The following is a 139,721-nucleotide window of genomic DNA, read 5'->3' as shown; positions in this document are numbered from 1 at the left end:
CTCCGAACCCCCAGCCTGTGCTGTTCTTTTTAACAAGGGATTTAAAGGAATTTAAAGGAATGTCCTACATTCCCTTCAGCCACTGCCCCTCACTTCTGGAGCTTTTGCTTTTCAAAGGCCACCCCGAGGTGTTTCAGGTGCCACCTGCACGAAGTCCTACCTGGAAATGTGGATTTATGCAACTGAAACTCCAAAGGGAGCCCAAGAAACCACAGAAGCACATCCCATAAAAATATCCCGAGATGCATAAATGGGAAGGGGTGAAGGAAAACACCGACTTTACGCCTGTCAGAGCTTCATCACTGTGTGAAAGGGATCTGTGAGGCTGTTTGGAGCTATATTTAGGCTGCTGCTGTGACCTCGAGGCTCTGATTTTCCACCCTGGAGCCCCTTTTCAGGCAGGATTCTCTAATCCCACTGTTTTCCACCCTTCTGGGATGTGCATTTTCATCAGGAGCACTCCAGGCTGTCACATCAACCTGCTGGCTTGAGTAAAACCAAACTCCCTCTGAAGGCGAACTTTTAGGGGTAAATTGGGAATACCAGGAAAGGTTTGGATTGGGAAAGCCTGGAAGGGGATGCATCTCTTCCTGCCTTCACCACAGCTGTATTTTTAGCTACCTAAGTATATATTTTTACAATGTAACAGTAAGGATAACAGCCTGTAAGTTCTTGAGATAACAATTCTGAGAAGAAAACAACTTCCATCATTTGTAGCAATATACAAGAGGTCATCTGGGCTTATTTCCTTGCTGAAAAGGTGACAGACGTGTATTTCTTTCCAGAAAACACCCCTACTATTTTTGTAACAAAAGACCAAAAATTTCCTGCCTACCTTTTAGCTCGAATTCTACTGCCCAGATGTGCACCTGTGTGCTCACGTTCCTGTTCAAGCAAACGGCCTCCAAAGCTTTTAAATCCTTCAAGTGTTTAATTGATGTTAAAAACTAAACCCAGCTTTCTTCCTACAAGAGTCTACTTCATGTTGAACACAGATCCAGTTCTCTGTGTCTGCACCACGGCACTTCAACTACTTGTAATTTCAATTTTGCACCACGAACTGACTGATAGGCTGCTTATCACAATTAAATGTTGCCAATTAGCCTCACTTCTGCTGCGTTTCTTTTCTCCACGTCACTCCCAAGCCTTTTTAAATCTTCTTTCCTAAAAGGTTTTTTCTTTATGTTATTCAGGAATTGTCCTTTACAGCCCCAAGCTCTCACCAGCAGCTCTTGCACACCAGCACCCCTGCGGACTCTTCCTGGGGTTTGTCACGTTTGGGAAAGAAAAAATAGAAATCCTCACTTGGATGGAGCCACCTCAGACCTCTGGTTATTTGCAGAGCAGGAAAACGACTGCATTTTCAAAATACCACTTCCAGAATATCTGCCATTTCCAAAATATGCCCACAGCTGCCTTTGCTCAGTTGGAAGGAGAGCCCTTCCCGGGCTCTGCACTCCTCATTTCTACACCATGAAGTTCAAGAGGGGGGGAAAAAAAAAATCCACAACATCCCACACACTTTTTTGGGTTCTCTTTTTTCCCTTTCTAGGATAAAATGTTGCTGGCATCTGTCCCCTCGCTTTCCTGAGTGAGCCTGGAGACAGAATTACGCAGATTCCCAAACCCACACAAGATTTCAGCTCTCTGCTGCCAACTTACAGCTATTTTTTTATTTTTTTTTTTTTTTCCAAGGGTCCATCTGCCTATAAAAGGAGACTGAGAGAAGCAGTTAAGATTTACGGTTTCCTATTTGGTTGCCTGGAATTTTTTTTCACCTGGAAAAAGCCAGCACATCCTTTGAGCGAGGAAGGGTTATTATTATTCCAGAGCATAATAACCCAGCTTTGTGCTCTTTGGGAGCTCAGGTGAATGCAGATATTACAACTTAGGAATGGTTTCCACCACACTGGCAGGTGTTGGATCATTTAACTCCACACTCCCTGTCCTGGGCATCCCTGCTCTCTTTTCAGGACAAAATCTCCCCTGGTTTTCTGTGCTGTCACATCTCTGGAGCCCTGCCATGCTCACCAGAACTGTCCACGTTTCCCTTCACCAACTGCAAACCCTTGGCAGAGTAAATTCACATTTTTACAGAGTCCAATTCAGATTTCACCTTTCATAGAGTAACTCTGCCAAACAGATCCACAGGGTGATGGAATTTGGGCAGGGCGACTCAGCAGTGGAAAAGTTCGATATAAAAAGATGTTGCAGCACAAAAGTTGGGTTTTTCCAAACAGGCACAGCATTGTTGCTCACTCTCATGAAGAATTTCTGTTACTGACTGTGTATTCTCTCCTTTTAGCTCAGGATATCCCATACTAGTGATGAAGATTTATTAAAAAATAAAAATGTGTTTAGCTAAACCCCTAAAGCTTTCACTGCTTTTGCTAACCCAAATTTAAAATTCCTGTCACAGACACCAGAAATGCCTTTTACCATCCAACTGACGGGTCCCTGCTCCAGACATCTGGGTAACCATCCCTCCAAACATCCCTAACCCCTCTGAACTTTATCATAATTTGTCCCTGACAGGACCCAAAAAACACGTTCAGCCACAAGCACCAACCTAGAGAAGAGTCAAGTCTCTATCCTTTATGATAAAAGAAAAATGATCTTACTGATCCAAGTAAATTTCATTTTAACTCCCATGTGAAGCTGAAGCTCACAAGTGATTTGAGCTGTGAGTGTTTGGGTATAGAAATTAATTATATAGATCTAAAATTCCCATCCCCTGAAGTGTCCAAGGCCAGGCTGGATGGAGCTCTGAGCACCTGGTCTATGCAAGGTGTTCCTGCCATGACAGGGGTGGAAGGGGATGACATTTAAAGTCCCTTCCAACCCAGGCCATTCCTGAAAATATGAAAACCAATTTATTAAACCTAACTGGGCAAATGATACTTGCTAAAATGTACACATCCTTTTTAGGAAAAAAAATATAAATCTTTAAAGTAATGGCTGGCACCCAAAGCTTCAAATAAATCTGCTGATGATTCCCTTTGGTGCAGCTGACACCATCCTCAAACACTGCATTTCTTCTTTGGGAAAACCAGGAGCAGAGCAGAGTGCTTCTCACCCGAGCATGAATGGCATCTGCAGGTCTCCCTTCCACACCATCATTATTTATTTATCAGTATCTGCATTATAAACAGAACACCTTGTGTTGAAGCCTGCCTGGCATTTGGCTAGGAACTGGACATTCCCTCAAATGAAATGTGGGAGGGGGTGAGGCTGCCCAGCCTCCTTCCACCTTCACTATCAGCTCCTTTTACAGGGAATCAAAGACTGGAGATGGGCACAGGCACCACAAATTCCACTTTCCAAGCACAGTGGCTGCAGTAACTGCCTTCACTCCACACCCAGAGAACACAATTCCTTTGGAACTGAAACTGGGCAGTTCAGAACAAATCAGAGATTGTGCACAAAGCTTCTGCTGTTCTTTAGCTTGATAAAGTCTTAACGCTGAACCATTCTGTTGGATTCAAATGGAAACAGAGCAGGGTGAGATGGGATTTTAGGAAAAAAATTCCTAATACAAAACCTGTCCTTTGGAATTGAAACCCGGCAGTTTTGTGCACAAGTCTTTTGTTGGTCCCTAACTTAAAGTCTTAATGCTGAACCATTCTATGGGATTCAAATGGAAACAGAGCAGGGCAAGATGGAAAAAATTCCTGTGAGGTGGGGAGGCCCTGGCACAGGCTCCCCAGAGATGCTGTGGCTGCCCTGGAAATGTTCCAGGCCAGGCTGGATGGGGCTTGGAGCAACCTGGGATAGTGGAAGATGTCCCTGCCCATGGCAGGGGGTGGCACTGGATGAGCTTTAAGGTCCCTTCCAACCCAAACCAGTCTGGAATTCTAAAATATGCCATCCAAAATGATCACCAAGATGCTAAGCTGGGCTCCATGACCTTTTTGCAACATTTGTGCCTGTATGAACGATCTGTAAAAACCCTGAACTTGTTTTATCTAGTGAAGGACAAGCACCCAGAATTTGTAAGCCACAAGCTGCAAGGATAAATCCAACTGCTCCTAGGAGCTAGTCCAAACCCAAATAACCACATGGGAGCCCTGCTCACTCCCTGAAGCCTGGCTGAGCCCAAAGCTGAGGGGTCTGTACCCACACATCAGTGAAGGCAGCAAACACCTTGAGTTCTGCCCGGAGCTCAAGTGCCAGACAAGAATTTATCAGTGCTGAGCAGCTGAGGCTGTATTTGGGGTGAAAATGGACAGATCCAAGCTGCCAGAGGGGAAAAGAGAGGGAGTAATGGCAAAGTCCAGTGCCAAAGAGGTGGAGAAGGGATGCCACAGACGTACTGAGGGGACTACCAGAACGAGGACAAGATGACTCGAGGATGTGGCACGTCTGACAAACAGCTGAGCGTGCACTTCATCCAAGCATGAACTTCAAGAGGAGTTTGGATTGGACTGCTGGAATCCAGCGTTTGGATCACCTGGCAGTAAGTGACACGGAGCTGTCACTCCCGCAGTCATTCCAAGACGGCTCGGGAGGATCACACGGGACTTGGGGATGCTCCCCTCAGGTTTGGGAAGCAGCGCCAGATTCCAGAGATGAGCAGCAAATGTAGCACTGGGAGGGGGAAGTGCTTTGAGGAGAGAGGTCTGAGGGAAAGGATGAATCATTCCCCTGCCCAGGGAAACAGGGGCTGCGACAGCCACTTCCAAACCGGCTGCGCTGCTGCCACCCTTGGTGCCGTGAAGCTCAGAATTTCCAGTTACAGCCCAAGGTACCTCAGACAAAGCAAACCACAAGCATTGCAAACCCTAAATCGATTAAACCATTTCATTTAGCACATTTGGGAAACCTGAGAGTACAATCATGGAGCCAGCAGGGCCGTTGGCAGCAGGAGCCTGCACAGAAAGCACCACGCCGGATGAGGTCTGCAGGAAAACATCCCTGGCTCGCAATCAATGCCAGTTTAAGGAATTACAGCTGCTACCATGAAAATGGGAATTGGTTTGGAACAAAGGAAAAAGAAGTAAAAGCATCCCTAATGTTGGCACGGAAGTTTTGTGGCAATGGGAGGTAACTTCAAGGCAAGAAGCATCGACTGTCACTTCACTCCCCTCCTTCCAACTGGGACTAAACCGCCAAAGAATGAAATCACTCCAGCTCTGAGTGGATTTTACACGAGTCATCAGCCTCAGACTGGATCCTTCAGTCAGAACTCCTCAGAGCATCTGTTTGGGACTCACCTTGGATAAGAAAATAAACCTTTCAGACTACCCAGAAGAGACAGGATGGCAGAGGGTGTTTTACATTGTTTGCCATTACATCAGAGTCCCAAAGCTCACAGGGTAAATAATATTTAAATAATATATTTCCAGCTCATATATTTTTAATAATTTGATGTATTTCCTTTTTCATGTGGATGAAGCCAAGATTAAAGGCAGGGTGATCAGAAGGCAGACGAAGAAATACTGAAATTTTGCTGCCTTTGAAAGGCCGGAGATTTTGTGAAGCATTTTGGTCTTACAATCCTTCATGGAGAAAAAAGGATTGGGATTCAGCCTGTGGCTGGAAGCGTGCTGATTTGCAGAAATGTGCCTCTTAGAAGCCTGTTTAAATCCAGTTTAAACACTTCTTTCTGTCCTCATCCCTCCTCTCTATTTCTAGGAGCACTGAAGTGCTTTGTAAGGCACAGTAAGAAAGAAAATGAGACTTGTCCTGCACTGCTTTTGGAAGAAGTTTTGCCACTGACACACAGGCCATGATTTCAACTGTTTTTAGCTCTTGCAAGGCTAGGCTTCCAAAAAAAAAAAAAAAAAGGTGAAGAAAATACCCATACCCAAAAAATATAAAAAATCCCTCAACATCTCTAAATGAAACATTCCAAAGTGGCTTCCAGAGACACAGCTCTGCTGCTGAACACGGGAACGACAGCTCAGCAGAGAAGCTGCCAAGTGCTTAGCAGTTCAAAATCCATGAAGAGAAACCAGATGAAAATGCAAGATAAATACATGCATGAAGAGCTTACCTGAAGTAGAACTGAGATCAGTTACTCCTCAAGACTGAGCTACATATAAAATATCACATGGGCATCCAACTTCAATAGGGAGTTCAGAGAGTTAAAGCTAGATCCCATCACCAACTTTATCACTACCTTTTTTTTTGGACAGAAAAGAATCAATGTCTTCAAGGGAGATGCACCGAGTTCTTCATTTCTGGAATTTTCCTCCTAACTGAAGCAGCTTTAGGAACTTCAGGACATGTTTTCCACCCTCCCCTCAACTTTATAACCTCACGGAGCTAAGGAGCTAAGACTGGAATCTTATCTAAAGCTAGGGAGGTCAAATTAAAAGAGCAGGTAAAAGATGTCAGGAACAGAGCAGGAGGCCAAGCTTGCAGGGTAGGTGCAGGCTGTCTAGAAACCCTAACTAAAAACACCCCCCTATCTGTGAAAATCATCTTTAATGGGAGGGTCACAGACACCACATCAGTGTTGAGGAAAGGAAAGAAACGATCAGCCACAGAGTTACTCACAGTGCTAAAGAACCCAGGAGCAATTCCTGCAGAATTCTGGCCAAATTTCCACTCGAACAGCTCCTATCCCTGGGCACAACATCAAGTGCTGATGAAGACTTAAACTGGGTTTAAATTTAAATTGTTTAGCAAGTTTCACCCTTGACTAGTTTTTGCCTTCACTTGAAGGCAAGGCTCACCAGCAGTTCTGCTCTATTTTTGTTTCAGCTTTTAAGGTCACCATCACAGAATTAGAATTAAGTCCTCAAACCCCTTCACAGAGTTGTAAGGGGCAAGTAATGATAAGGACAAATAACCCCAATGTTGGAAAGGTGAGTTACACATGCAAATATGAGGTGGTGTATGGGAACTACAGACCATGGCTGTGTCTTCCTCAAATTAGAATTCTCTACTGTCCTAGAAAAAACAGAGGAATGTTTTAAAAAGCAACGTTCAGAACACTGTTAAATGGTTTGGGGGCAGTCCTTGATTGGGGCTCAGGGAATTTAAATGCTACATTCTAAAAATTCAATGGGAGATGCTGATACTTATTTTACCTCTAAGTTTCAACTGCCACATCTTAAAAGGCTTTGAAGTACTTCCATTTTAGATCTACTGTAACCACCTACTCAACCGAATCTGTATTCCTGGCTCCATTAATCCCCTACTCCTGTGCTGCTGAAATTCAACATATGCCTTCAAGGTATGAGAGCCTGTGCTCTATATTTCACTAATTAACTGCAGCGAAGGTGCTTTTAATCTCTGCAGAGTGAGTTTTTAATAGTTGCTCCCCCCTCTTCACAAGTGAACAGTAGAGGTTCAGTGCATCTCTTCTCTCTAACGCGATTTTAACCTCGCTCAGTGAGGCCCAGCAGTGCAGCAGCTCGTTTTTGTTCGAGGCCACTGCTCCCTGAACCTGGGGGTCGTTTATTTGGGCAGGGGATGTTCCCCCACAGCCACAATGTCACTGAGTGTCCAAGGAGAGCACTCAAACCTCAGGCGTCTCCTCACTGGAACATGGGAACAAGCAGGGTGGTGGCAGCAAGGCTCCAAATTTCAGATTACAGATGGTCAAAGCAAGGCTGGGAAACAGAATAAGCAGCTCAATCATTTGGAAACACCCCTCCTCTTGTACCCCCATCCCAGCCACGCTCCAAGCCCATGAGAGAGCAGCCCCTCCCACCCCACAGGTAATTCCCATCCCCTCCCTGAAGTTATGCTCACCCAACTGAACTGAGAGCCCCCGGGACCCTGGGTCACAAAAAAATACCTATTCCACAACTCGCTGATGAGAGCAGGTCTGGTTTTGGTTAAAGTCTTTACCCTCAAAACCCACTTCTGGAAATGGAGTTGCTTTCTGTGCTGCCAGTCTTCAGTCTGAAAACCTTAAATTATCTGAGAATCAAAAAAGCAAAGTCACAGAGGCATTTGCTGTTGCCCTATTTCCCTTGCAGTGGCTGTTGTTTAAACCTCCTTTATATCTTGAGATAAGGTTCAACTGTAACACTGCAAATGTATTTGGGGAACACAGCAAAGCACGGAGGAGAACCACAATGGTGACTCCAAAACATGCTCGTGGGGGAACAGGTTTGCTATCTCTTGGTTTTTTGGGTTTTCTTTTTTCTTAAGTACTGCCATTTTCAGCACAGCAGCAGTGAAGAAATCAAAAAGGAAATCTCAAGTCGTTGGTGCTCGTTAAAATTAATTCTCAGTTCAAGGAATTTTCTTTTAAGCAGTTCTTTTAATCAGGATATGGATAAGGCATACCTCATTAAGATGGGTTTGCAAGATTCTCCTTTTCTCTACAGGCAGAGGGATTAAAAAAAAAAATCAAATAAACCAGCACATCACATGTGATATATTAAGACTACATCCTAAATTTTGAACTTTTTCAAAAAAAGGATCCTTGCCGAAAAAACATCTAGAATGGGTTCCCCAAGTTTTGTCTGTGGGTTTTCTCATTTAAAAAAAATCAGTTTTAAATATAGGTATTACAAAATAATGCAGTTGGGACATTTTTAGTAGTGTGCCTAACCCTGATCACCTTTGCTCTCCAGGACTAAATGTCACTGGGGTCTCTCCTCTGTCCATTCTTTACAATAAACTACAGGGTTATTTTTTTTCCTCGGTGCACAGAGCAAATCACATATCACAAAATCCTCAGTGAGAAGGGTGAGCTCTTTAATGAAAGGCATCCTCTCTCCCAGAGAAAGTATTCTGTAAGCCTTACCTGGCAGTTTGTCTGAGCTAAATACAACATTAAAGTCGAGGTGGTCGCTCTTCCCAAATCCATACTCAGGACAGTCTTTGCACTGAGAAGGATCCACAGTGCAGGGGAGGCAATGGACAATCTGAGGCTATGGATGTGTTCATTCAAGAGCTAAACACGGTAACACGCTACAAAAGAGCATTTGGGATGTGTGCACTGGAACTGGGTAACTATTTACAAGGGAGCATTAGAGGCCCACTGTTAAAAAAAAAAAAAAAAAACCTCCTATAAACTTCAATCATTTAAAGTTCGCCAGCCAAGCAACTCTATAGATTCTTAATGCCAAATAATGAATTACACCTTTCAAGGATGAACCACACGGGATTTTTTAAAGAGGCCATGCCACAGGGATACAGTTCTTTGTCTTTCCTAAGCAGATCATTGTACATCTGATCATATGTTGTTTTGAAGTCATAAACATTTGGCTTGTCCGGGGCTGGTCCTGGCAGTTTCACGTGAGTCCCTGTGCCGAAGGATCGCACGCTGAATCCTCGTTTGCTGAAAGACACAAGGGAAGGGGACAAAGAACACAATTAGACTGGGTGGACTTTAAAAATTAAAGTGCTGAAGAACACAAGAGTGAATTTTAAAAACACCTCTTAGCCAGCAGCCAGCTGGGCAAACCAAACTGCTGAGAGTACCCGACGTGGATTCTCCTTGTGGTTACAACCTAAATTCACACACCACTTCAAGGGAAGCACCTCTAGCTGACAGGAATTTTCTCACAATTACGGTACACAGCTATTTGGAAATGTCCTTTGTGCAACAAACACGTTCTGTATTCGTGACAACGCAGGCAGAGATGGTTTTGTCTTGTACAAGTAAGTAACTGCAGCGATGATCAATACTTAAGTGTCCTGCTGAGACTCTTGGCCTAACTGCATCCTTCTTCTCACTTTGTTGCCCAAACTGCCTCTGGTGTCATTTAATCAGCCCAGAACAAACATTTGTGTGCCTGCCACTGAAAACCACCCAGTGCAACCACCTTTACACAAGCGGGGCAGATGTTCTGCTGGCTGCTAAAACTCTTGGCTAAACCAGGGATTACTTCATTCCATTCTTATGAACAACTATTTAATAGTTATAATTAAAAAAAAACAAAAAGAGGCAGGAACCTGCTTGTCTTTAGGAGTGATGCCAAAATGTTCTTGCTGATTACCTGAAATACTTGAACCTCAGTAACTCCTTCAGTAGTATGAAATAATGTGGCAATCTATTGCGTAATGGGACAAAAAAGATACCTTCTGGTGGTCTAATGGACAAAGTTACATGGTAAAACACTGTTGCTGTCACCCAGAACGCTGAAACATTTGGGTCCGTAATGACAACATAACTCGAAACAGCAAGACCAAGACTTAATCCATTTTTTTTAAGGACTCACATTTCCAGCTTCAATGATTTTAGCAGAGACTGAAGGGAGTGAACAATGTTAAAACAAAAAGTGAACAACCCAGTGCCTGTGTCCCCAGAAATAACCCCGAATTTGCAGTGCTTTGCTCTGAGGGGACTGAGCAGAACTGGGCCCGGTGCAAGAGTCAGCCCCAGCGTCCCGGGGCTGCAATTCCAAGGAAATTCAGCAGAAGACACCAACTCCAATTGTCTGTTTGCCTTCAAAGGATGTCCTCAAAGTGATCCCAAATGCTTCTGGGCAGAGACTGTGATCCCCTCCTGCCCCAAACTCAAACACAGCTCTGGAACTATCAACACTTAATTCCTTCAGTTCCTCCTACTGAACTCAGCCCCTCCTTTCTCTTTTCTTGCTTCCCCACACTTTTTTTCGTCCAGCAACTATTTATAGGTGCCTATTTCTGTAAACAGACAAGATGTGTGAGGCCTTTTTTGCTTCTTTCTGCAGGACTGATGACTGGAAACGGATACAAGTGGAAAAAAGTGCAATTCTTTGCCCCTCCCAGCCCTCCATCACATGTAACTGGTGCAGTTATGAGTCACTGTTCATTTATTTTCCCTGCAATACTTGCAGATCCAAGTTTTGATTCTGCTGCTTCTACTGGACGTGAAGAGAGACATAATATGCACAGAAGAAATTGCAGTGCTAAAAAATTCATGTTTCAATTTAATTTTTTCCTCCCTCCTAACTTTTTTTTTTTTTTTTTTTTTCTTTATTATTCCTTAAAACAGGTCTTGGATCACACACTAAAACCCCTAATTGCTGTGATGTCCCTGAAGTTTGCATGATCTCATATAAAGCAAATCTGAAATCTTTGACATTCAACGTGTCAAAAATTTGATGTGACCCACTCAAAATTACTTCCTTATTATAATAGCTGGAATGTGAGTTCCAGCTTCCTTATAATAGCTGGAATATGAGTTCCTCACGTGGAATTTCATGCTTTGTACCTTGGTGAGTAGTAGTGTCAATTTTTACACTATTTATGCCCCAGGTACAATGAAGTATTCTAAAAACATTTCAACACATTTCTTGCAGCAGTTGGGGCACAGGAGAGGCAAAAATGCCTGCATGGAGCTATTAGTCAGGAGCTTTTATTCAATATTATTCAGATTTTATTAAATAGCTGGAAGCATCCAGTGTAGTGAATCATCAGGTATCTGTGGAAATGTGGGACATTTGTAAAAATGAACAATTCCTACAAGACAATGGGTACTTAGTGTTTGGTTTTGGCCGGGCAAAACTACCCAGAAGATGGGGAAAAAAAGAGCTGTGTCACAAAAAGTAAAGAGTAAGACAAACTAACAGACTATCCTAGCACTGATTTCTGAAAATGTGGAGTTTAAACTTTAACAGACTCGTAATGACCACATTTCAGGAAGCTGTTTCTGTTAGTACTATTAGGGCTGATGTAGATAAACTAGCAGTGAGCTAAGGACAAAGTGAGTCACTGATCTCAGTTTCAGCGTGTTTGCTCACCTCTCAGTGCAAAGCTCATCACAGAGCTCACAAGCACCACTCAAGTGCCCCTGAGCACTTCCCTCCACAGGATCTCACTGAAAACAGTTCTGAAATCAAAGCCCTGGGCTGCACTGACACACCACAGACTGGGACCACTCATCCCAGCACTGGCAGGAGGAATAATAATCATCTGTGTGCAGCTTGAGACGTGAAATTTGTCCCCATCTTGCTTTTATTTCACTGTTATTTGGGGATCTCACACATTCTTGTTAAGCTGCTTTTCAGCTTATTGTATGTTCGTAACAGCACAGCCTCTCTTTCCAATGGCTGTAGGAAATATTAATAAATATTAAAGCAAATGCAATGAATCCTGCAGTGGCGCTGCACTGAGAGTGGTGAAGGATTTCAGGGGACAAATCCCTAATTTACCACACCCCTTTCCAAAAGAGGTAGCAGGAAAATAACCAGCAACCCTTGTGGGCTACTTAGAAAATATCTAATCAATATTAAAAAAAAATATCAAAAAAACCCCACCCTCCAAAACAAGCCCACACTGCTGAACAGCAGGACAAAAGCACTGTTAACTCATTTTGATAATAACAACTTGTAATTTGCATTATCACTACTAAGCTGTCAAATGAAAGTGTGCTCTAATACAAAAATGTGAAAGTATCTCCTTATTGGGGGATTATTAATGTAGGTTTTCTTAAATTAGGGAATACAGATGTCAATACCTCACTGCATTTTGGGGCTGACAGATGATGCCAGGATAGAAAATGTGAGTAACAACTTATGGAAACAGCACGGGTGCAACTTGAAGCCTCTCACACCTCAATGTTGAACTACAAGTCCTAACATCAGTATGAAAACTAAGGTTTTGCTACAGGGGTGGCAATATTTGAATTTCCCTGCTGCCACTAAGGTCTGATGTTCATACTCCTAATTTCCTAAAAGCTAGCTTTCTAAAACGAGGAATATGTGGCTGAAGCGTGTGCCAGCATTTTAGAAACTTTTATTGCCAGTGACACAGAGAATTGAACTCTCGAAGGCATCAGGGTACTACCAAGAAATGTGGAAGTTGCTGCATAAAAAAGTTTGGCTGTAAAGAGATTTCCCCTCCTGTCTTCCTCCTCTGAGGGAGAACCACGGCCTGAGTCTGCATGCTCTATGGCAAAATATAAACTAAAAGATAAAATCGCCTATGGAACGTGCTGGTTTTGGCTGGGGCAGAGTTAATTTTTGTCCCAGCAGCTGCGTTGTGGATTTGTGTTTGCAACACGGGCACGTCTTTGTTACTGCTGTGCAGGGCTTGCACGGCACCCAGGCCTGCTCTGCTCCTCACCCCACCCCAGCAGAGCCTGGAAAAGCAAATAACACAGGGTGAGTAAGACCTGACCTAGGGAGGGGTTACACACAGCCAGTCTGGCAGCTTTAGAGGAGGGATCGTGTCTTTCTGCACTGCTCTTCCCCTTTGCCTCCTTGGCTCAACACACCCCTGTGGTGATGGCTTTTATTCCATCAACAAACTTCAGGCAGACCTTCGGCCTGACTTCTGCTGGAAAATTAGAACAAAGTGTTTAAAACTTGGGTTAATTACAAAATACACAAGCACACACTGAACGCTGGACCCCAGACTTTTGTTTTCCAACAGCACAGAGATTTTGTGCCTTTTAAAATCCTGTCACACACTAACAAAATACCTTAAAGTTTCGTAATTCCTCAGCTTCTTCCTCTTTTAATCACGTGTTCTGTCCAACTGCAGTGCAACACGCTGCCTTGAACTGGTGAGGCAGGCTGGCTTGGAGCCAACACTGACATTTTCCTGAAGTTTACTGGCAAATGAGCTGCTACTTCTTTAGAGCAGCGTCAGCAATTTATCTCTCTTTTGCCATTTATGCTACTGCTGCCACAACTACAAAAGATGTTAATAAAACTAAGCATTTTCTAAATACAATTTTGTTGCTTTTAAATGAAAATCTTAAGGGAGAACAGACTTAAAACGCTCCCCCACCCCTCCCTGCCACATTTGGCAAACATCAGTCACACCGGAAGTGATTTATTTCTGCAAAAACATGGGGGAAGGAAAAGGCCAGACATTCAAAGTAAATTTAACTGTGTCCTTAATACTCAGCTGTCAATTAAAACGCAGTTCTAGCACTATTAGAGGAAAAATAATGTCATGTTTTCACAGAACTGCCACGGGTAACATCCGATGCCACGAGTGAGCGTGAAGTGCATGAGATGCTGTCACAGTAAGATGGCTGCCAGACCAAACGCTTCTATTATTTATTCCTTTCAAAGCTTTTATTTTTATTTACATGTAGCACACAGCTTAGGCGCAGTTGTTCTGCTTACTATGCCATCAACGTGTATTTCTAATGTGAATGCTTCTTTGCATAACTTCAATAAAATAAACCCAACCATCCTTATCGTGTTCCTGCAGCGCCAAGGGAGGATTCAGGGACACGATTTCAGGCAGATCAGGTCTCTCCTGTCCATCAGTCTGTCCCAAGTTTCCTATCTCACCGCTTCAGCCGAGCTGAGAGCATTTGGGAGTGCTAAACAGATTAAAACTTGTAATCTCAAAAGACATTCAGCGTTCTGAACTGTATGTTCTGTTCTCCTGGTGAGAGGAAAGGGCTCCCTTTCAGGGCATGGAGCTGCTCAGTCTTCACAGAGTGTCAAGGGGTCAGAAAGGACTTAAAACCCAACCCATGGGTAGGGACACCTTCCACCATCCCAGGCTGCTCCAAGCCCTGGCCCTGGACACTTTCAGGGATGGGACAGCCACAATCTCCCTGTGCCAGCGTCTCACCACACTAAAAAAAAATGTCTTCCTAACATCTAACATAAATTTCCTCTCTTTCACTCTGTATCCATTACTTCTTGTCCTATCACTCCGGCTCCTGACGAAGAGTCCCTCTCCGGCTTTCCTGCGAGCCTTTTTCAGATGCACTCAAGGAAAAAAAAAAAAAAGGAAAAAAAAGGAAAAATGAAAAAAAAAAAAAAAAGGAAAAAAAAAAGAGAAGAGTTGGGGAAAGAAAAAAGGGAACATTTAAGTTTCCACACGCCGAGACACAGGCCCTGTTCGATCCAAGTCCCCAGCCCGTGTTTTCAGCACTGGGGCCACAACTCCGCCAGGGAGGGCCGGGACACCCGACCGCGGCCTGGAGCGGAGCGCGGAGCAGGCGAGGCGAAAATGGAGCGAAAAGGAGGTAAAAGGGGGGTGAAACGGGCATACAAACGGGGTGGAAGCGGGTACAAGCGAGATGAATGCGGGGTGAAGGCGGAGGCGCTGCCCCGCAACCACGGGCCTGCCGGGCCGGTCGCGGGCCCCAAAGCAGGGCCCCATCCGCGCCTCCCTGACAGCGGAGCGCCGCCGGCACGGGGGGCGAACCGGACAGCAGCGGTTACCTGAGGATGTTGTGCGCCTCCATGCTGCGGTTCTGGTTGCTGGAGCACACCACGGCCACGCGGAGCGGCGCGGACGGCATGGCGGGCACGGCGCTGGGGCTGCCCGCGCCTCCCTCCGCTCCCGGCCGCCGCTCCACAAAATGGCGGCGGCAGCGCGGCGGGCGGGGACGGGACGTGTCAGCAGGGCCCCGGCGCGGCCAACCGCGGCACGGAGCGGGGGAGGCGGAGCGGCCGCGGCCGCCGTGAGGGGAGTGCCGCGAGAAGGGGCCCGAGGGTGCTGGGCGACGGGGAGTGGAGCGGGTGTCGCCGGCGAGCTGCGGGAGGCGTCGGGCGTGGGGTTGGAGGGGGGAGAGGTTGTGCCGCCTCAGCCCGAGTTTTGGGGGGGATAAATGATAATAATAAAAAATAAAATATGAAGGCGCTCAGAGGAGGGTAGTGGAGGAGAAGCTTGTTCAGCCTGGAGGGGGGCCGAGGGGAGATCTCACTGCAAGGTTTAACTTCGTGAGGGGAAGAGGAGGGACAGGCGCTGATCCCTGTGGTGACCAGGGACGGGACCCCGGGAACGGCTGGAGCGGTGCCAGGGCAGGTTTAGGTTGGATTTTGGCAAAGGTTCTTCCCCCCAAGGGTGCTGGGCACTGCCCAGGCTCCCCAGGGAATGAGCACAGCCCCAAGATCTCCAGGAGGGTTTGGACAACGCTCCCAGGGATGCACAGGGTGGGATTTTGGGGTGTCTGGGCAGGGCCAGGGCTTGGACTCCAGTCCTGCAGCTCAGGATGTTCCATGGTTCTAAAGCTGCTTGTTCTCCTCATCCAGGGAAGGGAACGGAGCTGGGGAAGGGGCTGGAGCACCAGGAGGGGCTGAGGGAGCTGGGATAGGGGCTCAGCCTGGAGAAAAGGAGTCTCGGGGTTTTCTGGCTCTGCACAACTCCTGACAGGAGGGGACAGCCGGGGGGATCGGGGGGATCGGGGTTTCTCCCAGGGAACAGGGACAGGAGGAGAGAGAATGGCCTCAATTGCGCCAGGGGAGGCTCAGGTTGAACTGATGCTTTGAGCTTTAGCTTTGACGTTTTTCAGAATCCTTGCTGCCTAGGGGTGCAGTTCTGAGCCTCACATTCAGCGTCGCTCAGCTCTCTTCACAGAGTAGGTAGACAAAAATCCTTTTCCTGCTGAAGACCAAGGACAACGAGTAAAACTTTCAGGGCCCAAAAGCACAAACAACAGTGGGTTGAAGAGAGAAACAAGGATGGGACTTCATAATCTGAAGCGCTAACTGGACAACTAAACCCCAATATGCAAATGCCCAAAACTTATAAAAGTGTGAGACGTCGTGACCAAGAGTCCATTTTGTGTCCATTTTGTGACCATTTTGGGTCCGCCTTGGGTGCAGCCCTGCCCAGGCTCTTGTCCTGCCCAAGATGTATCTTTAAAGGCCTTTCAATAAATATCTACTTTATTCTCCAGCTCTGTCCAGTCTCTGTTCCAGGTCAGCCTTCAAGGCATCAGAACATTAGGAAGATTTTATCACATAAAAGGCGATGAGGCCTCAAAGCGCTCCCAAACACAGAACAGCCGTTCAGCGCGAATCCCTGAAATCTTGCTGCCTCTCTGGGCTGTGGAATTAAAAAGCGCCACTTGTCAGAAAAGCAGGTTTTTAGGACAAATCTCCGTCTGCTCGGCACTAGATGGCAGCCGAATGCTGGGGCTCGGGAAGATGCCGAGGGGAAGCGATGGCATGGATGCAGGATTGAGTCATCCCGAGGAAAGGGAACCGGGCTCGACACCCTGGAGGATCCCAGCCGTGCCCAGGGGCATCTGCAGCGCACACAACGCGAACAGATGGTTGCTGTTGGGGTTAATCATGGAATTCTGCATCCCGGGAGGAAACGCTCACGCTTTTACTGCAAACCGCACAAATTAGAACGGTCAAGACTAGGAGTTAGTTGTGTACCCACCGACTGGTGAAATACGCTGGTTTGCTCGCGTACGGGTCAAAATTGTCACGGTGCTCCTTGCTCTGCCCACCTCAATTCCATTTTTCTCTGAGTTTTTTGTCATCTTTCCCCTTTTTCATCTCATAATGCTTTTCCACTTTGGTCTCGTTGCACCACTTCAGTGGCAGGAGGAGGTAACGGAGCAGGAGATAAACCGGGACATCAAAGGAACAAATCTATTCCTCAGCCCAGCTGAACTTCACTAGTGAGGCAGGACTCTCTCCAGTGCTTCCTAAAAATATTTTCTGCCCTCCTATTGATATTTTTTATTCCCTTTGTGCTTTCTGAGGAATTTTTTCCCCATTATCACCACAGCACTTCCAGCAGAGCCTTTTCCTGCTCCCACAACCGCCATTCTCCTCTCCTCCCTCTGTGTAAAACCTCTCCCTCTCTCTTGTGTTTTCCATAAAAAATAAACCTTTTCTCACTATCCCCTCAACTTAAACAAAGAAATCTTTCCCCTTTCCTCGTGCAGCCCTTTTGTCACCCAGCATTTCCCACCCAAACGTGTCCCCTCAGCACTTTCTTGCCCCCGCCTGCAAAAGCTTTTCCTTGGGTCTCCCCTCAGCCATTCCTATTCCTGCCCATCATCTTCTTAATTCTTATTCTGTAAATACTAAGATCTGATCACCCGGTGGTTCAGGTCAGGGAATTATCAGAGATGCAGTGACCAGACCTGTGCTGAAGCAACACCAGCCTCAGGGTGGTTTTGCTCAGGTTAAAACCATCAAAAACCCCATCCAAGCATCCTTGCTCTAATTCCAAAGCTTTCACGAGGAATGTGACACTGTTACCTGCCTCTTTTCCTCCTTCCAGCCTGCCTTTCTCTCAGAACATGCCGGTGAAACACAGCAGCAGTTTGCAGCCTCGTAAAACTGAGACTCCAGGTCTCCATGGAAGCAAAATCCCAGCTTTTGCCTGCACCTCCAAATAAAGCCAGGCAGCCTTTCCATCTACATCCCACAAAAAAGAAAAAAAAAAATCATAATGCAATTAAGAGAGATTCTTTGCCTGAGGCACAGACTGCTTCCTCTCCAGAAGACTCAAAGCTGGGGTCAAGCTGGGCTTTGAGCTGCTCACATTTAAGCAGTTGTTTTCCTCACATTAGGCAAAGGGCAGCTTGTTAATGAGCGTATCATTCTCCATTTTAACTCCTGCATGTGGCCTGCTATTTGTGCTGGAAATGACTGGAAAAATGCAGGACAATAAAACACTTGAGAGGGCACCACATGGATTTTTAATAACAGGTACTTGTATAGTAACACAGAGAATGTGTAGTCGCCTGAGGAGCTATTTCCACTTCTTCCCAAAGCGGCTTCTTGGCAGATATAAATCAGCATTCTGCCACTTCTTTATTGCTGCCTGGACAGGCCAGGATGGATTATCACTCCACAAGCTACTCTGCACGTTTTGGGAATTGCTGCAAAGACCACAGAAAGCTTTAACTGTGCAGTCTCACTAACGCTTGTGGCAGCTGAATTAGTATCAAGTCTGTGTACATGTAATTTTCCCTTTTATTATCACAAGAAATGCCTACACTCATGGTGGAGGAAATTTCTACGGTGATAGAAGGAAAAAGTCCAGTTATCAATGGGCCAACGGGTATTTTGCTCAATGTCACATAAAATCAAACGGGGAATACTCTTGATTTTCTTTTCCACACACCCAGATGTGTTCAATTAAAGCTTTAGCCACTGAAAATGAATGAGAAGCTGAGATATTGTCTCCCACATCCCATTTATAATGCATGGAAAAGGAAAAAACAAAAAATAGGAAAAGAATCCTTTAGAAAATTGCATATTTTTTTCTATCAGGATTTATATTTTTCTTCTACCCTCTGCCCTGCATGCTGTTGCAATGCAATCCCCAGAGACTGATGAATAAAAATGTGAAATGACTACAAAAACATCTCTTTAGTACCTCCTAGCTGCTGTTTCAGCAGGTCACTGTATCCATTATTGCCTGCAGAGGTGTCTTACTGAAGACAGCCACGTTCAAAACCGTAAATTAAATTTCCATTTCCTCACACTTGCATCGGTGCTACCACCTGAATTACCCAGTTATCTACAGTCCAAACCTCTAGTAAATAAAATCCAGCATTCAGAGAATAAATCTCTTATTTTCCCATTAATGCTGTCACAATTTTGTAGCAGGCAATGGAATATTATTATGACCAGTTTGGGCAGACTCACTTTGAGTCAAGCAAGATCTGGAACCTTTAAATATTGATGAAATTTTAATTTCTTTTCATTATCCTCTTAATTTATTAAGTTCAATGCCAATGTGGTACAAGGCTCACTGTTTATACAGCTGGTTTTCACATCTGGCAATTCATGACAGGATGAGGAACAGAACAGTGACACTGGCTGACAAAAGGTGACACAGATGTACAAAATCAGTGGCACTCCGATGGTCCAGTGCTGAACTGGCTACAGCAAAGGCTGACTTGAAACCTTTAAAAGACCAAAATGAGCCTTGATGTTCTTAAAAATCGCCTTTTCTTCCAGCAGTCGATCTCGTTAGGGATAAAACCCCAAAAATGATGGCATCAATGAGCTGCTTCAATCAAGTACGAAGTGATAAACACAGAACACTCAACTGGAGTCAGCTGCACGTGAGAATGGAAACACAGCAGGAATAACAAAGAAAAAGGTGTTTCTGCCCGATGAAATGCAGATCTTCAGCTCCTCAGCCACTCCCAAGTTCTTGAAGGGATTATGTTCAGGACAAATACTGTGTATTATTAAGGATTTCACACACTCCCTATATTTAGCCTCTACCACCGAGTCTAAAACTTCACAAACGACTTTCACAAAGAAAAGCAAACAGGTCGTTCACCAGTGCTAAACATTTACACAAACAGATCGTGAGTGAACCTGACATATTTTAACAGCAACAATCCCTTCACAGCAGAGCCTCTCCCCTACTTTATTTTTTGCTTTAGGTGCACAGTTCCTAAGTGATAATTATTATTTTTTTGTGTTACAGTAGTCAACTACATACAAACAACACGTACTAAAAAACTACCTCGCTAAATACCTCTCTGAGGGTAACTACTTTGTATATACTAAATTTCAAGTAATGATCAGCCCAAGTTGGTTTTTTCTTTTTAAGGAAACAATCAGACAAACCAACAACCACTAATTCCAGAGACGAGAACGCCAGGGAGATACGCTTAACTACGAGGACTACAGGAACGGGTACACCAATAGAAATGGGACAAATTCTCAGCACTAAGGCACAATAGAATCAGTACTAGAGTATGGCTAAAACTTTACTACAGCATCAAGTGAGGAGTTAACGGGGAGTGTTCCTACGCTCAAAACACTCGGCTACAACATCAGTGAGTTCTGTGGTCAGGAAGCTTCTACCTTAGTGCAGCTGCATTGCTAAAGGAGGGGATTTCAGGGGAGCAAGAGGGGGTGTTCATTTATATCTTACTTATAATTAAGGGTTGGTTCCTGCTTGCCCAACCAAATGGAGTTTTCTTACTCAGTTTATCCCTTTACCTTCACTCTTCGTGAAGCTATGACACAGTTCTGATGGGAGAAAAGCAGGTGTTTGGATGTTGATGTCGCTGGAGCCAACCAGAAAACCCTCGACCAGAAAACCCCCGTGGTTTTTGGACAGTGGCCAGTCTAGGCCCCCAAAATTTGACACAAAACCCACCTAAAACACGAGATTAAGCGGACTTTGGATCAAACACACACTTAGCTGTGGGTTTTGCCGTTCCACCAGTCAGTTCTCCTGAACTTCAAACAACTTCACCCCACAGGAAAAAAAATCAAGCACAGGTCTAAGACCAAGAGGTTTTAGGTTTAAAATAAGGGTGTTCTGAAGAGTCTTTTCAAACAGGCCCTCGCTAGGATCTGCCGCTTGCCCTTAGAAACAGACAATTTCTGGCATTTGTGGACATCTGCCACTGTTTTTTGATCCGCTGAGACGCCACGAGTTCAGTCACCACGAACGGCTGTGGCTGAGAAGCCACCCCAGGAGCAAGAAGAGCTCCCAACTCCGCTGGAAACGCACGTCCTGGAAATTCGGGCATGGCAAACCCAACGCCGCCAGAACAGTCTGGAAAACCTCTTCCCACGCCGGAAAGCGCCGGAACGACGGCTGCGGGAGCTGCCCGGCGCCAGCCCCGCGTTCCTCGGCACGGCATCACCATCACCATCACCATCATCACCGCCATCCCCTCCCGCACTACGCGCGGCGCGGAGCGGCGGCCGCGTGTCCTCCGCGGGGGCTCATGAGGTTCTCGGTGATGTAAGCCACCAGCAGGCAGATGAAGACGAGCATCACGCAGATGGATCCCCCCACGGCCGTCATGGCCACCACGATGTCGCGCATGGCCGCGGGCTCCACGCGGAACTCCACGCACTGCGCGGGCGGCGCGGGGCGCGGCGGGGCGAAGCGCGGCTGCAGGCACAGGCGGTAGCGCACGCTGCCGTGCGCCTCGGCCAGCAGATAATCGCGACACGCGGCTCCCAGCTCCACGCTGTCGCAGGGGAAGCGCGTGTAGGTGCCGTCCCACGAGCAGTTGAGCTGGAAGCCGCGCAGGGCGGCGGCGGGGCGCGGCGGCGGAGGCCCCCAGTGCCGCAGCCCCCACTGCAGCAGCACGCTGCCGTTCCGCAGCACGTTGGCCACCAGCGCGCCGCCCGCGGAGCGGTGGGCGCGGCAGCCCCGAGCCGCGCACTGGAAGCCGCGGGCCGGCGGGCGGAAGCAGAGCCGCGCCCCCGCCCCGCCATCGCCGCCCACCTTGTAGGGGCACCACGGCTCGTCGGGGTCGCGGTCGGGGTCGGGCTTGGGGTCGGCGGCCCCGAGGCAGAGCAGGGCGAGCAGCGGAGGCAGCAGGCTGGGCGTGCCGGGCATGCCGGCGGCCGCCGCATGGAGGCTGGCGGCGCGGGGCGAGCGCGGGGCTCCGCAGCCGCCGCGGGGCCGCCAATGGAGAGGCGGCGCCGCCGTTAACTCTCGCCGGGCTGAGCGGCGCCCGCCCGCTGCGGCCGCTGCCGCCCGCCCCGGACGCGGCTCTCGGGGCTCCGCGCGGGGAGATGAGAGCCCGAGGGGGAAGGTGCTGGGGGTGCTGAGACCCCCGCGAGGGTCCGCGCAAAGAGGGGGGATGCTGAGACCCCGCAAAAGATGGCACGGGGCGTGAGCAGAGCCCGCAAGGGTCGGCACAGAGGGGATCCTGAGACTCCACAAAGGCCGGCACGGGGGTGCTGAGACCCCGGAAGGGTCGGAAAAAGGGGGTGCTGAGACTCCACAAGGGTTGGTACAGGAATACTGAGACCCCACAGTGTCTGGTACTGGCGTGCTCAGACCCCGCAGGGATTGGCACAGGGATGCTCAGACCCACTAAGGGTTGGCACAGGGATGCTCAGACCCCGCAGGGGTCGGCACAGGGATGCTCAGACCCCGCAGGGATTGGTGCAGGGATGCTCAGACCCCGCAGGGTTGGCGCAGGGATGCTCAGACCCCGCAGGGGTCGGCACAGGGATGCTCAGACCCCGCAGGGGTTGGTGCAGGGATGCTCAGACCCCACAAGGGTCGGCACAGGGGATGTGCAGCCCCCGTCCCTCCCCCAAGCTCTGCTGTGCCCACCGCGGTCGCGTCCCCCAGGGCTTGGGGGTCTGCTCAGTCCTGTCTTGGTCGAGTTGCAGATTTCATTCCACACCAAACAACGTTATTTTTTAAAATTCGTCCGTGTTTTTGATCTGGTTTTACATATGATCCTGCTTTAATTTTTATAGCAGAACATAAGCATTTGTCTATATATAACCTGCCAAATACAGCAGCTCTCACGGTACATGGTTAAACCCCCCAGGAATGCTCCCGGGAGGTTCCTCTGTCCCCAGCAGGGCTGCGGTCCACGGCAGGGCTGGGGAAGGACAGAGCTCCCCTCCAGCTGACGCAAACCTTGCTCGAAGGAACGGAGCTCGCACGGATTCGATTTTCTTTTTTAAAAAGGGATAACCGCACACGCGGGCCGCTTTAACCTCCCGGCTTTGGGAATTTAAATAAACTCGGCACGGATGCAATAAAGACGCCGAGAGCCTCCCAGGAGGTCAGCTGAGAGCAGGGGAAACTCTGGGTCTTAGTGCACACCCTGAGGCTGATGGAAGGAGGATATTCCCCTTCCTGCCCTCCCCCAAATGCCTTTTCCTCCCTCTGCAGCAGGACCAGCTCTCCGTCCACGCCTGGATCCGGAGCCAGCAGCTGATTTTACAGCACAGGAGGACACAGCGGTGCTCCATCCCAGCATCACGCCGTAATTAATGTTCTCTGAAGGACCTTGAGAGAGGTACACGAGAGTATTGGCTGGTCTGAATGCGGGAAGAAAAGAGCTCCAATGAAACGATAATAAAAATGCGGGCATAAACAGTGTTTGGAGATGCTTCGAGCTGTTAAATTGGTAAAAGTTGCTTTAAGTCCTTTCTTTTCTGAGTAGCAAGGGGGAAAAAAGCATTTCCTTTTGTTTGATCAGGATTTGCACAGTGTTCCAGATTTCATAGCAAAACATAAACATTTGTCTATATTTAACTTGTAAAATAGAATAATTAACATACTATTTTGTTAAAACCCTCAGAAATGTGCCTAAACTCATTGCTGGTAGTTCATTGTGTTACCTATTTAGAAACACACTGCAATTTACTGTGTGTTTCCTTTCAAAGCAGAATTTGAATTATGTAAGCTGAAAATACAACAAAAATAAGATCCCTAGGCCTGTTTTTATTTCACAGCCTGAACAAAAACCCCAAATCATACCTGGAAGGTGATGCTTGCATATACACAAAGTGTAATCTGCAGCAGCGTGGAATTTGTTCAAATTATTTTGCTTTCTGATGCATCGAACATGAATGGTCTGACATCAGGACACCTTTTCCTGTTGGAAAAACTGGATTTTTCAAGTGTATGGCTCTTAAGGAAATCTTTAATTTACCAATACCAAGTGTTGCGCGTTATTTCCACATCTAGTTCTTCACCAGATTTAATGGGGTGTGTGATAGACTACGGAAAGTTGCCAGAAATCTCTTTTGATACCAAGAGAGATCAATAAGAATCAATTTAAAAATAGGATCAGCATAGAAGAGGATGCTGAAGGTGCAGTTAGGGCTTGGAAACACTCAGATATTGGAGCAGGAAGAGGTGCTGTGCTGCTGAAGGCATTTCTTGGCAAATCTACGTGTGGAATTCCAGCCAGGATGCAAAAACTGGAGATCTGACTGCCCTTCCTGAGAAATGTGAGCATGTTCAGGAAGTGGCTGGAGCCAAACCAAGCAAGTTTTTCCTCCTTCACGCTTTGTGTCCTTCCCCTACCAGCGGTGAAGAGCAGACTGTTCTTCCAGACGTCTCCACGTCCAGGGAAGAGATCTGGCACCAGCCTCTGTGGCTGCTTGTGATTAACAACTCACTCAGAGTCCTGGTGGGAGATCCAAGGCTCTGGAGCGTGGTGCGGGGAGGGGACATGGTTGGCACAGCAGTGAAGGCCCTGAACCCATCAAAAAATTCATAACGCTACGGGTTAACGACACCTTCTGCACTTTTTTTGGCCAAAACCTCAATTATTTATGCCAAGCCAAGCAGCCCCACGTGCTTTGGCTTGGTCAGCCTGCCCGTGCTGGCTCCCTGTGAATCCTTTGTCTCATTGTTTGCTCTCTTAGCAATCCGTCTGTTTCCTGAGACCTTGTTCTGGGCAGTAAAATCCAGCTTGGGCTTTTCACGGCACCTGCTGCTCAGGCCAAACCCTGAGATCTGCTCTGAGCTGCGTCTCAAACCCAGATTGCTCTACAGCCCTCCAGACAGAGCCAGCACCACAGGGTTTTGGCTTTTCTGCTTCTCCTCCACTGGGCTTATTGTCTCTTCTTAGAGGAAACAGCAAGTATTAAAACTCCCTGTGGGCCAGGCAATGAACCTACAGCTCGCAATTTATGCAACACTCTGCTAATTTTAGTCTCAGCTATGGCCAGGGCAGACAATCCCCAGGGCAGAGACGTTTGCTCTCAGCTGAGGGCAGCACATGACATATGGTTCCTAAAGCATCCTCCAAGCTGGAGCTTTGCATTCAGGCCTGAGTTGCTGCAGTTCCCTCCAAGCCATAACTTGGAGGATTACTCACCCTAGGCATGCAAAGGCAGAGAATCTGCCTCCTAATTTAGATTTTCCTGCAGCCTGAATCAGGGAGCAGCCTCACCCCCACTGGGCTTCTATTTCCAGTGCTTGATTCACTTCCAGTGAGGGCTGGAGCTGACAGTGCCAGGCTAAGGGAGAGCAGTGGGTGAGCGCAGCGGGCAGGGAGAGCTGAACACAGCTGGGGCAGCTTGGGCACGGATGGAGCTTTGGCACTGGGGCCGTGGGCTGGGTGCCCAGGGGTGCTGCTCTGACCCGGGAATGGGAGGCAGTTCTGATCAGGATGCTCTGAAAGCAGCAAGTGCAGCCTCAGCTGATCTGCTGTCAGCGTGCTATTCATAGAGGAGCAGCCTTGCATCACAGCAGGGCTGGCAAGAGGAAGCACCAACGCAGCTTTAACCATCTCAGGGAAATATTTTGGAGAGCTTAAACCCCACTGGAGTTTTGTAGCGAGCTCCTTACTGGGCTCCACGAGCAGCTCTGGCACTTGGCTAAAAGATAATTTCCTAAAATTGTCCCTTTCCTTATTCTGCTCCACTGCACGCCAGAGCTGGACTCACACAGCTGATTGTACTGGTAAGAAACACAAGCAGAATCAAAGCAAAGAACCAAAAAAGTCCTATGAAATGTAAATTTCAAGCTCCATTACAACCAGTGGAAGAAAAAATAATCAATGCTGTCAGAATGAAAAAGGCTGAGCTTGTTGGGAAATAAATATTGTTTTCCCCCGAGTCTGAAAGTGCTTGCAAAATACGCCACAAACAAGGGATTAAAAAGAGCTCAACTAATTCAAATAGAGAACAAAGATGCTGTGATTTTTTAGCAGGTGATGACATTCAGCCACAAGCTGTGTGTGATGACTGAGGTCCCAGAGTCTGGGATTTCCAGGATGGTGATGAGGAAGCAGGAGACAGCTCAGGCACAGGGGTCTGGCACAGGGCAGGGACTGGGACAGCTCTGCCTTGTTCTTAGAACTTAAAACTGGTTCTGGGCTTGGAGATACCGTGATTAAGCCCATTCTCCTCTCACTTTAAACTCCAGCTGACTGTTCCTTCTCTGTCCCTGAGGTCAGGGAAGATCTCTCTTGGAGGCCAAGTAAAGTACACAGAATTCAATCTACTGCATCCAGCCTGCTGATTGAAACCTGTCTAGAAGAAGCAAAACTCACCTTAGCTCCCTGTCAAATGTCGGGAGACTGGAAATAAGCCAAACAGATTGGAACTGCATTAGTTGGGCTGCAAATAGTCCTTATTTCCCATTTCCTGGTGTGGCTGTCCCCGTCCCCGTGGGGAAGAGCCTCTCTCAGCTCAGGCCAGCACCTCACCTCCAGCAGCAACCCGGGGAGATGCACAGCATTGCATGGGGACACTCTTGAGCCCAGCAGGACTGTCACAGCTCAAAGGCAAGGCAAGAACTCTCCAGGGCTCTGCAGGGTGTGTGTGCCACGCAGGGAGTGCAGGTGTTCACACACACACACACACTGCTGGCCGTGGCTGGTGCAGCTCCACACAAAGAGCTGGAAATCTCCTCTGATTCCCTCCCCACCCTGCTCGGAGGGGAGCGAAGGGTGTGCTAAAGAAACACTCCTGAGCGAAATAATTTATGAAGACAGATTCCTTTGTATTAGACATCAGTCAAGTGAGTCCAGGGGAGCAGCTCAGCACCCCTCTGCTGCCTGGGGAGGGGTAAAAAACACCCCCCAAAAACGGACCAAAAAAACCCTCTCCAGCTTCGGGAGGGGACGTGAGAAACAAGAGGGCGAAGAACACACAGGAAATCGAAAAGTGCTTCTAAGAAAAGCAGCAGGACGGGATCATTCCCAGTCTGAGAGATCTCCCAGTGGCCCCACACCGAGATGGAATTGTGGTCTGCACACCCCTGCCAGGGCCTGCAGAGAGCTCCCTCCTCCTGCCTTTGTTCTGGGCGGTGTTTAATTGAGGATTCCCATCCCCTCAATCCTGGAGCATCCCGTTTTCCTTCAGCAGCTCTCAGAAGTAGTCATCCTTCTTGCCACCAGCTCCCTGCATTCCTACACGGTCCTTCTGCTCTTGGACAAGCTCCAGGTCATCGTTGTCATCCACCTCCCCTCCATGATCCTCCTGGGGGAACAGGGAACAGCCAGGAAGGAAAAAAAAAAAAAAAAAAATCAGCAAAAAAGGAAATCCTGGAAAAGGAGACCCTAAATCACAGCACACCACGCTGTCCCCGAGCAGAACTGATCCACCAAAGCAGCCCAGCTTTGGAAACCTGGGAAACCAGGGGGGAACCCACCTCTGCCAGGCACCTTTAGGTGCCACTGGCAGGGCACAGAGGTGCTGCCATGATCAGCCAGGGCGTTTGAAGCACTTTTAACATCCTGGCAGTACAATGCAGCTCTGACATCTCAGCCTGTTGCCTCTGCTGCACGAGGAGCAGAGTGAGGGGCAGATATAAAGAGCAGATTGGAGGAGCTGGTATTTTACATCCCCCACATTAAAAACCGTGTCACAAACCCCAGCCAGGACATGGCAGCACCCAGCACAGCCTCCATGGATGATTTTAGCTTCAATCATCCATGGCAGACACCTGCAGGAGGCCTGGATTCACTCAGGGAAAGGAGACCTGACACAACTCTGCTCTGCCCACCCCTTATTTCCCCACTCCCTTCATTCCCAGCAGGCAGCCCAAACCCTCAGCTGGGAAAACTGCAGGAAAAAACCCCTCAGGAGCCACTCACAAAGGGCTGGGAGAGAATGAACGAGACTGGAGGAGGATTAATTTCTGTCTCTGTGAGCCAGAGGGTACCAGGGTGATCCTCTCCAGCTCATGCTTGAAAAAACATGGATCTGTGCACTGGCACAGCCTGGGATTCCTCCTGTGGTTCCTCCTGCGATTCCTCCTAAAATTCTTCCTGAAATTCCTCCTGTGATTCCTCTTGATTCCTCCTGTAATTCCTCCTATAATTCCTGCTGTAATTCCTCCTATAATTCCTGCTGTGATTCCTCCTAAAATTCCTCCTATAATTCCTTCTGTAATTCCTCCTATAATTCTTCCTGTGATTCCTGCTGTAATTCCTCCTATAATTCCCCTTGTGGTTCCTCCTATAATTCCTCCTGTAATTCCTCCTATAATTCCTCTTGTGATTCCTCCTATAATTCCTCCTATAATTCCTCCTGGGATCCCTCCTGTAATTCCTGCTGTGGTTCCTCCCAGCTGCTGTTTGGGAAGCATCCCACAGCTCAGCTGCTGCAGGTGGATGCAGACATGAAGCAGGAGGGGGTGAAGAGCACAAAGGATGCTCTGAACACCTGGAAAATGGAGCAGGGGGCTCCAGGTTTGTTCTGGAGACCTCAGGGTGCAGGCAGGGCCAGACCTGGAGCCCCTGCTCACACGTGGCTCCCTAAAAGCTGAGTCCCCCCCAGCAGCTCCTGGCTGCCAACACGCCCAGGTGACGCCACACCAGAGAGGGAAAGAGGAAGAACCTTGGTGTCGTACAATTTCTTGCTCCTGATCTTCTTGGTACTCCTCCAGTGGGTCTTCCCTGGGCTTGGCAGCTCTGCCAGCATCCTGAAAAACACAGCCAGGCACGGTTGGGAGTGCCCCAGGCTGCTCCCATTCCCTGCCAGGGTCACAGCCCCAGCTCTGGAAGCTGGGGCCGGATCAGGAATCGGGGGGAGCAGAGGGACAATCAGACAACACAAACTCCATTTATTTTTTTTTCCATCCAGTCTCTTTTCCCACCTGCTGGCAGCTCCTTCCACTTGGAAAGGGAGGTTTCTCCTGCAGCAGGAGGGCCCCAGGGCTGTTGCCTCAAGCCCCAGGACTCTGGGAAACTTTGAGTTATTTAGGGAGCAGAGCACAGGCAGATCTGAAAGCCAGGTATTTATGTCACTAATTCTTTCCACATTTTCACTTATCTCAAGGAGGTGCTGCTCTGCTGGTGCCAACATCTCTCTCTTATTTGATTTCATTGGCCTGGATTTCTTTTTTTCCTTCTTAACCCCACTATTAATCATGATTTTAGAGCCTGACAGATAAAACACTCCTTTTTTTTTTAAAACAAGCAACGTTCAGCTGCTTGTCAAAACACATGAACATTTCCCTGATGCAGAGCCTGGCTTCAGGCAGCAAGAAACACTTTGTGAAGTAAATGGATTCCATCTGCAAGGAAGCAAACAAGGAGGCAGAGCTCTCACACGTCGTCACTGCTGCCAGGAGCCTCGGACAGGGCTGCACTGACCAGAACCTGGGAACAGACTCCGATTATTGTCTCTGGTTCTGGTCCCAAATGCTTGAAAAATCCCAGCCCCTCTGCAGGAGCAGCTGGGAGGGAGCCATCCCCTATTCCACATCCCTACATCCCTAAAGGTGTTGCAAGTGCCTGGGGGAACTTCAAAAAGCAGAGAGGACGAGGCCAGAGCAAGCTCTTGGCTGAAAGATCATTTCCTCAACTCTGGCACCTCTGCTTATTCTGCTCCACTCTGTGCCAGAGCTGGACTTTGATTGTACTGGTGAGGAGCACAAGCAGAATCAAAACAAGGAGCCATGAAATGTAAATTTCAAGCTCCATTACAACCGGTGGAAGAAAAAATCGGTTGTTTTTGACCAACCTGCCAAAGAGCTTTCTCCTGCCTGCAGTGGGATTACGGATCCAGCCAGGAATCTGGTGTTTCCCTTTCAGTCCCTAAGCTCTCTGCCCACCCATCCCCAGCTGGGGATCCCTGCTGGTTGTCCCCAGTCAGTCACCTTTGGTGGCTTCTCCTTGGACTCTTCTTTAATGCTGGGCTCCTTAAACTTCTCCAAGCCTCCCACCTTCTCCTCGAAGTCAGGTCTCTCCAGCTCAGCCTCCTCAAACTCATCCTCACCTTGGTTATTGGGGTCCTGGGCAGGGTCTGCAGCATCATCTGGCATCTGGACAAGAAAAGCCTCTTGTGAATAGCTGGCAGGATGTTCCCTCAGGAGGCAGAAGGATGCCTTCCCCCAGCAAGCAGGAGCACTTGGTTGCACCTCTCCAAGCCTGTCAGTGTTGGTTAAAAAAAACCCCAAACCAATCTTTGTTATCCCTCCAGACCCAAGGAGTTTGGAGCTGCACATGACAGAAACTTCTGGGTAATTATTGACTTATTGGACTCTGATTCCGAGCCAGAGTTGCAGCCAGATGAAAACAGGATGAAAAAATGAAGACTTTTCACAGCCAGGCTGGACGGGGCTTGGAGCACCCTGGGATAGTGGAAGGTGTCCCTGGCGTGGCTGGGGGTGGGATGAGATGAGCTTTAAGGTCCCTTCCAACCCTTGGGGTGGGTTTGTGACGCTGTGGTTACTCACCATGGGCTCCTGGACCACGGCCTCCTTCTGCACCTTCTCCTCCCTGTCGATCACTCCTGCATCTGCCAGGGATGGGACAGGGACAGGGACAGGGACAGGGACAGGGACAGGGACAGGGACAGGGAAAGGGATGGGATGGGACAGGGACAGGGACAGGGATAGGATGGGACAGGGACAGGGATGGGATGGGATGGGATGGGACAGGGACAGGGATAGGATGGGACAGGGACAGGGATGGGATGGGACAGGGACAGGGACAGGGACAGGGATGGGATGGGACAGGGACAGGGACAGGGACAGGGACAGGGACAGGGACAGGGACAGGGACAGGGATGGGACAGGGACAGGGACAGTCAGTGGGGTCTCCTTAAAGCCACTGCCACCAGTTTGGTGTTTTTATCCCAACCTGCCTGGGGCAGCTCGGCGCAGAGAAATTCCCTAAAGGAAACCATTTCCATACCCATTTCCAGCTCCTCCTCATCCACCCTGTCCTTCTCTGCTGCCTGCTCTGCCCCTCTCCTGGGGCTGGGGGGCTGGGGGCTGCCTCTCTGCACCTTCTGCCCGGCCTTGGGGGTGAGCTGGAGGTTCTTGGGGTACCCACGTGCTTGTTCCTCGTCCATCTGGGCGTTCACCTTGCTGACGAGGTCCTTCCAGCTGCAACCAAACAGAACCCCCCTGCCTCAGTAAATGTTCCATAAAACTATTTCATAATGGCAAGTAGAGAAAAAAAAAAAATACTCCAGCACGTGCAGGAGTTTGGCCGAATTTAAATTTTTTTTTTGTCAAAGCTAGCAGGTTGTATTAATTACTGTGATATCTGCTTGAGAAAGAACATTTAATGTGCCACATAGTACGAAATAATTGTAAATACAATTTATTGTGGAACTCCCTTAATATTATTCATATGACAGTGACATGCACGTAGCAATAAACTCCAATGCTAAATTGGTTCTTACTCATAGCCAAACACACTCATCTAAGGATTTAAAAATATCAAAACCGCAAGTCCTCTTCATTGTTCCAGCTTCATGGAAAATGAAGATGCTACCAAATTAAAATGAGCACTTCCCAAATACCTCTATAGCCTTAGTCAGGGGCAGCTTCAGAAGCAAAGAAAGGATAAAATCCCAGTGATGGGGACTCAAAAATAAGTGAGGCAAAACCTTTTAACCCCAGTAAGTAACAGCAAATTCCAAGCAGGCTGACTGCTTGCTCCAGCCTGTCCTCTGCATGAGATTTAAAAATCAATTTAAGACATTTCAGCTTTTAACTGCTGGAAAGGACAAGTGGCTTTAACTTTAGCAGCTCTTGAAGCCAGCACACAAACAAACGAGATTGAAAAGTCTGCTTAAGACATTTCAGCTTTTAACTGCTGGAAAGGACAAGTGGCTTTAACTCTAGAAGCTCTTTAATCCAGCACACAAACCCTCTGGTGAGAAAAATCACCAGCCAGCCCTCAGCTCGGATCTCCCCATTATAAAATCATCAAAGTGCAGGTTGGCCACCACCAAGAGCTCATCTGAAGGAGCTGGTCAGAGCCTCCCAGGGCAGCAGCTCCTGGATGTGGGGCCCCTTTGTGCTCTGCTCAGCCCCGTGTTGCTCTTGGCTCTGGCAGGGTTGAGTTCTGTGCTCCTTATCACAAATCCCAGCCCGTGTAAACAGCAGCCTCCAGCTGCTCTGTAATTCCTTGGTGGCAGCTCCAGGAAAAGCAAAGCACACCAGACACGCCAGGATCCCCGTCCTCGCCAAAATTCCTTGCCAAACAAATCAGTATTTGCATTTTCTGCCTCATGAAGGGGCAGGAACCTGGCTGGGCCATCACAGCCCTCACTCACACCACACCAGGCCCTGCTGCAGGGATGGTGCCTTGGATTTTAGCTTTTATATTTTTCATTTGTTTGAATCCTGCAATTCTTTAGTGCAGATCTCTAAACCCCATGTACAGTGTGAGCTGTTGTCTTTATGTTTTGGTCAGACACAGCAATTCCTCTCCAGGCCTGGGGATCAAGGACACCTCACTGCCTCAGGCCCTGAGAAATTTAAATAAAAGTGAGTTAGGGGAGCAGACTTTGGGGTAAATGACTTCATTACCTGGAGCTGTAATTGGAGGATTAAATCTCAATCTGCAAATGGACCAAACTGATAAAAGTGTGAAAACCCGTGACCCTTGCTCCATTTTTGGGTGGGCTTCACCTGCCCTAAATGTACCTGAAAGCTCTTCAATAAATACAACTGCTTTTAATTCTCTTAATTTTGTCTGGCCTCTCTTTTTAGGTAGCCCCAAAAATGCATCACCACCACGACATCCCCTGAGCTGTTCCTGCCGTGCCCCTGCAGATGGGATTTATCACGGCACTTTGGGGAGGATGTATTTAAAGAAATAAGCAAAGCACAGTCTCTGCCCTGGAAAGGCCACAGGTTAAGTGAACAGCCAAAAATAGAAGAGAAGAAAGGGCAGGAACAGGCTGAGTCTAGAACAAAATCCAGAAGTTTCCTCTGCAGATAAAACAGAAGTGAAATCCTGTTTGCTCCAATAAACCCAACAGGCACGACCTGCACACACAGGGGATAAATAAGTTAAAGGAGGAAGCGCTATTTTCAGAGCTCACTTTTTGGCTTGTGGCCAGGCTTTGATGAATTGCAGCCACAGAGAGACATTTTCTTCCTTTTGCAGAACGGAGCAGTCTCCTGGCAGTGCTGCTCAGACAATAAATGATTTCCCCAGCGTCTGCTCGGCATCCACTGGATCCTGGGCTCTGCCCAGGCTCCCAGGAATTCCACCAATGCCAGCAACACCCCAAAAAAAGGCTTTTCCTCCAACCATTTTTTAAGTAAATCCACAATAAAGATAAGGAGAGACCTGGGATGCTCCTTCTGGGCATCTTCACCCCAAGGGCTGAGAGCAGAAGAGTTTTGTGCCACCAACCTTTGCACTTGCACCTGTCTGTTCCCTGCTGAGTGGTGGCTGCCTGGCATGGGAGGTTTTTCTGCTGGAGAAGGTTGTCCTGGGTCAGGCAGGGACAGCCCAGGAGCCTGGCTCTCCTCGTGGCTCCGCACCTGGATGCGCATCACCATCTTCACATCCTGCAGAGGAGACACACGTGGGCCCCTGGGACATCAGACGTCCCCAAACCTGCACGGGTTCATGGGTCTGAAAATCCTCTGTCAGCCAACAAACATCCTGAAGTGCTCCAGAAGAAATCTACGGTCCTGCAGAAGAAGACTCCTGCTTTAACACAGCCAAATTCAGATCCTACGTGACCCACGTTTGTCTGGGGTAGGTGAAGCTCCGAGAAAAGAGGAACAACAAAACCACCTCTAAAATAAAAGAGGAAAAACAGCCCCAACCCCGTATCGACGTGACTGTAATTAAAGCCCAGCCACACTCTAATTACTGGGGTTTTTTTAGAGATTTGCTGCCCATAACAGCCTCTCAACCCCCCAGGAGGCTGGAGGGAGCTGCTCTGTCCATCCCCTCTGTGCAGACCCGGCAGCACAACGCTGAGCCGGGCCACGACCCTCAGCCCCCAGGGCAGCGCTGCCCAGGGCCCCACAAACCCCACAGACCCCACAACCCCCAGAGACCCCAGAGACCCCAGAGACCCCACAGACCCCACAGACCCCACAGACCCCACAAACCCCACAAGCCCCACAGACCCCACAGACCCCACAAACCCCACAGACCCCACAGCTCCCACAACCCCCACAGACCCCACAGACCCCACAGACCCCACAGACCCCCACAGACCCCACAGACCCCACAGACCCCACAACCCCCACAGACCCCACAAGCCCCACAGACCCCCACAAGCCCCACAGACCCCACAGACCCCACAGACCCCACAGCTCCCACAACCCCCACAGACCCCACAGACCCCACAACCCCCACAACCCTCACAGACCCCACAACCCCCACAGACCCCACAGCCCCCACAAACCCCCACAGACCCCACAGACCCCACAAGCCCCGCGGTTCCCGGCTGCCCCGAGGCCAGGGCACAACGTACGGGCCCGGGCAGGCCGTGCACGGTGCGGCTGAGGCGGGCGCTGTGCCCGGGGTGCCCCGGCCAGGCTGGCACAGCCTCCGGGAGCCACCCGGGATCCGAGGGCACCGGGGGCCTGGGCACGGCCGGGATGGAGGGGCCCTGGGGGGGCAGCTGCGGAGAGCCCGGCGGGGCCGAGGGACCGTGCTCGGGGCTGGTCCGGGAAACCTGCGGGGGACAAGGGAGGGCAAGGGCGACGTCTCAGCTTTGGTACTTTATTTTATTTTATTTTATTTTATTTTATTTTATTTTATTTTATTTTATTTTATTTTATTTTATTTTATTTTATTCTATTCTATTCTATTTTATTCTATTTTATTTTATATTTTATTTTATTTTATTTCATTTTACTTTACTTAATTTTCTTTTCTTTTCTTTTCTTTTCTTTTATCTTATCTTATTTTATATTTTATTTTATTTTATTTATTATTTTATTTCACTTCATTTTATATTATACCATTTTATTTTGTTTTATTGTGTTGCGTTGTATTTTATTGTATTGTATTTTGCTTTATTATATAATGTAATGTTGCATCGTACGTCGCAGTATTGTAATATTATGTTATATAGGTTATTTATATAATTATATTAAAAATTCAGTAGCATTTATATATAATTAGATATAATTAGATATTTTTAAATTTTATATGTCATTTATATAATAATATATTTTATATGTAATGTTTTGTAATTTTATAGTTTTTATATAATTCATTTTATATAAAATATATATTATATAAAATGTATAGACTATAATAACATATAATAGAGATAAAATATATTATAATCATATATATTAGATATAGCTAATATCTATTAGATAAGTGATAGAATATATATTCTCTAATATATATTCTATAATATAGAATATATTATAATATTTGTTAATATATAATATAATAGATGTTAAAAGGCTTTTCTTTTATAAGGTTTTACTAATATAATATAATATAATATAATATAATATAATATAATATAAGTAAAACCTTAGAAAATAAAGCCTTGTAACATCAAGCCTTACTACTTCAGCTAAGCTAACAACTAGCCTAAGAAGTTCCCATTAAAAAAAAAAAAAAATTAAAAGAAAATTATAAAAATGAGAATCAGTTTACAAAATCTGCTCTTGGGAGAAAAAACACTCAGACCTATGAAGAAAAAAAATTCTCCCCATGCGAAACACTCACTTCCCAAGAAACAAAAGATGTAAACTATCTTAAAAAACCCAAGGTTGGATAGACATGTACAGCAACCATTACCAACCAACAAACTAAGCCTCAATAAACCGCTAACCAATTCAACCCAAACACGCTGCCTTCGAACATTCCTATGAATATAAGATATATAAAAAACACTGTGCCTTCGAACATTCCTATAAGATATATAAAAAACACGCTGCCTTCGAATATTCCTATAAATATAAGATATATAAAAAACACGGTGCCTTCGAACATTCCTATAAATATAAGATATATATATAAAAAACACACTGCCTTCGAATATTCCTATAAGATATATAAAAAACACGGTGCCCTCAAATATTCCTATGAATATAAGATATATAAAAAACACGGTGCCCTCGAATATTCCCATAAATATAAGATATATAAAAAACACGGTGCCTTCGAATATTCCTATGAATATAAGATGTACAAAAACACGGTGCCCTCAAATATTCCTATAAATATAAGATATATATATAAAAAACACTCTGCCTTCGAATATTCCTATAAGATATATAAAAAACACGGTGCCCTCGAATATTCCTATAAGATATATAAAAAACACGGTGCCCTCGAATATTCCTATAAGATATATAAAAAACACGGTGCCCTCGAATATTCCTATAAGATATATAAAAAACACGCTGCCTTCGAATATTCCTATAAATATAAGATATATATATATAAAAAACACGCTGCCTTCAAATATTCCTATAAGATATATAAAAACCACGGTGCCCTCGAATATTCCTATAAATATAAGATATATATATAAAAACACAGTGCCCTCGAATATTCCTATAAATATAAGCTATATAAATAAAAATTCAACTATTCCACATTAAAAAAAAAAAACCCCAAAAAATCGTAACCATCTCTGTAACACCGCTTATCCCTGTTTATATTTTTTTTTATCCTGGGAATACCACACCTTCAGCCTCCCCGGCTGCAGCTGGCTGCTGGCTGGCACCAGGGGCTGCGGCCCCCTGGCAGCTCCCGCTGCTCCTCTCAAGCCTGGCATCCTCTGCAGAGCCTCCTTGAGCTGCCTGAACTCTTCCATCTGCGCCTGAGGGGAGCACAAGGACGCTCAGAGACCTCACACGGGGCTCGGGCGTCTCCCTGCTCCGTTTGCCAGAGGTCACTTTTACAGAAATGATGGGTTTTATACAGAGAAATCGGAGAAAATTCCCAACCGTCGATGGCAGCCCCGGATTTCTGTGCCCCCCTCTTAGCCCGGCTCTTATTTTACTGCATTTCTGCCCTGATTCTCTTCCTGGTGCTGCTCAGTGCAGGAGTCACGGATTAACCCCTGCCTTGGCACAGGGATCGGGTCCTGCTCCTGGCGGTGCCTCCCTCTCCTCCTCCAGCTCCAGGTCACCTCATTTCCCCTGGGCCTGCTCATCCCAGCAGGGCTGGCAGGAATTGGCATAATCCCACCTGACAATCCAATTTATTTGGCAAGACAAAGGAAAAAACCGATTCTCCTGCACTGGGTAAGCAAGTGCGAGTCTCCTCTCTCTCCGGCAGATTCTTTGTTTCGTCTCCAACCCTGTGAAGTAGGGCTTGAAAAAGCCACTCAGGAAAAGCTCCTGATTTCCACCCTGGTTATTTATAGGGAATTGAGAGGGGAGACTTTTCCATGTGCTTGCCAGGCGACCTGGAAAAGGACCAAATGAGGGACTGGGCAGAGCGGGAACGCTTCCAAGCAGCAAGCAAAGTTTAGCAGGAAATTAATTCCTGAGCAGGCTCTGTTGATTTCAGCTCTTCCCCCCTGAAATGCGACCTTAAAATTGACATTAAAAACAAAACAAACACCAACAAAACCCCTCAGCAAAGCAAACGTAAAAGGAAGGAGGAAAAGGCGGCCAAGAAGAGTTCCTGGGATGTGAGTTTGTAGGAAGCTTCCAGTCAGGACGAACCAGACGGATGCAAAACTTTCACCCATCAACTCAGCATCGCCTGGAAGCGTTTGGAGCGTGGGGAGACGTTCCAGGGTTGGGAATTCAGGGATTTGTGCTGCAGATCTCCATTGACAGATCCCAGGCTGGAGAATTTTACAGAGTGGATCTGCACTCCCAACGCCTCCCAGCACTGTTTTAGGCACGCTGGAACACAGCTGGTGACGGGGTTTATTATCCAGAGAATACCTGGATGCAGACCCCAGTGGTTACCTGGGCACTGAGGAGCTGGGAGTGAACCTCCTGGTGGGCTTTCCTGAGCAGCTTGCTCTCTTCTCTGAGTTTAAACACCGTGTCTGCAGGAGAAGAAGGAATTTGCTTAAGAGAAATTTAATTTTTTTTTTTATTTTCAAGTGTGGCGTCTCCCTTTCTCATCACTGATTCCTCCTGACCTCACAGATCTCCCCAAGCCCAGGAACTGCTCACCATTCCCCCCAGCACTCCCAGGAATTCCTTCTCTCCAGACTCTTTCCCAACTCCTGCTCCCAGCTCAGGCTCTCCCTGTGTTTGCCACAGGACTCAGACAATTTGCGTTTTTATTTCCCTTCCCCCTTGCAGCTGAGGAGAAGGGGGAGCAGGGAGTCGCTGCCCCTTCCTGGGAGAGCTGGAAGATTGAGGAAGAACCCCAAGAGAGCTCTGCCCGCTCTCCTGAGCCCACAGATTCCCTCCTCCTGCACAGAGGAGCTGCTGCTTGATGGCACAACCCCAAAAAACCCCACAACCCAAAAAACCCCCCACAACCCACTTAGAGAAAACGATTGTGGGACAGCTCTGTGCTCAGGCACATTTATTCCTGAGCTCTTAGGGAAGAGCTGTGCCCTGCAGCCTCCAGGCTGGAGCTTGAAAAAGAGGAAAGGGAAAAGGGAAAGGGGAAAAGGGAAAAGGGAAAAGGGAAAAGGGAAAAGGGAAAAGGGACAAGGGAAATGGGAAAAGGGAAAAGGGAAAAGGGAAAGGGGAAAGGGGAAAGGGGAAAGGGGAAAAGGAAAAGCTGCGTCCCAAAATCCCATCCCGACTTTGGATCCTGGATCTCTCAGAACATCCCCAGAACAGGGGGCACTGGGGTTTCTCTGCACACACAGTTGCAATATGGGCTGGGATGGGAATTCTTCCACGACTGGATGGTCTCTGCAATGGGCTGAACGGCACACAGAGCTCAAAATTACAGATATTTCTGATTAATGAGTTTTTTCTTTACATTCAGCCCTGTGACAACACGTTTTGCCACTGAGGTTGGGTGCTGTGCCCTCTCTCGATCCCAGTCACCCCTCAGGCTGGTGCTGAGTTTTCCTCGGCCTCACCCTGCAGGTTGGACACCTCGCTGTCCCTCTCCTGCTGCAGCTGTGCCAGTTTCTGGCTGTGGGTCTCCAGGCTCTTACGGTGCTCCAGTTTGAGGCCGTTGTGCTGCAGCTGCAGGTCCAGCAGCTGCTTCTTGACATCGTCGTGCTGGTTCTGGGGGAGAAAAGAAGGGTCAGAGCCAGTCCTAGAGGAGGAATTCAGCATTGCCAAGTGCGCCCGTGTCTTGGGTTGCAGGATGGAACCAAAAGTTTGTATTCTATTGCCAGCTGTTAAAACCAGTTGGGGAAGGGTTTTCTTTATCCCTTCCAGGACCTGTCCCTCATAACTCTGGGAATATCTCCTGTTAATCCAGGTGTGCCACTGTTCTTTATCCCTTCCAGGACCAATCCCTCATCATTCCAGGGGGATATCTCCTGTTAATCTAGGTGTGTCACTGTTCTTTATCCCTTCAGGACCTATCCCTCATAACTTTGGGAATATCTCCTGTCACACCAGCTGGGTCACTGCTCTTTATCCCTTCCAGGACCTATCCCTCATCATTCCAGGGGGATATCTCCTGTCACACCAGCTGTGCCACTGTTCTTTATCCCTTCCAGGACCCATCCCTCAGAACTCTGGGTTTATCTCCTGTCACACCAGCTGTGTCACTGTCCTTTATCCCTTCCAGGACCCCTCCTCCCTGCAGGGATCTCTGCTGTTCCTGGCCCATCCAGGCTCACTGCAGGGCTGAGGCAATTCCATCGCCCATCGGGAGATGCTGCACCCAGGGGAGGAGCCCGGCATTCCCGGCTGGATCACACCTGGCACTGGGAGCAGCAGCACGGGCTGTGTGCACGGGATCGCCAGAGAACACCAGACCCATCCCAGCGCCACTGGACCCTCCCACAGGATCATCTCTGCTCCACCAGGACCACACCTGGCACTGCAGGAGGCTGGATCGGGCTGCTCCCAGCACCCTGACCAACACCAACAGCGCGTCAGGCTGTGTTCTGACCCTGGCAGCGGTTTTATTTTGTGTTACTGCATTTTTATTTTCATTTTCCTAGTAAAGGACTGTTATTCCTATTCCCATATCTTTGCCCGAGAGCCCCTTAATTCCACAATTAATATAATTTGGAGGGAGGGGGTTTGCATTTGCCATTTCAAGGGAGGCTCCTGCCCTCCCTAGCAGACTCCTGCCTTTCCAAACCAGGACAGTCTGTGTAACGAGCTGCTTGAGGGGGCAGGAGAAATGTTTGTTCCTCCAGTTCCTCCAGTTCCTCCTGCAGCCAGAAATCCCAGAAATCTGGGCTATACCTGATTTACCTGGTACCATCCCAGCTACCATCAAACATTCCCTGTGCTCAGTGCTGCAGGGGAAGGTGTGAAATGCCAATTAAACTCCACTTTGGGAGGAGGTTTTGGGGATTTTCTTTGGGAGCCATTAAGCTGGAGGCAGAATTGGTGCCAAGTCCCTTTCTGTGGCAGAACCAGGAATCCATCGCAGTGCAGGCCACGAAATTTGCTGGTGTCAAACCGAACACCCGTGGAACACAAATCCAAAGGCCTTCCCAGGACATTCCCTGCTCCTTTCCATGGAGCCCTGCACACTGCAGGGGGGCAATAATCACCTCTGAACAGGGTGAATTATTCCCGTGACCTTCCTCAGGGGTTGGACACACACCTGGACACCCAGGGCTTTTCCCTCTGCTTGGTTTTGCTTCCCAACAGCCTGGAAGTTCTCCCAGCCACGCCTGAGAGCTTGTGCAGGGATCCTGACAGAGCCCAGGGCACCACGGGGCTCAAAGGCATCAAATTCCAGGGTAAGAGACTCTCACAAGAGCACAGAATATTTCAAGCAGGCCAAGAATTCACCAGATAGGAGTGGAAAGTTCCTTTCCTTTCCTCTCCTCTCCTCTCCTCTCCTCTCCTCTCCTCTCCTCTCCTCTCCTCTCCTCTCCTCTCCTCTCCTCTCCTCTCCACATCCTTTTGCTCGGACCCGCTGAACCAGAATTCACCTCCTTTTATTTTCTATTTTGTTGTTGTTCCCATGGTAACCCAGGGAGAGATTCCTTCCACATTCAGTTTGTCAGCACCAATTCTGCACGCAGACTGAGCAGCTCTCAGGTGAACCCTGGCCCTGCCACGCAATCCCTCCTCAGGACCCAGGCAGCCATTTCAGTCAGGCTGCCTGGTGGGCTAAAATTCAATAAAATTTTAAAAAATTCTTATTTTTTTTTAAAAAAAACCTCTAAATGCTATCGATGCTTGCATTTATCTCCAGGAAAACAAAGTGTGGGCCAGGCATTCTCCTTGAAGCAATTATCCTCCACTAAAAGAGTTTTAGCTGTGCTCCAAAAACACAATGCAGAGGAAAAGGTGAAGAGGTCCCAGAGACAGAGCAAAGAGAGACAAGGATGTCAGGGTGAGCAGGTCACAGCATCTGGAGGGAAAATAAAAACAACTGAAGATTCCTGCTCTGGCTCTGAGCTCTCATCAGAGCCCTGGCAGAAAGCGCTGCAGAGGAACCACTTCCCTAAAATCACTTTGATACCAAACACCTCAGAAACCACGAGATCAGCTGGCGGGGTTTGATTTAAACAAGAAACTCTTGGGAAATCCAAGGAATTTTAAGCCCTCATCAGCTTGGGCCAATTCATTTCTCAGCCACATTCTGCCTGCGAGGTGACGTGAGTGATTTGTGTCCCCAGACCGCTCCCAGGCACAAAGAAAGGAGGAAATTTTCATCCTCAGACAGCAGCAGGAGCTGGGGAGGGAGAGAAGTGCCCGGCCCAAGGTCACACGGAGCACCCAGAGGTGCTGCCCACCCAGCCCAGGGAGCACCCCCACTCCCAGCTGCCCCCTGAGCCTGGCTGGGAGCAGGGCGGGCAAACTCCAGCAGGACCCCAGCGATGCTGCTGGAGGAGCTGGAGGTCTGCAAGAACCCCCAGGGGATTATCAGTGAGAGAGCTGAAGGATCTGCGAGCAGAAGGCTCCCGAGGCAGGCGGCTCCACCACGGCCAGGCTGTCCTGAGGAGCCCAGGAAGCTCCCACGTCCATCTGGGTGAGAACATTCCCTCCTCCACCTCCCAGCCCTGCTTTTCTCTGCGGGACACAGCACGTGGATGTCGCCCAAATGACGCTGGGTGCGGCTGGGCTGGGGGCTGAGACACCGTGTCCTGGCACTTCTGGGTCCCTCACGCTGCAGTCTGTGGATCATGTCACTCCCGAGTCAGCTCATCTCCCAAAAATCAGGAGTTCCTCCGCTCAGAGCAGCAAGTTCTCCCACCCCACTTCCTTCCAACACCAGGGAGTGCCCAAGGTGTTTCAGACCCCTCTGCCCGAGGCAGGAATGATCAGCTGAAGGTGAAGAGGGCAATAACAGCACCTCAGACCCAGCTGATTCTGACTGAAGAGCAGAGCTGTGGAATCAACAGCCTGCATGTTTATTCCACAAGCAGAGGACGGCCACATCCCATTTTTCATGTTCCAGCAGGCTCAGGGAGCCCATGGCAGAATTCCTTGGCCTGCTGCAGGGAATGCCAGGCGGCCAAACATCTTCATCTCCACTCAGGAGCAGGAAAGGGCTTTGTGAGACGAAGCCTGGCCGCAGCAGGAGCCCGGACGCAGGCAGCGACTCCAGCTGCAGGCTTGGGGTAAAGTCAAGCCCCTGGCCCCTCGCAGGGCTGGGCCAGCCCCAGGTGTGAGCCGGCCACCGAGGGGGGAGCACAGAGCAGGGTGACCCCCAAGCCAGACGTGCTGCTGTGGCTCCACGGAGCCCTTTGGTGACATTTGGGACCTCCGGCTCAGCTGCTCCTGTTCAGCCTGGCACGTCCCATGGCCCTGGTGATGACAATCCCGGCAGCAATCCTCCTCCTGGGAAACATTTCTGCCTGGTCTCCAGTGACAGAAGTGTTACCCACAGCCTCATAACGGGCTAAAAACTGCTTTTTCAGGCTGGGAGAGGTTTGAAATCTCCCACAGTCCCAAGGGTTGGTTTTGTCCTTCAGCAGCCGTAAATGTGGTTAAAAAAAAAAAAATAGATGGTTGTGGGTGGGGTTTTTTTTGTTTTGTTTTGTTTTGTTTTGTTTTTTTCCCACCCCTCCAATAAAAGGAAGCAAGAGAAAAGGAGGGAAAAAAAAAGAAAAATCTCAGAGTGTCCCCTCGAGAGAAGCAAAGCCGAGCTTTCTGCTCAGCCTGCAGTTGCTATGAGGAGGAATGCTGCTGCTGCAGAGCGTTCCCAGAACCCACGGTGCTGGAGAATGCCCAAGAGGCAGAAGTGTATTTCCCTTTTCCCCAGGCTGGAATCCAAGAGCCGGGCAGCTGGAGGTGCAGCTCAGCTCAGGAAATCCAGCCCAGCCGTGCTAAGGGCTGCTGGAGCCCGGCCCTCTTGCTCCATCCCACAGTTAAATTAGCATTTTACTCCCGAGGTTTAGACTAAAAACGGTTTTTAAAAGCCCAACCCAGCCCAGCAGCCCCCAGCTGCACTGCTCCAGCAAAAGCAAAATGGAACGGCAAGATATGCTTCAGGCAGGGCAGGTGATAGGCTATAAAATGGTATAAAATGGTATAAAATATGATAAAATGGTATAAAATTCTATAAAACTCTATAAAATGCTATAAGCTGCCCTGCACTGAGCCTCTTCCACGGGCTGGAATATTTTGTAGGAGCCCAGAAGGCGAGCTCCAATGAATAAATCCATTTTCACACCGAGAGAGGCAGAAAGAGCGGCCAAAGCCCGCATGGTAAAAACGCACAAAGGCTGCGACTGAAACGAGGGGTGGGTGAGAGGTGAGACCTGACAGAAAACAAACTGGGAACTGCCCTGGTCCTGGGCAGCCAGGGAGGAGCACGGAGCGGCACGGAGCGGCACGGATTGGCACGGATTGGCATGGATTGGCATGGATTGGCACGGATTGGCACGGATTGGCACGGATTGGCATGGATTGGCACGGATTGGCACGGATTGGCATGGATTGGCACGGATTGGCATGGATTGGCATGGATCTCAGCATGGAGCAGCACGGATCAGCACAGATCTCAGCCTGGATCTCAGCCTGGATCTCAGCACGGATCTCAGCACAGATCTCAGCCTGGATCTCAGCACAGATCTCAGCACAGATCTCAGCCTGGATCTCAGCCTGGATCTCAGCACAGATCTCAGCCTGGATCTCAGCACAGATCTCAGCACAGATCTCAGCCTGGATCTCAGCCTGGATCTCAGCACAGATCTCAGCCTGGATCTCAGCACAGATCTCAGCCTGGATCTCAGCCTGGATCTCAGCACAGATCTCAGCCTGGATCTCAGCCTGGATCTCAGCACAGATCTCAGCCTGGATCTCAGCACAGATCTCAGCCTGGATCTCAGCCTGGATCTCAGCACAGATCTCAGCCTGGATCTCAGCACAGATCTCAGCACAGATCTCAGCACAGATCTCAGCCTGGATCTCAGCACAGATCTCAGCACAGATCTCAGCACAGATCTCAGCCTGGATCTCAGCCTGGATCTCAGCACAGATCTCAGCCTGGATCTCAGCCTGGATCTCAGCCTGGATCTCAGCACAGATCTCAGCCTGGATCTCAGCCTGGATCTCAGCACAGATCTCAGCCTGGATCTCAGCACAGATCTCAGCCTGGATCTCAGCCTGGATCTCAGCACAGATCTCAGCCTGGATCTCAGCACAGATCTCAGCACAGATCTCAGCACAGATCTCAGCCTGGATCTCAGCCTGGATCTCAGCCTGGATCTCAGCACAGATCTCAGCCTGGATCTCAGCACAGATCTCAGCCTGGATCTCAGCCTGGATCTCAGCACAGATCTCAGCACAGATCTCAGCACAGATCTCAGCACAGATCTCAGCCTGGATCTCAGCACAGATCTCAGCCTGGATCTCCTCCCCTGCTGCAGGAGCCCTGGCTTTCTCCATCCCTTAAAAGCCAAACCTCCGTTACCTTCAGGATCTTGTGCTGGGAACTGAGCGCTCCGTATCTGTTCATGGAGTCTTGCTGGGGAGGGAAAAATAAAAGATCCAAGAGTGTCATAAACATCGGGGAAAATCCCAGGGAGGGAGAGAAAACAATCAAAACCCCTGCCCAAATTCCCAGCCACAGGGAGGGACGGGGAGCAGCCCAACGTGCAAGGCAGGGAACGAACTTTTTCAAAGAGCTTTTCCCAAGCATCTTATTAATTGCATTTATTTATTTATAAGAAATAAATGATATGTATATGTTATCAATAAATAGTTATTATAAAGAAATGAATTTTATCTATTTTATGTATGTTATATAAAATAATATATTGAGTATATTTATTATATAATTATATTAAAATAATATATTAATATAAAATGGAATAAACAATAATATATAAATGTATAGAAATATTTTATATTATATTTTTATATAAAACATGTTGATTGTATTTATTCTAAGTAAAAATATTAAAATATTTTATCTATTACTTTATTCTTCTGATTAGCAATGATAAATAAATGATATATATATATTTATGTCTATAAATGATAAACTAATCGAATTCACTGTAGATCATGCGCAGAAACAATGTCTTGCTTCTTATAAATTATAAATAAATAGATAAATAGATAAATAAAAGATAAATTAAAAATTATTATCTTTATATATGTATATATGTGTATATGTATATACGTATATATGTATATATGTGGATATGTGTTATGTGTGTGCATATATTTATGTTTATATACATATTTATATAGAAATATATGTATGTGTATATTTTTATTTATAGATTTGTATATTTACAGAAACCATATTTTTATGGTTTATAGATTATTTATTTATTTATTTATTTACTTGTGATTTGTGCTTCGTGCACATTTCAAGTGGTTCTCCCCAGTTTTTAGCCCTTTATCCGGGCCAGGCCTCGCCAGGGGTCCCCTCCCTCCTCGGTGTCCCCAAGGTGCCACTGGTGCCACCCCCACGCCCTGTGCCCAAGGGCTCTGCTGTCCCCAGGGCAGCGCTGGCACCGAGAGGGGACGGTGCCAGCACGGGCAGATCCACAGAACTCCTGCCAGGCTCTGGGTTTGGGTGCAAAGGGAGCAGGGACTGCCACCACAACCCCAATCCCACAGGATAAACACCCCACAAATCCTGCAATATCCCCAGCAGAGGAGCCCGAACCGCAGGGGAGCTGCAGTGGCGATAAATCAGATATTTCTCTGTCACAGCTGAGATTCGCCCGGGAGCGATTCCCCTTCCCCAGCATCTCGTGCACAGACGCCGTGGGACAGGAATGAAGGCTGGTAACTGGAGTGAATGTGACAGTCTGTAGCCCAGGGATGCATTTCTTCCCAGCCTCACTGAAAACTCCTTTTCCCCGCCAGCTGGGGAGTCCAGAGGCTGGTGAAAATCATCTGCCAATCCCTGGAGACGGAAAAGAGCGGATGCGCTCTGCCCGCCACCACCACGGCCTCTCCTCCCCGTGGGGAGCCTTGCATTGGGACTCTTCTGTCCCACGGAATTCACTGGGAATTCACGTGGAATTCACACGGAATTCATATGGAATTCATATGGAATTCACACAGAATCCACACGGAATTCACACAGAATTCATATGGAATTCACACAGAATTCACAGGGAATTCACAGGGAATTCACACAGAATTCATATGGAATTCACACAGAATTCATGTGGAATTCATATGGAATTCATGTGGAATTCACACAGAATTCACACAGAATTCAAATAGAATTCACAGGGAATTCACACAGAATTCACACAGAATTCAAATAGAATTCACAGGGAATTCACATGGAATTCACAGGAAACTCACACAGAATTCACGTGGAATTCACACAGAATTCACGTGGAATTCACACAGAGTTAATTCACACGGAATTCACCCTTCCCCTGCCACGCCAGGAGCTGGGAATCCTCCCCTGGGCAGAAGAGCTCCCGCCCTTTCCCTGAGAAGGAGCAAATCCTGGCACAGCCCTTGGGCAGAGGAATCAGCCAAGGTTCCGCCTGCTCCAGGAACACACAGAGCCTTCCCTGCTCTCCCGTGGCCTCACGGCCCCGGTGGCACCAGGAAAAAAAAAAAATTAAATATTTCCCATTGTTGCAGAGAGACCCTGGGACAAAACCACACCTACCTTCTCCTTGTTGAGAGCTTCCTGAGCTTCTAACTTGTACACTAAAAAATCTAGAAGCGGGAGAGAAGGAGGCAGTTTAATGAGCTGGAATTTCACCAGGATCTGGTTTGGATTTGGGAGGGGAGGGAAGAAGGAGCTGAGCCCCTTGCTGAGCAAAAGGCTGCACGTCAAGAAGCTGGCATGCAGATGCTGCGGGGAGACCGTGCCATGCCCTCGGGAAGGTGGGAGCATTTTCCATTTCCATTCCCAAAAAACGCCCCTCCTTTCCCACTCCACTGGCAAGTGCATTGGTGATCTCCTGCTCCACAAGCAAAAAAACCGCAGTTGATGTCGGGATGTTCCCAAATTCCACCCAGGGACAGCCACGCTGAGGCAGGAGAGGCTCTGGGGGCAGCTGGGGCTTTCCCTGGGACTCACCTTCCTTCGTCTTCTTGTGCTCCCCTCTCTCCTTCTGCAGGGATCGCTCCAGCCGGGACCGGTGCTCGTACACCACTGCGGGAGCAGAGCGAGGCACAGCTTGACACAAACCTCCGTTTATCCGCACCCAGCTTTTCCCAGATGTTTATTCTCCTGCCTGGAGCAGGGAGGGGGCATCTGGGCTGCAGCCCGTGGGTGTTCCTGACAAAACACACCAGTCTCACCCACAAATTGGGAATATTTGCACTCAGGCTTTGCTTCGGAGCCCAAGCTGTGATGCCCAGGAGCTGCTTTAGTGGTCAGTGGCTAAATCGAGGTTTTGTGGGCCAAGAGCCCGCCAGGCTCCAGCAGCCAGAGCTGGAAAGGCATCAGCACCATGCAGGAGAGATTTTCTTCTCCTTCCACCACCCGGACACTGACTGGCCCTCAGGGCAGGAGAGGTTTTCTTCTCCTTCCACCACCCGGACACTGACTGGCCCTCAGTGCAGGAGAGAGATTTTTTTCTCCTTCCACCACCCAGCCACTGAGCAAAACGGAACCAAGCAGCTCATTGCACACAAATCTGAGAGCGGAGAGGGCTGAGCAGCCACATGACAAATGCAGGTGCCACAGAAGCCTCCTGAGGGGTGGTGAGAGCCCACCCTGGTGTGTGAGTGCCCCACGCTCAGCTCCAACAGGCTCCTCCTGCCCTTGGGGGGCTGGGATGGCACCGGGCAGCACCCGGAGGGAGAGGTGAGGAAAGAAACCTCCCAGAGCCAAAATCCCTGTGCAGCCAAGACTCTGGGAGCCACTCGTGCCATGACTCCCGGTCTCCAGGAAAACCGAGTGCATGAAACCAGTGTTAATCCATTCTCTGTGGAAATCCGGCCCCAGGTGAGCCCTGCTCGACTCCAGGTGGATTTGTGGAGCAGGAGCAGCAAATTCCTCTGCCCCTCCTGGCCTCCCTCGGGGCAGTGCCAGAGGTGAGGCAGGCTGGCTCCCTCCTCATCTTCACCAACACACAGACACCCCAGGGATGAAGATGTTTCCCCTGCACTGGGCCGCTCCACTCAGACCTTCCTCTGACCCACGTTGTTCCGAACCCTTCCAGCAGTGGTTCCAGCCTGGAAGGATGCTTCCTTCCCCCTGCTGAGCAGCAAACCCGTCTCTGCAGCTGTCCAAGCGTCTCCTGGGTGACAGCTTTATTTTTAGGAACGCTTTTCCCAGCAGGCTGCTCCGATGTCACCCCGAGGGCTTCCCCAGCTCACAAAGGGCCCTGGGTGCTTCTTCACTCCACGCTAGAGAGCCTTGTCCAAGGGATTTGTCAGCCTGGGAACATCAGCCACTCCCCAGGGGATCTGGGAGCCCTGGGCACTCACTTTCTGCCTCTTCACATCTGACTCGGCTGCAGTCCGATCAAGCAGAGCTCCTGAGGGCAGGGCTTTGATGTGATGGGAGCTTCCCACCAGGATGGGCTGCGTTAACACCCACAGCCACAGATCCTAGCGAGGAGCAGGGGAGGCTGCAGGGACAGCTCCGGATCACAGGCCGTTCATTCAGAATTTCACAGCACGAAATCTGGCTCTCCCCAACCCTGTTTTTGTGAGTCACGTGAACTGAAGCAACCTCCAGCGGCTAGAAAAGAAAGTTTTCGTCTCTCCTGCCTTTCCTACAGAAAGGAAGAGCAAATGGGTTTCGCTTCAGCGCTGCACACAGCAGTGTCTCAGCTCCTGGGGGTGTTCAGGGCCAGGAGCTGGACTCTGATGATCCCAGCGGGTCCCTTCCAGCTCAGGACAACCCCAAATTCGACGATTCCTTACTCGTCTTTGTGGTGAGACACAGCAACAACTCATCTGGCCGAGCTGGCATCGCACAGCTCGGGCAGCCAGGAAGTCTCGAACAATTTGCTTTTACAGGAGAGAATGGAGGGTGGTGGGTGTGCAAATCCAGCTGGAATCCAGCCAGGGCTCAGCTCCGAGGCGCCGTCACCTGCTGCCAAAGGAGCTGCTGAAACAATGAAAGCCCTGCTGAAAAGGCAGGGCCAGGTGCAGGAGAGGACACGGGAATTAAAGTCAGGCAACAAGTGCAGGGCCAGAGCCCAGAGCCCCAGGTTTGTCCCCAGAGCGCTGCAGGGAGCAGCCACAGCAGCAGAGCCACGGGCAGATGTGCCAGGCACGGCTGCACTGCCAGGCTCCCACCGCTCCCCTCTGCCCCGGGCCAGGCTTCTCCCGGCAGCCAGACCCAAAAAGAAGCTTTGCCTTTGTTCAAAATGTGGGACAAGCGAGTGTCTTCTCCAAATAAAAAAAGGGTAGCCATGGCAACAACTGTATTTGGGAACGGGAGGACTGACAGGGGGTGAGGAATCCCAGCAGCAGGCTGCAGCTCTGCCATTCACACATATTTGGGTGGGAAAAAACCACATGAGCCTGGCTGAGTTGTTGGCCTGTTGTTCCCAAGACTGGGGCTCCCTGAGGCTGCCACTGTCAGCTCTGGAGAAGCAACAAGAGATGCTCCAGACACACCAGGAAGGAATGTGGGGTAACTTCTGCCCTGCTGATCTCTGAGCGTCCCAGACTCGGGAGGCGGGTGGGAATCGTGGCTGGGACGGAGCTGGAGGAGTTTAATTGCCTCATGGAGGGAGGAAAAATGGAACCAAGCCGTGAGATAACAGCACTGAACCTGAACACACACCAGATCCATTCCCGAGGCTGCCTGGGGTTTGTTTCCCGGAGAGGAACGCTCACACCCCTCCCACAATCCCTGCAAACACAACACACGGCCCTGGGCAGCAGCAGCCCTGCGGGGACGCTCCACTCCCACCACTGAACCACCGGGAGAAGAGATTTGACCCCAAAAGATGTAAATGTTGAGTCACAGATCTGCAGAATGCCCCAGCAATCCAGGCTGGAGGAAGAATATCCCTGGATGCGTCCACAAAGGTCTTGACAAGACACCTTATATTTGATTTTAGCTGGGGAAGGACTTCCGTATAAATCTAAACTGACTTTTTAGGGGGAGGGAAAAAAGGGGTTAAAGGATTCCTTGACCTCGTGCAGAACAATTTTTGGCCACATCGATCCATTCTGTGGCCACTCCCGAGGCAGCCCCGTCCTCCAGCATTACCCCGAGGGAATTCCCACCAAAGCTCTCCACGGGGAGCTCAGCAAATCCCTCCGGACGCTCCAAACCCTGTGACAGCCGGGAACGTCGCCCTGGCACACGGCAAGGCTGGAAGGATCGGCTGGACAAAGGAGATGAGAGTTCAGCGGTGGAGTAACCGCGCGTCCGTGGGCTAAAATCCCATTTTCCCACAGCGAGGCATTTATGTAAGGACGAACGAGGGGAGAGAGGGGGAGGAGGAATTCACACGCTGTGTTTGCCTTCCGGTCTCCGGCAGCTCTTGCCCGAGGAGCCGAGTGCTGGTCAGAGGGATCAGAAAAGCCAATTCCTCCTCTTCCTCCTCCTCCTCCTCTCTTTTTAGGGAGCTAAAAATCTGCAGCATCCATCAGCCCCAAAATGCTGGCACGACTTTTTTTTTTTTTTTTAAATCCCGGATCGAGCTCTGGAGGACGAGGTGGGTTGATCGCCTCGCCAAGGCAGTGGGCAGCAGCCTGCTGCCACAAGAAACTTTAGAGGAAGATGCCGTCCCTCCCTGCTCACTTCCACACGGGGCACAGGGAGCGGAGCCGCATCCCAGAGCCTGCCCGAGCCGCCCCTGCGCTTTGCATTTAGCCTGACAGGGCTTTGGATTTGCGGCCAAAACGAGAAGAAACGGAGCAGACGTGACGCAGCTGAGCTCGCCGATCCGACACGCTGCGATCCCCCTTTCTTGCCGCGAGCAGCGAATTCCGCCTCGGGGCTGCTCTGATTCCTGACATCCAGCCGAGGAGGGGGAAAGGAAACGGGAGCAGCATCCCAAAGCCAAGAGCTGAACGCCCCCGGGGCACCGCGCTTGTGTCAGGGAGGGAGAGAACTTGGGGCAGCGTGTGCACACACACTCGCACCCACTCACACACGGCGCGGTCACACACTCACCTTGCAGCTGGGCTGAGAGCGCTTCCTGCTGCTGTTTGTATTTCTGCGCCAGCCCTTCGGCGGCGCTCACCTTGCGCTGCAGGTGGCTGTAGAGCAGCACCCCCGAGGCCAGGCAGGCGGCGGTGAGCAGGCAGAAAACGCTCTGCACCAGCCCCTTCTGCCTCCTGGAGCACATCCCGGTGCCCATGGCCCGGCCGGAGCGCGGCCGTGCGGCGCCGCTAAAGCATCCGATGCTCGTGTGCCGACGGCTCCTTCCCAGCGCGGAGCGGAGGATCCCTGCGGGAGATGCGGGCTGGCCCTCGCTGCCTGCCGGCCCTGGAGAGGCTCCTGCCGGCCTCTATTCCAGCGGGACATGGGTGTCCCAGCGGAGCCGCCGCATCCTCGGCCGGCCCGGGGGGCTGCGGGGCGAGGGCGGGCGGCGGAGGGCACCGAGCGGGAGCGGCAGGACGAGGAGGAGGAAAACTTTGGCTTCCCATGTGCTGCGGCGGAGAGGAGGAGGGGGGCGGCAAGGGGGGTACCGCCGCCTTTTGGCTCTTCCCACCTCCCCCGCTGGAGCGAGCACCGGAAAAAATAACCCGGCGAGAGGAGGAGAAGCCCTCGGGCCCCCTCCCCGGCAGCTCCCGGAGGAAGCGGCGGCAGCGGGGCCGGGAGATCGGCCAGGAACGCGGCGGCATCCGGGCTGCGGCGGCCCAGAGTCCGCCCTCGGCGGCGGGAGGGGCTGCGGGGACAGAGGGGACGGGGGGGACCGGGGACAAGCGGGGACACGGCAGAGCCCCGAGCCCTGCAGCCAAGCCCCCCGCCCCCGGGGCGCCCGGACCCCGCCCGCCTCCCTCCGGGACCCGGCGCATTCCCAAACCCGCATCCCTGGAGGTCCGTGCGGGTATTTTTAGGAAGAGGCAGCGGAGGAGAGACCCCGGAGCTGGACACGCTCGTCCGGGTGGTTCCCTGCTCCGAACGAGCTGCCGGCAGCTGACGGGAGGTGGATGAGGGACACGGGCGTGGATTAACCGGGAGAGCATCTTTAAAACCTGCTAAAAGCTGTGGTTTCTCCTCGGGGGAAATGGGAGCTGATAAGAGGCAGGAGGAGAAAGCCGGGAGTTTGGCTTTTTGCGAATGGTTTGCGTTGGAAGGGATCTTAAAGCTCATCCTGCCATGGGCAGGGACACCTTCCACTGTCCCAGGTTGCTCCAAGCCCTGTCCATCCCGGCCTTGGACACTTCCAGGGATTCTGAGGTGTTCTGGACATGCCCTCCACGTGGGCTCTTCTGGCAGAGCCCAGCTGGTTTTATCCGGGTGTGTGATGCATCTTTAAAGGTCCCTTCCAACCCAAAATTCCATGATCTGTGCCTCAAAGGTCCCTTCCAACCCAAAATTCCATGATCTGTGCCTCAAAGGTCCCTTCCAACCCAAAATTCCATGATCTGTGCCTCAAAGGTCCCTTCCAACACAAAATTCCTTGATTTTACCCCTCAAAGGTCCCTTCCAACCCAAAATTCCATGATTTTGTCCCTCATGGGACAGACGAAGCTCAGTTCTGAACTCAGCTCTAAGACCCCCCCAGGTTTGTAATGAATCCTAATTTGGCTCATCTTTTACCTGAGCTCTCAAGGATATTCCTTCTGGAATTCTGCCAGGCTCCCTCTTTCAGGCACCTCGGGAATAAGCAACAATCACAACAGTTCTCGGGCAGCAGCTCCCCTCCAAGGATCGTGCGTGCTGGTTTCATAAATGTTAATCAAACCTACAGCACTGCTGGGAATTAGTTGAGAGGCGCTGCTGGCACCCTCATTTGTCGTCGGGGAAACTGAGGCACGGCGTTCCTGTGAGGTTATGATTTATCCAAAGCAACGTTTTTATGGGAGGATTTTTTTCCTCCCCCTCCAGGCATTTTAAGTGGATTTGTTCTGCCAGACCTTGGGTGAGACTCAGGCTGCTGGAAATGGGGTGATTTGGCTGACGCTCCTGGCTCTGGGTCCAGCTTCCACTAAACTTTATAGGCTTTCCTTAATGAATTCACTGATTATTGCAGCTCTTTCTGAAAACTGGAGGAGCGCTGATGGGATGTTTCACGGCAGCATTTGTCTGCCATGGATTCTGTGTGTGTAGGACCGGGGATGACCTCGTTCCTGATTCCCAGATACTCACTTCAGGACGCTCCCCTGTGCCAGTCAGATTTACTGTGCAACCGTGTCTTTACACAAATGCCCAGCCCTGGGGGTTGCTGAATGCTCCAGCAGCTCTTCAGGCTGTTTGTCAGGAGCTGGAATGTCTTCTGTCTGCATCCTGAGGACTGAGCAGGCAGCCTGTGGGATGAGGGGTTTCGGTCTCAATTTTGCCTCTATTCAGCACATTCTTCTATTTTTTTTTTTTTTTAATTTATTTTTTTTCCCCTCCTGCACTCATTAATTACTTCCTCATGTGCTGATTCCTGCCTGAGAAACGCTGGGAGTTTTCCGAGTTTTTTGACAGAGAGGAGTCTGGAAAAGGTTAAAATCTGGATTTGGGAATGTTTATCTGAGACAGATTTGATTGACAGGATTTGTGTGAGCAGGCACTTTACTTCTGTAATAAATAACTTGACTCCTGCAATAAACTCAGGTTTGGATTTCACTCCATATTTCTGCACCAAAGGCTTCGCTTCATGCCTGTGCTTTGCCAATATTTATGTGATTCAGAGCATTCTTCCTCGTGCAAATTCCCACAGCACCCCACACCTCCAAAGGTCTGCACGAGTATTTTTAGGAAGAGACAGAGGAGGAGAGACCCCCGAGCTAAACAAATTGACCATGGGGTGACAGCTCCCTTCAAACCCAACTCAAAATGCTCTGTGCCTCAGGGATTATCTGATCATCTCCTTTTGCTCCCTCCAATCCAGTGGGTGATCACGTCTGATGGCAGCTTTGAAATAATAATCTGAACAAAGCAAGCAGTTCCCATGGGAAAGCTCGGGGTGCATGCACTTGTAAAGAAAACGCCACTTTCTCCCCTGCAGAACAAACTGTGAGTATTAACCATCTGTGCAAGGAGTGCTGGAAAGCTCCAGCCTTTTTAATCAGAGCTTTGGATTCCAGAGCAGGCATTTAATGGGCCGTGGGAGTGTTTTCAGCCAGGTTATGTAAATGCTGTCAAGAAACCAAGAGGCTGAAAAAGATGGATGGAAGGAATGTGCTGGGAGGAGGCAGAGAGGAGGCTGGAGGGTTTAAGGTTTTAAATTATACACCTACAGATAAACAGGCAACATCCACAGCCTTTTCACACTGGACACTCACCCTGACGGCTTTATGGGGTTTGGATCTGCCTTCTGGGGAAACCCACCCAGTGCACAAATGTGGGAGGGGTCCAGAGGATGAGAAATGAGGGGCACAAATGTTTGAAAGTGTTCTCAAGCAGGCACCTCGATGGGGATGGATTTAGAGCATGAGAGAAACCAGCACTCCTGGAGCTGCCTGCCCTTCCCCACACAGAAATTCCCAATTAATTTGCTCCAGGAGCAAACATGCCCCCAAATTTAACCGTTCCTGGGGACAGATCTCATCTCGCTGTGTCTGAGGTTAAGGGTTGGGAGAGCTGGAGCATTCCTGTCTTCCCTTAACAAGAAGTGACAGCTCCTAATTAGAATTCATTAGAGGCAGCCTCGGGGAACTGATGGGACCATTTTCCAGGATGCGTTGTTGAAATTATTTTTCATCTCACAATGACACGTTGGCTCAGTGCTCTGAGTTCTCTTCCCCAAGCCTACAGATGTCCTTTGAGTCATCTGTGCTGTGCCTGAAACTGAGGCTGTGAGATCCCAGAACCCTCAGCTAACTCTGGGCACGGCCATGATACAGGAGAAGGGGAATGGGGGAGCAAAGTGAGGCACAAACATTGGGGTGTTTGAGTTACGAGGTAAAACTCATTGTCTAGACGAGCGTTCCATAGAAACCGGAGCAGATGGAGATCCACAATTACTGAATGTCTGGATATTTTGGCAGTCATTTGGTATTTACCTTAAAATATCAGCTCTCAGAGTCAAAGTATTTTGAGAGAGACTCTTTATTCTTTCAAAAAAAAATAATCTTTACTCCGAGAATTTACAGCAGAAAGAACTTCCACCATGTGAACTATTCCATCGGAGATCCTCTGGTAAAAAAAAAAAACAAACAAACCCATCTTTGCCTTTTAGTTCCACCTCATCTTCTCCAGTTTGGACTGGGAATCTTCCTTGCTTTGAGTCCTGGACCGGTGTGTGATTTGGGTTAGTTTTGAATCAAAAAGCAATAAAAATTGGTTTCAGAGGGATGAAACTAAACAAGAAGGAGCAATGAGCATATTCTGCTTGGAAAAGGCATCACAGTACACTCAGAGCCTGTGACTCCATTGCCTGTTTGCTTTTTCTGCCCTTCCAAGGTTCAGACATTTCTGTTAGAGCCAAGGAACATTCCAGCTTCCAAAGGTAATAGAAATGCAGTGTGCCTGGAAACAACAGCAAACAATAGCAAAGGCATTTGGGGTTTGTTGAGGTGCTGCTGAATTTGCTGGTTCTGCCTCTCCCTGGTTCCAGCACCACCCCCTTATAGGCCAGGCACCTCGTATTCCCTAATTCCTCCATGCCCATGGGGCTCTGAGGGGCTTAATTAATCTTTAATTAAGGATTGTGAGCCTCTGCTCACAAACTGAAGGACCTGGGGGTTGCAGCTCTCTGCTCTGCTCAGCCCTGAAGCATCAGGCAGCCAAATCTGTGGTGAGCTCCTCTTCTTCCTCTGCATCCTTCAGCCTGGGTGTGAGGGTAAAAGCAGAGATGCCAGGAGGAGGCTTTGCACTTGGATAAAGCCTCACCTGCCCATTCCAAAGAAAAACGAGTGGAAAAAGATGGTTGAACTCCTGCCCAGGGGAGAAAAGCTTGGCAGGACTGATCACAGCCATGGATATGAGCTTGCCTCACCGTGAGGGTGAAGGAATTTGTCTCCAGCATTTCACACGGGCTCTGTTCTGGCTGGAGAGAAACTGTGCCACAGAAAGACAGAGAGCACTGGCACCAGCACAAAAATTTTTCTCCCTACACGACCAGCGAGCTTTATGGAGCCCAGTAACCCAGCAAGGCGTATTCTGCAGAGCGCAGGACATTGCTCCCTGGGGTCATCTTGCAAGAGTGCATTTCAGGAGGTCTGCCTCAGCCCCACCACCCTGGGTCATCCAGGAGGTCCTCACAGCATCCCCAGGCAGGTTCTGGAGGTGCAGGCGTTTCCCCTGCTGTGGGTGAAGTGCTGTTTGTCACTGTGGTGGTGGTGGTGTTGTTTTGGGGGGAATTTCTGGGGAAAAAAAAAGAACTTTTAAAATTGTTGTTAATCGGGCTGGAGCCTGGGCAGGCAGTGCAGGTGATGGTGGGAGGAGAAGGCAGCAGCAGCAGCGTGGAGCTGACACAGAACACTCGGCTGTTGGTTTGGGTTTTTTTTCCATAATTCCAGCCCTCAGCAGCAGATCTGTTCTGGTCCCTCCTCCAGGATGTTCTGCTGCACCCTGTGGCACCTCGGGGTGACAGAGAGATGAGAATTCCTCGTGATCTCACTCCAGTGTTTTTCCAGGGGAAGCTTCATGCCTGCACAAGCATTCTGTGGGATCAGCCAGCCTCATCACTGGGACACGGGGCTGCTTTGTCTGACTTCATGCTCTGCAGATATCCATGACACATCGAGCTGGAAAGATCATTTATGAGCAACTCGAGCTGGCATTTCTACACATGAGGTGTCAGCCAGGGAGATCTCGGTCTGGTTTTTAATACCCCCATAAGCCAAGAGCTTAAGTCATCTCTGCTTTGTCACTGTGTGTTAACTGTAGCCACCGACAGATTTAGGGTGAGATTTTAGACACTGCTTCATCACTGTTGGTTTTAAATGGAACAGACTTTCCTGAACCACGCATTTGGGTTCTGAAAATCCCATTCAGCATTTTTCCCGCACACGGATAATGGGAACACGGTCCAAAGGGTGTGGAGCCTGAGGTTCACATCTGTTTTTAGGAGTGATGAGAGGATCTGGGACTACCTGGGAACCTTCCCAAGGTGGATTCAGCAGCCTCCTTCCAGGGATCCATCTCCAGCTGGCAGGAGTGGATGTCTTTGGCAGCAAGATTTTGAGAAGGGGAACAACACAAAGCCATAACAATGGAAATCAGGCCCTGTTCTGTTAAATTAACCTGCCAGAAACTCTCTCTGTGGCCAACAATCAAGCAGACAATAAGCTAATTACAGAAAGACCTCTAAAGACAAAAAAGTATTAGCTTGACTGAGAACTTGCTACCTGCCTGCATTTTCCTGCCTGAGCAGCCCAGAAGCCTTGAGGCACGTTGCTGATTTGCAGTCCCAGGGGATGTGTGGGGGGAGATAAAATCTGCAGGAGTGCCCTGTGACTCCCCCAGGTCCCGTGGCTGAGGCACAGCGGCCAATTCCGCCGCACAAAAACGCTCCTCGCAGCCGGCGCTGCCTGCAAAGTCAACCTCAAGGAGCTCCAGCCCCGGTTCTTACACAACGCTCAATAACAAACCCCGTGGAAAGTCCTCCCAGCCCTCCCTGCATCATTTAGACAAGAAAAAAGCCCCTTTGGGGCAAAGTAATTCAGATGATGGTAGTGCAGGCTGAGTCCTGGAGTGCATTCAGACACCCTGAGGAGCCCTGCACAGGACAATTACGCTGAAATTCCATTTTTTTCTCTCTGAAACTTTGCCAGTTCCTCCTCTCTTCCCCTGCTCCTCGTTTGTTTGCCATCGGCGTGTCCTCCCTGCCCGGCTCTGCACAAAGGGACGCTGCGCTGTCTCGCACTCCTCGCTGGATTTGCTCCCACCAGATTCCCTGTTTTGGTGTGTGGATAGAAAAGAGGGATCCCTGGGAGGGAATGGCAGTGAATCCCCTTCCCTGGGCACCGCAGGAGCGGGGACTGGGCTCTGGGCAGCCCTGCAGTGTCTCTTTTCTGCATCCCAAAGATGGGATGTTCCTCCTGGTGACTCCCCCAGGGCCCCTGCAGCAGCAGGATTTCATGAGTTGGGTTTTCAGCAGAAGGCAGCGACTGTAAATATCTCCAAACCTGGGGCTCATCAGGGGCTGGAAGGGTGGGTTCACTTTGAAAAATGAACTCTGATTTAGGGCAGGACCTGACAAAAATCACAGCACCAGCACGGTTCATAAAATCCTTGCGTGTGGCTGCTGTGTGCAGCTTCACTTTGAAAAATGAACTCTGATTTAGGGCAGGACCTGACAAGAATCACAGCACCAGCACTGTTCATAAAATCCTTGTGTGTGCACCACGGAGAGGCACAAGGACCCGACCCCCCAGGAACAAAACCAAATATTCATTTACAGCCACACAGGCCTCGACTCAGGTACATCAGTGAGTTGCTTAAATAACTGCAGCAGGAAAAAAGAAGAAAAGGAGGATTGGTTTCCTTGTGTACCCTGTGGCTGGGCCCAGGTTCAGGGCTGGAGTTATCCCACTGATTTCAGGATCACTTTGGGATTTTTTTGAGCCAAATGCTGCTGCTCTGCTCCCAGGCTTTCTCACCCATTAGCATTCCAGCGTGGTAGAAACTCACCCCATCACACAGTGCTGAGAATTTTAAAATAATAAAGAAGCCAAGATGCCTGCTGTCACCACCAGCAGCTAATTATAGCAGCATGGACAGGCTTCCCTTGCACAATTCCATATGCTGCGCTCCTCCAGCACAACAAATAAACCATGTTAGGGAGGGAAGGCTGAGAAGACATTTCTGATTTTGAAATCCTCTAACCCCAAAGTCAGAAACACAGGAAATCATTGAATGGGAATTTGATTTGCCCTTTTAATTTGTTTATTTATTTTTGCTTGTTTGTTTGTTTATTTTTCATATGTGCTTCTGGGGGAGTGGGCAGAGTGCAGGGGAGGAAGTTGATATTTAGCAATTTATTACGAGTTTCTTTTCTCTGTTAGTCTCCTCCACAAAACCTTGGGCTGTAGGCACAAGAATCCAGCCGGTTTTCCTAATTTTTCAGCGATGCTGAGCATTGAGGGGATCCTGCCTTAGATATTGTGTGGAGCAGCCACAGGAGGAAGAGGGGACTCCAAACACCCCTCAAAGAGCAGAATTGCCAGCACAGGGGATTATCCCACACCGAGTCTGTCACCTGCCTGGCCCTGCTACCCTTAACTCTTCTTTTTTGCTACATTTTCCAGTTGTTTTTCAGCGCTAAAAAATCCTGGGAGGGAACAAAGAGGAATCCCCCTTGGGCTTGGATTCTATTAAGCTGTGGTTCCATTTTGTTCAGAGGAGAGAGACCTAAATGTGGGACTGAATTTCCTCAAAGTTAATTCCCCAGAGCTGGGCACTGGAGGGATGTAGGTCACTTTGCTTTGTTCTGAGCCTGAGCTGAGCTATAAATACCCTTGGTTTTTCCCTGAAAAGTGGGAGCACGCTCATCCTTGCTGCTTTATCCAGGTCACTGCCTCCGAAGGTAACGTCAGTGGCTCCTGCTGCCTCTTCCAGACTCTGCTTTTAAGGAGATGATTCTCCAAACCATTTTTTTTTTTTCTTTCCCCCTGTATTAATCATGCAAAACAACACTGCAAGACCCGCACTCGGGGGATCATTTTTCTCTCCAGGTCCTGAAAACACATTTTGGGCAGCCTGTTTTCCCCTCCATCGCCAATACCCTTTTTTATCCCACCAATATATATTTTTATCCCACGAAACGTTCACCTTCAAAGAGCATCACGAAGGGATCAAGCGGCCCAAGCTTCCCACGTGCCGTGTCTGGAAGGTTCAAAATATTAAGGAGATTCATTTTTTGGGGGAAAAAAAACCCAAAATCAAAAAACCCCATGAGGTTCACAGGGATAAACCCACACAGCCTGGAGGGGCTTCCATGGCTGACAGAGGCTGCTGGAGGAACAATCCATGAATATTTCTGTGGAACAGCGGCATCCAGTGGGCGAAGAACGATTCCTGCCAATATCCTGGGATAAACCGGGAGAGGGCCACGGAAAAGCACGAGGTTTCTCCCCAGTATTCAGTGCCGTGCAACTCCAGCCCGTTGCAGTAAACGCTGCAGTGCCCAAATTTTCCTTAACATCCAAGCTGAGTCTTCATTGCTGCATTTTGACCCGTTTTGATGGTGCCTGAGGAGGTAACTTTGCAAACAGTCCATTTAGTTTTTGTTTTTAAAAGAGAGAGTAGCTTGATTTTTTTTCTTTTATTTTAAACAATTTAATTTAATTTTTAATTTTATTTTTAAGGTGAGACTAGCTTGAATTTTAATTATTTTCAGTTTTAAAATATTTAGGTTTTCATTTTTATTTTTTTTTTTTTAAAGAGAGATTAGCTTGAATTTTAAGTCTTAAAATATTTCATTTTTATTTTTTAAAGAGAAATTAGCTAGGAAAAAAACACCCCAACCTGACATAACTCAGAGCCTGGATGGGCAAGCTCCTGTTGAGAACAAACACTGGCAAAAGTAAGGCCTGAATTATTTCATATTTATTGAGTGAGCCCAAAACTCTATCTTGCAGGACAACTGGTGTTGGCTGCACTCAGCTGCCTCTAATTCATTTTTATACTTGCATTAATATAAATCTTCCTGGCAAAAATCAAGCTGAGGGACACCAGGGCACGTTCAGACCCACTGACCACATTCCAAAATATTTCCTAGCAGTCACTTTTCACCTTCTGGCCAAAGGCTGACACGAAATGCAGTTGTGGCAGGACCAAGGCAGATCAATTCCCCCGTTCCATGCTCACGTGTTCACGTTTCCCAGTTTGTGTGTTTAGCTGCCCTGGCCAACATCACTTTTACGCAACACAGAGGACAAGGGACACCGAGTCCTGCTGGTCGTCTTTATCGAGTGGCAGCGACAAGCTTGTTTTTGGACAGGTCCTTTGTACCCTGCAGCCATCAAACTCAGGGTAACAGCTGCTGTGCCCTGACACTGTCTCAGAAATTTTCTCTTTTCGGTCTCCACGAGCCCCGGGCCATGCTGCTGCCTGATGTCCTTCCTCCCTCTGCTTGAGTTCCAGGGCTCTGGTGCGGCTCCTGACGGCGTGGGGTGGCACAAGGGATGGGGTTTTTTGTGACCTTGCTGTCACATTCCTGCTGTGAGCGCAGGGCATCAATGCTGGCAAGGTTTTGCCTCACTTAACCAGAGTTTTGAAGGTGTTTCTGAGCCCAGCAGGGGCAAAGTCAGAGGAGTTTGTGTGTCCTGCACCTGACAGGAGAGAGTCACATGAACACTGTCATCGATCATCTAACACTAGTATCATCACAGACAGGACAGAAACTCCTAAATTGCCGCTGAAGGCAATTATAAAAGTAGTACTCCTATGCTTTAAGGTTCAAGGCCAGGCTGGATGGAGCAACCTGGCCTAGTGGACTGTGTCCCTGTCCACAACAGGGGGATTGGAGCCTTAAGGTCCCCTCCAACCCAAGCCATTCCATGATTCAGGTGTTCAGACTCACATGTGGCAGCATTTCAGCCACCCCTGGTCTCATTCCAGGCAGAAGGCTGGGACAGGCAGCGGGAGGAGGATTTCAAAGCCCACCTGCTGAACAAAGACAAGGATTCCCTTCACGGAATCACACAACAGTTTGGGTTGGAAGGGGACCGTGAAGATCATCTCGTTCCCCGTGCCATGGACAGGGGCACCTTCCACTATCCCAGCTTGCTGCAAGCGCTGGCATTGAACACTCCCAGGGACGGCTGACCTACACCTTCCCTGAACGACCTCACCCCCTCCACAGCGCCGAATTTCCCTCTAACATCCAATCTAAACCCGCTCCTTTAACATCTGATCCCGCCAAACCAAGGAATTGTCGGACTGATCGATCCCAAAAACCCCAAACACTCAACCATTCACTCGCGAGCATCCCTCCCGCATCCCTCCGCATCCCTCCCGCATCCCTCCGCATCCCTCCCGCATCCCTCCGCATCCCTCCCGCATCCCTCCCGCGGGCTGCGCGGCCGCTCCGCCCGGGCAATGCGGACACTATCCCGGACTTTTCCCCTCACCCCCGAGCCGGGCCGGGCCTGGGGCTCCCCGTGGGCTCCCCGCGGGCTCCCGGGAGTTGTAGTCGGAGCGCCCGGAGCGGAACTACGGCTCCCGGCTGCCCGCGGGAGCGCAGGCGGGGCGGCCTCGGGGCCGAGCTGCGGCTGCGGCAGCGGCACCGCGGGGACGCGGCGGCCGCGGGGACACGGCCGGGCTCCGGGGACGCGGCCCGGCTCCGGGGCGGGCGGGGATTTGCCACAGCCACAGCGGGAGGCAGCGGGATAAGGGCGGATCCCAGGCGAGCCCCTCACCCGCCTTCTCCGCCCGCCCGGGCGCGGCCGTGGGGATGGAGGAGGGACGGCGGCGAGCGCAGCGCCGGGGTTGTGGCTCTGGGGATCCTCGGCTCTGCCTTCGCGCTGAGGTACGTGCCTGCCTTTTCCTGGGTTCTTCCCCTCAGGATGGGGCAGCTGCAAGTGGCCGGGGTGGTTCTGGCCGCTTTAGCCGGGGTGGTTCTGGCCCATTTATCGGGGTGATTCTGGCCACTTTGGCCGGGGTGGTTCTGGCCCCTTTATCAGGGTGATTCTGGCCCCTTTATCGGGGTGATTCTGGCCGCTTTGGCCGGGGTGATTCTGGCCCATTTATCGGGGTGATTCTGGCCCCTTTATCGAGGTGATTCTGGCCCCTTTATCGGGGTGATTCTGGCCCCTTTATCGAGGTGATTCTGGCCCCTTTATCGAGGTGATTCTGGCCCCTTTATCGAGGTGGTTCTGGCCCCTTTATCGGGGTGATTCTGGCCCCTTTATCAGGGTGATTCTGGCCCCTTTATCGGGGTGATTCTGGCCGCTTTGGCCGGGGTGATTCTGGCCCCTTTATCGGGGTGATTCTGGCCGCTTTGGCCGGGGTGATTCTGGCCCCTTTATCGGGGTGATTCTGGCCCCTTTATCGGGGTGATTCTGGCCCCTTTATCGGGGTGATTCTGGCCGCTTTGGCCGGGGTGATTCTGGCCCCTTTATCGGGGTGATTCTGACCTCTTTAGCCGGGATTGGGGCCGCTTTAGCCGGGGTGGTTCCGGCACCTTTAGCCGGGATTGAGGCCGCTTTAGCCCGGCTGGTTCTGGCAGCTTTAGCCGGGGTGGTTCCAGCACCTTTAGCCGGGATTGAGGCCGCGCCCGCCCGCCGCTGCTGCTCCGGCTCCGTTGGTGTTTTCCTGGCTGCCCTGGAGCCTTGCACACCCGTCCTGTTCCCCAACAGGTACTGCAGGTAAGGCCCGGCTGGATGAGCTGGGGGCGGTGATTCCTGCCGGGAATCTCGTTGTCCCTGGAGCGTGTGGGGAAGGAAGCTCGGAGCTGAAGGCACATGTGGTTGTTTCTCTCCTGTTGTTCTGTATTTCCAGTCTGCCTGAATGGAGGCAGAAAGGGCCAGGCTAAACCCAGAGAAGTTGGTGCAGCTGCACTGGAGGCACTGAAGGTGTTTGCTCTCGTTTCACTGCCCGTGTTCAGCTGCAGAATTACTTTCTGAATGTCACAAATTCTGTTTTCTACCTTACTGAGAAGCGACTGAGCCCTGGCTCACCTTCATGGAGGTCACTTGAGCTTGGCTTTGCTGTTGAACCTTTTCCCTTTTTGGCTAAGAGCCTCATGACATCCCCTGCACTTCTCTGTTGCTGTAGGAGGAGAGTATGTGGCTCAAATGAGGTACCATTTTTTTTTCTCCTCTGTTTAGCACCTCCATGGTTTCCTGAAACTGCTTGCCATGAAGAATGATGCAGTTGTTCCTCCTTCTAGGACCTTCCTCTGCGCTCGATTACCTGTTGATTTTTCCATTGACGGTTTCAGGATCTGGAGGAGTGAATTGTGAAGGGATGCAGCTCCTGTAAATAACCCACATCCCGCATTTTTACGGTGGGAATGATGCTGTGTGACAAGTAGATAATGGAGATGAGACCACAGCCTAGGCAGAGCTGGAGAGGCTCTTGCCCTGTTTTGAGCTTTGCTTTCTGCTCTGAGTTGTAGGTGTCTAGGTTTGTGTCTGGAGCAGGTGACATCTTTTGGGCATGTGGTGGTTCCTTTAAAAAGTTCTTTTTTAACTTAGAGGGGAGTAGATGAGTATCAGGTAACTCTCTGTAGTCTCAGCTCTACCACTGGTGTGCCCTCAGTACCTTGTCCCTGTTTTCCAGACTGGTTTAGTTCCGTGGTGGAAGGACAGGAGTTCCTTTAGGGTGCCTGCAGCATTATTAACAAAGAGCTTCCATCACCACAGACTCTGTTTTACTGAAGAGTTATTCCCTTTTTTGGCTTCACAAAGGTGAATGTGTTTCCCATCCCTTCCTCTTTGCAGAGCACAGCTCTGTGAGTCACTGCCATGAGAAGGAGCTTCATATTTGTGTGATATTTGGCTCAGCACAATTCTCTGCTTATTCTGATATTGCTATATAACATCATATGTTTTGACATTTATTTTGGGTGCATGTTTGGAGCTCTGTGGCTGCAAAAATCCTCTGCCAGATTGGTGTATGAAGGATCTGTTATTCTTCTGCTTTGGTCTGCAATGGCCACTGCTGGGATTGTTTGGAAGAATTGGGATGCTTTTTCCACCGAAACTTTGTCAAATGTCTAGGAATCTGCAAAAAAACTGTGGGAGTACCACACTTTGTGTGGTGGTTGCAGTTGGCTCCTTCCCTTTTCCTTGGGAAGGGGCATGTCCATGGCTTTTGAAGCTGCCTTGATCTAGAAGTGGGTGGCTCCAGGAGCACGGAATTCTCAGAGCTGTGGCTGCTGCCTCAGAAACGAGCTCATCTCCTGCCTTGTGTTTGTGTGTTTGATTTTGTTGCTCACAGAGGCTGGTCCTGGTGGTTTCTCTGGAGTTGAAGGCTTTCTCCAACCCAGTTCAGGTCTCTGAGGTCGTGTTGTCCGTGCCTGTTCCCATCAAATCTGTTTGCCTTGTTCATCCTCTCTGCTCCCGGAGTGCTCCTGGCAGGATCCAGGGCTGTGCTGAATGTGACCGTGCCACTCACAGCAGCTCTGATCCTGCCCTTTCCCTTCAGTTGCTGTTTTCCAGGGATAGAATGGAGAGTCCTGTTTGAGTCCTGGTTGTTTTTCGAGGATTCTGATTCATGGCTTGTCGAGGGTGTTTTGGGAGGGAGAATTGTAATACGGTGTTCTCAGAGGGAGACCAACACACCTTTCCATGCACTCTCCCTGGAAGCTCCGATGGAGAGAGATCTTTGAATTCCCCTTAAACAAAGTGGAGTCTGTTGTTTCTTGGGAGACTTGCAGAATTTAAATATTTCTTTTCCCTCTGTACTAGTGTTTGGAATTTTTAAGAACATGGAAAAAAATCTTCCAGCGTTTAGACTGGAGTATGGAATCAGTGAAGTTACATTGATGTGCTGGCAGGATATTCATTTGATAGATCTTAGACCTTGAGCCATGTTTTCTGATGGAATCCCAAGGGAATTAGGGATGCTGGATCAGGGGTTGAAACTTCCTTTTTTTCCCTGTGACCAGGCCATGGAGAGCAGAACTTGGAGCTGGGATGTGTGAGCTTTGTCCCTGGCTCTGCCACCAATCCCATGTGTAGCTGCGGCTCCATTTCCCATCTGCAGAGTGCTCTTGGATTCTCCAGAGTTCCCCAGAGCACAAAGAAAACATCTGGGCTTGCAAAATGCGCAGACCTGGAGGTGAATTGGTGGACATGCTGACCCTCCAGCCTTGGCTGAGTGAGGAAGGCAAGAGCTCCTCACTTCGCTGTGCTCCCACATGCCTGCCTGGCCAAAGGCACGTCAGGAGAGATTAGACTTAAACCTTCTGATCTGCTTTCAGAGCGCAGAGAGGGCGAGTTGCAGGCTGAGAGCAGGCAGGAGTGCAGTGCTGACTGTTCTGGAAGCCTGAAGGGGAATCTCAGGTTGGTAGGATGAGCTATCAAGGCTCATCAGGGATCCAGCAGGTTTTATGCTCCAGCTCCCTTTGTGCCAGGCTGAAGGAGCTGCTTTTCGTTTGGAAAAATTGGAGGAGGAGGAGGAAGAATTGTGTTCCTAACTCAAAGGATTTGTTAATCCCTTTGTACCTGAGGGTCCCGGAGTCTAAACAGCTGAGAGCAGCCCTACCCCAGAGGCACAGCTCTGTTTTCTCAGCCCCAGTATTCAGCCACCTCTCAGGACATCAGAGTTAATTCCTCTCGATTTTTTCACTCCTGAAGTAAACTAGGATTTTGATTTCTGAATGACTTTTGGGGATGCTTGCTGACTTTCTGGACAGGCGATCATGTCATTAGGTTGGGGTTTTGTGAACTTTTAAGTGCATGAACTCAGATTTTAATGGTAAATAGGAGTTGATAGCTGGTGTGAGAGAGATGCAGACCTGAGCTTTCCCAGGGCTCCACACCATCAGCCCTGGGCCAGATGGTCTTGCCTCTGAGAAATATATTAGAGCAATGTCAAGGAAGAGCACAGTTGAAATCCGCTGCCAAGACAGATTTCTCCCTGTTGGAATATGTTTCTGTCTGATCCTCTATTTCTAGATGATTGAAAATAGTTCTGGAAGGGATTTTGCTGAGGCCACCTAGTCCATTCCTTTCCACAAGGCATGATGAAGTACACTGAAACCCTTCCTGATGGATCTGTTAAGCTAGTTCTTTAAGCAGTGGAGATTTTCCAGCTGCCCTGGGTGGGTTGTGTTTGACTTTATGAAACTTTTTTTTTTTTTTTTTTTTTTTAAATATTGTGGCTTTTGTCACTGTTCTGGGCACAGAAGCAAGAGATGCCAGTGGTTGATTATTGACCTCTTAGTGCCCAGGGCCAGAAAAGTGATGGTGATTCCTGGTAGGAGATGGAGAGGAATCCCTCAATGCGATAATCCTGAGTTTTTGCATTTTTTTCCACTGAAATCTTCCATGGAAAAGTTAATATACCATCCTCCCATTTTTTTCTATGCAAAGACCTTCATTCAAACTTAGCAAATAATTGCTTTTTTTTTCCCTTAAGCAACATTACCTAGTGGTTGTGTGTGTGGGCAGGGAGTATTTGTTTTTACTGTAAAGCAATGTAAATTTAACTGGGAGATCTGCTATTGAGGAAAAAGTGGATTCTCATCAGCTGCCGAGCTTTTTCAAGGCTCCGGGCTCAAATCTGCAAACTGTCGGCTCCAATTAAAGCAAATGGCTGGAGCTGTTTTTTCTCCCTCCTGGAAAGAACACAGTTCATCAAAAGCCAGAAGGAAATTTCATCAGGCTCATGAGCAATTATCTCATGGGATGTAATAAGAGAGATCCACGAGATGCCCTGTGTGAACTTGTAATCACTTTTAATTCTCCACTGGGCACATGAGCACTCATCTTAGCAAAAAAAAAAAAAAAAAGTTTTCCTGTGGAGTGGAAGCTGGTAGAGGGAACTTGTGCTTTTGTAGGGTTTGATGGATGTTGATGAGGAAATGTGAATTTTGAGCGTCCCTGAGCCGGCAGAAGATATTCCACCTTTGTATGTGGGGAGGCAGCTCCCTTTCACCCCAGTAGAACAGGACTGGAAGGGTAAAATTAAGGAACTCCTCAGGTGCAAGGATTGCTTGGGAAGGCAAAGAGACTCCAAACACCCCCCTTTCCTATTTCTTCCCCCAATTTTTATTGCTGAGCACCTGTGGCCACTCGGGGTCCGCTGCCCTGGCTGCTCCCTCCCAAATTCCTGTGCACCCTCAGCCTCAGTGGGAAAAGCAGAAAAGGCTTTGATTGTTCAGCCCCGGCTCAAACCTCCCTGTGCTGTCAGCGCTGCTTTGGTCACAAAACCTGAGCTCCAGACAAGCTGCAGTGAAGGAGAAGAAATGAATCCAAACCCAGCACCCTGTGGTGTGCCACGGCTTCTGGTGGTGGCAGCCCGTGCCCGCTGTTTATTTGTGGTTTATGGTGGTGTTTCCTAAAGCTGCTGTTTGCATTTCAGGGTTTAAAAGCAAATATTGACTCTTGTGCAATCCAAGCTCGTTTCATGGTTTAGTCCTGCACTTAGCACAGAGCTGATTCGTGAAAAACACTGTGCTGTGTCTTTGCTCCTGGGTGATCACTGTCACTTTCTGTTTAATTAATTTTGTTACTCAGTGCTGACAAAATGCCCTTTTGGGTGCACAGCTCTCAGTGACAAAGCCGGTTTGGATTTTGTGCAGATCTCTGTTACGTTTTTGGAGCAGGTTCACTTCTCTGTGCCTGTGGTCATCACAGGGGGGTTGAAATTCGAGTTAAATTGAAGGTTCAAGGCCAACTCAGTTCAGTTTTTGTGTCCACTGCAGCTTTTGGGTCCTGCCATACTCACACACAAGGAACCCAAAATTTAAGATGTGTCACTTCTCTCTAACTTCTGCCACCTTTAGGTGGAAGATCATTTATTTAGATCATTTATTCTGAGGTTGAAGTCCATTTTTTAGGAAACCAGAATGCTGGAATGAAGAGTTTGTACAAAGCTACTGCTCCTGAATATGAATAAATTTGTGGGTGCTCCCTTTAGACTTGCATCCTTTAACAAGGTGAAGGAACAGATGGAAAAGCAGAGTGAGATCCACTCAAATATTGCTGAGAGGAAAAGGAACAACTCAGTGCCAGAGCACAGCCAGCGTACAATGGAATGTAAAATTGAGTTTGGGCAAAACAGATCAATGGGCTGGCATTTGTAAAGGCCAAGTGTTGATTGCAGAGATAAAATGCTAGGTGGGGACTCTGAGCCTGGCTGGTTATTTTTAGCATTTCATCCCTGTGTTTCAGGATGTGCCTGTGCCTGCTCTCATGCTGGAATGACAAAGATATTAATCCCTGAGCAAAGGCTTATTAATCACCTGCTTTATTCTGTTTATGTAATACAGTTAAATACACTCGGGGAGCACGTGAGGTTTGGGCCCTGGAAATGATTTCACCTCATGCAGGGTTTTTTTTTTATTTTATTTTTTTTGATTGATTGGTTTCACCACTGGCAGCTGCCCCATATCTGATTTTCTGATTTCAGCTCAGACTGATTTATCAGTAAAATGGCTTCATTTATCTGCTCTTGGTATTTAAGCCACAAAAGCAGCATCTGCTCCTCTCTGCCTCCCTCCCCCTGTGCCAGTGATGCCATTTTGCAGAATTTTAGACTAAACAAAATTCCTGACTGCACAAGGAGAAGGGAAGAAAAATGTCGTTGAGGCTGTGTAGCTTTGGAAGGGAATCTCATGGAATTCCAGACTGGTTTGGGTTGGAGGGGACATTAAAGCCCATCCTATTTCCACTACCCCAGGCTGATCGAAGCCCTGTCCAGCCTGGCCTTGGACACTTGCAGGGATGAGGCAGCCACAGCTTCTCTGCTGCAAGGCACTGTCCATGGTGGGTCAAAAATATTGATTTCCTGTGTGTTTTGCTGGTTTTCTCCTCTGTTTTCATCCAACAGCGACTATATTTGTGTGAATTTTAGGGTTTTGGCGTGAATGCTAACTTTAGTAATAAACTTAGCACCCGTAAGCCTTGAGCAGAGGTGTTTGATCCTAGTTGTTTGTTATGAAAGAGCACAAAAGTATTTATTTCTGGCTTGTAGGTAGGAAAATACTTGACGGTGCAGGCGAGCTCTGGGCAGGCATTGAGCTGTGAAATTTGTGTCAGGAAAAGGAGAAAACCCTGCTGAGCCGTATTTCTGTAGGGAAATGCTCAGTGGAGAAAGTGGTAGTGCTAAAAACCAGTTTTTAAGTCAGTATGAGCTAGCTTAATTCAGCCATTACACCAAAGTTGTGTTGCTATTCTTGATGTGAGGATATGCAAAATTAAGTCTTGATTTAAGTGGTGGTAGCTGATCAATCTACCCTTTTAATGGCTTGACAAGACTTTATTTAATGGCACTGGAAGAGTGAAAGAGAATGAAAAGAGTAAGAAATGGACAGTGATGTTATTCTCAAAAGGTGCAGCGTAATGGTGGCTGCTTTGGGGGCTGATCAGTTGGGGGAGTTGGGAATTTTGGGGAGGTGTGTGATTTGTGAGGAAGCAGCATCCCCTGCATGGACAAATCTCTCTAAACGGGAGCAATTCACCTCAGAAGAAAATTCAGATTGCAAAATATGTGTAAAGGAAAGAAAAAAAAGCTATCTTTTTTTTTTCTTTTAAACACTTCCTCTGTTTACCGTGCTGTTCAAATAATGTGATCACTGGGTTCCAGGCACTGATTTTTGTCAGCTGCTTGCAGCACTGGGTTCTGTTTGCTGTGGGGCCAGACCAGCAGCAACCTTTGCCTCCCACGAGGTGGAAATTGGGCTGTCACAGTCGAACGCTGGCAGAAAGTTGCCACAATTATTGCAGCTAAAATGTTGTGGGCTGAAAGCTGGAGTCTTTCCCTTTTTTTTTCCCAATTAAGTTTCAGTGGAATTTCCTAAAACTGAGAGATTACATCTAGGCTGCTCTTTCCTGTGTCACAATAGGCAAGGTCAGAATGTTAGATGAGGATTCAGAAATCTGCTTTTCTTATAACGGATTATCCGTTCGTGATTATTTGAAATTCCCATGGGAAATCGATGTTTCCTCCGTGAATCATTTCTGGCAGCTCTACCTGTCCTTCCCTGGAATAATTACGGCCCAGGCAGCATCAAGGGAGGAGTATTTGCTTCAGTGAGTGAAACATTTCCACTTAGGAAGTCGATAATGCTGCTCTGGCAAGGCTCAGACCACAAGAGCGCCGTAATTCATCTCATAAAGGTTCTGAACAACCCTTTCCTCCTGTTCTGCGTCTCCCCTGCGGAGGAGCTGGGAGTGCAGGAGGCACTCGGTGCCTTCCTGGGTGGAAAATGGAATATTCACGTCCTCAGATCAGCCAGCGAGGGGCTGCCGGTGGTTTTTGCAGCTCTGGTGGGTTTTTGCAGCTCTGGTGGGTTTTTGCAGCCCTGGTGGGTTTTTTGCAGCCCTGGTGGGTTTTTGCAGCCCTGGTGGGTTTTTGCAGCCCTGGTGGGTTTTTGCAGTCCTGGTGGGTTTTTGCAGCCCTGGTGGGTTTTTGCAGCCCTGGTGGGTTTTTGCAGCTCTGGTGGGTTTTTGCAGCCCTGGTGGGTTTTTTGCAGCCCTGGTGGGGTTTTTGCAGTCCTGGTGGGTTTTTTGCAGCCCTGGTGGGTTTTTGCAGCCCTGGTGGGTTTTTGCAGCCCTGGTGGGTTTTTGCAGCCCTGATGGGTTTTTGCAGCTCTGGTGGGTTTTTGCAGTCCTGGTGGGTTTTTGCAGCTCTGGTGGGTTTTTGCAGCCCTGATGGGTTTTTGCAGCCCTGGTGGGTTTTTGCAGCCCTGGTGGGTTTTTTACAGCCCTGGTGGGGTTTTTGCAGCCCTGGTGGGTTTTTGCAGCCCTGGTGGGTTTTTTACAGCTCTGGTGGGTTTTTGCAGCCCTGGTGGGTTTTTGCAGCCCTGGTGGGTTTTTGCAACCCTGGTGGGGTTTTTGCAGCCCTGGTGGGTTTTTTGCAGCTCTGGTGGGTTTTTACAGCCCTGGTGGGTTTTTGCAGCCCTGGTGGGTTTTTGCTGCCCTGGTGGGTTTTTTGCAGCCCTGGTGGGTTTTTGCAGTTCTGGTGGTTTTTGCAGCCCTGGTGGGTTTTTGCAGTTCTGGTGGTTTTTGCAGTTCTGGTGGGTTTTTACAGCCCTGGTGGGGTTTTGCAGCCCTGGTGGGTTTTTGCAGCCCTGGTGGGTTTTTTGCAGCCCTGGTGGGTTTTTTGCAGTCCTGGTGGGCTTTTTGCAGCCCTGGTGGGTTTTTGCAGCCCTGGTGGGTTTTTTGCAGTCCTGGTGGGCTTTTTGCAGCCCTGGTGGGTTTTTGCAGCCCTGGTGGGTTTTTTGCAGCTCTGGTGGGTTTTTTGCAGCCCTGGTGGGTTTTTGCAGCCCTGGTGGGTTTTTGCAGCCCTGGTGGGTTTTTGCAGCCCTGGTGGGTTTTTGCAGTCCTGGTGGGTTTTTGCAGCTCTGGTGGGTTTTTTGCAGCTCTGGTGGGTTTTTTGCAGCCCTTTTAAAAGCATTCAGCGTCACAGGGGTGCAGCTGAGCTCCGGCAGCGTCCAGAATTTGTGGGAAGGTGCACAGGGAAAGTGTGGGGTTGCATTTCTGGGACACAGGGTTGGCTCTGCTGTCGGGATTCTCTGCTGGGCTCCTCTCAGGATGTGTCAGTGCCAGGCTGCTCTGCTCCTTGCAGGTAGGGAGGGATTATCCTCCTTTATGCCGCGGGGATTTACGCTTTGTGGGTTTGTGGGACGGCCTGGAATGTTCTTTGATCAATAATCGCTGGAACTGGCGTTGCCTTCGTTGGAGTACTGAGAGTTCTCAGCCTGTGCTGGTTCATTCATTCCCGGGGAGAGGAAGAAGGCCCAGTGAAATGGCAGAAAGCTCTTCAGGCTGGGAAGTGACCCTCTATCCCCACCCAGGACCCTGTGGAATTTGTTGCTTCCTTCCCTAAGCGTGGAATTCCTTTTCCCTCTGTTGGTACCCACCCTCAGTTCCCTTGGATGAAACAGGAAGGGGTGGTGGTGGTTCTTTTTAGGGAAAAGCCCTGTAACAATAATTGAATCGTGCTTTATTTTGCATTGTTGGATGTTCCCATTTGTTTTCTCTGCTTGACTGCCTTGACTGATTCATAGCAGCCTTTAAAAAAAGCAGTTCTGCCTCTTAGTTGAAGCAATAAATAGTGCATTTTATTCATCTCTGATCTGGAAGAAGAGGGGAAATCTCACTAGGCTCTAAAAAGGATATTCTTTGACAATTGCTGCTGTCGTTAAGACAGTAAACACGGGTGCACCTTCAGCTCAGCAATGTTACATCCACCCCCACAAAAAACAAATGAAAGGGTCGCCCAGGGTGACTTTTAGTGCTGATTAGAAGGAGGATGATGTGAAGTTCTCGAGGAGAGCTGGGTTTGGTGCTGTCCTCGTGTGCCAGGGGTTTGGATGTCACAGCCATGAGGAGGGGGAGAGGCAGAAGCTGCAGAGATGCTGAAGCTGAGCAGAGATGGGGCTCACGCTGCACGCTGGAAATGTGGTTTTGCATCAAACGACTCCTCCACGCGTTCAAAAGGGGATGTTTGGCTGGAGGACGGGTTTATTTTTAGGGTTTGGTGGTTTCAGTTGCTTTTATTGGTGGCTGGGAGCGTTGACAGCACATGCCAGGGCCCAGAGCCGCTCCTGCTCCTGCTGCTGAGCACATCCCCTCAGCTCCTCACCCTCTGTGTCCTGGCGCTGCGGGAGCTTTGCTTGTGCCATCTGCATTATTTATCCCTTGGCATCCTCTTGGGCCCTTTTTTTCCATTTTTGAGAAAATCTGGGTGTTACGGATCGCTCAGGAGGGAGAGGGAGACCCAGGGATGCCTGAGGATGCTGCAGGAGATTTTTCCAGGCTCTGCATATTGAAAGCCACATTCCTCTTCTCTGTCTTGTGCTGGTAAAGAGAGAAACAAGGATTTGAGAATCTGCTTGATTTAAGAACCTGATTTAATTCAGAATTGAGGATGTGCTGCATCTGTGTGGTGTTCACCTCATTTACCCATTGTCAAGGCAACCCTTGGGAAGGCTGTCCCTGTCTCACTGATCCCAGCCCGAAATCTGCTGGGTTTATTGCAGCAACAGCCCTTCCCTGTTCCTGCTGCAGCCCTAAATAACAGGAAAAGACTGAAATTAATCTGACATTGTCCATGTTTTTGAAAAACTGCCTTTACTTGGGGAAAACGGACAAACGCTTCTTTCAAGTTTTAAAGCTTCCTGTATCCTCAAATCAAAACCAAAACTGGCTTGAGGGGCAGGTGAAACTCATATTGAGAAAAGATGCATGTGAGGAGACTGCCTGAAAAATAGACTGAGACTGGCTTTTATTGGCAAAATCCTGCTGCTGGCATTTTCTTGGTAATTTCTTTCAATTTTTATTTACTGTGCTTGCTTGTTTCTGCTGCTGTTGTGTCTCCGGTGGCTCTTGTGCTTGTTCTTGAGTTTGGAATCAAGGGCCGGTACTGGAATTTTGTAGACTCCTTGCCCAGTTCTCTTCCCTCATGCACAGCTCTCTGGAACAAGTTTTTGGATATTATTGCAGATGCTGATGGATCTTGGAAGCATGGTTAGTTTTTATATCATTCCCATCAATGCTTAAGCTTAACAGAGATTTATTTCCTCAGCAGGTCAGGCTTTTTCTGCAGCCAGATCATTCTCGGGGGGAAATGTGCTGTGTGGAGCGGGGCATCACCTGAATTCCTGTTGTATTTCCAAGGAAGTGTGATGTATGGAGTGGCATCACCTGAATTCCTGTTGTATTTCCAGGAGAAATGTGCTGTGTGGAGTGGGGAATCACCTCAATTCCTGTTGTATTTCCAGGAGAAATGTGCTGTGTGGAGTGGCATCACCTGAATTCCTGTTGTATTTCCAAGGGAAATGCGATGTGTGGAGTGGGGAATCACCTGAATTCCTGTTGTATTTCCAAGGGAAATGTGCTGTGTGGAGCGGGGAATCACCTGAATTCCTGTTGTATTTCCAAGGAAGTGTGATGTGTGGAATGGGGCATCACCTGAATTCCTGTTGTATTTCCAAGGGAATGTGCTGTGTGGAGTGGGGCATCACCTAAATTCCTGTTGTATTTCCAGGGGAATGTGCTGTGTGGAGCGGGGAATCACCTCAATTCCTGTTGTATTTCCAAGGGAATGTGCTGTGTGGAGCGGGGAATCACCTCAGTTCCTGTTGTATTTCCAGGAGAAATGTGCTGTGTGGAGTGGGGCATCACCTCAATTCCTGTTGTATTTCCAAGGGAATGTGCTGTGTGGAGTGGGGAATCACCTCAATTCCTGTTGTATTTCCAGGGGAAATGTGCTGTGTGGAGCGGGGAATCACCTCAATTCCTGTTGTATTTCCAAGGGAATGTGCTGTGTGGAGCGGGGAATCACCTCAATTCCTGTTGTATTTCCAGGCGTGCTGACCATGCTGCCCACGACGCCGCCAGTGCTGCCGGTGATCCCGCCCGTCTCCGAGACCCCTCTGCAGGAGGAGTTTTAGGGTTTGCTGTGCAGATCCATGGACCTGGAGCCCCATGCCAGCATGCAGGTGGGGATGCGGGTGGTCCGTGGAGTGGACTGGAAGTGGGGCAGCCAGGACAGCGGCGAGGGCAACGTGGGCACCGTGGTGGAGATCGGCCGGACGGGCAGCCTCACCACGCCGGACAAGACCGTGGTGGTGCAGTGGGATCAGGGCAACAGAACCAACTATCGCACGGGCTTCCAGGGGGCTTACGACCTGCTGCTCTATGACAACGCCCAGATAGGTGAGCAGAGCAGGGCACAGCCACCTCCTGCCCGTGTCCCTCGTGCCTTTGGCACCACCTGTGCGTGGCCAGGACATTCCTGATTCCCTCTGTGCAAAGGCTCTGCTTGAGCAGGGCCTGGGCAAGGGCACAGCCACCTCCTGCCCATGTCCCTCATGCTTTTGGCACCACCTGTGCGTGGCCAGGACATTCCTGATTCTCTCTGTGCAAAGGCTCTGCTTGAGCAGGGCCTGGGCAAGGGCACAGCCACCTCCTGCCCGTGTCCCTCGTGCCTTTGGCACCACCTGTGCGTGGCCAGGACATTCCCAATTCCCTCTGTGCAAAGGCTCTGCTTGAGCAGGGCCTGGGCAAGGGCACAGCCACCTCCTGCCCGTGTCCCTCGTGCCTTTGGCACCACCTGTGCGTGGCCAGGACATTCCTGATTCCCTCTGTGCAAAGGCTTTGCTTTCCTGCATTTTGCATCTGTGAGCTGAACACTTTCACTGGCTTTGTCGTTCTGCAGAGAGGCCCTGCAGCCAGGAAATGGATGTTTCAAATGACACATATCACTTCACATTGTATGATTGCATCACCTACAATACAGGATTTTTTTTTCCCCTTTAAAACATGCATTCATTGAAGTTCATTCAAATCCTCTTTAGAGTGGTGTGTCCTAATTCTGTACAGTGTGGATTAGAGGAGCAGGTTCATTCAGAACAGTTGTGCCAGGGATTTCTAGCCCTTAAATAATTTCTCTTTAGAAGCAGAGCTGTTTCAATGCCCAGCACTAAGCATGGCACTCTTCCATGAGCAGTATTTGTGCTGTAATGAACAGAGATATTTACTTTAGACACGACTGGGATGAAAAAATGAGAATGTAAGAAGCTAGAAAGAGGTAAACACAGCACTCACTGGATTTCTGTGTTCATTGTGTTTGTGTGTGAAGTACTCCTGCCTGCCCTTGGCTCAGGGAAAGCTTTTTTTCTGAAAGAGTTTGGCATTCTGCAGTGCTGGAAGGGTCATTCTAAGGTGGGAAGGAGCTCTGGCTTGCTGCTGCAAATTAAAAGTAGCGTTTGTTTAAATTTCTCCAGATCAGTTGATTTGGTTCTCCCATCCCTCTCTTTAAAGCAGGGGTGATGCTGCTGTTGCAGATGCTGCAGCAGAGTTCTCAGGGATGTCAAAAGCCAAATATGCACCTCAGAGAAACTTGAGCTCAGGTTCCAGGCTTTCCCTGGAATTCTTGTGGATCTCAAAGGTGTTTTTCTGGGAGGATTTGGCATTCTGCAGTGCTGGAAGCGTGGTTCTAAGAGCCTGCTTTTCCCTGGAATTTGTGTGGATCTCAAAGGTGTTTTTCTAGGAAGGGTTTAGCATTCTGCAATGCTGGAAGGGTTGTTCTAAGAACCTGATTTTCCCTGGAATTTTTGTGGATCTCCCATTCCCTTTTGCTCCCCCAGGTGTCCGTCACCCCAACATCATCTGTGACTGCTGCAAGAAGCACGGCATCCGAGGCATGAGGTGGAAATGCAAAATGTGCTTTGACTACGACCTGTGCACGCAGTGCTACATGAACAACAAACACGACCTGTCCCACTCCTTCGAGCGCTACGAGACCGCTCATTCCCAGCCGTGAGTCCTCTTCCCCCTCAGCAGATCTGGGGGGCTCAGTTCCACCCTGGGGTTCACCAAAATCTGATCTGTGCACACCAAGGGTGTGCAAAATAACCCAGCAGTAACCTAGAACCTGACTTGTAGGTGTCTGGATAATTCATAAAGAATTTCATGTAAATGTGTCGGGCAGAGCTCAAGTTTTATGACCATAAAGATTTGTTCTATAGAATAATGCTGATTTATGGGGCTCAATTCCATCCTGGGGCTCTCCAAAACCTGCTGTGTGCACCCCGAAGATGTGCAGAATAACCCAGTAGAACTTGTACATGTCTGGGTAATTTATAAGGAATTTATGTAAATGTGTTGGACAGTGCTGAGGTTTTTTGCTGATTGGGTTGCACAACCAAAAAGCTTTGGTCTGTAGAATAATTCCAGTTTATGGGGCTCAGTCCCATCCTGGGGCTCTCCAAAACCTGCTGTGTGCACCCCAGGGCTGTGCAGAATAACTCAGCAATAATTTAGAACTTAACTTCTACATATCTGTGTGATTTATAAAGAATTTCATATAAATGTATCAGGCAGTGCTCAAGTTTTACTGATTGGGATTTAAGAGGTTTTTTTCTATAGAATAATGTCAGGCTTTGGTTAGGTTTTATGAAGCTGCTTTAAAAAAAAAAAAAAGGCAGCAAACAGAAATCTTCAGAGTGTTTTTATAAAGTGACAAAAAGAATGATTTCTGTTCTGGTTTTTCTCTTCCTCAGCCCCCATCCACAATTAAATAACGTCTCAGACATGCTTTGCTATGTGCTGTTCTCAGGCCGCAGGGAGGCTGACAGGGATCTTGCATCTCCCAAATTGTTGATTTATTCTTGGGCTCTGTTCACTGAAGAGCAGCACTTTCTCACTTACTCCTATTTTTTTTTTTTGGAGGTGACTGCTGCACTGATGCCTGTGGAGCAGCATCTGTAATTTTATGCTCCTCCATGATTTGCCAAAACATGGGAAATCTGTTCTCCTGTCCTGAGGAAGAACTCAAAAATAGTCTCAGCAGTACTTTTATTTGCATCTCCTAAAGTGGGCATGAAGATGAATCATGTAATCCTCTTGCCTTCAGGAGAAGGAATAAGAAATCAGCTTATCTCTGTCATTGATTTTTTTTTTCTCCTTTTTTTTTTTTTTTTTTGGCCTGCCTTTGAAAATATCCCAGTGCCTTGCATCCATCTGTGGAATGAAAAGTGTAATTGCTGTGCTCAAGGCAGCGGCGTGGGATTTGCAGCTGCTTTTCCTGCTGTGTGGGAAGCTCTGCCTGGAGCTGGCTTTACCAGAGTGGTGCCAGCCTTGGGTGAGGCAGAATCCCCAGTCCTGGCAGAGGAGGGATGTTGCTGGCCAGAGAATCTCCCCTCTGAGCTCTTGAGATTTGTGTTTCTGCACCAGATTCGGGTGTTTCTGGAGCTTGTGTTCACATGAGAAGCCAGCCAGATCCCACTGTGAAATGAGCTTCACAATTTGGTGTATCTATAAAAATACACATCTCTGTAAAATATAGACATGAGAGGGTTTTTTTTTCTCTTTCTATTAATAACAGAATTATCTCCAAGTAGTTACTCAGGGATGCCTGCTTGTGTCTTTTATTTGAGCTTTAAGGTACATCATTTCACTCACATTTAAATTAAAAATAAAAAAGGCACTGCTGCAGAGTTTTCTGCCCTGTGCCGAGGATTTCCCAACGCTGCAGGACCTGACCCTCCCCAGGAGCACCTGGGATGCTGTCCTGCATCAGAAGGCAGATTTCTAGGTAATTTCTCCCCAGGACTCATCCTCTGCAGAACTTATTCCTTTTTTTTTCCCTGAGGAATCTGAGTGCTGGCAGATGTGAACAGAGCGATTTTCCCTTCCAAGGTTTGTCCGTGCCTGTGTCCAGGCTGCTGCTGGAGCTGGGCAGCGCAGCTCTTGCTGTCAGGGTGAAAAAGGGAGCTTGGAGGATGGCCAGGAGCCCTGCCAGGCCCAGAGCTGTCCTGTGTGAATTGTTTGACTTTCCCAGAAGCTGCAGCACCACTCTGGAATGTCATGGAAGCAGCGGAGAGCTCTTTGGAGATAGAGCAGGATGTGATGTCTCATGGTGCTTTGGTGGCTTTTTGGTTGGCTTTTTTTTTCTTTTTTCCTAAATTCTTTCACCTTTTATAATTTTTTTTTTTTTCTGTGTGGCTGGATGAGTGGTTAGAGAAAATGTGATATAAATTAACTTTATTTGACAAAAAAAAAACAACTCTAGACACAGACCAGAGTGCCTGATCCCGAATCTTTATAAAATCAGCACTATTCTGATTTACATTGCTGTGTGTTAGCAGGAATAAGGATCCTCAGAATAACAAGCAGCTGATAAAAAAAGGAATTTAAAAAGAAAAAGAAAACAAAAAGAGGCACAGCATGAGCCTGTCAGGATTTCTGGGAGCCTCCATAAGGGGCAAGGATAAAACAGCAGTTTAATTGGATAATGGAACACCTTTCCTGCTGTTCCTGCGTGGCAGGTAGTGATTCCAGCTGAGTTTTGGGATGGAGAGGAATTAGAAATTTTCCAGGAAGAACGCTCCCTGTTGTGGAAAGCTGCAGTTTTAAAGCTGAGTGAAAGGTTCCCGTGGTGGCTCTTGGAAGTCGCTCAGCTTTTGGAGCAAACAGGTTGTCAGAAATGGGTTTGGTGTCAGGATTGGAGCGAGGCTGGCACAATAACTGCAATGAATGTTTGTTCTCTGCACCTTTCACGCAGGGAGTGGCAAATGAAACCCCTGTTACTCAGAGATGCCTTGCAGTGCAGGAAGCAGTGGGAACATCTTTGCTTTAATGCAAATGTGATTTGTTGGTCTGGGGTTCTGGAGAGCGCCCTGCATTAAGGATGGAATGTCCTGGGTGTGGAACAAAGGGCACGGATCACCTCTGAACAATGCCATGGAGAGGATTTCTGTGCAATAAGGGAAGTCTGAGACACTGCAGCATCCTTTTCAAGAACAGAAATTGCCTGCTTATGACTCACTGGGACTATTGCTTAGATAGCTCATCTCTGGTTTTCATTTTTCTTCTTTTTTTTTTTTTTTCTTTTTTTTATTTTTTTTTTTTTTTCTTCTAAATAAAGTAGAATATAAAACCTTTGGCAGCTCCCTAAGGACAAAGAGAGAAAAATCAGAGTATTTTAAAAGCAGTGGTGAATGCTGTGTGGATTTGGGTTTTGTAGCTGAGTCTCCTTTAGAGACCAGGATTCTCCCACCTCCTTTCTCTGGTAGGGAATGGGGATCCTTTGGTTCTTCACAAATTCTGCTGCTGCTGCCAGAGTCACCCCAGGCCACCTGAACCAGGCAAGGCCAACACATCCCTGTTTGTAGCAGGTCACTAATCCCAGGATTGAGGAGGATTTAATCCCAGACAGGCACTGCAGAGGGTTCCCAATCAGTTTTCTAAAGAGGCTTTGAAGACACCTTTACCTGAAGGCTATTTCAGCCCTTAAATGACCTCGGTTTGAACTTGAGGTGACAGGAAGTGCTGATTTATTTTTTTTTAAATTTTGCTATTTGAGGTAATCTCTTCCTGATTTGAGGTAATCCTCTTCCTAACAAAATAATTTGTTATTTTTTTAATTGGTCTTGTTTGGTTTGAATTTTATGGCTGTTGTGGGAGAGGCTCTCATCCTTGGCTTAAAAGGATGGAACAGCTCAGTTTTACTGAAGAGCTTTTTTCAGAGTTGTTGTATCCATTTGCTGAATATGTGCTTAGTAATTGGAAGATAAATCAGTGTCTGTGAGCAGGGCAGCAAAGCAAAGCTCATCAAGTTTATATTGGGGCTGGAAAAGTCAGGCACACTCTGGTGGGTTCTGCAAATAATCAAACCTGAGGTAATCTCACACAAAAGATGAATGTTGTGATATTCCCATGCAGCACCAACATTTTGCTTGGATCACCTGCTCAGGCCTGGGGCTGAGTTGAATTTCAGATGTGGTGCATTTTACCCAGGCTATTTTCTAACCTTCTCTCCCCAATAAATCACAACCTCAGTAGTTTTTCACAAGCGCTGGTTTGTTTATTTTCCTGGCAAACAATGGAGCTGGAGGAGCCAGCGAGCTGCACAGGGAAATGTTTTGTGTAATCAAGCTCAAGAAATAACAAATATTTTCTCCCATTGTGTTTTATCCTGTAGTCAAAACAGAAATTGCAGTTATTTTCATCTGTAATTCTTAAACCAGCGCTGTCTGGTGGAGTTACCAGCTGGATTTGGAAACCAGATCCAGGAGCAAGTGCGTGCTCTGATTTAGGTCTGTGCAGTGCAGAGCCATTCAAGGCAGCTTCAATAATCCAACCTCCCATCTGCTGAGGGCTGAACTAATCCAGCAGCTGAGTGACAACTGCTGGGTGTTTGATTACTGGGCAATGAAGGGATGCGGGTTTATTTACATAGTAACCTCCTCAGCTGGTGTTATTTATACAGTGGCAGTTTAAGATAAGAAATTTGAGGAATATTTGGAATCAGATGAATTTATTCATGTGAATTTTTTATTTTTTAATCTGGTAATGAATTTGTGTGATTTTACTTCAGGAAAAGAAACAAACAAACAAACAAAAAACCACCAGGATTTGCCAGATAAATTTCCTATGCCTCCTTAAAAAAACCCCAAACATGAACACCAAGGTGTATTGTCATAGTGGGGCTTCCCTTGTGTAATTTGGATTATCCTGTTTGATTTCTGGAACAGGGATTGTGCTTCAATGACGTGTTTTACCTTTTTCTTTTCTGGAATTACATGATCAAAACTGCAAGCAAGACAAACCTTCACTGAACCAGCTTTAGCTTGAGTTTTGAACTAATAATGATGTGTGGAGGGTGATAACAAAACATTTTCACTCCGTGTGCTCAGTGGTGTTTCTGCATCTTCTCAGTGAAATATTCTGCCTTTAAATGCTCTGGATGAACATCTCTGAGAGCACAGTTGGGGAAAACTCTCTGCAGGAACCTTTTTTAGTTCCCTTGTAGTATCCTTGCTCTGAAACCTTCCCTGCTGTGCCTTTTCCAGAGCAGGATTTGATCCGAGTTGCTTTGGGGGTTACCCAAAAACCCACAGCTTTTGCTTACAAAGATGTCTTGTAAAGATACAGCTGGTTTTGTCAAGGAAGGAGAGGATTGAAAAGGAAGAGATCTGGGTAAAGACAGTTCCTGAAATAGGTTTCTGTGATCCTGATCCCTCTCCCGCGTCCTTGTCTTAGTCTGGTTCCTGCTTGAGCGACCAGCAGCCATCTGTCAGAACTGCCTTCCTTTATCCTTTGCTGGAAGAGCTTCAGGAAAAGCTTTGCAGGGGGGATTAGAAAAGCTGGAATTTCTTGCACTGAGGTCACTTTTGCCTGTAGTCCCTGCAGGATCTTCGTGTTGGCTTTTCTGGAGGTGGATCTTTGTGTGTCCTGGCAGGGTTTGTGTGTCCCACGAGCTGAAGATCTGGTTTAGGGCTGTGCCTTTCTGAAGGGATTCATGTGATATTTATGGCCTGCCACCTTACAGGGTGAACATCCCTCCTGCTTCCCAGGCCCCTTCACTGTGTATTTCTTCAGATAAGAACTTTCTGCAGCAGAAAATCTCACCAAACTCACCAACCATGCCTGGTGTGAAGGAGCTCTGGCTTGCTGCTGCAAATTAAAAGCAGTGTTTGTTTAAATCTCTCCAGATGAGTTGATTGGGATCTCCCATCCCTCTCTTTAAAGCTGCTGTTGCAGATGCTGCAGCAGAGTTCTCAGGGATGTCAAAAGCCAAAAAAGCACCTCAGAGAAACTTGAGCACAGGCAGAGCATCCCTAGGGAGTGGTTCCCAGCATGCTGGAGAGAGCCAGAACTTCATTCTGTACAGTACATGCTCCCAAATGCTTTCTGGGCTCTGCAGTAATTTAATATCCTTGGAATTTGTAGGGCAGAAATGGCTGCAGACTTGTGCTGTCATAATTAACATTGTTATTAAAGGCAGCACCGCAGTGATTAAATTTGTCCCGGGGCTATTTTTGCATCACGCTGGGTAGCTTTGGTTGTTATCCAGTATTTGGAGCAAAACATTGAATTAGGTGAAAACCTTGATAAGAAACGTTGGCTGAGCACATTTGGTGCTTGCATCACGCTTTGGTGGTGCTGGTCAGCCGTGCTTTAAGGCAGGATCTGGATTTTGGTGAGGCTGGAGGAGGAGGGCAGTTCTGGTGGGTGGCCCCCAGCATTTCAGCAGGACAGGAGATGCAGTTCCTTCCATTTTCCTTCTTTAAGGAAGCTCAGCTTTCTAAATCGGTCAGCTTTGGTTTTTTGGTGCTCATCCACAGATTTCAGAGGAAGTGGCAGGTTAATGTGAGAGTGTTGAGCTGGGGAATGACTACTGTTACATGATAATCCAAAAAGGGAACTTCTGCTAAGAATAGAATGGGGTGGTGGATATTTTGCTATTTAAACATCTTAAGCTCAGCTTGGTACTTTATTTTACTATCACTAAGAATCCTTCCATTGAATCCCATCCTTTGTGAGAGAAGGATTTGGAAGAGGGAATTACATTTTAATCACTTTGTCTCAGGCCTTGGCTCAGACATCTTTGATAAATTATTAGAAAAACATTGAGCAAAATGCAGTGAAAACATCTAAGCTGTTTCAGAGGCTGTACGCAAATCCACGCTGGGTTTTGAAGCCAGTCTGTTGTGCCTGACACAATGCAATAAAATGAATGCTGAGCAGTGGCTCTTTATAGCTGAGCTTTTCCCTCCACTGTCATTATCTCCTTTCATAACAATATCCAGCCTTGATGGTGCTTAAACCAGACAAAATCTCAACCCTCCAAACACAGGGCCTTCATCTTCCTCCTGTTGAGCTCCAGCCTGGCTAATTAATGAGCATTCAGTGATTATAAGAGCAAGGCATCAATAAATAATCTCTCCCTCTTTTGAAACACGCGAGGTTGTAAACCACAGGTGGGAGATCTTGGTAACAGGTTAAGAAAAGTAAAAGACTTAAGCATTTGCTGGATAAGTAAACAGTCAGTTCAAGCATAAGCTTTTTATCCTCCGGAGTCTCCGCCTTCCCTCTGGAGGTATTAGATGGAAAATAAATGCGGTGCTCTGAGGTCAGCCCTACCCCCAGGAAGCTTCCCCTCCCCTTGCCCCGTGCAGCTGCTGCTGAACTCGGGTCGCTCTGTCTGGGCTGGCTGCAGGGGCATGGACTGGGGCACCTTTGCAGTCACCTAGAAGAGGAGAAGGGGGATTGCACCCTGCCTGAGCAAGCAGGGTTCTGGTGGCGTGGTGACCGATGAGAAGGCTTTGTGGCAGCCTGGGGCCAGCACACACAGAGCCAGCAGAGAGGCTGCTGTGCCATTATGGGAATTGGGAGCTGCTTTAACAGGACATCAGACCCCCTGTTCACTATCACGTAGGTACCTTCTTCCTTTTCCCTGCAGCTGGAGGGGGGCTGGGGAGCAGGGCAGCTGGGGAGGTCTGGGAGAGCCTGGGAGTGGTGCAGCCACGGCGCTGCTGCTCTGATTTCCTGTTACAGAACGTGCTGAGCTCCATTAATGCCACCCCAGTAATGTCCATTACCCTAAAGCGAAGGATGGTCCTGATGTGACAGCCCTCAGCTGGAACAGAGCTTTGGCAGTGTCTGTAACAACAACAAATTCATTTTGTTTCCTCTGCTTTTGTTTTTTCCAGGGTCCTAGTGAGCCCTCGACAGAATCTGACTCGCATCACATTAAAAGGAACTTTCCAGGGGGCTAAAGTGGTCCGTGGGCCTGACTGGGAGTGGGGTAACCAGGATGGTAAGCTGCTTTTGGGATGTCCTGTAGAACACCATTTGAGGGGTTTTTAATATATTTGAGGGGTTTTATATATATATTTATTGGGATGTCCTGTAGAACACCATTTGAGTGTTTTTTTGAGAGAGAGAGGGGAGAGAGAGAGAGAGAGAATGTCCTGTAGAACACAATTTGAGGGTTTTTTAAATATATTTATATATATTTATATATATATATGTTCTGTAGAACACCATTTGAGTTTTTATATATATTAGGATGTCCTGTAGAAGAACATCTGAGGGTTTTTTTAATATATATATATACACACATATAACATTCTTTTATTTTTGCAAATTGCTGGTTGAAAATCCACATGCTGAGCAGCAGCTTCTGGGGGAGTTGTTCAGGTGATGCAGGTGCCTGTTCTTTGGAGTAATTAGTACTCACTGTTTTCTTGTATTTGTTGTTTGTCACGTATCTGTGACATAAACCGTGTCCAGGGTGTGGGGAGGAAGTTTTGCTGCTCCTCTTTCCTAGATGTGAAAACCACTGGGAGCCATCCTGGAAGTTCTTGTGTGAAATTGCAGACCATGTTACAAGAAAATAAAGACTCCTTTCTTCTTGGAAAAGCTTTAATTGATGGTGGAAAGTTTATCTGACTTTGTGTACAGTATCTATTTTCTTGTGGAGTTGTGTGGAATGTCCTTATTTGGATACTTTTAAGGAGAGTGAGGAGAAATTGTCTCTGAGGAGGGTTTCACATGGTGCACTAGTGAAGGGCTCTGTGATTACTGGAGGGTGGTTCCTGCTTTCTGTAGGAATTGAAACCTTCAGGCTGAAACTGCAGTGGGACAAAAATGCCTTTTTAAAGCTGCTTTTGAGGTGCAATGCCTGTCCCCAGGTCACTGACTGCAATTCTGTGTGGTGCTCCAGGGCTGGGGGAGCTTCCCACAGCCCTGCACACACGCTGTAATGTTTACTGCTCCTTTTATCCCTGAAGAATTAAGTCAAAAGTTCAAAGGTTTCCAGAGTTGACTCTGCCATTTATTGCAGCTCTGGGTTCCATGGAGGATGTGGATCCTTGCAGGATCTGAGAGCAAAAGCAGCTTATGCTCAGAGCAGCTCATCCATCCTTCTGAGATCAGAGCAGCATTTACATGTCTGAGACTTGAGTTGCTTACGATGGTGCTGACCTGAAAGCAGCTCCCTGAGCAGTGACAGGAACCCTAAATCCAGCCCTCAGCTGCTCTCTGGTTTTGGTAGAACTGCCACCAAACCCCAGCCTTTGTGCTGTGCTTTTTGGGTGTGCTGATGAGTGAGGAATTCAGCTCCTTCGAGCTGCCAGATTTCAGGACGATCAGACAACCAGAAGTTCCTCAGTGAGACAGATGTTGCTGTCCCTGTTTGGGGAAGTCCTGGGGAGGTGCTGGGACTTGTCCAAGTGCGCCACAGAGTGACTGTGGGCTTGGGAATCTGCAAACCCTGATTGCCTCCACAAGGCTCAGCGTTGTCTCTTGGACCAGAGCAGTCCCAGTGCCCAGCCAGGTTCACCTCCACACATCCATCCTCCTGTTCTGCGTTCTTCCAGCTGCTCCTTGCTTGAAGAAAACAAAGTTTATTTGATGTTTCCCCACATGGATGGTGTTGGGGAGAGATTTAAAGATCCTGGGTGGGTTTTGCAGCACTGCTGAGGTTTTTCTGTAGCCACAGTGTGGTGCCATGACACCACGTGTGTGCTCCTTAACCAGGCCGTGCTCCTGCACGCCAGCAATTCCCCACAGAATCCTTCCAAAATGAACGGCTCGCCGCCTTTCAGCAAATTCAGCGCAGAGATTCCCTCCTAGTTGGTCAAAATGAGTTGTCTCACGACGGAATTCTCCTGATTTTCCCTTCTTTTCCCCTCAGGGGGTGAGGGTAAGACGGGCCGCGTGGTCGATATCCGGGGCTGGGACGTGGAGACCGGCCGCAGCGTCGCCAGCGTCACCTGGGCAGATGGAACCACCAACGTCTACAGGGTGGGCCACAAGGGAAAAGTGGACCTCAAATGTACCGTGGAGGCTTCTGGGGGCTTCTACTACAAGGAACACCTCCCAAAATTAGGTGGGTGGGGACAAACCTTTGCCGAGTGAAGTCTTTGTTGAGAAGTTGTGATTCACACGGCCGTTGGAGCTGAAGCCTTTTTTTTGTTTGGGAGATTTAAAACCACCTCCTGATTCTGTAAAGTTCCCACGTAACAAGCATCATTTGAGAGAATTTGGTTTGTGTGTGAGTGTACTGCATGATCTCAGAGTGGTTCATGAAATAGTTTGGCCTTTCAGTGGTAAAACCATCAGATACCCACAGCTGGATCCCAAGGAACGTGACTTCTGCTGGAAATGCAGGAAATTCCCACTCTGTTACAGAGAATCCAGCTTTTCTCACTTCTGTTACATTTGTCATTCCAAAGCTTTTCATTCTTCAGGCCAGCTGTTGTTCACTGTGCTTTTAGAGAGCAGGCACTCTCCTGGTGGAGCTCTAAGTGTCTTCAAAGGGGGGACGTGACCAAGGGGAGACTTTGGAGAATGGAACAGCCAAAAATTAGAAAAAGTGATGGGAAAAGGTGATGTCTGTACTGGCAACTTGCTGCAATCCCCCTTTCCTCTTAAGTCCAAGGAAACTCCTTGTGCTGTTGGACTTGAAGCTTTTTTTTTTTTTAACCCAGGTGTAATTTAGTTCTGGGGTTGTTTTTCTTTTAAGGAGGTGCAGGGACCATCTTTGGGTCCCTTGAGGGAAAACAGAGGGCTCTGTTCTTGTGCTTGCAGCAGCAGAATCAGGGGTTTTTATCAGACTTTCCAGATACAACTTCTCAGGCAGCCCTTTATCAGTCTTTCTCAGACTTTTGTCTCCCTGAGCAGCTTGGCAAGGGCATGAGGGGAGGGAAGGGTTGGATGAGGAGCTTAATTCCAGGGGTGTGGGAAGGGTGGGAGGGTAAGGAACTCCTCGGAGTGAATTCTGTGCCTGCCTGTGGAGGGCAGAACTAATTTTGGGTGCTGTGTGGGCGTGTCTGAACAGCAGTTGTGGGTGAGTGGGTTGCTAAGAACAGCTCCTGGTGTCTGCCAGGGCCTGGGAGGCATTCCCTGCTCTGCAGGGGGACAAAATGTTAGAGCTGCTTATGTTTTATGTTTAGAGTTAAATCCTGCTGGTTTCTCTGCTGCTCTGTGGAGTGCGTGGGACATAAAAAGGGGTTTGCACCATTCTGCCCCAATTAAAGTCGATTTTCAACCCTTGTAAGGAAGCCAAGGTGTGTGACGTCCTGTGGGTGCTGTCCTTGTTGTCCCCAGGGAAACCAGCGGAGCTGCAGAGGAAGGAGAGCACCGACAGGCATCCCTTCCAGCACGGGGACAAGGTGAAGTGCCTGCTGGACATCGACATCCTGCGGGAGATGCAGGAGGGCCACGGAGGCTGGAACCCCAAAATGGCTGAGGTACGGCCCTGGATTCTCCCTGGGTGCAATCCCAGCCTCTCCCTCATTCTGCACTGCTCAGGAAGTTACCAGAACATCTTTGGTGTGACCTTAAAGTTGAACTGAATCACAAACACAGATTTTTTTTTAGTGATAGGACGCTGGAGTCAGAGTTATTTTTATGCTCTGTTGGCCTTGTGGATCCCTGCAAGCCTTAGAAGCAAGGAAGGAAAAAAAAAAGGCTGGTTTGTTTGTTTTTAAATGAGCCACAGATCTTTTCTTTGGTGTTCTGGATCCATTCCTTGTTTGGCTTCTTTTGTGCTGTGCATTACTGATAATTAAAGTTTTGTGTTTTGTCAACACTGGGCTCTGTCCTTGGCCAGGGCTAAAATTTCTCAGCCCATATCATATTTTTGGATCTTAGCCTTGCCTTTAAATTGAAGAGCCATCAGTCTGCTATCACCTGTTGTTTTAAAAATCCCCAAAGAGTTGAGGAAATAAAGGTAGAAATGGCACCTATCCCTGTAAATAGCATGAATAAATGCTGTAAAACCATCAAAATGTGTTAAATATCTATCCTGGCCAGACTTGCCCTACGGGTGAGCAGAAATTCTGAAATCAGGCTTTAAAATGTCAAGGCAAACTCTGTCATTTCAGTTTCAGTGTGGAAATCTCTTAACTGAGCATCAGCCTCTTTTTTTGGGTTTTTTTTTCAGCCTGGCAGGCAGGGACTTGGCATTTTCTGATGAGCTTTAACGAAGCTGCCAGTGGAGCCATGATTTTTTATTCCAGCTCAGGAGTACACCCCCAAAGCTGTAGATTCTGGGTGTTGCTGTGTCTGTTGTTGGTTGTTAAACCTCTGTGCTCCTGAATTCCTGTTTTTGGGGAACACAGGGGTAGAGAGGAATATTAAACAGCAAAACAGGAACCTCCTGTCACCTCAGAAATTGGCATTTTTTCACCTCCTTGTAACCCATGAGCTGCTCAGGACCTGCCAGAACAGCAGATCTGAAACCCTGCACCACACAATTATATTTTGGTTTGTGTACCCTGCCCCTTTTTCCCCTCTCAGAGTTTGCCTTGCTGGTGTTTTATAACGCAGAGCAACGTTGGATTCCCTGCCCACCTCTGTCATTTGGAAAGAGGACAAATTGTGCTGCATTTCCAAGCATTTCTGCACTTTGTGTTCCGATCCCCCTCCTCCCCCAGTATGCTGCTCTTTCAGAGGAGCTTTTAGAGGAGCCTTTCCCCTCCTTTTTGTAGAAAAACAGTGTGTGCATCTCATGCAAGCGTTGGAAATGCTGGGATTAACGGGAAAATGCAGAATTTGGGATTGGGAAATGGTGGGATTGACTGGAAAATACAGAATTTAGGACTCACGGGAATTTAGGACTTGGAAATGCTGGGATTAACGGGAAAATGCAGAATTTGGGATTGAGAAATTTTGGGATTAACAGGAAAATACAGAATTTAGGACTTACAGGAATTTAGGACTCGGAAATGCTGGGATTAATGGGAAAATGCAGAATAAAGGTTTGGAAGCACTGTGGATGGGAAATGCTGGGTGATTTAGCCATCTCTGCCTTGAATCCCTTCTTTGCCCGCTGTTAAACAACGGGATTGATTTAGGAGCTTTCCCCTCCTCTTTTTTTTGGTCAAAAGTTCATTGGCCAGACAGGGACCGTGCACAGGATCACGGACAGAGGGGACGTGAGGGTCCAGTTCAACAGTGAGACCCGCTGGACTTTCCATCCTGGAGCCCTGACCAAGGTAGGAGTGCTGCAGGAGGTCACTGAACCTGCTGGGTGAGGGCTCAGCGTGTCCCCAGCAGGTGCTGGACAAACACCCAGCTCTTCTAAACACAATCGTCCTGTTTTATGGATTTTTGCACTTGCAAATCCTTAAGGTAAAATCCATTTCTTCATTTCAGCTTCCAGGGCCTCATCCTTCTGCAGCTGCCTTGCCTTTCTGAGGAACCTTTTCCCCACATAATTTCCCTTTGATTTTTTTTTTTTCTTTTGTTCTTCCTTGTTTTGTGTCTCCACGTCGTTCCTTTTTGCATCTTTGTCTCACTTCTCTCTGATTTCTTCCAAGTCTTTAGTGCAGCCCTTCTAATTTTGTGGCTGCATTTCTAAAGCTCACAGCTCTGGCCTTCCCCAGAGGTTTGAGGACTTTGAGAAGTGGTTGATTAGAAATAGAGATAATTAGGTAGAGGAGAAGCTGCTGGAAGACCACAAAATTCTGACCTGAGCAAGGTCACAATGCTAAAAACTCCCAATACCGGTGGAAAATGCAGTGTCAGACTGTTTTGCACAAAATTAGTCTGCTCTCAAAAGTGTGTTTTGACACTGCTCCCTTCCTAGCTCAGTGATCAGAGGGAGCATCTGGCAAATTACCAGCAGAGATAAACCCTGCTTTGCCTTTTTCTGTTTTAAATAACTTAAGATTTAACTTCCTTATTAGAGTGAATTAAAATCTCCAGTGCCAAGCCAGGTGTAGCGAGGAGATGGACCAAGAAAACTTCCATGCTTTATCTGGCATTAATTATAAACGATCTGGAGCAGAAGAAGTTAGGAAACTGCCTGTTCCAAATTATTTCCCTACTTAAATGTGCACTTGGCTTAAAAGAGTATTGGCCTGTGTTTATTTTGCAGCTCAGTGGTTACAGCTTTCTCGGTAGTTGCATTTATGTTTTGCAATGCTGTTTTTTGACTCAGTGGGTGTCTTGTTTGTTGGGATTTTGGGATTGGGGTGGAGGGGCTGGTCATTTTTAATTTTTTGTCTCTTTGTGTGCGTGTGTGTGTGTGTGTGTGTGTGTGTGTGGCTTCATCCCCCAAAAGCTTATGACTTTCTTTTTCTTGTAGCTCAACACCTTTTGGGTTGGTGATGTGGTCCGGGTGATAGATGATATGGAAACAGTGAAGCGGTTCCAACCTGGTCATGGGGAGTGGACAGATGAGATGGCACCTGTGAGTGCGCGCCAGTTCCAGTTCCAGGACAGTCCAGTAACCTGCTGAGCTTCCCCAAGCCCTCAGCACTTAGACATGGGCTTGTATCCCCCCAGAATTCCTGCTGGGAAGTCCCTGCCCAGCCCCTGGTGCTGGTGGCTCTCGGTGACGCCGTCGTGTCCACGGCGCCCAAACGGGACAAGGGGGAATCCGACAAAAAGGATTTGGCTGCCACCAACTCAACGTTTTCATCACCAAAGTCCTCTTACGCCCTCCCTGATTCTCTGGAATGAGGCAGGGAGGTGGAAAAATCAGCCCAGCGTGGCTGAAAAGTGGGCTGCAGGTTCCTCCAGGAGTGGTTAAAGCCCAGAGGAGGTTAGCCGTGCCCAGTCCCAGCTCGATCAGTTCTTACCAGCACCTCCCTCCCAGCCATTGCCAGTGCGTCTGGGAAAACCCTGCCACGGCAAACCAGGGAGACAGAAACTGGTGAGAGCCCTCTGGTGTCCTCGAAGTGGGAGCTGTCTGCGAGTGTGTCACTTGTCCAGTGCTTCTTTTCACACAGCAGGTGCTGCAGCTTTACAAAAAAAAAAAACCAAAAACAAAACAAAACCCGAAAAAACCCTGGCTTTGGGTCTGGGAGCTGCAGCTTTATGGGGGGGGAAAAACAACAAAAAAATCCTCTTTTTTTTCCTTACAGACCCTGGGGCACATTGGGAAGGTGATCAAGGTCTATGGGGACGGAGATCTGCGAGTGTCAGTGGGGGGACAGTCCTGGACCTTCAACCCTGCCTGCCTGACAGCCTACCAGAGGGAGGAGGAGGCCAACCTGATGACCACAGAGAGTGCCAAGGAATCCAAAAGTGAGGGACAAACCCGATCCTCCAGGGGCTGGGAACTTTTGGATCCAGGTCTTTGGGTGGTGGGAGAATCCAAATGTTCTTCCCTGGATGGAGAACTGAAGTTTGGCTACGCCTTAGTGTGCAAACAAAGCTGGGGCTTAGGAAAATGCAGGATTTAGGACTTGGAAATGCTGGGATTAATGGGAAAATGCAGGATTTAGGACTTGGAAATGCTGGGATTAATGGGAAAATGCAGGATTTAGGACTTGGAAATGCTGAGATTAACAGGAAAATACAGAATTTAGGACTCACTGAAGTTTGGGGCTTGGAAATGCTGGGATTAACAAGAAAATAGAGAATAAAGCTGCTGTGCCTTACTGGGCAAGCAAAGGTGGCTTTAATAGGAAAAGGCAAAATTTAGGACTTTAGAAATGTTGGGATTAATGGGAAAATACAAAATAAAACCCAGCTGTGCCTTGCTGGGCAAACAGAGCTGGCCTTGACAGGAAAATACAGGATTTAGGACTGGGAAATGCTGAGTTTAACAGGAAAATACAGAATTTAGAACTCAGAATTGCTAAGCACAGCTCTGCCCTAGGTTCAGTATTTGCCTCATCTTTGTTGTGTCTCAGTTCCCTGTTCCATCCTGTTTCCTGTACAAGGACCCTGATTCTCGAGGGCTTGTGAAATGTTCCCAGGTCCTTGTGTGGAACTGTTGTGAAATCAACAATTGTTTTGCCTAATCTGCCCTGAAATCGAGTTTGGGATCACATGGTGCATGGAGGGGATTTTTTTTTTTTTTTGGTGCTTTGCACATCTGCTCAGGTTTTTTTTTTGTGGCCTGATCATCCTTATTTCCTCTGGGTGTCAGGATCATGTGGGAGAGAGCACAGACTTGCCAGGATTTTTTCGTTTCCCTGATGTAGATGGATCTGGAGCTGTTTGCTCGAGTCAGACTTGAGGCAGAACTCGCGAAGTTTTCGACTTTGCGCTGCTGGGGAGCTGTGACACCTGTGTGTCCCCTCAAACACTGAGAGATGCGTGGTGACAGCTCCGTTTCTGTCTCTTTTTCAGGTACTTTGGTGACTGTCCTGGAGAAGCTGCTGTCCCAGAGGACGGAGTCAGAGCACGCAGGATGCCTGGTCATTTGTGCAGCCCTCAACAATGCGGCCAAAGTCCGGGAGCTCCTCCAGAAATACCCAGACAAGGCAAGTTTGGAAGACAAAAATGGTTATTTTTGCTTTGTTTCAGCTCTTTAAAACATTATCATCAAATTTTGTAGTCAAGCAGAGGAAAGGATGTGAGAAAACCAGATTTGTCAGGTTTAGTGATATCTCCTAACGGCTGGAATATTATTTTGTTGCAATTCAGGATTAAATTCACAAGTTAAATGTGCATATTTAATGCCTCTAGTTTGTGGCAATAAATCTGAACTAAAGCCCTTACATTACCTTTCCCAAGCTGGCTTTTCCCAGATTTCCTGTGTGGCCACTGCAGCTGTAGAATGAGGGGGAGAGGGGTTTATCTATAGGAAAACAGGAGCAGATATCTGAGGATCAGCTGGAAAAGAAAGGCAGGGGCTGTGTCTGGCTGTGCCTGTCCTTAGAGGACCTTGTAAAATCACATTGTTGGAATCAGGAGAGAGAAAAGCTGCCCAGATCTGTGCAGTGTCTTATCTCATGTCTGACTGGAGCAGGAACTGGGCTGGACTCGGTGCTGGACAATTTCTGTGCTTGCAGAATGCCAAACTGTCAGGATCACATCTGAACTCCTTCAGGGAGGGGCTCAGGGTTTAGGAGAAGAAAAGAACCACCAAAGTCTTTCAGCAGTGTGGCCTTGGAAAGGGTGGGTAGCAAAAACAGGTTTTGTTGGGGCTGTGACCCAGGATCAGCTCTGAAGGAACCCCTGTGAGGCTGATTTAGTGGTTATTTGTCTGGTATTTATTATACTTCTTTATTTATAAACTTAATGGGACTTCTGGGAAGGAGACACAAACACCTGCAATTCCCAAACTGATCCCAGATAGGAAAGTCCCAACAGTAAGGAATCAGTTATTTTTATTAGGCTTCTATTTCTCCTCTAATGTTTGTATTAATAAATTAGCTATTTCTGTTAAGGCTTACAGAGATCAGGTTGGATTTGAGGCTCACGTAGAGCGAGCTGGAATTGCTTGGCAGGGTTTTTACACTGTCTGTCTCGTGTAAATGGAAGAACAGCAGTGACCTCTAATTCCTCTTTGCCCAAAGGACTCGCCCAGAGCCCATCCAGGGAAGTGCTGCCTCTCCTGTGCTCTGACTGCTGCGTAAAATCAGCTGCAGGGAAAAAAACCTTGATTATTAACTCGTTCTCCTTGCCAGACTGCTGAGGTTTTGTGCCTCCTTCTCCTCTCCTTAGCCTCCCACTGGTTTCAGTAGCTGATTTGTTTGGTTTTTTTAGCTCTTGTTCTTCAGTGCCTTTAATTCTCCAAAACTCTCACTGCAGCACTCGAGCCCTGAGATGTCCCCTGCAGCCACTGCACCCACTGAAATACCTGCAGCAGCACAGCACAGCAGGGACTTGGCACCTCCAGAGCCTTATGCAAAGCTAATTTGATTTCCTCACACATTTTCCTCTGGGGAAGGGAATTGTTGGCAGTGATACCGGGGAGCGTTGTGCTCGCAGGCGCAGAGCGATTTGGCAGCAGAGCTCTGCACTTACAGAGCTTCCAGCTCTGTTCTCCACTTCTCCCCTCTGGACTAAACTTGCTGTCCCCTTCCCCTTCCAGAATGCCCTGGACAAAGTCAGCTGGGAGCTGTTGGCCAGGGCAGGAGCCAGCAGGGCACGGACCCTGTGGCATTTCTGGGCTGTTCCCCACCTGCTCCGGCCACAGGGCGAGGTCACCCCTCATTTCCTTTGTCTCTGCCCTTCCCAAAGGTCGATGCCAAGAACCAGGGCAGGACTGCCCTGCAGATTGCCTCTTACCAGGGGCACCTGGAGGTGGTGAAGACGCTGCTGCAGGCACACGCCAACATCGACCTGCGGGACGACGAGGGGGACACGGCGCTGCACTACGCAGCCTTCGGGTAGGACACCTCCCCTCCTGCTGTCCCTGATGGAAAACTTCTGCCCTACATCCAAGGACCTGGAAAACTTCTCTCCTAGATCCTCTGTGTGAAGGATGTGTGGCTGGTGGAAGCTTTTCCCTGGTTTTTATGTTGGGAATTGTCCTTTGAGCTTCAGCCCGCAGGAGCATCCTTCTTTCCAGGAGGATTTCTGTCCAGCTCAGGATTTCTTAGCACAAGGGTTTCTTATCCTTCACAGCTAGTTCAGTTTCCGTGCTAGGAATATTCAGGGGGAATCAGAAAAAAAAAAAAAAAAAGAAATTGAAAATTGATGTTTTAGTTGTGAATTCTTTTCAAGGGGATGGGGGAGGTGATTTAGTTATTGGAGATCAATTTGGTTGGTTGATTTCTCTAAGTCTGTGTGTTTTCCAGAGCAAGATGAGATTTTGAGTTGTATCATCAGTTACCAGGGAAGAATTCATCCTTAAGAGTGGGAATTCCTGTTGATTTAGAGCAGAGAGCGCAAATTAGGACGGTTTTGTGGGGCTTTTTTACCGCTGAGAGGAAGTGGGGTGGGGCTGAGAGGATACAACACCCGATTTCTGTCGCTTTGCAGAGAGAAAGAATTTACTGTGTGCGCTGGGTTGACTCTGATCTGGTTTTGTCCTTGCTTTAAAACCAGAAACCAGGCTGAAGTTGCCCGTGTGCTGCTGGCCAAAGGGGCCAGTGCAGACCTGCTGAACAATGCCAAGTGCACAGCCCTGTACGTCGCTGTCAGCCAGGGCTTCACGGAGGTGGTGAGGGCCCTCTGTGAGCTCAACTGTGATGTCAACCTCCCAGTAAGTTTGGGATTGAAGAGGTTTGGGGCAGGAAGGTGTTTGAGGAATTTTTGATGTCTTCTTTCTGAGGTGCTTCTTTATGTCTCACACCATTCGTGGCTTTGTAGAATTCAAAAGTCGTCCTCTGAAAACGCACTGGGAATTATTCCTGAATTTCAGTGCCCTGAAATTCCAGGTTTGAGTCTGCCCCTTCTTCATCACATCAGCGTTCTCTGCTGGACTCAGGCTTCCAGGGAGGGCTGAGCTGCTGTCCTGTGTGTTGTGGCCACACTTCTGTTCCCAGCAATAAGATTTTTAAGATTTTTAAGGCAGGCAGTGATGGTGACTTGGACCCAGCCCATTTTGGGGTTTGCTCGTGTGCTGGTGGGGCTGTTGTGTGCTGGGTCAGTCCCTCAGAGCTGGTCAGGAGTTTCAGCAGCTCACAGGGGGTTTCCTTGGAGTTTCTAGGTTGGTAACCTGTGTTTGCTGCTGTCTCCATGTGTAGGATTCCCAGGGAGACACCCCCCTGCATTATGCTATCACTCTGGACTACAAAGTCGTGATTGAGATTCTCACTGAAGTTCCCAACATAGATTTCACCGTCCAGAACTGTCAGGGCTTCAACCTGCTCCACTATGCTGCCCTGAAAGGCAACAAGCTGTAAGTGGCCTTTGGTTTTTTCTATTTTTATTTCTTTTGCAGATGTTAATTTGTGCTGGTTGTGTAAGAAGGTGGCAGATGTGGTTCTGGGTAGTTGGTTAAACGTTTTTGGGTTTGGATATGGCTGGATAAGGCTGTGGGCCTCTTTCAGGCCTTCACAGGAAACTCCTGCCTGCTTTCCCCATCCCATCTTTCTCATGCTTCCCTAAGCTAGGAAATCTCTCTCTTTCTGGACAGTCTCAGATGTTTGGGTTCACGTATGGAAGGACAGGAGAAGGTCTTAGTAAAGACTGGGAGCCTCTGGAACTCCTCCAAAGATAAATCTGCACGTCATTTTCAAAGCAATGTGGCTTTTCCCTACTTTATTAAATGATAACTGAGGGCTTTTGTTGTATTCTTGTAAATCAGTTTGTGGATTTGAGGGACCCATTGCTGGTGTCAGCACCACCTGGTAAAACATGGACATTGGTAACTCCTGAGCAGGAGAGGCAGAAATTCATTCTTCCATCTCTAATAACCTCTCCAACTCTGCAGAGCCATAAAGAAGATTCTGGCCAGGGCTCGGCAGCTGGTGGACTCCAAAAAGGAAGATGGATTCACTGCCCTGCACCTCGCTGCTCTCAATAACCACATGGAAGTGGCTGAAATTCTCATCAAAGAGGTAAAAAATAACTCAAAACCACCATCAAGAAAACCTGTCCCACTCCCAAGCCCCACATTTCGCCGCCACTCCTGAGTTAACGCTGGGATGTCCCTGTTCCTTTGAAGGGCTGGCATTGTTTGCCAGGCTGTAAAACAAGGATTGGCATTCCTGGGGGATTTTCCTGTGGCTCTGGCAGGGAGGAGAGAAGGGTGTCTTGGCTAAGAACAAAATGTGTCGGAACTGGAATGTTCAGTGAAGATAAAGCGGGATTTGGGAGCTCCCAAACCCCCCACCCTCAGCTCCCCGTGCTGCAATTCCTGCTTTTCCAGGGCCGCTGCGACGTGAACCTGAAAAACAACCGGAACCAGAGCCCTCTGCACCTGGCTGTGATCCAGGGCCACGTGGGGATGGTGCAGCTGCTGGTGAGCCAGGGCAGCGATGTCAACGCCGAGGATGAGGACGGGGACACGGCCATGCACATCGCCCTGGAGCGCCAGCAGCTCATGGCCCTCGCCATGGAGAAGCGGGAGGGCGAGATGGGAGCGTCCCTCCTGTCCAAGGTGAGCGGGGTTCCAGCAGGGAAAGGCTCTGTGTTACCACATCAGCAGCTGGTGGGGTCTGAGGGGGTGAAGGAAAGCAGGGGAACTCAAAGTTGCCCTCCAGTTCCTTCATCCAGTCCAGATGGGGAGCATGGAAACCAAGCTTGCTTGTGGGAGAGCAGGAATAGATCCTCCTGAATTTATAGCGTGAAGCCTGACATAGCCAGACAACAATTCAGAGCTGTCTCTGATATTTTTATGAGCATTGTGCACTTCTTTCCTGACATGGGAAAGGTCATGAATCCAGAGCCAAGAGACTCCTGGGTTTAATTCATGCCCCAGAGCCGCAGCAATTCATTTCTGTCTGATGGCATGCAAAATATGAGGAGAGCTGACCACAGACACCCCAGTTATCTGCAGATGTGCAGCAGGGGGAGAGGGGAGATGGAGCAGCCTGAAGGAGAAGGGGGAAGCTGTTACAAAGCCTGAACTGGATTTCTTTGTGCTGCTCTTTATCCATGGATATATAGGTCTAGAAGTCACTGCAGGATAAGCCAAAGGTGCAGGGATAAATTAATTCACTGGAAAATCCAGCATAGATTTATTATTATTATTAAAACTACCCATTCCTCCTTTTTAGCTGTTGGTGCTTGGAAAGCCCCAGTGCTTTTCTCCTCCATCCACCAAACCACCCAGAGATGATGGCTCAAGTGCAGGGCCAAAGTCTGGAAGTCCCAAAGAGGGATCTGTGCCTGTCATTCCCAATATTATTTACAGTAACATCATCTCTCAATGCTGTAGATTGCTTCACATCTAATTTTACTTGCCCTGACTGACAAGCTCTGGTTGTTTAAGTCAGTGGAATATGTGACTTGACTTCAAATTATTTGGGATGATGCACATCAAAATTTGGTTCTTTAAATAGCTGTCGCTTAGGGCCCCTGCAGCAGCTGTTCTGTGGGGCCTTCAGCTTCTTCTTTTCCACTCCCTGGAGAAGTGAATGCCCATTTCTCTGATTTGTCGGGATTATCACCAGGTAGGAGCAGTCTGAGGCACTCTTGGCCCTGGAATGTAAGATTTGAACCCATTATTTACATAAAGGCAAAAAAGAATCTTTGTGTGCTTTCAGAAAGTTGCACTTGCAAGTTTTAAGTGCAAGGTTTGAGACTTTATTTAGATTTTGATGCAAATCAGAGCAGAGTATCAGAAGCTTCTTCTGCTGACAGTGTTTCTCAATTCCTTTTAGCTGCAGGCTTCTGGCTTCCTGGGAAACGTGGAGCTGAATGTTGGGACTGCCATTGCCTGCTACTTAGCACAAGAAGGAGCAGATATTAATTATGCAAATCATCGAGGAAAGTCTCCTTTGGACCTCATTACAGATGGAAGGATTGTGCAGATTGTCAAAGACCTCTCACAGAAATTCAGGTAACGAGCCTCAGGACACCCTTGCAGACCAGAGTTTTCCCCAGCCCTGGTGGGATGGAGAATCTCTGAGACCCTCTGGATGTCACCCTGAGCACGCCCTGTTTGTTCTGGAGCTGCCCCCAGTTTCTGGAGGGGTGATGTGGAGGTGTGTGCTGGGTTTGGGAGGGTTGGGAAAAGCAGATTAACTCAGCCCCTTGGCAATCTGAGGAGCCTCTGAGGCCAAGAGAGACTTTGCAAAGTAATCCTGGGCTCTCTTTTACTTTCATTTGATTCATCCTTGACAGATATTTAAAGAGCGTGCAACAAAAGAGTGGGCACCAAAACCCACAGGGTTTATTCCAGGGCTAGATAAACACTTGTTTTGAAGCTGATAAGCGAAATAGCTGAGAAAATGCCAAAGGGAGAGTAAGGCAAGTCAAAGCTGGCTTTATCTCAGGTTCTGAGAAGCATTTGTTTGGGTTTGGACTTCGCAAACATGAAAGCAGAATTCTGTTTGATCTGAGGGCACAGACCTGGTGCTGTTCCTGCTGGAGGAGGAACCACCCAGCACTGCTTCACTGGCCACTGCAAATAACAGGTGAAAGGTCCCTTTTACACCTGCCACAGGAATTCTGTCAGTGCACTGTGTGTTGGGTTGAGGTTTTTTTCCTTAAAAAAACGTCATTTCTGTCAGGCTGACATTTCCCATTACTGCTTTCAGTAGATGACTGTGCTGTTACCTTAGTGTTACCTCCAAAAGAGCAGTTCCCACTTGTGTAAATATTCGAGATCCCTGCTCTTTTCCTTTCTTTTTGGCCAGGACAGGTCAGGATCCCAGCTGAGCTTGTCCCAGCAGGGCAGGGAAGGTTCCCTGGTTTATCTACCTCAGCCTGTGCTGCTCTGTCTCCCTTTGGGGACGTTCCTCAGGGATAATTCAGTGTCACCCACTGCTGGAGGAGCTTGTGGCTCACATTTCCTGCTGGCTCTTGGTTCCAGGGAACAGCAGGTTTCTTCTGAGAGCTCAACCATCACCTGCAGCCTTCGCCGTGTGCACACCACGCCCAACACCATGACCAACCTCAGCGTGTCCAGCGTGGCAGTGCCCACTGAGTGCCTGGTCTGCTCAGAGCTGGCCTTGCTCATCCATTTCTTCCCATGCCAGCACAGTATTGTGTGTGAAGGTGAGTCCGCACTCATTTTTTCCCCCCCATTTTTGTCATGTTTTTCTTCCCTGTTCCCCCACTCTTCGCCCTGTCAGGAATCCAGTTCTGCTCAGACACAGAGCTGTTGTGCTGTTTGTGTCCTGAAGCAACCCCAGCTTGATTTCAGCATCTCAGACAGCCAAAGTTATCTCCGAAAAACACAGAATGTTCTGCCCACCTGCTGCTTGGGACTCCAGGCAGCTTTGCCTGGGTTTAGAGATGCCAGGGTAATTCAGAGGGAAAGCCAGTTCTGGCTGTCAGTGCTTCATCCCCCAGAAACCTCCTGAGAAGGATTTCCCTCTCCTCTGGCTTTCGTAACTCTTCATTCTTCAGGGTTTCAGCTGATTTAAGGGCAGCCAGCTCAGACTTGTCAGCAAGTTCATCTCACAAGGCACAGTGTGAGCACAGGCAGTTTGGTCAGAGCTCTGTGCCAGAGCTGCAGCAGCTCCAAGGGCACAGAGCAGGGAGGATTTAAAGGTGGTGTGTTTGCTGCTGGGCTGGGAAGGATTAAGTAGAGTAGATCACAGCTCAGAAAGCAGGTAGTGACCTCATTCCGTGCATAAACAACCCCTTTGTCACCCATGGAGAGCTCAGGTGGTTCAAATCTGATGTTCTCGAGTCCCTTGTGGGTTTAATTGTTGTCTCTCTTTGTGTCACCCATGGCAGAATGCTCCAGGAGGATGAAGAAGTGCATCAAATGTCAAGTGACAATAACCAAAAAACTGAAACAAGGTATGTGCTGGCTGTGCCTGCTGGTCAGGGCTGTGGGGAGGGTCCTGCACAGGGTTAGTTTTGAGGGGCATCAGCGATTTTCAGTGAAATAAGAGAGTTCATTTATTTTGGCTTTTTGTGTGTGCGTGCCTATTGCATTATCCACCTTTAAAGAGGAAAAAAAAGCAGATTTTAATAGATTTTCTCCGGTGTCCCAGGCCAAGCTCAAGCAGCATGGACAGGACATTTAAGGGAGCTTTACCTGGGCCTGGCTTATTTTGTACAGTGAAAGAAAACACCAGGTTCCCCAGTCTGGTTTCACATGGTGTGGTTTAACAGTGAAAATTCACGAGGGAGGGAAAATTACCTCTTGTGCAAGCCTTGCTTCCCTTGGCTGAGAAATCAGTGTCTGTGCAGGGCTGGCATGACCCAGCTATCCAGAAATCTCCGAGTATTTCATTTCAGTAAAGCTCTTCAGCCCAGTTTCAGACAGATTTGTCTCCTGGCCACCTTTCCCAGTGTCAGGACGAGCTGTGATGTCAGCAAGGCAGCAGCAGGGTTTGCTTTTGCCATGGGATTGATGCAGGTTGCCACTGAAGCCTTTTCCAGAGTGGTTGTGAGGGCTGAGATCACTCTCAGGGCACGTGAGGATTTAATTGCGTGTCCTGCTGCTCATGGCTGAGCGCTGTGGGCTTTTTTGGGAGTCAGGCTCAAGCCTTGTGATTTCGTACCTTGAAAAAAAAAGCAGGAATCAGTCCCATGGCATTGGACATGCACAGCTGGCAGAGCCAGAGCTCCTCTTTGGAACTCCATCGTGCCAAAAATACCACTTTGAACCTGACAGTGGACAGGAGCATTTTGTCTTTGCTGCGGACTGGCAGCAGAATAATGATGGGAATTCCAAATAAGCCATTTGCAGGCAGATTTCCAGTGGAGGAGGAACGTCAAGGTCTCTGAAATACCAGCAGGATTTCCCTGGCAGTGATGTCTTCAGTGCTTCCCTTTGACAAACTCCTGTCCCCAAGGACTGGATTTGAAATCGCTTCTTGCAGCACTCATGTGCAGCTAATTCCAGAATGCTGAGGAAAGGGACATCTGTAGCGAAGTGTAAAGCTGCCTAATCAGTGATTCAGGAGCAGAAGATGAGAGTGAGAGCTGCATTGCCCTGAAACCAGGAGAATATTTACCCAAACCCCAATTATCCAGGATTTGGGATTCTTTCATTTCACAGAGTCAACAGTACAGTGCCCTGGAAGGGTTCCTTCACTAGTGGGGCAGAACATCACAACCAGCTTTGAATATTTTCACTTGAAGGGAGCAGCATATTCCAGAGCAGGAATCTCAGCCAGGATTTAAAAAAAACCCCAAACCACCAAAGCATCCCAAACACACACAAACCGCCGAGCAAGTAAGCAGAGGAAAGTCTGTAAAAAGCATCACTGTCATGACAGGTAAAAGAATTATATAAAAAGGCCTTATAAAATCATTGCCAGAGTTAGCCTGTCACTTCTAAGTAATTTGCAAGTTCCCATGTGAAAACAATCTTGGTATGAGAATTCATTAAGCACCACAACCTGTTATTGGGTTAAAAGAGAAATGCACCTGCAATAACAAGGGATTTGTCCCATGAGAATCAGTAAAGAAAACATGTAAACAATCCAAAAATAGATTTGATGGACAAGTGGAATATCTTTTACTGACCAGTAAAGTAATTGGCAAGAAAGCCAATTAACCAATTAAAGTCACACATGAGGTCAGTAAAAACTATATAAAACGAGTTGTGAAAATAAAGAATTGGCTTTTCCCGCATGAAGAAAATGGACTTTTGGCTGACTTACTGCAACATACCACCTCAAGTGTTGCATTTTATCTTCTTTTTCCAGAGTTGGGATTAAATGAGCGAGACACTATTATTTCTTGTTCAGACTCAGATGTTTATTAATTCTTATCTATATTACAGTCTCACAAACCGTGAGTTCTACAGCACTTCCAGCTAACAAACTAAAAATGGAGCCTTATCTGTCTCTCTACAAGGCCTTTTGAGGATAAACTGTCCAATTACGAAATAACACCTAAACTATTTTTACTTTTAACCCAATAACCAACCACCCGTGGCCCACAATGCGGATTTTTCTACCCAATTACAAAATCCCACCCAGACCCATGGAGAAGAAGGTGAAAAAGAAAGACTAATCGACACCCTAAATCCTCCACCTTGCTTTATATCTATTACTATATTCTGAACCCTTAAACTCTGTGTTTTCCACCCTGTGCTGTCACACACTCCTGTTTAACTCCACACCCACAGTCCCAGCGCTGTCACTCCATTTTGGGAGCATTTTCCACGGCCTCAGGTCAATGCAGCGTTCGCTTGGGGGGTCAGAGCCTGGCAGCACAGAAAGTTTAACACCCTCAGTGCCCGGGGTTCCAAGATGCAAGGATTTTGATTTGGCTGCGGTTGTGGCCGAGGCCGAGCGCGGAGCGGAGCCGCGTGTGACGCTGCGCTCTGCCCACAGACAGCACGGAGGTGGAGTGCAGCCCCAGCTCCGAGGGCACGGAGCAGAGGAAGCTGATGGAGGAGCTGCAGAGCCGCTACCGGCAGATGGAGGAGAGGATCACCTGCCCCATCTGCATCGACGATCAGATCAAGCTGGTGTTCCAGTGCGGGCACGGTTCGTGCCCCGACTGCAGCGCGGCGCTCACCGTGTGCCCCATCTGCCGCCAGGCCATCCGCGAGAGGATCCACATCTTCGTCTGAGGGCCTCCGCTCCCCGGGACGAGCCGGGCTCCGCAGGGGTTCGGCTCGCTGGAGAAAGGAGGGGAGCGCAGAAGGGACGAGCCGGGGCGAGGAGGAGGAGGAATAATCCCCTCTGGGGGTGTCCCGGGGAAGGGACGGCTGCTCCCTCAGCGAGCGCACTTCCAGAGCGGAGCTGGACGGATTCCCTGGGCTGTTCAGGGGCATCCAGGACTGCTCCGGATTCCCTGGGCTGTTCAGGGGCATCCAGGACTGCTCCGGATTCCCTGGGCTGTTCAGGGGCATCCAGGACTGCTCCGGATTCCCTGGGCTGTTCAGGGGCATCCAGGACTGCTCCGGATTCCCTGGGCTGTACCAGGGGCATCCAGGACTGCTCCGGATTCCCTGGGCTGTTCCGGAATCATCCAGGACTGCTCCGGATTCCCTGGGCTGTACCAGGGGCATCCAGGACTGCTCCGGATTCCCTGGGCTGTACCAGGGGCATCCAGGACTGCTCCGGATTCCCTGGGCTGTTCCGGAATCATCCAGGACTGCTCCGGATTCCCTGGGCTGTACCAGGGGCATCCAGGACTGCTCCGGATTCCCTGGGCTGTACCAGGGGCATCCAGGACTGCTCCGGATTCCCTGGGCTGTTCTGGAATCATCCAGGACTGCTCCGGATTCCCTGGGCTGTTCCGGAATCATCCAGGACTGCTCCGGATTCCCTGGGCTGTTCCGGAATCATCCAGGACTGCTCCGGATTCCCTGGGCTGTTCCGGAATCATCCAGGACTGCTCCGGATTCCCTGGGCTGTTCCGGAATCATCCAGGACTGCTCCGGATTCCCTGGGCTGTTCTGGAATCATCCAGGACTGCTCCGGATTCCCTGGGCTGTTCTGGAATCATCCAGGACTGCTCCGGATCCCCTGGGCTGTACCAGGGGCATCCAGGACTGCTCCGGATTCCCTGGGCTGTTCCGGAATCATCCAGGACTGCTCCGGATTCCCTGGGCTGTTCCGGAATCATCCAGGACTGCTCCGGATTCCCTGGGCTGTTCCGGAATCATCCAGGACTGCTCCGGATTCCCTGGGCTGTTCCGGAACCATCCAGGACTGCTCCGAGCTCCCGCTGAATTCCCGAGGGGCATCGGCTGTCCCAGCGGTCAGGGACAGGGAGCCGAGGTCCCCAAAGAGCCCCCTCTGAACCCTCGGGGCAGCAGCAAACCTGGAGGCAGGAGGTCCTCAAGGAGGTCCTAAGACAGAGCGTGTGCCTTAGAGAAAAAGTAGTGAACACTGATTGGAGAAAATCTGTTACAACAAAGATTTCTGACCTCTAAGTGACACTCTTCTTCTTCCTTTTTTTTTCCTTTTTTTTTCCTTTTTTTTTTTTTTTTTGTTTGGGGCAGAGCCGTGTGTTCAGAGACTCCTGAGCTTTCTATCCATAATGCCAAAGGCAGGTGTTAAATGCTCCAATCAAAGTGTAAAGAAACTAAATAGTAATAATTAAGATACGAGAGGGAGAGGGGAAAGAAGAAAAAAAAAAAAAAAAAAGGGATTTCATTTTTGTTCCTTTGTTTTGCAGCAAAACTTAATAAAATAAAAATATATATTTTCCTGAGCATTAAAAAATGAATGTACAAACAGTAGCTGCACTATGGATCCAGCTGTATTGTTTTCCAGCTGAGCAAAGAATTATTATCCACTGAATCATCCTGTAAAGTAAATTTTGTTGGAAGTGTGGCTGTTTGTGTGGGGTCTGGTGACACAATGGTGCCCAAACCTCCTGTTTGTTACGTATTGGAAGCAATATTTAAACAAACAAAACAAAATTCCCGTGTTCCTCTCCTCCCTTTGTTTGTTGGCAAAGAGGTGACAGATCTTCTAAAGAAATGTTGAACTGTGTGCAATGTGTGGTGGTTATGGGATTATTTATTATTTAAAACCCTGTGGTGTATTGAGAAAGTTATTTCGCAGATTCTTGGCTTCTAGAGATAATATTTATCAAAATATTCACTGGAGCTTGTTACAGTTTCAATAGATTTTTTTTTTCTTCTTTTTAATCTGTGAAAATGGATCAGCTTTAACCCCTAAATTGTTTGTTTGGCTCATACTTAACACCCAGATAATCTAAAGCTGAATTTCAGAATCAGCTTTGGTGTAGAAGTCAGAGGTGCAGAGTCTCATCATTTCCTAGAAGTCCGTGCTGATGGAATCCCTTTGGAATAATCCAGAAATTTCCCCAAAATTTTTTGCTGGGGCAGCAAAACAAAAGTGCTCAAAAGTACAAATCTGAGCCAGCTTTATCCTGGAAGGGCTGCTTTCATAAACCACTGCAAGGGAATGATTTTGCAGACTATTTATTACCCCAGCCCCATGCTAAGCTTTTTTTAAAAAATAATTTATTCATGAGCTTCTCCATAAATCCAGAATGCTGAAGGATATTTCACCATGTGTTGTATTTGTGCTGGAACCAGGGGAAAGGGGACAGAGGTGGCAAAATGTTCAATATCTCTCGTGTAATTCTCATCTCTTATTCCAGAGGTGTCCTTTTATTCAGGAAAAACAATGTGGAGCATCTGCTTAATTTTTTTTTTTCAATGGTTTCTTTGGGTGCTGAATGAAGAGAGGCTTCTAAGTGATTATTATCCCTAAAGGGAAAAAAAAATAAAATTGCAGAAGAGTGCAGCCTTTGACTTCCAAACTGTGCAGCTGTTGCAGAAAACTGAAGTTGTTAAAAAAATGATTTTTTTTTTTTTCCTTCCTGACTAACGAAAAGAGATTTTGAGTTCAAGAAGTGGCAGAAGGCAGCAGGAACATTTTTGGCAAACCTTGCCCCCCGTGCCAGGCTTTGGAAGAAAGTTCTGTTTTATTTTCCTGATAAACCTGCATCAAACCTGCTGAGAGATCCTGAGACACGAGAGCTGGGGGAAGATTTTCCTCCCCTTTTTGTCCTCTTCTGCCCCTTTGCTGTTGGATTTCTTGCTGGTTATAGAAGAGGGAAGCTGTTCCTGCTGCTGCAGGGAGGGAAGGAGATGCCAGAGCAGTGGGAAATCCTCCTCTAAAGGCAAATATCATCATTTGTTAATTGGTGTGGGTAATTAGCAGCTTTCTGCTCGATGTTTGTCACCAGCTGGTCACAAAGTTTGGGTGGATCCTCTGCAGAGGAGCTCCTGGGGCTTCTTCCATCTCCTGGCTGCAGCTCCGGGCCTCGGATATTCCCGGGATTTCTGGTGTACAACTTCAATTTTAACACATCAGCTCATCTCAGACGTGGTACAAAAGGTTTCTAAACTTTTTGCTTTGGCCAAAACTCTGTATTTTACAGACAACGTGAGACTGAGGTAGAAAAGAGAGGGGGATTTTTCTTGCAGAGTCAGGTAGAGAACCCATCTCCCCTTTACATTAATCTGTGCTGCTCCCAGGATTTCAAGAGGATTAATCCACCCACAAATGGATTAATAAGATTAAAAATGGGTTATTAATACATCCCACCAGAGAGCGACAAAAATATCCCCGGCCAGGGAAGCAGTTCCTGGTTCACTGTGGATTGACTTCGTTATCTGTGGGTTTTGGGAATCCTTTCTCCCTCATTTCATCCCCAAATTTCTGCTCTCCATGGTCAGGGCTGCGGTGCTGAGCTCCTGCCTGGCTCAGGCCGGTGCAGCACTTCTGTGAGCAGCACCTCAAACTGACAGTTAAGCAAAAGATTCCTTTTCCTCTGCCAGCTGGAGCTGTTTTCAGCTCATTTGTTATTCATCAGACCATGGATTTTTCTAGGAACATCAGCAGATGCCGATCACGAGGGGCTGCAGGGTAGAGAGTGGGAGAATTCTCTTCAGGCCCTGAACATTCCTGTTCTTCCCCTCCCTGGGGAGCATTGCTCCCTCTTACAGCACACAAAATTCTTTTTTTAGCCCGTGACCCACAGAAAAAAATCACAAGTTTCCAGTGCCATTCCCACAGGAACCGTGCAGGAATGTTGGGTCATTGGTTCTATTTTCTCTTCCCCCCAGGCTGGGAGCTGAAGGGTGAAATCTCTAAGTGCTTTTTAAAGGAAGGGTTGTGCGAGGGTTTCCTGATTCCTTTCACGTGGGCCAAGGAGGAGCTGATCCCTGATAAATCACATCCCCTGCAGATGAAATCCTGACCCTGGTGTCTTGAGCCATCCGATTTCGGGTCCTTCTCCTTTCCCCAGCTCCGTGCAGAATTCCTAAATCACAACAGGGGGTGTTTTGTTCCAGTGATGAATAATAGGCTCTTAGCCCTGAATAAACAGATTTTGTGAGAGGTGAGGTTCCTTTGGGGCAGTCACACAGCTCCACTCCCAGCTGATGGTTGTAGCATCTCTTAGCACAGGTTTTGCTGTAGTACTTGTTATCACAGATTGGTTTTGTGTTATTTTGGGGACTGGCACGAAGCAGTGCCGGTGTCCTGAGAGACAGAGCAGAGATACTTGAAATAGTTCTGAAAATAACATTTAATGGAGGCTGAACAAAGGAAAAGAGAGAAATGCTAAGAATGATCCATAGAGGTGAAAAACCACTTCTTTTTGAGCTAAAGGCTGCCCTGGGGAAGGGAGCCATGTGTTGTGTGTTATCCACAGCCCTGCTTTAAACCAAACGTCTCAGCAGCCGAGTGAAAAGAGCAAAGCTGAGGCGATGGAACGAGGGGAGTGCATCGTGTTGTGCAAATGATCATCACGTTCTTTATGTGCTTTATGTTCTCCACGGCCCCTGCTTCCCCATTGTGGCTTTTGTGCAACTTTATGCTCCATTCCTTCCCTCCTGCTGCCTCCCGGAGCTCGGGATGTGCATCCCTGGCCGTTGGCCTGGAAAATCCCGGCGCCCAACAAAGGAGAATCCAGGGAAGACAAAGCGGAGTCAGTTCTGTGCCCTGCCCTGCTCCCCTTTCCCCGTGACACCGCATGGATTCCCTCAGTGTCATGAGTTCCACTGCTCTGAGACAGAAACCGGAGCCAGGAATGTTTCTGCTGCCCAAACAGAGTTGGGATGACGGATCCTGCCTGGAGTCCAAACCAAATATCCGCGCTCCAGAACCTCTCAAACTCAGCAGAACTCCAGAGTCCTGCCTGCTGAAGCCTGGGGAATATTTCCAGCGGTGTCACCGAGGATTCTGTGCCCTGGTGGCTCCAGAGGAGCAGGGACTTCATCAGGAGTGTTGCTGGTGTGCACAGCAAGGAGTTCCTGAGGCTCCCTCAGCTCCACGAGCTGCATCTGGGAGTCCTGAGGCCTCATCTGCCTCTCATTGCCCTAAAAACCGAGGTTTGTCTTGGCCTCAGTGCTGAGCTGGTTTCTCAGCAAATATTTGGCTTTAAGTTAAATCATTTTGAGAGCTCTCTGCAGCCCGGGGTTTGGTGGGGTTGGCTGCGCTGAATTTCGGTGTAGATGGGCACAGTGCCTGTGGGGAGGGAAAGCAAAGTGCTTTCCAAGAAACCCTGCTCTCCCTTCTGATCCACCCAGGGATGACCTGACAGGGGAGCAGGAGTTTAAAATGTCACAGAGGTCGTGAATCATCTCTGCAGCCCGAGATTCCCATTCAGCCAGCACAAGATAAAACAGATCATGTGCAGCAGGGTCTCTTCCCATTCAGAATCATTCCATGACTCATGGAAAAGGGTTTTCTTGGCTGTGCTAACCCTTAGTGGCTGCATGGAGAAGTATTCAGGAGCAGTGAGGTCCTAAAAATGCACTTTACTAAAGCTCTGTGCCCTCACTTAGCTGTGTTTTACAAAAAGCTTTTACCTGCTCTACCTGATGAAGGAAATTCTTGGTCCCCTCAGGCTGTGCTTGTGAGAGTCCCCAATCTCTGATTTAAGGCTCGGGTTCCTGCGCTCCCCTTCACAAAAAGAAGTGAGTGCCACAAAAATAAGGCCCCGAGTGGGCGCTTGGAGGGTTTCAGGTTCTGCCAGATTCCAAAGGGACCTCGGGCAAATCTCTTCAGGGTGCTGGGCTCTGAGCCTGTCCAAGGTGCAGGACAAAGCCCTGCCCTGGGTCGGGCCTGGGGGAGCGAGCTGCTCCGGCAGGAGGAGAGGTGGGTGTGCAGTGCATGAATTAACATCTCCCTCCAGCCCAGCTGAGCCCTCCTGGCTCTGGGAGAGGCACTTAAAGCTGTTCCGTGACTGAAACTCAGTGTTCTTCCAGCTCTGTGTTTGATAACAATATTGTTCTTTCAAGCCAGTGCTGCCTCACTGGAGAAGAGCTCTTGGCTGGAGGTCTGGAGCCCCATCTGAGGCAGGTTTTTCCTTCAAGGCTCCCCTCTCAGTCAGCCTTTCTGTTCTCATCTGCAGCCTCCAAAAAAGAAACTTGGGAGAATTCGGGCACTCGAGGCACAGATCAGTTGAGTTTCTCCCTTCAGCTCAAACCACAAGCGGGGCTGCATTTGCATCTCTTTGGAGCCCCAAGGTTTTTCAGTCATGCTCAGGCACGTTCCTCCTGCCAGCGGTGCTCTGGAGAAGGAGGAACCATCCCTAGAAAGCTGCAGCGAGCAGCTGAGAGCGGCCAAATCCACAGGAGGGAGAGCCCTGGACCCCGGTTCCTGCTCTTCCTCCTGCTCCCGGCTGATCTTGTAATTCCATCCATTCTTTCCTTGCCTGTCACTCCTTCTCCTGTCCTTCTGGGGTCTGAGCCACTGCTGCGCTTCGTGGTGGTTTTTCTTGGTGAGAATCGAAAAGGAAAATGTTCATGAAATTCTACACCCAGACTCAGTGGCCTTATTTGTCCTGAAGTCGTTTAAAAGCTCCAGGCCAGCTTTAGGCTGAAAATATATGAAACTAATAAAATGTTGCAGGCTTGATTATGAACTAGGGTGGAAAAAAATTCCAATTAAAGCATTTTTTCATTGTTAAAATTACGAGGCTGTTTCTGAAACCTTTCAAATGCCTCAGATGCCCCCAAGGAATTTTTCCGTGACCTTCCCCCTCCCTGGCATTTGCTGGTGGAACTGGAGCTTGCAGAGTTCCTTTTCCTCTGGCTGGGCAGAACTGGGGTTGAGTTCACCCCACCTCAGGGCTGGACAGAAAAGTGCAGCCGTCTCTGAAAACCTGAGAATTTCTCAGTGAGCTTTTTCAAAAAGTCCCGAATCAATCTGTGCTCGGAGATGCCTCAAAGAACCTCCCAGCTGGAGACAAACCCCTCCAAGCCAGCCTTGGGGACCCAAACCCAGTGCGATTCTGAAAATACTCCATCACCCAAGCACAGCAGAAACTCGCAGATCCCCGGCCAAGTTCGATGGGAGAGGGGCTGGTGTTTACTTTTGTGTGAGTTTGTCAACTCCCCGAGCAGTTTCCCAAGCAGAGAGCCCAGGCCGCTCTCCCAGCATCTCATTTTTCATCCTGAGGACAGCCCGTGACAAATGACATGGAGCATCCCCGGTGACACATTCCAAGGGGGTGATGTTGCCCTTCTGGATTCCTTTTTGCTGCCCCCTCCCCTGGGGTTTTTTTTTTGTGTTTTTTTTTTTTTTTTCTTTCATCACATAAAGCTGACAACTGCAGATTTGCCCTCTGTTGCTCACACAGTTAAAGAGAAGAGTTCATGTCCATCCCAGCTTGTTTCACTTTGCTGCTGTTCCTCCGCCAGCCCAAATTTCAGCTGCAGTAACACGATCCCACTTGGCAGAGCCTGAGAGAATCTTTGGCACATTGGAAAGAGGCTTAATGTAAAGTCTACTTTTTTTTTTTTTTTTTTCCTCCTTCTTTTTTAATTTTTTTTTTTTTTTTAAGAGCTCTTTGAAACTCCTCTGGTTGTGCACAGCTCTGGCAGTAGCTGCAGGGCTGCTCACAACCGCTCCAAATGTGAGCTCAAGGATTACAGATGCGTTCTGTGCGGGGAATGTCTTGAGTGCCTGTCCCAAAAACTCCTCCAAAAACTCCTCCAGAACGACATGGATCGGGCTGAACAACTTTCTGCAGGCAGAAGGAGAAGCTCCCTGTCCCCGGACAAGAGAAAGAGCGGTGGCTGGAGAACCACGGTGGGGTTTTTGTGTCTGCTCCCTGTGCTGGCTTTGCTGGCCGTTGTGGAATATCCAGCTGGAGCTGCAGTTCAGGAAATCCAGGTGAGGAGAAGGGATCGGATCCTCCAGTGCCTGGGAGGGGAGTGGGTGTCAAAGGGAGGTGCAGGGGTGTTCTGCTTGGAGGCTGGAGTCCAACTATCTAAATATTTAAATACCTAAATATCCAAATAGATAGATAAAAAATCTAAATAAATAAATATATCTAATAGGTCTACAGATGAATAGATCTAAAGGGATAAATAGATCCAAATAGATCTATAGATGATCTAAATAGATCTAAATGGATATTTAACTAGATAAATGTCTGAATATCTAATCTAAATAGATAAATAGATCTCACTAGATCTATAGACAAGTCTAAATAGATCTATGGATAAAAAAAAAAATCTAAATAGGTAAAGATCTAAATAGATGAACCTCTAAATTGATAAATAGATAAATAGAAATCTATAAATCAATCTAAATAGAACAATGGACCTATAAAGATCTAAACAGATAGACATCTGTGAAGGCAGGATGTGTTTGGGGCTGTTTGAGCCCTTTTGCAGGGGATCCCGAAGGGAATTGTGGAGTGGAGCCGGTGGTTGGAGCTGTGTGTGCAGCCCCAGAGAGGTGAACAGGAGCTCTCGGGGCTCTCAGGGGCTCTCGGGGGCTCTCAGGAGCCCTCAGGAGCTCTCAGGAGCTCTCAGGAGCCCTCAGGAGCTCTCGGGGGCTCTCAGGAGCCCTCAGGGGCTCTCAGGGGCTCTCGGGGGCTCTCAGGAGCTCTCAGGAGCCCTCAGGGGCTCTCAGGGGCTCTCAGGAGCTCTCAGGAGCCCTCAGGAGCTCTCGGAGCTCTCAGGAGCTTTCAGGAGCTCTCGGAGCCCTCAGAAGCTCTCAGGAGCTCTCGGGGCTCTCAGGAGCTCTCGGGGGCTCTCAGGAGCTCTCAGGAGCTCTCGGGAGCTCTCAGGAGCTCTCAGGGGCTCTCAGGAGCTCTCAGGAGCCCTCAGGAGCTCTCAGGAGCTCTCAGGAGCCCTCAGGAGCTCTCGGGAGCCCTCAGAAGCTCTCGGGAGCTCTCAGGAGCTCTCGGGGGCTCTCGAAGCCCTCAGGGGCTCTCAGGAGCTCTCGGAGCCCTCAGGAGGTCTCAGGAGCCCTCGGGGCTCTCAGGGAGTTTCCCCTCGGAGCTTTGGTTGCTGTTGTGGATTTGCTGCTTTCCCAGCCGAGGCTGCTGTGGCATGGCCGGTTTCTGGGGCGGGTGGGAGCCGCAGTGGGACCCGCAGTGGGACCCGCAGTGGGACCCGCAGTGGGATCTCAGCCGCCTCTCCCCGCGCTCCGGGGGCCTCTGAACCCGCGGAGGGCACGGAGCAGCTCTGGGGCTCCCAGGATTTGATCTTCACTTTCTCCTCTACCTTCATTTCAGCCTTTCATTTTATTAAAAAAGATTCTTTAGGTCCGTCCTCGCCTGGGTTTTGCGTCATGAACATCCCGGCACTGCCCCGCCTCGTTTGCATCACGTGCTCAGGTTGTTGTTAATTGCTGCTAATTCCGAGTGGTGTTTGGCTTGAGGGGAGCTGCGTGGCTGGGAGGGAGGAGGGAATTAATTACAGTCATTACAGCTCAATGAAGTAAATTACTGGCGGTCTGAGTGCACAGGGTGAATAATTCAGAGCAGGGTTGGTGCCTGGTGTCTCCATATATATATATTTTTAAATTAGTTGATTTATTTTTATTATATTTTCTTTTTATATTTTATATATAAATTATATTTATTTTTATATAATTACATTTATAATTTCTATTATTATATACATAAATTATATTTCATATATTATTTATTATAGCTAAAACTTGCACTGAGTTTTACAGAGTCTATGTAATTTTATGTGGTATTTATATTGTATATAAAGATTATATATAATTATAATTATATATAATATAATTCTATATATTTATATTATATAATAATTACACACACATACATATACATATCTATATGTATGTATATGTGTGTATGTGTGTGTATATATATACACACACACAATACACAATTTTCATTTTTTCCCTTTGCCTGTTCAGCACTGACGGCTTTAAGCTTTGATTCTCAGTGGTTATAGAAAAGACAATCATTTTTCTCCCTGCTGCAGTTTTCCTTGCAGGAGGAGAAGCCAGCAGGCTCTTCCTGGCTGGAATTGTCCTCTGCTGGGGACTGGGGGAGCTCAGCGTTCCCCCTGGGCTGGAATTGAACAGCAGAGGAGCTCCCAGAGCTCCAGAACCTGGGAACGGCAGCAGCTGTGGGGCGGGTTGTGGAGGCTGGAGAGCAAATCCAGAGCGTCCTGCCTTGGCCGGAGCAGCCAGCACAAAATCCTGCAAATCCACAAAAGCCAGAAATCCTGAGCGGTGCTAGCGCCTCACTCACCCCAATCTCCCGAGTCGGAGCCTGCTGCAGCCTGACAGAATTCCCGGGAATCCTGAATGTGTAACCAGCCCCAGTGCTGCCACGGGATCCTGGAGAAGGCAGCAAAGGCAGGAAGGGTTTGCATCATTCTCCTCTGTTTGAAAGAACTGTGAGAAAAACCGAAGGGGAAAATATCTGATTATCCTGTAATTGTGAGCTGACCTTCTCCAGGCTCCTCTTGTGGCTCCAGCAGATCCTCCACCTTGCCTGTGCTGCTCAAAAGGAGGCAAAATTTTCCTTTTTTATCCAGGGAAAATGGCACTGAGAGTAAAACCAGAGGTAAAACCCACTGGGGGTGAAGGGAGAGGGAAGAGAGCCCGTGACCCACAGCCCAGGGAGGAAGGGACAAGGCCTTGAGCTGAGGGAACCCAAAAATGTGATCCAGAACCTGCAGCCAGCAGGGAGGAGTTTGCTCCCAGCTCTGTCTCAGGGATGTCCCAGCGTGGTCCCTCCAAAGCTGGTGCAGCTTTCAGCTGCAGGAAGCACTGAAATCTGCCCCTGGAGGAGGGAAAGGTGCTGAGATCGGGTGGGGATGGAAGGAAGTGGGGCTGGCAGACACGGGCAGGAGAAGGTTTCCAGCCGTGAAAAGGTGTCTGTGCTCCGGCAGGACCCGGAGCTGTCACCTCAGGGCTCTTGGCTGCTCTTGTGACACGAGGGATGTGGTTCTTTGGCTCTCAGGGCCTCGTTTCTTCCATGAGGAAACTGCAGACAGCTCCTGCTGCCTGTGGAATGTGCTGTGAGGCTGGACAGAGCCTCTTGGTGCAGCTTCTGTACCAAGGCCACTGTCCCTGGCTCCTGGTGCCTCTGCAGCCTGGAGATTTTCAGTGTCAGCCCCAAAAAGGGGAAACAGAGCTGGAAGATTTCCAGAAATCCACCTTGGGTCCCCTTGATTTCCCTGCAGGTACTAAAAGGCTTCTCTAGCTGGAGTCAGACGTGTCACAAAATTCGGTGTCTTCTGCTGTTCGATGCTTTAAAGGCTTCCAGGGCTTCTGTTTCCTTTGAAGGCATTTCAGAGCTCCCTGCACAAAGAGTCGCCTGTTTTAGTCATTTCTCCAGATTTACATTTCTTCTGTGGCGAGGTTGGGGAGTGACGGCGAAGAGAGGAGGAAATGAAAACTTTCCAGGCAGAGCTGCAGCCCTTGCTGTGGCCAGGAGCCTCCTGGAGAGGAGCGGAGCTGTCCTGGGGTGATGCAGGACCTCTCCTCTCTTGGATCCCCCTCAGGCACAGCCTGTGCTGCTCCCCAGCCCCCGGGGTCCTGTTCCAGGCAGATTTTTATTCCACCCTGTGATGATGCCTTGGAGTGGCTGCTTAGAGCACAGATTAAGAGAATAAAGTGGGGATTTGTTAAAGGCAGTGAAAAACCCCCGAGGGGCTGCACCCAGGAGTTTTTCAGATCAATTTTAAGTCTGGTCCATTTGCATATCAGGGGTTAATCCTCCAGTTAGAGCTCCAGGTGATGAAGTCATTTACCCCCAGTTTGCTCCCCTTCCAACTCACTTTTGTTTTTACTTTTGGGGTCTGAGGCTGTGGGGTGTCCTTGGATCTCAGGCCCAGAGGAATTGTTGCATCTGACAAAATGTGAAGACGGTTCATTTTGGAGTTTAGAGCTAAGCACGAATGCACTCCAGCATTTGAAAAAGAGAAAGGTTAAAATCTGAAGCCACCAACTGTCCTGGAGTCTGTCCCATCTCCTCCAAGCTGCTGTTTTGTCTTTAAGGAAGATGTCCCAGGCTCAGCTCCGCTGGTCCCGGCTCCTCCTCGGCCCCCGGCGCGGAGCAGGCGCTACACCATCACCCCGGGCCACCTCAAGTGGGACCACTTCAACCTCACCTACAAGTAAGGCCTGGAATCTGCCCCAGAAGTGATCCTGGGGCCGGAGTTTTCCTGCTGGATCCGATGGCTTTGGATCTCGGCCCCGTGGCTTTTGCTGCGCCGTGTGCCGGGGCAGGGAGAGCTGCTAAAGCCGCTCCAAAGCTGGAATGTTGTGCCAAACGCTGCACCTCTGGCTGCAGTGAGACTGTTCAGGGCAGGGACCTCCCTCAGAAGTGGTGATTGAGGATTAATTCTCTTACCCTGGTGGGTTTTTTTAAGAGTTCTGTATGAACCTCAATCAGCACCGAGGGCAATCGCTGCTGAAAGGTGATCTCAGGATTTCTGTGATTTCAGGGCTCTCAGCACCCAGGGATTTTAGCCAACTTTCTCCTTTTCTCTTTGGGAAAAGGCTACTGACAAATAAACGATAAAAAGCCCTTTGTGACAGTCCTGTGGTGAGGGAAGTCTCTGCTCCTTCCCTTTCTGCTCCCCTCAAAGAGGCTCAGCCTCGTGAGAGCCTTCACTGCCCGGGTTTGCCCTCATGAACAGCCTGGCTTGATAGAAACCCCTCTGCTCCCTTCAGCATGTGCTGGGACGAGGGCAGAACATAACCAGCACAGCTGAAAAACATCCCCAGGGGATAGAGAATGTGCCCAGCTTTTCCCAATTGCTCCACTTGAGGCACTTCCCTGAATGCAGATCTTCCTGTGGGACAAGTTCCTGGGCCCATCTGTGCGTTTCCATGGCCCAAACTGAGTTTCTGCCAGCCTGCACCTGAGTTTCCCCACAGTCTGCCCTGTGGCCTATGCAAAAACCTCTTTTGAGTCTCCATCCTAAGTGATTAGAATTTTTTTCAAAGGGGTAACTTCTTTCCCAATAGATTTTTTTTTTTCCCAAAGGAAAGAACTTTTCCCTGTAATTTTTTTTCCCAAGGAGTCCTATCAAACCTTTCATATTCTTTGGAACTCTTCATAAAGATCTGCCTGGTTGTATTCCACACTGTTGTGTGCACATCCGTTGGAGCCCAAGGGTCAGGAACAAGAATTCCCAGTTGCTGGAATGCAGCTCTTCCTTCTTCTAGCAACAGCAGACCGGGGCAGATCAGGATAAAAACAGTTTACCGAGAGAACCTGTGCTGGAGAGGAGGAACAAAAGCTGTAATTAGTCCAGAATATGTGATTGTAAAGAATATCAGGAATTAATTCACCCCTCTGGGAGGTTATTAAATATTGTGAACATCCAGCTCAAGCTACTCCTGGTTTGAACCTCTTGCAGTGAGTGCTTGGGAACAGTGGAGAGATGGATGGAAGCAGCCCTGAGAGCCTGCAGGTGTTTGAGGAAGGAGAGGTGTCACATTTTATCTTCTTTCTGCTGGGGTTGGGATTGTATGAGCGAGACACTATTATTTCTTGTTCAGACTCAGATGTTATTAATTCTTATTTATATTACAGTCTCACAAACCGTGAGTTCTTCCAGCTAACAAACTAAAAATGGAGCTTTATCTGTCTCTCTACAAGGCCTTTTGAGGATAAACTGTCCAATTATGAGATGACACCTAAACTACTTTTACTTTTAACCCAATAACCAACCACCCATGGCCCACAATGCGGATTTTTCTACACAATTACAAAATCCCACCCAGACCCATGACGAAGAAGGTGAAAAAGAAGGACTCAGCCTCTGCCCTAAATCCTCCACCTTGCTTTATATCTATTACTATATTCTAAACCCTTAAACTCTGTGTTTTCCACCCTGTGCTGTCACACACTCCTGTTTAACTCCACACCCACAATCCCAGCGCTGTCACTCCATTTTGGGAGCATTTTCCACGGCCTCAGGTCAATGCAGTGTTCGCTTGGGGGGGTCAGAGCCTGGCAGCACAGAAAGTTTAAAACTCTCAGTGCCCGGGGTTCCACCAGGCTGGCATTTCCCTGAGGGGCATTTCCCTGAGGGTGTCTGTGTGTCCTGCAGGATCCTGTCCTTCCCGAGGAACCTCCTGAGCGCCAGGGACACGCGCCGGGGGCTGGCGGCTGCGTTCCGCATGTGGAGCGAGGTGTCCCCCTTCAGCTTCAGGGAGGTCCCACGGCACCTCCCCAGTGACCTCAAGATCGGTGAGTGCCCCCCGTGGGACCCTGCACTGGGTTAACCCCAGCAATTCCGCTGTGGAATCCAGGATTTGGGAGGCAGGAGAGGCCTCCTGTGCTCTGTGGACTCGGCAGGGCCTCGAGGATGAGGTTTGGGCTGTCCTTTGCCTTTAGCCAGGCAGAGAAAAGCTACTTTTGTCTGCTCAAGGAGATATTAATGTCACAATTAACACTTCCTGTGAATCTGGTGGTCGGGAAGCTTCGGGCATTTGCCAAGAATGAGGCCTCAGATTCTGCTGCTGGGGCAGGATCCCACAGGGGAAAGCCACGGGAGAATGAGAACCCACAGGTGGGGAAAGCCAGGGGACAATAAGAATCCACAGAGTCCTACTCCACAGATGGGGAAAACGGAATGTTGTTAGGTGCAGTGACACACCCCGAGGGTCACACACAGCAGGTGAGGGGTTCTGCTTGTTGGTGGGTTCAGTCTCCCTTTTGCTGACCCCATTGGGGCAGTCACTGCTCCAGCCCTCCCCTCCACGGCTCTGTAGCTGTTCCTGAATTTCCTGGGGCCTAGAAAAGCTCACTGCTGAGGTGTTTCTCAAGCCCAGATGTCAATTCTTCCACAGACTCCGTGTGCCGATGGCCCAGCCAGCAGATTCACCCTCATTTCTCAACACATTCCCCTCTGGTGCTGCAGGATGTGATGACCCCCCAGGGGTCTGTCCTGCCACCACGTGGGAGCTCCAGGTGCCCAGTTCCAGGGATTCAGGATCCACTCTGATCCTTCTGCAGCTCTGACTCCAGGGCACCTCCTTATTTATGTTCAAAATGGAACAATCTGGGGGTTATCAGCTCTGTCCAGCTCCTCTCTCAAAAAGATAATCTCCACGTGGTGTTGCAGGAGGAGCTCAGCATTCCCTGCTGGAAAACAAATTCTTTTTATCCTCTGGGAACAGCTCTAAATCCAGGGTCAGCAGTGGCTGAGTGCTGCCATCAGTCCTGACAATTTATCTTTCCCTTCACGGCCCTGGAGGCTGGAAGACGCCTGGGATCCCATCAGAGACCTTTGCAGTGAGCCAGGGGTTCCCTGGGCAGGCTGATCGTGCTGGATAACCCTGGACCTGCTGCTTTTCCCCCAGGTTTCTACTCCATCAACCACACGGACTGCCTGGAGTCCCTGACCCACCACTGCTTCGATGGCACCACGGGGGAGCTGGCCCACGCCTTCTTCCCGCCCCACGGGGAAATCCACTTCGACGACCACGAGTACTGGATCCTGGGGAACACCAGGTTCAGCTGGAAGAAAGGTGACACAGGGAGAGCAGGGAATGCCTGGGATTTCCATTTTAGTCCAGGATTTGCCTGATCTGGGCAAGCGACAACAGAAACAGTCGGGGTTTTATTGTGGAAGTTGTCGTTCCTCTGCTCTGAGCCTGAATTGTGCGGTGGCAGGGCCATTTCTTGCTGGAATTATTGCAATTAATGAAAAGTTTGGATAGTTCAACCACATCCTTCTGTTAAAATCCACGTGCTGGATGCTGCCAAGAGGCTGGAGTTTGGGCTGTGGAGGTCAAACAAGAGCCTCTTCCAGGCTGGAATCTTCCCAATCGTCTTCAGCTCAGGGCTGTGGGAGCAAAGCGAGCAGGAAGCTGAGGAGGGTCAGTGTTGCACTGGCTCAAACGCTGCAGCTCCCCTGGAGCCTGGCACTGCCCTGGCTCCTGCTGCTGGCAGTTAGAAGCATTTGGAGATAATTGGCTCAACTTGGGCCCAAGCAGCTACAGCGAAGACGAACGTGGGGCAGCGCTGCCCGTTCCAGTGCCGAGATCTTCCCTCTGGTTTTCCCCCAGGAGGAATCGTGTGCTGGAGCAGGGCTGTGCCCCAGTGGCACCACACAATTCCAGCTGCTTTTCCTTTCCCCAGGGGTTTGGCTGACAGACCTGGTCCACGTGGCCGCCCACGAGATCGGCCACGCCCTGGGCCTCATGCACTCGCTGAACCCCAACGCCCTGATGCACATCAACGCCACCCTGACGGGCAAGAAGAGCATTTCCCAGGACGAAGTGTGGGGAATCCACAGGCTCTACGGTGAGGAATCCCTGCAGGGCTTTGCCTCCAGGGGCAGCTGGACGCCGTGGAGCACTCGTGGTGTCACGTCCCACCTCCAGCTCTTGTGCTCCTGCTTTAGGTCGTTCCCCATCCCAGCCGCACGTTGTTCTGACATTTCACCTCGACTGGGTTGTTGGGGCTCCTCTGACAGCTCATCTCCTCCTGTTTCAGGCTGTAAGGACAGGTTATTTATGTGCCCATCCTGGGCAAAGAAAGGCTTCTGTGAGAAGCGCAGGAAGCTGATGAAGAAGCACTGCCCGTCCACCTGTGACTTCTGCTACGGTACCCAGGGGATGTTCTGGGATCTGGGCTGCACAGAGGGAGGAGGAAAAGGTGGGGCTGGCACAGGCAGGATCTTAATTTCACACCAGGGATCCGTGGACACAAGTGATCCAGCTCCAGGCAGCACAACAGAGATGGTGTCTTGTATATCTGAGGCCTGGAACGAGGAATAATTAATTAAACGTTTATGGAGTGGAACGCGAAATTGTCGTGTTCCTCTCTGGTTTAGCTGAGCAGGGAACAGCAAGGCAGAGAGAGGGGCTGCAGAGCAGCTCCTGAGGCAGGGACGGGACAGAAATGAGACAAAGACATCTCCAGCACAGCTGGGCTGGAGCTGCTCCCCAGATCAGGATATAATAAAGGATGTCAATCACCTCATCCAGCCTCACTTCTGAATCCAGATTAGGAACTAACGCAGGACCAGCTCAGGTTGCTGCAGCTGTGGAACTGAATTCAGATCAATGCTGCTGTCCTTAGGATACCCTGGATAACCAGTGCCTCTTTCTTCAGCACAGAGGGGGTTTTTCACATTAATGAAAGATGCAATCAGATAATTACAAACCCAGATATTCCATGGGCTTTTCACACACTGCACTGTTCACATCCTCTTCCACAGCTGTGAAAGGGACACGCTGATTTTTATCCATCTCAGTTTTACACACCAAAAAATCTTTACCTTTGCACATCAATCATTTTATTTCTCTATCCAAGAAGTGCTCGGGAAGAGACACTTTTAAATTAATACTTTTAAGGCTCCTTAACTGATGATCTTGTGAAAGCGTTTTGGGGTGGCCAAAGCTCCTCAACTGCTGCCATTTCCTTCTCTCCCTGGCCAGAATTCCCATTTCCAACGGTGCCCCCCACTCTGCCCCCACCAAGGACCAAAACCAAGACAGTTTCTGAGGGCAGGAACGTCACCTTCCGCTGCGGGCAGAAGATCATCCACAAAAAAGGCAAAGTGCAGTAAGTGCTCTGTCCTTACCCCAGGCCTCAGGAAACTTCGCAGACCAAAATCCATGAGGAAGAATGACAGGAACAGGGTAAAGAAGAATGGAGTTTATAATCTGGAGCTCAAAAAGGATAAAATCCGATTTTTATCTGTAGCACAAAGCTAATTCCTACTATCAAGCTGAATTCCCTGGTTATATTCTTAAAAAAAAAAAAAAACAAAAAACTAAAATTTAAAATTACCCTTTCAGGTTTTAATTAGTTGGTGGTTACTAAAGTATGAACAGGTTCTGGATGTATCTAAAATTTAGGTTGGCTCAAATCCATGAGTTGGTTCAGACTTGAGGATTCAAATTCCCGTCAACTTTCAGAGATTCAAACTCCAAAATCACTCATGATTAATTAATTAATCCATTAATCCTGATTATCCACCTGAAATAAAGAGTAAAAACTCAACTGTGTTTTGATAAATTCTCTGCTCTACACTTACTCAGCAAAATTTATTATAATTTAACGAATATTCAGTTTAATTTCCATTCTTTTTTTTCTCCTGACAGCTGGTATAAAGATAAGGAACTTCTGGAATATTCATATCCAGGTTATTTATCCCTAAATGAAGATCACATGAGCATCATTGCAAATGCAATCAACGAAGGAACTTACACTTGCATAGTGAAGAAAAAAGAAAGAATCCTGACTACTTATTCCTGGAGGATCAGACTGAAGCACTGACACAGCCCTGAAGGAGCCCTGCAGCTCCTGCTCCTTCTGTTTCCAGTTGTTTCTTTGGCATTTTAGATTTAATCTCCAGTAGTGCAACTGAATTCTCCAGCAGCTGCTTTGGTACCTTTGGGCAAGAGAGACTCTGGGACTGGTTACTGGAAAGTCAAACTCTTCCAGATTTGTTTTAATGATAAAGAATTTATCAACTATTTGCTGTACAGAGAATTAAAAACTTTTTTTTTTTTTTGGAAAAGTGTCAGATGGAGCTGCGTGGGGCACTGTGAACTGCTGCACTCCAGGAGCAGACTCTGCCCCAGCCCCTGGAGCAGTGGGATGGCAGCAAAAGGACAAATTTAACACTCTCTGAGTGTTTCCCTGCCACTTTTTACATCCTGCAAGAGAAGAAATTACAAGGCTAAGCCTTAATATTGCTTTTCTTTTGTCAGGAGGATGAGGAGCACGCAAACCCCGTTTTGTCCATTCCAAGATGCTCAGTTCAAGGAGCCACAGAACAGATCTTCCCCCCAAGAGGTTTCCTGTGGTTTGAGGGTTTTCCTCTTATCCCAAGAGGCATTTAATGCTCAGAGCTTGGTCTTTGAGAGGTTTGAGCTGCTCAGTTTGGTCCTTGAGGGGTCTGAGCAGCTCAGTTTGGTAATTAAGGGATCTGAGCTGCTCAGTTTGGTTCCTGAGGAGTCTGAGCTGCTCAAAGTTTGGTCTTTGAGGGGTCTGAGCTGCTCAAAGTTTGGTCTTTGAGGGGTTTGAGCTGCCCAGTTTGTAATTAAGGGGTCTGAGCAGCTCAGTTTGGTCCTTGAAGGGTCAAAGCTACTCAGAGTTTGGACCTTAAAGGGTCTGAGCTGCCCAGTTTGGTTCCTGAGGGCTCTGAGCCTTGAGTCCTGGGGGAGATGAGGTGATTTCCTCCCTCAGGCACCCAGGATGAGGTGAAAGTGCCACATCCAGCTGGAAAGGAGCTGAGGGGTGGCTGGCAAAGCTGGGGGCAGGGAACAATTCCATGTCATAGCCAAACTATGCAGTGGGGTCATGGTTTCGTCCTTCCGAGCTTCCCTGCACTCCTCTGTTTTCAGTGGCTTCCTGGGGAAGCTTCTGGAACCAGGAATGTTTCAGCTGTTTCTCCTTCAGGGCTGAGGGGAACAGGGAGTTTTGTCTTCCTGCACAGGAAAGCAACCAGACTGCTGTCCCAACTCACCACAGCCGCAGCACATCCACATTCCAGCCCCACAGCCTTTACCCAGGAAAACTCTCCAAAACGGGCTGCAACTGATAAAATGTTTAGGATTTGAGTTAATCCCTTGGTGGCCTGGTGCCCAGCTGTGGCTGCAGGAAAATGTGGTGTTTTCCAGATCTCCCCGTTCCCAGAACAAAGTGACAGCTTCACAAATCAGGGGCTCCAGAGCATGAGATTCCAACGGGATTCCTCCTCTCCTCTTTCCCCAGAAAGGGCTGGAATGTGGCCTTGCACAACCACTAAAGCTGAGTTCTTCTCTGGACGGAAGAAGGGCATATTAAAAAGAAACAAAGCAAAACCCACAAAAACTTTCACAGAAAATAAAGTTTCAAGTCTCCATATTAAATCTTTTTGATTTATAAAACAATAGAGTAATTTGTTTTGCACCACTGTAAATACATTTACAGAACAAAAAAAGTCTGGTCAGGGAGTATCAAACCCAGCCCAGCTCTCTCCAAGGTAACAGGACACAAACCTCAGAATTGTCATTTTTCTTTTGCCCCAAATATATTCAAGACACAAACAATTTACTTACTCAAAATAAAAAATAAAACTCTCTTTACTGTTACCAACATCCCACTTTGCTGCATGTGAAGCAATGAAATCCTTCACGCTATTAAACAATTGAAAATGTATTTTAATTCTACAAATTTACAAGGAAAAAAAAAAAAACAACCCAAAAAACAAAACAAACTCAACAAAAAAAACCCCCAACCCCTAAAAATAAACCAGAAACTGTTCCAGGACTGTTATTTCAAGTTGTCCTTTGTCACAGTTTGTGATGATCCTGGGGTTTTCAGGTAACTCCAGTCCTCTAATGGAATGCAGCAGTTAAACTCCACATCGATTTACAAAACAAGAGCCTTGGAATCTGTGATAATCTTTGAGGTTTTTTTCACAGGGAAAAACATCTGGTGCCCCCGACACGGAGAACAGAACTGGGGCACTCAAATCCACTCACATGAATGGTAATTTGTTTTTTTAATTTGTGGGTTTTTTCCCCCCGCCTCCTTTTTCACCTTGAGTTCAAAACTTGAGGCTGAAGCCAGGTCCTGCAGCAGATGCTCCTTGATTGGTGGTGGTCAGATGGAAACCTGTGTCCTTCAGATCGTCATCACCCTGTGAAAACCGAGCACAGGGCGTTCATCAGGGGCTGTGCAGCTGCATTTACCTCTCCAAAAGTCTGAACAACAGAAATAATCAAAGTGTCTCAAGATGAGAAACAAATGTTTGATTTAGTGGCATCACAGTTAAGGTTGATGCTGGGTTATTCATAATCTTTAAATATTGCTGTTTCTAAATTTGCCATGGCTAAAAGCAGTTTGAGTGTTCCTAGTTCCTGTACCCACTTTTGACTGCATGAGAAAGAGAAAAAAAGTGGGTATAAACAAGTGTAAAAAATGGGTATAAATAAGTGTAAACTTCACTTATTGAGCACCCAACCCAACACAGTGCACATCCTCCACGGCAGTGTTCACACCCTGAAAAATCAAGGCTAAATAAACTTTTAGTATTATTTAAATTGTAAACTGGACACAATATAGTACAGTGCCATTTCAGCCACGCTGAGACATGGAACTGGCAGTAAGAATTGGGAAGGGAAGCTGGACTCTCCCTGGGTTTTGGGAAGGAAAGCTGGACTCTGCCAGTGCAGGTGAATGAATCTCAGGATCCCAGCAAAGCTCATTCCCAGAGCAGTCCCACATTCACCAGCACTGATTTTGGGAAGGAAAGCTGGACTCTTGTCAGTGCAGGTGAATTCAGGGTCCCACCCACAGCCCAGGGCGGGCTCTGGAGCCGTCCCAGTCCCTCACCCATCAGCACTGATTTTGGGAAGGAAAGCTGGACTCTCCTGGGTTTTGGGAAGGAAAGCTGGACTCTCCCAGCAGTGCAGGTGAACTCAGTGCCCCAGCCCAGGGCGGCTCTGGAGCTGTCCCTCACTCACCAGCACTGATTTTGGGAAGGAACCTGGCACTCCCCGCAGTGCAGGTGAACTCAGTGCCCCAGCCCAGCCCAGCCCAGGGCGGCTCTGGACCGCCCCTGTCCCTCACTCACCAGCACTGATTTTGGGAAGGAAAGCTGGACTCTCCCAGCAGCACAGGTGAATTCAGTGCCCCAGCCCAGCCCAGGGCGGCTCTGGAGCTGTCCCTCACTCACCAGCACTGATTTTGGGAAGGAAAGCTGGACTCTCCCAGCAGTGCAGGTGAACTCAGTGCCCCAGCCCAGGGCGGCTCTGGAGCTGTCCCTCACTCACCAGCACTGATTTTGGGAAGGAACCTGGCACTCCCCGCAGTGCAGGTGAACTCAGTGCCCCAGCCCAGCCCAGCCCAGGGCGGCTCTGGACCGCCCCTGTCCCTCACTCACCAGCTGGCTGTAGCCCAGCCCTCCCTCGGGGGGCCGGGGGCTGGTGCCCCTCTTGACGCGCTGCTGCTCGCTCTTGGCCGGCCACGTGGGGAACATGGAGGGGTCGATGGGCAGCGGCGTCTCCCGGAAGTACTCGTGCTTCAGCCCGTCCTCGGCCGTGATCCGGCGCGCTGGGTAATACGTCAGGAAGCTGCAGCGGGGCGAAAAGGGGAATTTGAGGCCTCCCCGCAAAGCGTGAACTGCTCAGGAAACGCGGCTGAGGGTTTGTGTTTAACACAGTTCTGGCAGTGGGGATGATTCTGTTACTGCTATTGGGTGTAAGTCTATTAATTGGGATTAATTCTATTACTGGTATTGGGTATAATCCTATTAATTTGGTATCATTTTATTACTGGATATTGGGTATAATTCTATTAATTGGGATTAATTCTGTTACTGGATATTGGGTATAATTCTATTAACTGGGATTAATTCTATTGCTGGTATTGGATATAATTTTATTACTGGGTATTATAATTCTGTGACTGGATATTGGGTATAATTCTATTAATTGGGATTAATTCTATTACTGGTATTGGGTATAATCCTATTAATTTGGTATCATTTTATTACTGGATATTGGGTATAATTCTATTAATTGGGATTAATTCTATTACTGGTATCGGGTATAAGCCTATTAATTTGGTATCATTTTAGTACTGGATAATGGGCATAATTCTATTAATTTGGTATCATTTTATTACTAAATATTAGGCAAAATTCTATTAATTTGGATTAATTCTATGACTGGGTGGAGTATAATTCTGTTACCTGGTGATTAGGTATAATTCTATGACTGGGTATAGGATATAATTCTACTAATGTGTAATTTTATTACTGTTATTGGGTATAATTCTATAAATTTGCTTTAATTTTATTACTGGTATTTGGTATAATTCTATAAATTTGGATTAATTCTATTACTGGTATTGGGTATAATTCTATGACTAGGTAATGGATATAACTATTAATTTGGTATAACTTTATTGCTGGGCATTAAGTCTAGTTCTATTAATTGGGTATAATTCTGTTAATGATTGCTGCCACATCATCTAACAGAGCTGATTTTTGAGGCAGGCTCCCCCATGAACCTGTAATTTAATTTATGGGACAGCAGCTGAACGACACATCCAAGCAGCCTCTGCAGGGATCTGCTCCCAGAGGTGCAAATCACTGGATACCTCAGACCCTTGGATTGACAGATAAAGCTCCAAAGGGATCCAGGATAATTCCATCAGAATACTTTACAATTTTTGCTATTTCAAGAGAGATTTTAAACATTCTATGAAAACACCAGGCACTCCTGTAACACAGTGTAACTGCACAGCCTGGGCTTGATTTTATAAACCTTTCACAGCACAGAGAATTGTTTTCCTGCCCACATATTGGCAGGGATCCCCTGGAATTCGGCACCCACTTGTTCATCAGGTCGAAGCCCTGGTCAGAGAGCAGAGCCCCGAATCTCTTGCGCAGGTTGTTGTAGGGATACTCCGTGAAGGTCATTTTCTTCACTGCTGGCAGCTCGTTGTAACCGGGCCAGATCTTTTCACTGGGAGTACCCAGATCCTGCAAATTAAAATATCTCTTTAATGAACTCAGAGTGCAAGCCTTTATTTATTCATTAGGAGATGGGAGGTATCCAGAGAAAACAGACACAACAAATCATGGTCTCAGCCTACTCCAAGTGCTGTAAAGCAGATTAAAGAACTTTATACTAGGTCTGAATCTCTGTTGAAAGAGCAACAAGCACTACTCCAACATCCCTATTTCTAAAATCAGTCAAAATCCCCAATCATTAAAAAAAATTACCTTAAAAACTTTGTTAATCTGGTCGATTTCTGACTTCCCTGGGAACAGAGGCTTCTGCGTCAGCAGCTCCCCAAAAATGCACCCCACTGACCACATGTCTATGGCTGTGGAATATTCCTGGAAAGAAGGGAAATAAAAAATCAGGAAGATATTTTCACTGAGTTGTCTGGAGGGCTTATTTGGGGTTTTTTTTTTTGAGCAGAACACACACAGCCATGACCACGCCCACGGGCCAGGTCTCAGCTGCATTTATTTCAAAGTTCTAATTGCTGTGAATGACGAGCAAAACCCATGGCACACAAATCCTCCAGGATGAAAGGTCAAAGTCTCCACACCGATGCCTCTCCTTTCCACTCACAAACAAAGCAGCACAGCTGACAAACCAGGGTCTTTTTTCTGGCAGGGCAGTTGCCACTGCAGCCCTACAGAACCCTGATTTCAGTTATCAGCACAGCAGGGAACATTCTAGAACGGTGCCAGCAGTACCTTGTTCTGCTCTCAGATGTCACAGGTTTTAGACTAATTTAAAAAGGCATTTAAAACCCAGCTGCCAAAGGTGACATTTTGCCACAATCCATGAGAAGTCCATTAGCACTGACCACATCAGAATTCCAAGGAACAAAATCCATCTGTCACCCACCCACCCCCTGTGTGGGGAGGATGGAAGGGTTTAGATGCCATTAGGAGGAAAAACACTGAATATTCAGGATTTTCCCCTATGGACCAACATAAAGACTCAAGCATGATGTATAAATCACACTCACACTTTGAGCATGATTTATAAACCACAGTCAAGGCTGCAGGCCCTGCTCCAGCAGCCAGAGGAACAAGGAAGAACTCTCACCTTTGCTCCAAGCAACAGCTCTGGAGCTCTGTACCACAGGGTCACGACCACGGGGGTGTAGGGCTTCAGGGGAGACCCATATTCCCTGGCTAATCCAAAATCTCCAACCTGAAAGGAAAATAAACAGCATTTCCAGCACTGTTCATTCCCATCAGTGCCACCATGGCCACTGCACAGAACTTGGGGCACAGCTGTAACTCTCTAATTCTGCAGCACAGAATTTGTCCTGATTTCCTCAGTTTTTTTCCCTGATTCTTACTTTTAAAATGCCTGAATGACTGAGCAGCAGGTTGGAAGTTTTCAAGTCTCGGTGAAGGATCCAGTTGTCGTGGAGGTGTTTGACCCCTCGCAGTAACTGAATCATCAAAGTCTTCACCTCCCCTGGAATGATAAAAAAACCCCAAAAAACCTAAATGCATTGAGGAAAATAAATCCACCTTTAATTTGTGTTTTGTTTGTTTGGAGAACAGGGAAGGGGGAAGGAAGGAGTGGCAATTTAAAAGCCTGCAGCATAAAAATGTGCCACAGGACAGCAAAATTCATTTGGGCAGCTGGAATTCCTCCAAATTCTGTTCAGAAATTATTGTCTCTCACAGGAAGCGGCCAAAATTAAAGCCCAGTGGGTTTTTTTCCAGTTCAGCACAGGTGAAAATCCCCCAGTTTCACCTCTGAACAGCTCCACCCCGAACACACAAACTGGATTCATCACCAGCTCTCACCACGAGGATCAGCCAACACCTCCCATTTGTGTCAGGTTTTACAGAACAAACGGAAAAAGCCAAGAAGTCTCAGATCCAAGGAACACAGGACATCCCAAAGCAACACGTGGCACTGCCCAAAGCCAGCTCCCTGCTGCCAGCTCCGAGAATTCCAGGGCACTGTGGCACACTGTACCTGGCAGGAAAGGTTGTTTCATGGTTTCCATCAGGCTCTTGAGGTCGTGTTCTACGTAGTTCATCACGATATAGATTTTATCCATGTTACTGCCCACCACGATCTCCTGCAACACAGAGCCATGTGAGCAAAACCTGCACACCGTGTTTGAAAAGCATCCAAAATTTATTTTAGAAATGTACTGGCAAGAGGATGGAGGCTGCCAGTGGTAAAATCGTCAGGAAATGTATTTTTTCTATTAAAAACCAGCTCATTTTTTGTAAAACATCAGATTGTGTAGACAGATCTCTACACAACCCTTCACAGAACAGGGCTGCTGGTATTTTTATATTTAAAAGCCAAGAGGAGTATTTCCAGAACAAAAGTACTTCAGACATGAAAGATTGCAGCCTTACTCTGACAGTGACAATATTCAGGTGCTGTGCTTTCAGAATTGTATTTATTTCTCTCAGGGAAGTAATGGGAAAACCTTCCTTCTCCTTTTCCATTTTCAGTCGCTTCAGAGCCACGATCTCATCTGCAAAGGAAACGCATTTCCCATCACACAGTCAATAAATACACGTTACCAGGTCCCTCAGTGCTCTCTCACTCATTAAATATTTAATTAACTCCTTTGCCTTGCAAACGAGCAGCTTGCTGGCAAAGAAATATTTTAAACAGATTTTGTTCATCATTGAAAAAATGCAGAATGACAATTTGCAGCCCTCAATACGCTGAAGAATTTGCAGGGCACTGATACCCACCAGTCTTTTTGTCCTTTGCCCTGTACACCACTCCATAGGTTCCCTCCTCAATCCTGTTCAAACACTGGAACTCCTCCACGCTGCGACAGCCCTGAAAAAGCACAGGGACAACATTTACTGCTCCAGCACCTGGGGGGTTTCGCTCTTTAAAAAACTTCAGCAACTTCACAGTTAAAATTGACCAGAAGAACTCAGCTCTAAAGCAGATGAGAAAGGTATCTCATTTTTCAAAGAGTTTCTAAAGGAATCCAGGACAGAGCCTGCGTTTCAGCGGATTAACTAAATTATTCCATTCACTTTTGCACAGAATAATCTGAAATAACTGCCACAAAGGCAAAGGTGGCAACTCAGCACCTTTCACGGCTCCCTTTCACATAATTTATTACTAAAAATCTGATTTTTATTAGTATTTCTACACTTTGCTGTTGGCTACATAACGAATACCCAGTTTCTGTTTATGGTAACAGAACTCTCCTCTCACAAGGATCTATTTTCAGACAGCAATACCAAGGTAACAGGTATCAGTGACATAATTACACTCTTATCTACATTTCAGAGGGTGATCCCCTACCTGGAGTGCAGGAAGATACTTGGGGAGCTCCTGTTTGAGCTCGATGGGGGAGGACGCTGGAGAATCAGGAATATATTCCCCCTCTGTCATGGCATTGGAATGAGGGGATCCCTCCCCGACCTCCTCCTCCTCCACCTCGCTCCCTGCAGAATCCCGGTCAAACCTCGACTCTGGAACTTTAAAAGTCAGAATCAGTGGTGGAAAGAGGAGCTGTGTGGAGTAAACTAACTCAGCTTTAGGCAAATAAAGGCTGTGACATTGAGCACTGCATGGGAGAGGATGGTGGAGAAGCCAAATTCCTCCTCTAGGCCAAGGTGATGCTTTCAAGAATTCACCTGCAATTTCCAGTGTTACTGCAGCAGGTCAGAAAAATAAATCTTTACACCAGAATGGAAGAGAAAACTGAGCCAGGATGTCTCATTCTGATTGCAAAGCTCTTTTGATGAGAGGACAGGACAAAAGAACACAAAATGGAAGAGAAGGAAACATCAGCACATTAGACTGATTCGCTCTAAATATAAAGCTCGGAGCAGATTTCAAGGAATTTCTGAGTTTGACGTGAGAACAGCATTTCAATCTTTTAAATATTTGCAGAAATAGATTTATCTAGCTGCAAAAACTCAGGCAAGCACTTCTTTAAAACAGTCAGTATTTGCATTGTACCAACTGGGATGTGGTTTCCATTCTCCCGTTCCTCCTCTTCACTCATTTCCTCTTCGCTCACCTCCTCTGCAAAACAGAACCAAGTTTGATTGGAAAAAACTCCAATTTCAGCTGCTCCCTGCTGAAATCCTCTCCTATCTCACCAGGCTTCTGTGCTGTCAGTGACCAAGCACCTCTGCTTCATTCTGCTTCCCATAGGGAGCACAGCTCCTACCAATCCTCTGGTAATTGGGATGTGAGCAGGTAAATTAATTATGAATATTTGCTTATTAATTGTAATTGATTTTAAAGAAAAACACCCAGCCGTCAGAGCCTGCTCTTGTGTTTTTTCTTTACTAATTAATGGCAAGAATGGCTGGACTCAGACTTCTTTACTGAACGTTATTACGTTCATTCATTTTAAAAAAAGTGCTGAAATTTGCAACAGAAAATAATTCAAAATGCCCAAGGTATTTGGATTTCACCACCCCCCAAGTGCAAATTGTGCTCTGCAGAGTATTTCTTATGGAACCACCTGAACTTTTGACAAAAATGGTTTTCAGGTTTCTGATCTGGTTTCTGAGATGAAGAATTGGTATTACCTCTACACAAAAGGATAGAATAGGACTGGTACTTGGGTTTTTTCTTTTTAGTTATCTTGACCTGTGAGGTCTCAGCCTAGCCTAGACTAAGAGAAAAGGAAAATGTTCAAATAAAACAACACAGGATGAGGAAAATAAAAGAAAACCACACACCCCTGGAGGCCCTCTGTGATCCTCACCTGCTGATTGCTCAGACACTTCCTCAGAATTGCTTCCTGTCTCCTCCTCCTCCTCCTCTTCCTCCCCCTCTTCCTCAGAGCCTTCACTGCTGGATTCTTCCTCCTCCTCTTCTGAGCCCGATCCAGATTCTGTCCAGGAATAATCAGGCACTTAACACTAACTGTGTTTGCTCAGCAAAGAAATTAATTACATCTGTACAATTAATTCCAGCTCCTAAATTGCATTTAATCACCTGAGGAAGACTCTGCTGAGCTGGTTTTTCTCTCACTCTCACTGATGTCTTGCAAGTCTGACAGAGGATCCCTCTCTTCTGGTTTCTCCTCTTTCACTGCTGAAACCATAAAAATTAAGAACACAGTGCTAATTGAGTATCACTTCCAAGCCTCTGAATTCCCAGGTAACTGCTTCACTTTCTGCTGGCATTAAATCAGTGCTGAACATTCAGTATTGAAAATTCAGAGCACTAAAAAGAAAAAAAATAATCATTTCACACTCTGCTCCGTGACAAACAGCTTTTCTGAATCGCAGCGGTGCAGGATCAAAAATATGGAATATTGACCTGATTTTTAAACATGATGTGTTCCTAAGGTCTTCTAGGATGAATTAAAACAGGGAAAAAAAGGGGAAAAAAGCACCATGGTGACAAGAATCACCAGGACAGGGTCCCTACACAGTGGTTACTGTCAGTGCTCACTGCTCCTGTGATCTCCGTGAAAAATCCCTGGTGGTTGACGAGGCAGGAGTTTCCCAGGACTTGCTGCCTGCCTCCACCTGGAATTCCAGCTGATCCCATCCTGCTCTCAGCGCCTACACTTCTTTTCACAGCTGCACACGTTAGCAAGGCAGACACGGAGCCTTCCTCCTTCAAACAAGGGCATTTTTGTGTCACTTGTGCGAGTTCCCTACCCCCAGAACCTTCAGGTGGGAACATTTTGTGCCTTGGATAACAAAATTCACCATCCAAGCAGAACTCTGCCTCAACAATTTCACTTCTACAAGATGACAGGACCAGTGACGCTTACACTGACCCCTGTGAGGTCACTTTTTAAGGCAGTTTAGCTCCTGACCCCAAATCCAACTGGAGCTGGAGCAACCAATCCCTTTTTAACCTGCAAGGGAACTCAGCTGCAAGGTTTTATAAATTCAGTCAGCTGCTTCTTTCACCACTGAACGGGAAAACTCATTTTGAAACTTGGCCAATCGCTACTCCTACCCCTAAATCCATTCCGTTTGTGCGACTCCTGCAAATCCAGCACTGCTTTAGGAAAGAGATATTTGTGAAGATTCCAGAGTTGGGCCGCTGGGGCTGAGCTGGACAATACTTTTAACTGAGCACCTGGGATGTTTTGTTGGAGGCTAAAAAAACCAAACGCTACCCCAGCCCAGCTCCTGCTGCCCCCCAAGACAGTGTAGAGTGGCAGTTGCTACCTGGTTTCCTGCTCTCTCCTTGCTCAAGCTTGTCTCTCTGCTGGCGCAAAGGGCTGCGACTCCAGGGTCTCATTTTTACTTTGTCTCCATATTCTTCCCTCACTGTTCTATGGTGTGCAGAAACTAGGGAAAACAAAACCACAAGAAATTGTTACATCTGCCTAATTAAGAGTTGTCCTGTCTGCCACAGCCACCTGATTCGAATGCTTTTGATTTGTTTTCTTTTAACAGGGTTAACGGGGAAGAGTGGGAGAGGAACCTACTTAAATCTGGGAGGATGAAGGGCTTTGACTTAAATAAAATATGGGTTTGTACTGCTTAGAGAAAGCTGCTGCCACGCTTAAAACCAGAAGCAAGCTGCCCTGTATGTTACACAGGAAACACCCTGATTGTAAAGCATTAATGCCAGAGAAAGAAGTGGAAAATATGTAAAAGAATAAAACCAGCTGAGGTTTAGAAGGAGCTGACAGAACATTCCAGAACAATAAAACCAATTAAATGAAAGGTTACACAGATTGAGCGCTATCAGCATAAAACCAAGCACAAAAAAGGAGCTGTTTGGTATGAGCTGAGCAAGAAAGAAAGCAAAAAATATGGTTTGTTCTGCTATTGTTGAATAACTTTTTTCACCTGATCACAGGAATGGGCTCTGATTTTTACCTCTGAGAGCTGGGACAGAGATCCTTGAACCAAAAATGATCTCAGCAGAGATTGCAAATAGGCAACACGCTGTGCAAAGAGTTCAAGTGCAGAACTTAAACTGTTCAGGCACCACATCTTCCCACCTGACTCCCACTACTGCATTTCCCACACCTGCAGTACTTACATGACCTCTCCCTCTTTGCAACTTATTCCCCCAAATCCTTAAAACATCGAATTGTGAGGGTTCAACCTCTATCAAACTGAGTTAGACTCAGCCAAAGTGTTCAGAACCACTGGGATTGTGCTGGGTGCACACAGTGGCACCTGCAGAAGTCTTGTTTTTATAAAAAATCTCTCTGACAGGGAGAGGCAAAGACTCACTGACTGATCAAGCTGCCAGGATACCTAAGGCACATAACATCATCCCATAGTTTTATTATCCCATGTCAAACTTGTATTTCCTTTTCCCTCCCCTGTCAAAGATGCCCCCCACTTTAATTTCTTTAAAATTCTGGCACTGCTTTAAGTAAAAATCCACTTTTCTATCCCTCCATTCCACCACTGTGTCAGCAGATAGGAAGGTGATAGTAACTATGAGGAAGATTTATGCAGAGAGAGTCACCTTCTCTCCTGGCTTCCCTCTCCTTCCTCCTCTCCTCAGCTCTCCTTTCTCGCTCCTTCTGCTCCCGCTGCTCCTTCTGCTGCTCCCGGATTTTTCTTTCCCTTTCTCTCTCGAGTTGCTCCAGACGATCTCTGGAAAATAATTTTTGTTTGTTACAAATTCAGCTGGTCAAGAGGAGGAAGTCTGGTTTGCAGCACCAAACCACTACACTCAACTTCCTTATCAACGCCCCCAGTTGTGCATCAGTCCAAAACAGGAGATTTTCAGCTGATCCTTTAAAAAACAGCTTTAAAAGAGCCAGACCAGGAGTTCTCCACCCTAGCAGGATTTAAGCAGAAATTAAGCCAGTTCAGTTAATTAACCCCCTGATACTGTGCAAATCTGGTTTGTACTTTTGTTTTTAGGTTGGAACAAACCTCTGAGACCATCCAATGTTGTTATTACAGTGAATTCGCCTGGAATGTCCCAGGTAATGAAGCACTTCATTAACATGAAGAACACATTCCACCACACAACGCGTTCCCAGGGATACAGAAAAGTTCTCACTGTGGATTTTTGGGTTTTTTGGGGTCATTTCACAACAACAAACGCTCAGAGGAGGCAGCTGCTGACATCCCTCCCCAGGGGAGGCAGGGGTGGATGTACCTCTCCCTCCTGGAATGCTCCCTTGCCATCTCTCTCCGTTTCTGTCTCTCCCATTCACGCCGGGCTTTATCCTGCTCTTCTCTATGTCTCTTCCTACGCTCATGCTCCCGTTCTTTCTCTTTCACTCTGGCATGTTTCCCTTGAACAAACAGAAATTTCTGAGTGTTACTGCTCAAAATATTCACCGAAAGCAAAACTTGGGGAGGGTGAAACTGGTGGGATCCTATTGCTGTGACCTCTGTTGCTTTCTTAAAATGAAATTCCTGCTCTGAAAGGGGGTTGGAAAGTCCAAACTCTGTAAGATCTTGCATGAATACTTGTATTAAAGTAAAGAAATGGTTGTTATTGACAGGAAGACACCGGGAATGTCTCTAGAAAGGATATATTTTTTTTCCTTGGCAGGTACACAGATCAGAGGTCTTTCACTCAGTCAAGCCAGAGAGAATCTTATCAGGCTCCAAGGAGTAAAAGTGACCTCAGTGTCCCTGTCCCAAAGTGATTTCTGTCCTCTCAGCCATGTTCACACCCTTATCGCTCCCCTAAGGGCACTAAACACAGCCAAAGAAATGATAGAAGTTTAAATTCCTGTCTCATCCACCCTTAGTCTGAGTTACTGTTATTTACTCCACTCCCAGAAAGCAGAAGCTCCCCGGAGTGGCAAGAAGCACCTTCTGCAGAATGACTCCGGTGCCTGCGCTTCTCTTTCCTCTTCTCATCTTTCCTGTGATGGGTTTTTTCTTTCCGGGACATTTGCTGGGGTGGTTTGATAGCCAAGGAATCATCTTCTTCTCCCCTGAAAGACAGGACAGGAATAAACTCAGGGAGGTGACAGAGGAAATCCTTGTTTTTAAAAGATTCCCATTTTATATTGAATTTCCACGATAACCCTAAACCAAAACTGGAGCACACGCTGTTAAATCTTAACCAGTGCTTCAAAAAAGTTACCCTGCTGTGTTCTATAAAAAGGATTTCTACTTCTGCACACTAAACAAATTACATTTTCCCTTCGGATATTTGAAACTCTCAGGATGCTGAAAGGTTAATTTCAGGAACTTTTTCTCTTTTTATTTCTTCATTCTTACCTGTCTTCCATGGAGTCTTCCCTCCTGTAAGGTGAGTTCCTGATGGTGATTTCCATGCGATGGTCTCTCAGCTCCCCCTCTTCCAGAGAATCCCTCTTGGAATCCCTGTCATCTGACTGAGGGAATCACAGGAGAGGGGAAAAAAATCCATTTATTTGTATGGCTCCAAATGAAAAAACATTAAATATTACTGAAGTCTTCCACTGCTGGCTCAAAAATTCAGCCTAGACTGGTCACTCCCTGTAAAATCCACTGATTTATGGCAGCAGCACTTTGACTGCAATTATATTTGAAGTGCATTAATTAGACATAATTGGACAAAATTAAACACTGAGGAGGATTGCAGTAACTACTGTGTGCGTTTTTTCTGCAATAGTTATTTTGTACACAGCTGTACAAAAGCAAACAGCAACACAAAAGCGATTCCAAATCAATGATTTTAACCTGTCCTGCTATAAAATCTTTAAAAGTTGTTCCTTGAACTGCAAGTCCCCAGGTGATGACACCAATTTAGCATTCCTGACCACTAATTACAGCAAAGCACAGCATATAATGCAACACAAATGAAATCTTCACAAAGCATCATATTTCTGTTAAACTTTGGAATTAGAGACCACACAGGAAAGAATTCAGCTGTCAGGGCATGAGAAAAACGAGGGAAATCACAAAAAAATCAGGATACAGGCACTGCACCCCATTAAGATACAGTTTTCCCTTAATAAAGCAAATAATTCCATTAAAATGAATCCCAAAGGGCAGCTTACATTTTTCATACGTTTGATCTCTGCCTTCTCCTCTTGCTCCTTCCTTCGCTTCTTCTCCTGGAGAATCTCATCTAAAGTCTTCACCTTCCAAGAATCCTTTTCATCACCCATTGGAGTTTAAAAAAAACACCCTCTGTAAAAGAAGGAGACGTTGACAAACCCCACAAATAAATCTGTTTTACACACGCCTTTTTTTCAGTGCAAACACTTAATATTCTGGTTTTTTACTAAGCCTTGCTGGAGTTGATTTGTGGCGAACCAAAAATGTTTATTTTAAACCCAGAGGTAAGACTCTGCTAAGAGTTCAGAGAGCTGCTGGAGGCACAGAAAACACAATTTATGACCAAGCTTTGGTGCCACACATTTAATTATGATCTGAGACTTTGGGGGAGTTAAAGCTTGGGGAAAAAAAAAAAAAAAAGACACAAGGATTGCAGAATTTATGGGATATCTGACAGAACTCCTGAGACATGGAAGAAAATAACCAAGCCAATTCAGCAACCGTGCTGAAATCAGCTGTCATTGAGGAAAAGGTAATTCCAGCACGACCACCGAGCCAAGAAACGAGAAGGCCTGAGCACGGCACTAATAATAATTAGAATAATTAACCGATAGAAGGCAGAATATTAATTAGCAAGAGAACTATGTCACTCACAGCCAACGAGCACTAACTCCTCGGTTTACCGAAACGTATAAACCGCAACAATTTGACAAGCGGGGGTTCGATTTGCGGAACACCCCGAGCATCCAACTCTGAGCTAACTCGCCGCTGCCCCTCTCTCGCGTGGCACCCCCGGCTCGCCGCACACCGCGGAACCGAGCCGATTTTAGCGGCCAACCGCGGGCAGGCAGAACGGCGCCGCGGCCCTCACGGAGCGCTGCCGGCCGCGGGCCCGCCCGGACCGCCTGCCCTCAGCGCTGGGGTTACGGCACAAGCCCGAGCGCCCCGCGGTGTCCCCTCAGAGCCCCGCGGTGTCCCCTCAGAGCCCTCGGTGTCCCCTCAGAGCCCCCCGAGAGCCGCCGCTCCCCCGGCCCCGCTCACCGCCGCCGCCACCGGGGACTGCGAGCAGCAGCGCGCGACTCACGCGTCACTTCCGGCCGCCGCCGCGCGCCGGTGACGTCAGCGCCGCCTCACGCCGCGCTAATTAACGCCGGGCGTTAATGAGGCGTTAATTGAACCGCTCCTCAGCGCCCCGGCCGCCCTCCCGCCTGGCAGAGGGGTGTTCCGTACCCTCCGGGCTGTGCCTGTTCAGCAGTGAGGCCAGCGGGCAGGCGGCAGGGGTGGGAATGGAGGCGTTGTCGCATTTAGTTACGTCAAAATGATAATTAATGAGTGTCATTTAATTAGATGGAAGTGTGGCGTTTGATTAAATAAAGCGCGATTCCAAGCAAAAGCTGCAGTTCCTAAATGGAAATGAGTGAGAGTGCACAGGGAGGAGGTGACAGGTGACGCAGGGACTGGACACGGCCCAGAACAGCAAAAATTCCTAATTATCATCACTAATTAACCATCCCCCATTGGAAATGTGGCAGTAGAATGTCATATAATAGGCCATATAATGGGAAATAATGACAATTTAGAAACGCAGTGCTGTAACACACCTGCGCCTCAGTGCATCTGGAATTCACATTTAAGGAAGGCATGCTCTGAGCATATTGAAAAATGTAAAATAAATAATCTGCACGGCTCCAGCTCACAGAGCTCATCCTCATCACGGGTACCTGGGTGCAGGTGACAGAAACGGAGTGACACAAACTCCCAAATGTTCCCAAAAAATGTCAATTTTCTGGGCAGCACTGTTTCTGTCACAGCACAGGAAGAGCTGGGGTGTGACACCCTCGAGAATTATTAACAAAGAGCAAAAACCACCTTGTTTACACAAGAGAAAAGAAGATTTACCGGTCTGGCTGGAGAATAAAAAGGTTTTCTAAGTGGACACCAAGTGGTTTGTTTAATCAGCAAAGCAAAGCAAAGGCCAAAAAGAGGGCAAAGAAAAATACACGAGATCAACCCTGGAACAAAGCCCAGCAGAGCAGGAGGGCTGTGCCGCCACCCACGAGCTTCTCCAGGGCTGAAAATCCCATTCCCAAATCCTCCCAAGGCTTTGTTTTGA

The 139,721-nt window shown here is 48.2% G+C and overlaps 5 protein-coding genes across 17 annotated transcripts in view; 1 reads left to right on the top strand and 4 right to left on the bottom strand.

Moving 5' to 3' along the window:
* SSU72 (SSU72 homolog, RNA polymerase II CTD phosphatase) overlaps window positions 1–15,162 on the bottom strand; it is an 18,740-nt gene extending 3,578 nt beyond the window's left edge. The window contains exons 1-2 of the mRNA XM_040084705.2: window positions 15,033–15,162; window positions 9,104–9,247 (exon numbers count right to left, since the gene is read on the bottom strand). Coding sequence (XP_039940639.1) covers window positions 9,104–9,247; window positions 15,033–15,112 — 224 coding nt within the window. The 5' untranslated portion in view covers window positions 15,113–15,162. The remainder of the gene's footprint in view (window positions 1–9,103; window positions 9,248–15,032) is intronic.
* Window positions 15,163–18,336: 3,174 nt separating this feature from the next.
* FNDC10 (fibronectin type III domain containing 10) lies at window positions 18,337–21,894 on the bottom strand. The gene has a single exon (XM_040084545.2). It carries the CDS (start codon window positions 21,892–21,894, stop codon window positions 21,226–21,228), a length of 669 nt encoding a protein of 222 aa, XP_039940479.1. The 3' UTR covers window positions 18,337–21,225.
* A 1,837-nt stretch (window positions 21,895–23,731) lies between these two features.
* Window positions 23,732–52,164, bottom strand: LOC120762377 (Golgi integral membrane protein 4-like). Of its 5 annotated transcripts, none has more exons than XM_040084733.2 (14): window positions 51,515–52,164; window positions 47,501–47,575; window positions 47,084–47,133; window positions 44,903–44,956; window positions 38,973–39,123; window positions 37,888–37,970; window positions 36,648–36,782; window positions 34,461–34,664; window positions 33,380–33,537; window positions 31,055–31,107; window positions 30,454–30,515; window positions 29,875–30,039; window positions 28,624–28,695; window positions 23,732–27,248 (listed from the first exon to the last, which is right to left on the bottom strand). In XM_040084733.2, the coding sequence occupies exons 1-14, from the start codon at window positions 51,699–51,701 to the stop codon at window positions 27,138–27,140; spliced, it is 1,560 nt and encodes a 519-aa protein (XP_039940667.1). In that variant the 5' UTR covers window positions 51,702–52,164; the 3' UTR covers window positions 23,732–27,137. The 5 variants fall into 5 exon arrangements, with proteins under 5 accessions (XP_039940667.1, XP_039940668.1, XP_039940666.1 ...); XM_040084734.2 differs by having other exon boundaries at window positions 30,454–30,509; XM_040084732.2 differs by having other exon boundaries at window positions 23,734–27,248; window positions 28,611–28,695; window positions 30,914–31,107; window positions 51,515–52,162.
* Window positions 52,165–62,723: 10,559 nt separating this feature from the next.
* LOC120762270 (E3 ubiquitin-protein ligase MIB2) lies at window positions 62,724–124,301 on the top strand. Of its 4 annotated transcripts, none has more exons than XM_058423338.1 (26): window positions 62,725–62,918; window positions 75,376–75,726; window positions 77,160–77,331; window positions 85,011–85,117; window positions 86,999–87,193; window positions 88,414–88,556; window positions 90,198–90,305; window positions 91,400–91,504; window positions 92,181–92,343; window positions 93,397–93,530; window positions 95,236–95,384; window positions 96,046–96,202; window positions 96,687–96,841; window positions 97,376–97,502; window positions 97,814–98,044; window positions 99,270–99,448; window positions 100,424–100,608; window positions 101,296–101,361; window positions 111,814–112,145; window positions 116,253–116,371; window positions 118,319–118,458; window positions 119,574–119,741; window positions 120,355–120,519; window positions 120,712–120,822; window positions 121,659–121,785; window positions 122,328–124,301. In XM_058423338.1, exons 2-26 carry the CDS (start codon window positions 75,480–75,482, stop codon window positions 122,500–122,502), a joined length of 3,960 nt encoding a protein of 1,319 aa, XP_058279321.1. In that variant the 5' UTR covers window positions 62,725–62,918; window positions 75,376–75,479; the 3' UTR covers window positions 122,503–124,301. The 4 variants fall into 4 exon arrangements, with proteins under 4 accessions (XP_058279323.1, XP_058279321.1, XP_039940435.1 ...); XM_058423339.1 differs by lacking the exon at window positions 62,725–62,918 and adding an exon at window positions 63,635–63,756; XM_058423340.1 differs by lacking the exon at window positions 91,400–91,504 and having other exon boundaries at window positions 62,724–62,918.
* A 51-nt stretch (window positions 124,302–124,352) lies between these two features.
* LOC120762242 (cyclin-dependent kinase 11B) lies at window positions 124,353–138,726 on the bottom strand. Of its 6 annotated transcripts, none has more exons than XM_040084449.2 (20): window positions 138,650–138,726; window positions 137,608–137,740; window positions 136,844–136,959; window positions 136,430–136,554; window positions 135,762–135,900; window positions 135,117–135,247; window positions 133,853–133,975; window positions 132,657–132,755; window positions 132,424–132,552; window positions 131,664–131,729; window positions 131,001–131,170; window positions 130,430–130,520; window positions 130,082–130,203; window positions 129,687–129,792; window positions 129,052–129,173; window positions 128,793–128,900; window positions 127,949–128,065; window positions 127,557–127,705; window positions 126,101–126,290; window positions 124,353–124,855 (listed from the first exon to the last, which is right to left on the bottom strand). In XM_040084449.2, exons 2-20 carry the CDS (start codon window positions 137,716–137,718, stop codon window positions 124,763–124,765), a joined length of 2,307 nt encoding a protein of 768 aa, XP_039940383.1. In that variant the 5' UTR covers window positions 137,719–137,740; window positions 138,650–138,726; the 3' UTR covers window positions 124,353–124,762. The 6 variants fall into 6 exon arrangements, with proteins under 6 accessions (XP_039940383.1, XP_039940381.1, XP_039940382.1 ...); XM_040084447.1 differs by having other exon boundaries at window positions 131,001–131,176; window positions 138,650–138,716; XM_040084448.2 differs by lacking the exon at window positions 138,650–138,726 and adding an exon at window positions 138,263–138,410 and having other exon boundaries at window positions 131,001–131,176.
* Window positions 138,727–139,721: the final 995 nt, after the last annotated feature.

This window comes from Hirundo rustica, chromosome 22 (genome assembly GCF_015227805.2).
Source record: "Hirundo rustica isolate bHirRus1 chromosome 22, bHirRus1.pri.v3, whole genome shotgun sequence".
Taxonomy (NCBI): Eukaryota; Metazoa; Chordata; class Aves; order Passeriformes; family Hirundinidae; genus Hirundo; species Hirundo rustica.
Note: the sequence above shows the minus strand (reverse complement) of the source record. Positions and strands in the feature narration are given on the sequence as shown.

Bases quoted from the DNA above. Each gene is read 5' to 3' on its own strand.
- FNDC10 (XM_040084545.2), bottom strand. From the start codon at position 21,894: ATGCCCGGCACGCCCAGCCTGCTGCCTCCGCTGCTCGCCCTGCTCTGC.
- LOC120762377 (XM_040084729.2), bottom strand. From the start codon at position 51,701: ATGGGCACCGGGATGTGCTCCAGGAGGCAGAAGGGGCTGGTGCAGAGC. The intron at 44,957-47,083 runs GTAGGTGTGGTT...TTCCCTCCCCAG, and splicing joins AAGCTCTCAACAAGGAGAAG to CAAGACTCCATGAACAGATA. The intron at 34,665-36,647 runs GTGTGGTATTCC...TGTCCCCCGCAG, and splicing joins TGCAGCCGGGGAGGCTGAAG to GTTTCCCGGACCAGCCCCGA.
- LOC120762270 (XM_058423338.1), top strand. From the start codon at position 75,480: ATGGACCTGGAGCCCCATGCCAGCATGCAGGTGGGGATGCGGGTGGTC. The intron at 87,194-88,413 runs GTGGGTGGGGAC...TGTTGTCCCCAG, and splicing joins GGAACACCTCCCAAAATTAG to GGAAACCAGCGGAGCTGCAG. The intron at 91,505-92,180 runs GTGAGTGCGCGC...TTTTCCTTACAG, and splicing joins GGACAGATGAGATGGCACCT to ACCCTGGGGCACATTGGGAA.
- LOC120762242 (XM_040084447.1), bottom strand. From the start codon at position 137,718: ATGGGTGATGAAAAGGATTCTTGGAAGGTGAAGACTTTAGATGAGATT. The intron at 126,291-127,556 runs GTGGGTGCCGAA...GCCCCGCTGCAG, and splicing joins GGCTTCGACCTGATGAACAA to CTTCCTGACGTATTACCCAG. The intron at 124,856-126,100 runs GTGAGTGAGGGA...CGGTTTTCACAG, and splicing joins GGCTGGGCTACAGCCAGCTG to GGTGATGACGATCTGAAGGA.